General features: G+C 38.9%; 11 protein-coding genes and 2 long non-coding RNA genes across 17 annotated transcripts; 7 read left to right on the forward strand and 6 right to left on the reverse strand.

Annotated features, from left to right (window-relative positions):
- The first annotated feature begins 13,030 nt into the window (after window positions 1–13,030).
- On the forward strand, window positions 13,031–14,606 carry LOC116256397 (uncharacterized). Its single transcript, XM_031632755.2, has one exon. It carries the CDS (start codon window positions 13,233–13,235, stop codon window positions 14,415–14,417), a length of 1,185 nt encoding a protein of 394 aa, XP_031488615.1. The 5' UTR covers window positions 13,031–13,232; the 3' UTR covers window positions 14,418–14,606.
- Window positions 14,607–19,252: 4,646 nt separating this feature from the next.
- On the reverse strand, window positions 19,253–21,609 carry LOC116256766 (BURP domain protein RD22). The gene is made up of 3 exons (XM_031633246.2): window positions 21,449–21,609; window positions 21,223–21,325; window positions 19,253–20,403 (listed from the first exon to the last, which is right to left on the reverse strand). The coding sequence occupies exons 1-3, from the start codon at window positions 21,482–21,484 to the stop codon at window positions 19,490–19,492; spliced, it is 1,053 nt and encodes a 350-aa protein (XP_031489106.1). The 5' UTR covers window positions 21,485–21,609; the 3' UTR covers window positions 19,253–19,489.
- LOC126410167 (uncharacterized) lies at window positions 20,310–20,917 on the forward strand. The gene is made up of 2 exons (XR_007573673.1): window positions 20,310–20,445; window positions 20,661–20,917. It is a non-coding gene; the product is annotated as an uncharacterized LOC126410167 (long non-coding RNA).
- A 12,183-nt stretch (window positions 21,610–33,792) lies between the features above and the next one.
- LOC116256171 (polyol transporter 5-like) lies at window positions 33,793–36,632 on the reverse strand. Its single transcript, XM_031632429.2, has 2 exons — window positions 35,733–36,632; window positions 33,793–35,596 (listed from the first exon to the last, which is right to left on the reverse strand). Exons 1-2 carry the CDS (start codon window positions 35,908–35,910, stop codon window positions 34,182–34,184), a joined length of 1,593 nt encoding a protein of 530 aa, XP_031488289.1. The 5' UTR covers window positions 35,911–36,632; the 3' UTR covers window positions 33,793–34,181.
- A 144-nt stretch (window positions 36,633–36,776) lies between these two features.
- Window positions 36,777–43,364, reverse strand: LOC116256170 (uncharacterized). Its single transcript, XM_031632428.2, is given in 10 exon segments — window positions 36,777–37,394; window positions 37,774–38,353; window positions 39,141–39,259; window positions 39,262–39,361; window positions 39,451–39,696; window positions 39,823–40,131; window positions 40,209–40,559; window positions 40,770–40,864; window positions 42,471–43,067; window positions 43,181–43,364. Coding segments are annotated over 10 exon segments (2,760 nt in total). The 5' UTR covers window positions 43,323–43,364; the 3' UTR covers window positions 36,777–37,173.
- A 2,168-nt stretch (window positions 43,365–45,532) lies between these two features.
- On the reverse strand, window positions 45,533–57,403 carry LOC116255938 (uncharacterized). Of its 4 annotated transcripts, XM_050078354.1 has the most exons (18): window positions 56,809–57,403; window positions 55,934–56,339; window positions 55,659–55,836; window positions 55,428–55,567; window positions 55,139–55,341; window positions 53,994–55,051; window positions 53,792–53,892; window positions 53,494–53,638; window positions 52,086–52,154; window positions 51,955–52,000; window positions 51,475–51,836; window positions 51,087–51,166; window positions 50,416–50,551; window positions 47,969–48,185; window positions 47,359–47,441; window positions 46,828–47,114; window positions 45,868–46,033; window positions 45,533–45,597 (listed from the first exon to the last, which is right to left on the reverse strand). In XM_050078354.1, exons 1-16 carry the CDS (start codon window positions 56,909–56,911, stop codon window positions 46,980–46,982), a joined length of 3,462 nt encoding a protein of 1,153 aa, XP_049934311.1. In that variant the 5' UTR covers window positions 56,912–57,403; the 3' UTR covers window positions 45,533–45,597; window positions 45,868–46,033; window positions 46,828–46,979. The 4 variants fall into 4 exon arrangements, with proteins under 4 accessions (XP_049934311.1, XP_031487890.1, XP_031487889.1 ...); XM_031632030.2 differs by having other exon boundaries at window positions 45,533–46,033; XM_031632029.2 differs by lacking the exons at window positions 45,533–45,597; window positions 45,868–46,033 and adding an exon at window positions 46,042–46,648.
- A 3,671-nt stretch (window positions 57,404–61,074) lies between these two features.
- On the forward strand, window positions 61,075–69,635 carry LOC116255463 (beta-adaptin-like protein A). Of its 2 annotated transcripts, none has more exons than XM_031631290.2 (11): window positions 61,075–61,307; window positions 61,412–61,928; window positions 63,288–63,412; window positions 63,810–64,008; window positions 65,148–65,376; window positions 65,615–65,781; window positions 65,878–66,087; window positions 66,928–67,038; window positions 67,118–67,294; window positions 67,455–67,883; window positions 68,964–69,635. In XM_031631290.2, the coding sequence occupies exons 1-11, from the start codon at window positions 61,252–61,254 to the stop codon at window positions 69,267–69,269; spliced, it is 2,526 nt and encodes an 841-aa protein (XP_031487150.1). In that variant the 5' UTR covers window positions 61,075–61,251; the 3' UTR covers window positions 69,270–69,635. The 2 variants fall into 2 exon arrangements, with proteins under 2 accessions (XP_031487150.1, XP_031487151.1); XM_031631291.2 differs by having other exon boundaries at window positions 68,967–69,635.
- A 558-nt stretch (window positions 69,636–70,193) lies between these two features.
- On the reverse strand, window positions 70,194–74,669 carry LOC116255464 (uncharacterized). Its single transcript, XM_031631292.2, has 7 exons — window positions 73,895–74,669; window positions 73,501–73,611; window positions 73,299–73,397; window positions 72,681–72,791; window positions 72,294–72,597; window positions 71,332–71,471; window positions 70,194–70,843 (listed from the first exon to the last, which is right to left on the reverse strand). The coding sequence occupies exons 1-7, from the start codon at window positions 74,099–74,101 to the stop codon at window positions 70,307–70,309; spliced, it is 1,509 nt and encodes a 502-aa protein (XP_031487152.1). The 5' UTR covers window positions 74,102–74,669; the 3' UTR covers window positions 70,194–70,306.
- A 2,980-nt stretch (window positions 74,670–77,649) lies between these two features.
- LOC116256479 (uncharacterized) lies at window positions 77,650–79,708 on the reverse strand. The gene is made up of 3 exons (XR_004173138.2): window positions 79,471–79,708; window positions 78,084–78,296; window positions 77,650–77,977 (listed from the first exon to the last, which is right to left on the reverse strand). It is a non-coding gene; the product is annotated as an uncharacterized LOC116256479 (long non-coding RNA).
- Window positions 79,709–85,544: 5,836 nt separating this feature from the next.
- LOC116256716 (probable chlorophyll(ide) b reductase NYC1, chloroplastic) lies at window positions 85,545–90,809 on the forward strand. The gene is made up of 10 exons (XM_031633166.2): window positions 85,545–86,188; window positions 87,001–87,079; window positions 87,176–87,311; window positions 87,797–87,871; window positions 88,015–88,213; window positions 88,674–88,742; window positions 89,008–89,147; window positions 89,277–89,399; window positions 89,572–89,764; window positions 90,171–90,809. Exons 1-10 carry the CDS (start codon window positions 85,694–85,696, stop codon window positions 90,354–90,356), a joined length of 1,695 nt encoding a protein of 564 aa, XP_031489026.1. The 5' UTR covers window positions 85,545–85,693; the 3' UTR covers window positions 90,357–90,809.
- A 5,260-nt stretch (window positions 90,810–96,069) lies between these two features.
- Window positions 96,070–98,396, forward strand: LOC116255931 (uncharacterized). The gene is made up of 5 exons (XM_031632022.1): window positions 96,070–96,129; window positions 96,489–96,650; window positions 96,785–96,838; window positions 97,074–97,238; window positions 98,016–98,396. The coding sequence occupies exons 1-5, from the start codon at window positions 96,070–96,072 to the stop codon at window positions 98,394–98,396; spliced, it is 822 nt and encodes a 273-aa protein (XP_031487882.1).
- Window positions 98,397–108,063: 9,667 nt separating this feature from the next.
- Window positions 108,064–116,980, forward strand: LOC116255932 (uncharacterized). The gene is made up of 6 exons (XM_031632023.1): window positions 108,064–108,217; window positions 113,363–113,448; window positions 115,296–115,457; window positions 115,592–115,645; window positions 115,879–116,043; window positions 116,600–116,980. The coding sequence occupies exons 1-6, from the start codon at window positions 108,064–108,066 to the stop codon at window positions 116,978–116,980; spliced, it is 1,002 nt and encodes a 333-aa protein (XP_031487883.1).
- Window positions 116,981–138,142: 21,162 nt separating this feature from the next.
- Window positions 138,143–140,526, forward strand: LOC116255933 (uncharacterized). Its single transcript, XM_031632024.1, has 5 exons — window positions 138,143–138,208; window positions 138,644–138,805; window positions 138,940–138,993; window positions 139,229–139,393; window positions 140,146–140,526. The coding sequence occupies exons 1-5, from the start codon at window positions 138,143–138,145 to the stop codon at window positions 140,524–140,526; spliced, it is 828 nt and encodes a 275-aa protein (XP_031487884.1).
- The last annotated feature ends 2,605 nt before the right edge of the window (window positions 140,527–143,131 follow it).

Genomic DNA, 143,131 nt, shown 5'->3' on the forward strand with positions numbered 1-143,131 from the left:
CAAAATTATGAAAGCTTCATGAACTGACATAATTTGTTTGTTTGTTTCTAATGGGCCTTTAAGTTTTCTTGCACATGTGATGATGTGACTGAAAGCTTGTTTGTTTGTTAAACAAAGAATACAACATGCATCTAAAGGAATCATTTAATGCTCCAATTATTTGAATGAATGCTTGCAAGTGGGGTTTAAGGCACACCATCCACTTTCTTAGCAGGAATCAATACAGTTGTATGGGTATCCAGATCCAAAACATTTCATGCTACATGTTACTAGAAAAAAATTGCATGCTAAATTTATCTCGAAGCAGACTAAGTCGGAGAATGTATCCCACCAACTGTACACAATCCATCCTATTGGATCCAGTCCAGTCTGTATTTATCCACGTTGGTTTACTAAATCAATGCATATTCTTAAGAAGGAATTTGGTAAGAAAAATATTATGTTCTTAAAACACAGGTTTTACAATGCATGTTTCAAAATCATGCAATATTTTTTTTTGCATAACAGAACGTTTTTTCTAAACATGTGTATTAAGTTTCATAGTCACAAATAATGTTTCGGAGTTTTAAACGTGAGTTTTTCCTCAGATATAATACGGCGAGCTTGAAAAAAGTGTGATAAATTTTTAAAAATTCTAAAAAACTAAAAATAAAAGAAATAAGTGAGAAACTAATAACAGAGACATCAAAAGATAAGTAGATTTGCAACAAATAAAAAATAAAAAACAAAAAAAAAACTTTTTGTCATTAAAAAACTAAAAAGAATGAAAAAAGTGGAAAAAATTGGGAAAAGCACGTTATTTTTTTTTGTTTTTAACGTTTTTTTTCAAAAAATACGCGTTGTTTTAAAGTTTTAAATAGTTATTTAATTTATCATGTTTTTTTTTTTACGTTTGTTTCAAAAAAAACACGTTATCTGTGACTATGCTTATTCTAACCACTAAAGTTAAGCCGAAAATTTGGACGGCCAACACTGCATGTAAATTGAAAAGAGAAAAAAAAAAACTTGGGACTTCGAGACTTAGGTAGTTTTACGATGTATGTTTCAACTTCAATCTCTTACATGACAGAAAAGTAGTACTCATAAGAGTCAAATTAAAAACATTCCCAATAATAGATTAGGGAGAGCTGACTAGCTATCCAGATCATCCGGCTTTTAAGAACCATTTATTTTTTCTTTGAAAAAGGTAGTTGAATAATCTCATCATGAAATAATGATGAGAAATGGAAGATGGTCCAAAACCACTGTCCATGACGTAGACAAAGTAGTCAAATTCTAATGGAAAAATTACTAGTGATGCTGGAAGGGGTCGCATTGACGTCTAAAACTGGGCGTTTGGTAGGCGGTTAAAATTTTTCTGGGCGTAGACTTCTCTATAAAAGAATTCAACCAATCACACTTAAAATCATTAAAGAAACTTCAACTGCCGCGCATCATGAATGAAATATTTCTACCATGCATATTGGGAGTGTGTAAAAGGAGAAAGTTTTGGACAGAAAAGAAAAGTTGAGATGTAATTAATGGTCCGGATCATGATCAGGCCTGCGAAATTAGTGGGCTTTAGCCGAATTCGGGTCTACGTATGATTCTGGTGTCGTCCTTTCCGGATCCATGTTTGTTGTACAAGACAATTAATCGGTTTTTGATTGGGACATTATTGACATTGAAAGACAGAAGCTCCGCATTAGATACTTAAACCTTCAAGTGAGAAAATTAAGCACGTGGTTTGGACCTAAGTTTCTTCGACTCTTTTATTTTATTGCCGCACCTGAGTCGCATCAAGTCGGGTGCGTACCGGATATGGGTGCGGCTTCAACTTACACTCGAGACTAGTTAAAATGTCATATTACTAAATTACTAATATAACATATGTTGTTATGATATTTTTCTATGCAATACGATTGAATTATTCAAGTATGTTATATACATTAATAACTACATTGCAATAATAATATATACATGATTATTATGTTATATATATAATAAATTAAAATAATAATAATAATAAAATACCCTCGCCGCACCTAAATTTTTTGAGATGTGCCGCTCTGACACTCGGACCCCGCACTCAGGTGACATAGGTTTGGGCATTATATTGGTTTTATTTATAATTTTGAAAATCAAGGCCTTGAATTTTTGATATATATATTGTGATAAAGAAAACGATGACTTCTGCATAGAAAACATGGTTTCAAGTATTTATTCTTGTGCAGCGACCACTAAAATGTGGTTTCTAATGGGCCTCTAAGCTTTCTTTCACATGTGTTGTTGATGTGATTGAATCCAAACGAATCTGGATCAATACACAAGGCATCTGCAGGAATCTTTTTATCCTCCAATTATTTGAATGAATGCTTTCTACACGAATCTGGATCTGGCACCTGTGTGTTACATTCACCATCATTTTTGGACATTCGGATCCAAAAAAAGCTTTATGACACTATAACTCTATGGGTCATGTGTTCCACCAGAAGAAAAACTTTTCACCAATTCAGTAAAAACTTATCCCCAAGAGATTGGTGCAACGAGGTAGGGGCAGTTACGTGGCCAGGCTCCGTTTCCACCGAACGTGGAATCAACCCTTTGAGATGTAAAAGGAAGAACACCGATATGTAAGTTGACATAGTCATAGTCACGAATAACTTATCAGAGTTTTAAACGGTAGGGTTTTTCTCGGGTATAATACGACGAACTTGAAAAAAACAAAAAAAAAAGAAAAAATATGGTAAATTTTTAAAAACTAAAAATTAAGGAAAATAAAATAAATGAGAAACTAATAACACAAACATGAAAAGAAAGTAGATTTGCAACAAACAAAAAATAGGAAATGAAAAAAAAAAACTATTTGGCATTAAGAATTTGAAAAAATGAAAAAAGTGCAAAACAGTGAAAAAAATGCGAAAAATGCATTAAAACGCATTTTTTCGTTTGTAACGTTATTTTTCAAAAAAATGTTTTTTTTTAGTTTTAAATGGCAATTTAATTTATTGTGTTTTTTCACATTTTTTCGAAAAAAAAAACACGTTTTATATAACTATGCTTGAAACATCGCAAAGACATCACCTCGAGGCACCAAAGCAGCTTTAGACTCTTAGGGATTGAGGAGGGTTTCGGCATTCACTCGAGCAGCAAGAATAGCCAGCTCCCCCCTTGAAAACTTTAGCATAAGCCCGACTGCGTCCAAGAATGTGCAGGACCAACTGAGTTCCGACCTCTTTGGGACTGATGCTATGCTCAGATGTTCCAAGATGATCTCCCAAGATCTGAGGAGTGAGCTTCCTCCTCCCTCTCCTGGTCAGGACTTTGGATCTGAGGTTTTTACTGCTTAATCTGGATTTGAAATCCATATGTCTCCTAAATTGGGTCCGACAAAGTGTCAGATTTGAGATATCTACTAAATCCATGTCTACCCCTGGGGTCATATGGTGCATTGGCACAACGATGACACCTGTGTATCCTTCAACTTAAATAACACTCCATCATCTTGAGGGTTTTTTTTTTTTATTTGTCTTTAATCCAACCATTTTTTTTAATTGTCTCTAATCTAACCAACTATGCTGTGCCCTCAAAATATACAACTTAATTTCAATGTAGAGGCGTGAACGTCAATATATAGTTAACAAACATATACATTCATTGTTTATATATAAAATATAAATAAAAGCATAAGAATGAGTAAAAAAATACCAAACAACATTTTCTTGTATGGTACAGTGTCCTTTCAAGAGAGTCAGCGTGAGATAAGCAATATCAAATCAAAGATGCTTGGGTCACGATCTTAACTCAGCGGCCAAATTAACTTTTTTTTAAAAAGTTATGAACTTGCGTGCAAAAAAAATCAGTTTTATAATAATCATGCCACTAAAAATTTCTGTGCATGAGAAACAGGTTTTCAATTTATGTCGTACATATAAACAAAGTCTTCTATATTTAAAGCAAGTTCAGATGCATAAATTTTATGCATTATAAATTAATCACTTATTCAAACAGAAGACTCGTCCCATATATTTTAAATGTAAAAAGGCAGCACAAGGCGTTGAATGAAATGAGGCAAAGAACTCATAATTTGAACACTCGCAGCATTTCCACCACACTTCTTCAGTATGTTCTAACAATGCAAGATACGATCTTCACATTGCATTTGCAGGGTGTGTTTGAGAACTGAGAAAAGTTTCATCTTGCATCCTTTGAAATGTCATCATCCGATGGAATTTTTCAGTTGCAGCCCATTAATATCAACTATGATGTGTTTGCTTTCACATTGAAGGAAATTGGGAATTTTTTTTATGTGATTCATAACTATCATCAATCATTGGATGAGTAGGAAGAATATTTTATCATACCATCTAAAAAAATAAATGGTATTACTAACAAAATAATAATAAATACAGTGCATGACATGAACAAACCCATTTATTGTGGCCAGCAGTTTCAAAATAAGAACACCAAATTTTGAAAACCAGATCCCAGCCGTTCAGATCACTATCTTTGGGGGAAGACCTTCTAAGCTTGTGATTGTCGATCACGAGCGTGGTAAAAAAAATCACGGCTCTGATTTCTCAGCCTGTGATTTTCCATCCCACGACAGCAGAAGATGAGAATGACTTGTCTCGGTAGCCTTTGGTAGTTCGTTAGAATTTTTTCGATGAATATTTGCAGTACTGCTCCTGCTTATTCAACGTTAAAAAATATTAAAGGACAAACGCATGTGCACATGCATATCGAATCTTTACGACGTTCCTCTTAAATGACCCATTCTTTTCTTAGTTTAGATTTCTTCTCACTACAGCATGATAGAATCATTATGTGGGCGGGCTTCTATATGTCTATAACAATTTCGGAAATTATGTGCTGAAGAAAAATATTCATTAAATGATCAATTAAGTTGAATATTTAACCAATTATGTGCTGATAACAACCAGAGTTTTTGGTTTGCACGCAAAAGTTATGACTTGTTTGATATAATGTTTGAAACGAATTGATTTGGTGTTTGGTAATGGCTTCTTTTCAGGTAAGGCTGGGTGTCGGGCCGGTAAGTTAAAATTTTTTTTTTTTTTTTTTGTTTTAATAATATTTTTGTATTCTTAATAAATATATTTTATATTAAAAAAATGTTATTTTATAATTAAAAAATATTTTTTTAATTTAAATGACCCGTTGCGGGCCTGGCCCGACCGAAACGAGACCCAGACCGGCACGATACCCACCCTTATTATCAGGGCATTCGATCCCACCAACTGGTAGGCTGGGCTCTAGTCCAGTCTCCTTTCTCTTTTCCCCAACAAAAAAGCTTCATCTTGCATAACCTACTATGATATCAAAATGAAGCATCATTTTCCTGTGTGTAAGCAAAGGAAGCAAACCACTAGAGCTCTATGCCCAAGAAATAAGTACGAGCTATCAAATTATCCTCATTGGCAGCATTAATTCGTTAGAGATGTCAATAAATCTGATTTAACTATGATACTGGACTAAGAAAAAATTAACATTTGATTAAGAAACTGGGTCGGATCTGGAGTTAGACCCTGTTTGATGGCAGATAAAATATTGGAATGGTAAATTCACCACAGAAAAAAAAAAATCCATGGTAAAAAGTCAAACCACAGAGGGTCTAACTTTTTTGGAGGGTAAAATTGCCATGATCTATCTATTTCAGCATGTTAATTTTTCTTGTGGGTGATTTAAAAGTGAAAAGTCATATAAAAACGGCAAGTTTCCCTCTATGCACAGTAAAATCCATATGCATCAAACGGGGCTTTAAACGGGGCTTTAAGAAATGACGTTTGATTGGATTTGGATTTAAGTACAAATAAATATCCAATTAAATTCAGATTCAATGCGATCGGTCTTAGCTTTAAATAAATATCATAACATCCAATGTCATACATTTTGAAAGTCAGTACTTGACATACATAACGCGGTTGGAATTTGAGCTGGATATGAATTTAAAAAATCAGGATTCATATTGTGAATTCGGATTCGGATATGACGTGTGCTTTTCTTCATTGCATTTGAATTTGCATTGAAATATGAATATCCGGAAAAATAGATATGAATATCCGGAAAAATAGATATGTCTGATTCAAATCTAATCCATAGACATTCCTGGAGTTCACAAGTCTTTCTCTTAAACAGGCCACTCCTCTCATAAAGGATGACTTAAGAGCAAGGAAGAAAGTAAAGTAGCAGAGGACGCCACTACCCATCGCAAAACCAAACACAAGTGGAGGAACTAGTGGTAAGTGAGAAACCATGGAAATTATTGCACATTCAAGTCTTAATTCCTATCGCTTTGCATTGTGTTTCTCTTTAAATATTTTTTCTTTCTATTTCTTTTCGCTTGAAACTTTGGTATGAGGGGTTGAGTGGGTGCTTCAGCTCCCTATTTGATCAGCAGAATCCTTTCAAGAGGGCGGCCTCTTTGATTTTAGTTTGGAGGGTTCCTCATCATCAAACAGACCAAGAAAAACAAGAAAAAGCCCATGATAAAAGATTAAAGAAATACATATTATTGAGGGGAAGTCTTCAATATCAAGAAGAACAAGAGAATGAGCCAAAGATTTCGTTAATGGAAACCCCTGCCACTAAACGTTCGCTGGCAAAACGACGCAGAGTTGGTGAAGGCAGCAGTAATAAGAAGTAGAAAACTGACACTGTCGTTTAAATAAATAATTCGCAACGAACACGGAGTCATCTGTATCGACACCCCGTTTACATCCCACCATCGTCGCCCACCAATGCAAACTCGTAAATCTGACTACACAAAAAGTAATCGCCACCTTCAATACGTAAATCGTTACAAAGTCATAAAAAATTGGCCAACCTTTTGGTGCAGATTGTTTATTAAGTCTCTTGTATTGGAATTTGCAGCCACTTTCCTTCAATTTTTAGCAAACTGCAAAGAAAACTTCGACATGTTCATATTATACCACGAAAGAGATTGTTAGATAGATATATAAACCATAGTGATATAAATATATGTATAGTTGAACATAGGCAACCCAATGGTGTGTGTACATAGGAAAACTAAGTAGCTACCGGCCCCTTATATACTAAACTTAATGCCTGCAATTATCTGAGTCAATTAGATGGTAGACATTGAGTTGAAAATATGTAAGCCAGGTTATTTTTCAAAAAAAAAATACATAAATCAGTTTCCGTTAATGAAATCACTTGCTTTACCTTCGTTTTCACATTATCAACTTAATCTTCACTCTCATCTGCTTAACATCAATTACTTAAATGATTCCTATTAAGTATAGCATATAAAGGTTTGATAACTACATGTTTTCCTCTCTCTCTCTCTCTCTCAATATATATATATATATATATATTCCTTTTCCTTTTTTTTAAAGAGAGAAAATTGCTGAAAATGATGAAGAGATTCATACGAGACAGCACGTGAGGGGAAGTCTTCTTTGCTTTGGAGCGGCATTCATATTATGCTTCAGACAGAAGCACCAAGAAGAAGGACGCACGCTCCTTCCTCCCCAGTCTCCCTACAGTTGATAGCTTCCCATCACGGGGCGAAAGCCTTTTCTCCTCTCTGTCGTCGTCCCCTTGGAGCCTTTTCCACCAAAGTCCACGACTCCAAGGTACCCATTTCCTCTCTTTTCCCATTCTGCTTTCGTTGCCTTTTCGAGTCCTTTCTCTTTCAACTGTTTCTTCGCTTCTTTACTTCCAAGACGTTTGGTTTCACCTCTCTCCTTTTTTTACAACCGTGAGGTCGACGTTGGCAGATCACAGATTTATCCCCGGTAGTGCCGTTGCTCAGTTTACGGAAGATTTATTTTATCAGTTGGAAGCGGAGAGGTCAATGGCGAAAAGATAAGAGCGCAGGAGTTGTTGTCTGTTTGAAGTATTAGGGCGAGGAATCCCTCGATGGTGCCAAGAAATTGACGGGTTTGTCTTCTGATGGTTGAAGGCTTGCCCAGCAGACAACAGCAAAATGTCAAAGATCTCAGTGCTCAGTAGAGAGCAGAGAGGGTTCCCGCTCCACTGGCCCCATTTGTCCACAAGAAACAAAACAGAAGATGACACACAGTGCCATAATATATATATATATATAAATCCACCGACTATGTGCTTCATTGTTTTTACTTGGTGCTAATTTCCACACAGCCCAGAGGGCGCTTGAGGAGATGCTGGTGGATCGGCGGATTTACTGGTTCAGGTGAATCTGTTGTGAATTGGGCAGAAATATTTAGAATTCTGCTTTCTGAAGAAAATGAAAGATATCTAAAAAACAAAAACTAAAATTATCAAATTGCATTCATAAATAATTAAAACTTGAAATATTGTTGGGGCTGCTTGGATGACAACCCCAAAACCAAGTTTTGAAGGCAAAACCAGGTGTGGTTTTGGTTAGTTAACAAGAAGAGAAGAAAAACTATAAATATTAAGAGGTACCTAATAATGCCTCTAACCATGGCCGAATGCACTGTTGTGGGGAGGAGAATCTGCCATACTTTACAACCATGGCGGCAGGTCAAAAACTCCACTAGCAGGCTTTGAAGGATTCAAGTGTGGACAAATTAAATTAAGGTGGACTAATCGACTTTCTATTGAAACCAGTGAATTTAGAGTATAAATGGCTCTATTCTGTCTCGATTCATGCTTTTGAGTGCTTTATGTGCATGCTTATTTGTCACTAGGTATTCGTGTGCGCCTTCATGGTTGCGAAACACAACACATTATATGTTTAACTAACATGCACACATACAAACCCATTAAATGATGTTAGGGATGTGAACAAGTTGCTTTGATCATTACATACTGTGAGGCCAATTTGTTGACTGTAGGTAGTGAAATTTATATTTGAAAATACTCTTTTTCTTTTATTCGAATATATATATATGTTACTTAAGTGTATATATATGTGGTAGCTATTACTAACAATATTCAACTGAACTTTTTTCTTTTTACAAGTATCCTCAAAAACTTGTTTTTTGTCATCCCAACAAAAATGAGGTTTTGAAAAGTGAAAACCTGGTTTTTACCTTGTAGGCAAGCTAAGTTTTGAAAACTCGATAAAAAAAACCATGTTTTGACCAAGCCAAAGTTTTAGGGGAAGCATGTTTTGTATCATCCAAGCGCTCTAACTGGGGGGCGTTCTTGCTGTACCAACAAGAAAACCAGGTGCTTGTGAAGCGGCCAGCAGCTGACCGACTGTGCTGATCAACGCCGATTTGGTGGTGGCTCTCACGACTCCCGAGTTCGGTCGCGGGCATCGATCTTTTTTCAAAACAGAGAACACTTCTCCAACGTCATCGAAGTCTTCTCAGAAAGGCAAAAAGATGAGAGGAGAGTTTGGAAGGCCAATGTCTAGAGATCAATGGGCGGCATTCACTAAGCTTCAAAAAGTTGAAGGAGAGAAAAGTCAAGGCAGAGGCTCAAAATCAGAGTCGGAACATCGCCAACAGCTACGCCACAAAGTGGAAGAAGTCAAGAGTTTATTATTTAAAATGCCAGTTTCTGTGAAGCGTTCACAGTTTTTTTTTTATGCACAAGAATTAGCTTTTGCTAGACAGAATAAAACTATCATAAAGTTGTTATTTTTTCATTCAATTCTTAAAAATTAAAATTTTAATCATTTTATGCTTTTTATATTATATATTAAAAAAATAAATGGTGATTTTAGTGTTTTAGAATCACTCAACCATCTAACCAAAACTATTTGATCCAACATGATGCCAAGAAATAGTGATTTATGAGCTTTTAACTTATCTTTTAAATATGTTAAAATTATCAATCGACAGTGAATCAGTTGGTTATAAGTGCATTAAATTTGAAGGAGCACTCCTATACAAATAAACTAATAAATATCAACACATGAATAACACAATTTGTATATGGGATTCGGCAATTGCACAGCTCAACCCACAACGTCGGAAGGTGGCGAAGATAGAGGTGGCAGGGGCCATGCCTGCACACCCCAACCCCCCTTTCCAATATTTAAAAAAAAAATCAAATTTAACATATAATGTTTTAAAAAAATTTGATTTGCCTGCTTGAAATATCACATTCAACAAAATGAATAAAAGAAATAACACGTTAACAAGTTTTCTAAAACATTAACATGTGAAATCTTGTTCCAAATCATTCTTGCAAGGACTAAGACGAAACTTTTTTAAATGTGCACGGGACGATTCAATTTCCCAAAACTCATATTAGGGGTGAAATTAGAAAATTTTCAAAACATTAAAACCATTCCATTCCAAAATTCTTACAAGGGCCAAGGTGAAAACTTCCAAAATATTAAAGGGGGTCATTCAATTCCAGAATTTTTACCATGCCAAGTTGAAAATTTTCAACATATTAACTTATAAAATTTATTTTTTCAAATTTTCTGTAAGTCCATGGCTCCCACTGGCATCTCTTGGCTCAGCCTCTTGAGTCTTGAGCTAGGCAAACCGCTCACATCACTAATTGGCTTAGACCTATGACTTAGAACACCTGTTGAGGCAAAGTGTGCAAACGGCCCAAAAACACACACCCACCTTTTCAACTTGAGCATTTTTTAGAATTGAAGAAGGGTAATTTGGTTCTTTGATAGAAAAAAAAAAAAAAAAAACAAAGAAACAAAAAAAAGAAATTGAGAGTGGCTTGACTCACATCGTATCAAGGGACATAGCATAAACTATGACATGCCAAAACAAGCTGTAAACGATGCACACCATTTGAATTGAAGGGTATAAAGAAATTGAATTGAAGGGTATACAGTAGGTGGAAGAAAGGGAAGGTGACTTTACTACCAAGCTGGGCACCACTGTGGTGCATTGATTTGTTGGTATCATATATACAAATCAGTCAGATTTAGTATGAACGTTATGCCATCAAGGCTACTGCAGGAGGCTACATGAGAGGAACAGACCATTAATGAATCACAACCTCAGACTGCAAACTTTTGGATCGACATTTACCAGGCTACAGTAATTTCGTTGTCCATGGACATTCTCTCCTTCTTCTTCTCTGCAAACGTAGGCATCAAGCCCCGTCCCTTTCCCTCCTCCCCACGATCGAAGAGATGCTTTCAAGATAAACAAATTTGCAGAGCAGTACGATTTTAAACAAAAAGAAGTATGGAAAAGGGAATGACAGCAGAAAGGTTAGAGCAGGAAACAGATCTGCAGCTGCAGATGCGCTGACAACGACGTTTAAATTAGGCAGCTGGACGAAGGACTGAGGTTTATTTTGAATTCAAACACACCACTCTCCACCACCAATCGATTTACAGCAGCCCCTCTGGTCTCTCTTCTGATCATAGAAGCTCAGAAACAAGAAAAGAAATAATAAGATAATGTCCCCAGGACGAGATTCGCGTCTCATCATACAAACAGGCCGGCGCACCTCGCGCTATCTCCTCCTCTCTCAAAGTTCCTTTTGAATTTGCCTTTTGAAAAAACATTCAAGCAATCATAGGCGAATATTGCAGTAGGATTACGGGAATAAGAAAATACCAGTTGTATCGGCGAGGGTCATGTGCAAGAATATAGAATCAGATCAACCAAACTTTAGGCCTAATGCATAAAAATATTCATCCCTATTTGAAATTATGTACCTTTTCCCCGCGTTGGGGTGCAACCAAACAAGCTAAGTGTTTATTTTTGTTTATAATAAGAGTGTTTTTGGCATATGCTAAGTTCCTATATAAATTGTACTCATTTCCTTGACTTGCTTTCAAACTTATATTCTGCTTTCAAACCTGGGATGTAATTATCCAACTAAGCTAGAGACTAACTTAGGTAGCTAACTAAGAAGCATTTCTAATTAATCTTTTTCTTGGTAGGGAGTTTTGTTTGCTTGGATAGCTAGGTTTCGCATGGGCACATTGTCTGAGACAATTAGTTGACTTGAAAAGGCTTCTTGTCACATACCATTTGTACATGGAGATCAACAATCAGGTCTTCATGAATTCATCCGTCTCCATTACCTCCATCTTCTTCACGGTACAGACTGATTTCTGCTAGCCCTTCTTCCCCACCATCGTTCTGCCACTGTAGTGGGCTAACCCCCCTATCCCTCTCTCCCTCTCTATTTCTCTTTCCAATCTCTTCTTACGTCATTCTAGTTCTGGCTTTTCTTCTGTTTTCATTTCTCTTTGCTGTGTTTTTTGTGCAAACTTGGGTCTCCTTGCTGTGTTTTTTGTGCAAAACTATGAATAATAGCTGGCCGGATTGGTGGACAGGTGAAAACTGGTCATCAGTTCAATTCATGTGGATACAAGACATTTTAATTGACAAGTATCTCTACCTAAGTTTCAAAGCAATCCTAGACCCAAGGGGCAGGGACTTAGAACTTGATATCTCCACGCACCCCCTTCCAACCTCTTCAACTATGATTCTATGAATAATATCCAAAAGCTAATTATTTTACATGTTCATATTATTTAAAGAAACAGAGTTTTTTTTTTTTTTTTTGAACCTTGGGCACATGAATTGCTGGTCCTCGCAAGCATCACAAGTTTGGTGACCTTCTACCTCATGTTAGATAGAAAATCTCACAAGCATGCATGGATGCCGCGTTTGCTTCATCTTAGACTGCCATGTGAGATACTGTAACATCATGTCCAAGACTACCCATCTACTAAAACTAACACGACCTAATTCAAGAAGGATAAATTTTATACTGGACTAAGAAAACATGAGAATGTCATTAGAAAACTGTTTCTTTTATGATCAGAAACTAAGCAGCAGCCTAAGCTCCTAGAAGAAGCGATGGGATGCGATGATGAGCTAATCCACAAGCAAGAACAGTCATGAAGTCACCTCGAGCGACCAAAAAAATTAGTTTTCTAGTTGTGTCGTATTAAATGTCAATAGCTTGGAGGAAAATTAAGTTGCACTCGGTCCTGCTGCCAATGCAAGCTTCGGTATTCGTGCTTTGCCTCTGACTCGAACTCTTTTCGGCTCCTACTCATTGTCTTATTATTAATAGATATTCCCACTTTCATGTATAACGAATACATATGTATATTCACATAATAGGGAGAGAAGCATGAAGAGAGCAGAGACTAGATGTGTCTCTTTTTAAGTGCAAAGCAGAACAGAGGCCTGGCAGTCTGATCTTTCCCTGCCCGGCTGCCCCTCCCTCCCTTTTCATAGGTCGTCGACCGACTCGATGCCCATCACCCTTTAATTCCCTCTGCGGCTTCTTCTTAATTTCTTCTGCAGAAAATCTTCATATTCAAGCTGATGAGAAGCTAAGGAGTGGTTGCCAACCAGAGTTTCAAAATGGAAACGAGGCTCAAGCTTCGGTTGTCCAGATTACTGCGTTCCTCCTTCCATTCTTGCAAGTCTGGAAACCCAATGGACTCAGTGCAAGAACCGGTGTTTCTTGCCAACCATGGCAGCGATCTCCTTCCCCTCCTTCCCTGTAGTGAGAAAGCAGGGGCAGCAGGGCTCCCGCTGGGCGTCGCAATTGGGTGGGGCTGCAGGCCTCGCCGGCTGCCGGGATCGACGGCGACTACTGCAACGACGTCCGCCTCTGATCAGTTAGACATGTCTGAAGACGACGAGTCACTCGTTGAGTTCCTGCACCTGGTGGAGACGCGTAAGGCGATGTTAGAAGCGAGAGCCAAGAGCAGCGAAGGGTGCGAGGGTGAGGACCAAAGCAGTGATGACGGAAGAAGCAGCCGTCGGGTCTCGCCTAGCGCCGTCTCCGTTACCGCTGAACATGCCAACTACTGCGGGACAGGTGAACCTAACGATGCTCGTCGTGTTGATAAGAATGATGGAAGGAAGGTGCTCAGTGGCAGCCAGGAGAGGAAGATGGAAAAGACCAAGACGAAGAAGAAGAAGGCAGCGAAGAAAAAGAAACAAAGGAAAGAATCCTGTAGAGTCAGGAGGAAGGCTCGTAACGGAGACAGGAATCTGCAGAGCACGTCCTCTTCTGACAGCGGGTGGTTCAGCAGCCAGGAAGACAAGCAGCAAAGAATCGATGGCAGAGAGACGGAGGCACTCTTCTCCTCGAAGAGCGGTTCGTCGGAGTCGTCGGAGCTCCGCCCCGTCGATGGCAGCAGCTGCGTCGGCTCTACCTCCAACAGGCACCAGAGACGCCCTAGAAGAAAAAGAGAGAAGAAGCAGAGCAGGGCTCCCCAACTCAACCCCACAGCTTCTTCATCTTCTTCCTCATCCTGCTCTTCCTCAGCTTCCTGCTGCTGCTGCTCGTACGGAGCAGGGGCTGATTACACGATGAACCAGAAGGTGAATGACAGCGTGGCAGTGGTTAAGCGTTCGAACGACCCCTACAGTGACTTCAGGGAGTCGATGGTGGAGATGATCATTGAGAAGCAAATCTTCGACCATGGCGATCTGAAGCAGCTCCTCCACTGCTTCCTTTCCCTGAATTCTCAGTACCACCATCCCGTCATCATCGACGTCTTCTGGGAAATTTGGCACGCTCTGTTCAGCGCCTAGGCTCGCTCTCTTCGCTTGATCATTTCTCCACTGTGCTTGTGGAGCACTCTTCTCTATGACTCTGCTAATAAGTTTTTCTGTCCCTCATGTGTTTTCATACGTACGTTAACTTTGTATGTCGTCTTCATTAATTCCATGTGACTCTGTTCTGTTCTCTACCAATGCCGATTACCAGAATCCAATCTTTCCTTGCGCTTGCCTTACGTCGATCGCAACTTCAAAACTGTAAGAGATTTGGTTTCGAACCATCTAAGGGATGTTTGATTTGTTGTATCTTGGATGAGATTTTACTATCGATTCTTGATTTCTTACAGGAACTTAGAATCCTGTATTTGGAGGCTACAAAAAATTGTATGGTGGATTTACAAATGTATGAAACATATGTCTATGTCAAACCACTTCGTGTGTCGAGATCTTTGAATTTGAGATACAACGAGATCCTGGATGAAGAGATTTCCAAATTCACAGTCACTTAAAACCATAAACTTAGCCTCAATAGGTGTACATAACATGGATTGGTAAGATGGCCAAAGTCTGATCATCAATTTGATTATCATGAACATTACTCAGTTGTACTGTGAACACTGACACATGACTTTCTAATTAATGGATATCCCTCTTCCCACTCGAATCATGAAGTGGGTCTAATGTTAAAAGAAAGGAGAACATCAAATTTATGACCTAAGATGCCACCATGTTATGGTATCAAGATGTCATGAATTGTCAGCTATTGAGTACTCTCGTGATGTTATATATATATATATATATATATATATATATATATATATATATATATATATATATAAGTCAAAAAGTTTGCATGGTAAGCTAATTTTGACTTAAGATTCTGAGTTCCACAAATTCTGCCACGTCATCAAGGTTGTTTAACTTTGGGTCTAAAGCCAAAGAATGCGGCCTCAAGATTGGCGAAGGTCATTGTCGTATGACAAGAATCATTCCAATTGTTTGAAGCTTCGTTAGAAAAGTTAAACTTCTCGTAACTTGTGATCGCTCATTCGTAATAAGAAGAGGGACATTAATCCGTGGTAGGAAGCTGCGTTACATACGCCAACAGCATAGAGGCAGCCAAAGTTACAACCTCAAATCTAACACCCTTGCGTGGATACCTTGTTCGGAACGCCGGAACCAAAGCTACTGTGGAGGCTAAAGGCCAAAGACGACAGCTCTTGCACTTTGGCATCATGCGTGTGAAAACTTGTAGTCGGCTCGATGACACGTTCCGTTCTTGGAGAACGCCATTTGTGGAATGCACAAAAGGTCACAAGGATTTAGAACTTGCAATTTTCTGGTGTGCTTTTGTGAAAATGTTACGGAGCCGCCTCTTCATACAGATTCAACACTCTGACATGTCAATTTACTAAATATTTTAAGAGTTTATGTCATATACATATATTCAAAATAAGTAATCACTGACGGTGGGGAGGGGAAACTGAAAGGTTGACGTCGTATGTGACCTGTGTAGTATGTGACTGATTTGAATGCTGAACGGTGACGGCCATACTTTACTTTGCTGCCTTCTTTGCCTGGATGCTTTCCAATGAACCTCTGACTCAGCTCAACTCCATCCAGACACCTGTACTGATCAAATCAGATGCTCATGAACAGTTTTTTCTTTAATTTTTTTCCACTTCATCTCCATTTAATTGTTTGAGAAAGAAAACATTAGACTTAAAGAGGAAAAACAAGCATGTGAACGTCCGGAACCCATCTCAGAAGAGAGAGAGAGAGAGAGAGAGAGGACAAAGCCAAAAAACCTTTTGTTAGATAGGAGTCGACATAGTTGAGACAAAAGACAGGCGTACGTATCTGGTGGGTTGCTATGTACCCACTTGAATCGGATCCATCAGTAAGGCAATGCGATTATACTAAAGGGATTAGACGTCTGCATAGAAATTGTTTTTGATGGGGTGAAATTAAAGTTTTTAAATTTTGATTAGGGTTAAAATATTATTTTTTAAAATATTTATATAAAAGAAGTGAAATTTTCTAAAATTTAGATATAAATTAAAAAAAAAATTGAAGTAGAGCGAGGGCCCATGCTGACTCTATCTTGGCTCCACCCCGTTGTTGTCATACTTGTTGTGTTACTCATCTATATTATAAACTGTGGTAAACACACCATTTGAGTTGAAAGATTTATTGTAGGTTCAGTTAACATGAAAAAAAAAAAATTGAGACCTAAAGGTATGGCCTTAGGTTTTATTGTCAAACAATTTCCCCTAAATACAACATTTAAATCATTTTGAAAAATGGCTTCTTCACCACCTTATTCTCACCCATATCCATCCATGAATCCTAGGTTCAGTTAACATACAGACAAATGAGACCTAAAGGTATGGCCTTAGGTTTTATTGTCAAACAATTTCCCCTAAATACAACATTTAAATCATTTTGAAAAATGGCCTCTTCACCACCTTATTCTCACCCATATCCATCCATGAATCCCCTCTCCACAACTTTGTTTATTTCTTTTGTTTTTTTTTTATGTCATTAAAATCCAATATGAGAAATTGCTTTCAGCTAAAGAAGAGACAAGCTTGGATGTCAAAGACAGTATGGCCAGTGCAATATCGTACCTGTTTGTCTTCCTGGCCAACACAGTATGTCAGGCCACTTTGCCATTTTCTTGAGAAAAGTAACGTAAGGATTCATAAAATAAGAAGAACCAGTCTTCAAGCTCGGTATGGGCGTGGCTGTATTGTTCTGCCATTGTTTGTGAAGCAGCACTATACAAGGGACTCTGTAGGTATGTCAATAGATGGGATTTGATTGATACCTACTTTTAACCATGTAGTTCGTTTAACTCACCTCGTGTAATTCAACTTGACTCGAATAATGTATTTATTGTTATTATTTTCGTTTGATTTCATTTTTCAACTAGCTTTCTCCTTCGAACCACGTCTCCTCTAGCTTCCAAGCAGCAGTATTCTCCTTGGAGGCTCGTCTCCTTCAGCTTCCAAGCAGCAGTATGCAGCAGCAGGGTACCTCCCCATCCTCTTCCTGGGTCGGCTCATCGAGTTTACCGAGTCGAGTGAGCTCGACTCGAGCTCGACATTTAGCTGCCCAGTCGAGCCAACCAACTCGGGCTCGGCTCGACTCGTGTTCAAACACTCCCTTCGTGTGTTGCTAATTATGAAATGTTCGGCATCATGTCTTTGAACATAGACGAGTTCTGCGTTCGAATTTCAGGCAATAATTGTAGTTGCTGCCCATATATCGCAAAAACTTTTAGCTGTTTCCAACAGCTCAGTCCGATGCTTAAAAAATATTAAGTGAGGATTTTCCTTTCTAGAAAACCACAGCAACTTGCCAAATAAATATTCGCCGTTTTTATTTGAACACACAAATTGCATATTATACATATACATGTAGGCCCATTAAATAATCAAGATGAAAAACATAATAGAAAAAATCATTCCAGGAAACAAGACGTAATTTGGGTTTTGCTGGTATAAATTAACTGAACTCAACGACGTTGCCTAATGACATGTTTTGCATGTCATTAGCAAAAAATTACTTTATTTTTTCCTTTTTTATTCACCTCTTTTTTCTCAGGCAATAACACTCTTAGGAGGCATTGAATGCCAGGATTTGAGATCCGTGAATTTAAGATCTTACCTTCCCCTTTCTATCTTTCCTCAATGCAGAAAGGCAACAAGTGTGGATTTTAGGTCCAATTTAAGATGCTTAGTTGGGTGAACTATGCTCTTTATCATGAATATTTTGCCACATTCACAAAAACATGTCACATCATATAACATTAGATCTATAAATTTCAAATTGAAAGTAATTAAATGTCCCATTTAATCTCTTGACCCGGCTGCACCTTCATCGCCACAGCTGCCTGAATTGGTTGCATCATGCGACTAAAATGATGCCACATATCTTTTTCTAATCATTTTTTTGTATTTTCAATATCATTTTCCGTCAAATGTCTACTTTTGATCATTTATTTCAATCAAGGGGATTGTCTGAAAGTCTTTGAAACTTGAGAATGTTTTGTGAACTTCTCCCTAAAAAGAAAAGGGATTTTGTAAAAACCTCAATTCTGGGGTTTTTTAGCATCTTCAGAACTTATATTATCGGTCTTGCTGCGGTCTAAGTGTTGTAGAAAAACATTTACATTACTATGTTGAGAGAGAAAATGGATCGTAGAAAAAAACCAAACATTAAATTCGATCAGTAAGTTTACTCCAGCCTAGCTGTAATGTTCAGTGCTTTAAATGGCAGGAAGAGTTTCATATGTAAGAACAGAGGTGTCCAAACAAAGTACTTGGTCACATCATTCATATATATAATGATAGTCAACTATACCTCTTAACTTAGGTCTTATGAAACCTGAAAAAATAGTATCCACGCGAATGGAACTAGTGATGCCTAGTATGCCACCAACCTGACCTAGAACACCCGAATTACAGCTCCATCGTTTTCTTTTTTTAATCAAGAAGGGACCATCGTGAGATATGAACTGTGACTGCTCTCACTGCCAACACTGGAGAAAGTTCAGGATCAGCCTTCCATTTTCTGCTGGTTGCAGTTGAGGGGTTACCTTCAGCAAATTGAACTTTCGTGAAGCTTAGCTCATGGTCCAATCAACTGGGCACCACATTGAAAGCTACCTAACTTGCCTTTATGTTACTGCAGCTCAGGAAACGATGGAGAATCTGATGAAGACTCAAGGAGGATCATCATTAATGGGTCCAAAACCAATCTGCTCTAGGTGTGGTTCTACGTTGCAACTTCAATTCGATTCATCTTCCAAAATAACATATTGGGAAAGGTTGTAGATTAACCAAGGCGGATCTCTCTCACCATACGATTATAGAAAGTTTATATTCAACAGTAACACATGAAACGTATACTATGGGAAAAACGAGAACAAACCATCGCCTTCGCCATCATCAGTGGCGGTATCATACATAGGGTTCTACTGCACTAAGCGTAACAATGGCACTCTTATTTTACAGGCGACGACGACGACCCTCATGAACACAGACGACATGGATCTCACGGCAAACCTGAACTAAAACTAAACGATGGTGCTGCTGTGTTCAGTTCACCGGAGCCCAGACGAGGTGATCCTGTGGAAGGAAGTGGCAGACAGGGACGGACCCAGGCTTGACACCAAGAACCCGGAAGGCCAAGTGCTTGGGATTCCAGGTGGAGGTATCCAAATGGCACACGGCCACCGCGTTCACCTTGCTGCCGTCGTCGGCCCCCAAGGGCACGACGTAGGCTCGGCTGGCCGTGGTCTTGTGGCAGTAGAACACGGCGTAGGGGTAGGGCTGGTTGTGGCAGACGACGGAGGTCGGGGTGGCCACCAACTCGACCCCGCCGAGGACGGTGTAAGTCCTTCTCTCCTGTGGGTTGTCCCCCTTCTCGACCTCCGTTGCCAGCACCTGGAGGTGGCGGGTCCCGAGCTGCGAGACGGAGAAGTCGACCATGGACTCCAGGGAGGTGGCGCAGTACCTGGTCTCCCCCTTGTTGGCGGGCTCCTCGCACTCCTGCAGCGTGCGCTTCATGAGGGAGGCCTCCTTGGAGTTGGGGGACAGAGAGAACCGGTGGAGGATGTCGGGGAACTTGGCGGTGGAGAAGGGCGTGGCGTCGGCGACGGCCCGGGGCACGAAGGCCGGACCTGCGCCGTCGGTCCTGACGAACTGGAGGTTCATCTTTTTGCCCTGGTGGAGGTCCTTCTCGAGGAAGAAGAGAGCGACGTTCGGGTCGTACTTGAGCTGGTCCTCGCTCGCCGCATAGTTATACAAGAAGGGACCATATGGGGCTCGCACGACGACGGGCTTCCGGCCGTGACCGGAGTACACTCCGACGCCGTGACCGACGTTCACATAGGTGCCGGGAGCGTGAACCCTGACGCCGGGACGACCGACGATCACGTGAGTGCCGGGGGCGTTCACTACGACTTCTTTTCCTTCTGCGCCCACTTCGGTTGCCTGCTTCTCCACCAAATCTGCAAAGTTTGACATCAGTTTCGCGCTATCTCCCAATTCAGGTCAGGTCAAGGTTATTTTATACTTACATATATTGAATGTCATGAGAACCATTTACTTTTATAGTCTGTAAAATCTTTAGCATTCTCATGAGATTGTCGATGGTATATCTATGATCTTACTATTTGTGTAGCAATGCATGCTTGAAATAGTGCTGTCTTTGTCTCTCTCAAGGTCGTCTTCTTTTCACCTTTTCACTTTGACTAGCTTGTGATAGTTACCGGAGTGCGGATGAAAATGGAAAATGGGTGGAGGGAGAAAATAAATGCTGGTTGATCGGAAGGTGCTGCAGTTGGCTCTAGAATCGCACCATTGAATGATGAAATAAATTTTAAGCACACGACTTCAGCATGGTGTAATTTAATTTACATTCAATGTAAGTGAGCAAAGTGTTCGTCCCACTTTTTGGGTTCATACTGTTCTCACCAACCAACTTGTTTTCCTTTCATTTGAAAGGTTTTTCTATATCTGCTACTTTTTCTTGCCAATTATAAAGAAACTGTATAAAACGAAGACAAGAAGAAGCAAAAGAGGTTGTGCCAAAATGAATTGGGCCCAAAAGCATGATCAGTCAGTTGCCTCAGTGGAACACTGGCTTATGGGAATGACAAAAATCAGTTTCAAGCCGCCTTCTATTTTGAAGCTATTTCATTTTCTCAATTCAAGAAATTTATAGGTACAGATTTTTTACACCATTTCCTTAGCAGATTGGAGTTCTGCAGGCACAGACTCGATTCCACTAAGAAATTTAATTACCAGTGTTTGAGATGGCAACTCACCGGGATATAAGAACGCACGGACGACGTCCGGCATGTGAGTATCAGGCAACACATGCTTCCAATAGCTAGAAGGGCTGAGAGCCGCACTGCTGACTTGAACGAGCTGAGGACCAAAAAACAGGGATCAAAGAGAAGAACAGGAAACCCAAAACTACTTGCTCAGTGAACTCCAGTATTCAACTGAAACAATCACATAAACACTTGACAGTGAAGCCAAATAACTCACCAGGAACGCAGAGAGAAGGAGTGCGAGTCTCGCCATCGATGAACCTGGTCTGAGCTCTACTGGAGAAGACCTATCAGGAGCTCAGTGCTCGTAGAACACGAAAGGTTGAGGAAGCCTTCACCTGGCTATCTCATTTATAGTGCTTCAGCAGCAGAAGGAAGTAGATGCGCCTCTCGGATTTTAATACAGGGAACTGAATCCTACCAGCTTGAAGGACTCACATTTATTCCTCAACTGTCGTCTCCATTTTTTTATAATGTTGGAAGACTCATAAGTTGCGGGCGTGGCAAGCCTTCAAGCTAGCGTAGGGACACCAAGTAATGACCACCAACCTAACGCTGACACCACCATGATCATGTGGAGAAGCTTCTCTTCAACTTTGCTTCTTCGGGTTTTTAAAACTAGTCAGAAATGGCTTCCGGTGGAACATCAACTTCCTTAAAGATCGTCCATCTGTGTAGATGAACGTTAAGCATGGAAACCAATGCTTGAAGTGGCATGGCAGCAGGAATAAGGATTTTTGAAAACATATTGCATTAAATATATATAGGTTGTGGGATCTGAACGAGCTGATATTAAAGGAGAAAGAAAAGCAGGTTTCCTGGTAACTGTGCTGTTATGAAAGGTCCTTCATCATGCCAGGCATTAATTGGAGTGAAATTTTTAATGGGCACCGTCTGTAGTAACCAGATCTCCAGCTACAGTTGTTGGACACATCCCATTCTGAATTTAACCTCAAGTAATTAGATTCAATAGAACCATTTACGCCCATGCAGGTACAGTAACGAGTTTTCTTATTGAATCCGATAAATATCTAACTCTGAGGAGAATCTAAATCCAATTATGCGACAAAGTCCGGACATGATATGATCTTTTCTTTTTGTATTTGAATTAGAATATGATTCTAAACCAAAGTAAGCAACACCCAGAATGTGGAATATGATAATATTGTTCATGATAATTGTTCTATCTGACCGGAATACGACTGATTTATGACGTTAGGCCCCAACACCTGCGGGGACGGTCACCTTGCATGTATCAGCAAGAAAGAAGGGTCCGCCGGCACACGACAATCTAGCACTAAATCACAGGGTAGGTTGCAGCTGAAGGGCTACATTCAATTACAAATTTGAGCTTTCATGGAGGTGATAATGTACCAAGCAAGTCGGCGCCGTATTGAGAACCGCCTTCGTCTTGTGAACCAGGGACATGTCGGTGGTTCAGCCGCCGAGGCAATGAAGTTGTACTCAGGTGGAGATTCATGGAAGCTCATCAACGCCTTGAGAACGGATGAGGTTTAGAGCTTTCTAGAGAGAAATCTACTCAAGGTGCTTCGGATATTGCCTGTCGATAATATAGATCTTTGAAACTTTATATATATATATATATATATATATATATATATAAGTTAAAACAAGCAGACCTTTATGTACCAAACTCATTGGGAATCATCTGGGCGTATATGGATGCAGTATAAGAAAAGTAAAAACCATGTTAAAAATTTGAAAGTCAAGCTTTTTTTAAGAGACTAAAATACTTCTTAAATGAAGCAAGTACTCTCTCTTTGTTTTGTTCGTTTCCTCTCTTCCTTTGAGGGGCATAGGTTTCTTTTTAAAAAATTGCCTTTCATATTTTCAACTTAATTTTTACTATTTAATCTACTTAGAATGGCTAGAACCAACAAACAATTCCCATTAAATGTAACATATAAGAGTATGGTAGATACCTATTTTCCTATATAAAAAATTTATGTCAAAAAACTTGAAATGTCTATATAATTAAAAGCTAGAACATGGCTCACTTGAGTAGTCTAGCGTATGATCTGTCCGGATCAACTAATTCAGGGTGGTTCTGCTAAGTCATCAGTTCCTCGTCCCCTAACTTCACGCTCCTTAAGTTCGCACCTATAAAAATTTAATACTTTAATATTATGTCATTTGGATGAGTCCTCACATCTCATTTAATTAAGATCGATATCCTAGTCGATGGAACTAATCTTTGTATGTACGATTCTCGTAAACTTGAAAAGAAAGATATATATATATATATGTGTGTGTGTGTGTGTCCGGTCTTAAGGCCGATTCGTGGGACGGTGAGTTTCTTAATACATCTCGATTTACATAAAATAAAGCTCAAGAACGAGTTCTGAATGGGTGAACATTTAAATCATATACTATGGGAATTGCTGTTGGACCCATAAAATCTGACTTGGTGCCTTGAGCCTGTTTTCAATTGTACCAGGACAATATATCTCGATCTTGGGATTCTGGGAATATGGGATATTTCGAGATATGGGTGTTTCCAAACTTCCAACTCCCAAGTTGGCAATAACTCAGCCATGTCCGGATTTCCTGCAATTGAACTGGAGTGAAATCCGCTTGTCAATGTGAAAAATCATTTAGGTTCTTCACGTTTCGTTATCTGAAAACTGAGGCATGTGCACCGGTGTAGTGTAAATGGTTCGAAATTCGGATCAAATCCAGTGCCATCCTATTTGACTTTGTTGGACCCGCAATTCAAACTTGAATTTTTTTAAATAGAATTTGTAGTTGGATTGGATCTTCATCAAGTCTCCAACTCAATTCTGCAACAGGTTTCCTAAACCACTACCATGTCCAAGCTTGGTTAGGATTTGAATCCATTTTCTTCTATCCAAGGTAGTTTTGCATTAATGGATCAAATTTATGTCCTCGGTTATACTTTAATTAGATATTACCCACCTTTTATGAGGGAGCAGGAGGTTAACAATCCAATGTCAATAAAAAAGTCTTGATCTCTCCCTTATTCCACTTATATTTTGGTGTCTATAACAAAAGAGACAAAAAAGATGTCTATAAAAAAAGAGAAAGAATTCAAAGACTATGAAATTACATTTGTTTACTGCTGGATTTGATCATCGAGAATCTTTGATTCATGGATTCAAGGTCGGATGAAAGTACATCCTTTTTAATTATACAATTTTAGGTGAACAGAATTTGATCTACTACTGCCCGAAGATGGCCGACGCCTCCATCCAACCCCTAGAGAGGCCAGCTTTGGTGCATAAAGGTGTCGTCCTGGTGCACTTCAACTTGCACGTTGATGGCCTCTCCTTATATGCATGTTGCATAACAATTCTTCAACATTCCGGGTGAGCGAAAGGTATTAATCCTACCGCCCGAAAAGGGCTTGAAGGCCCTCTCGTTCCCCCTGCCTCCGGGGTTCTGGGCTGCTTTGGTGTCAGCGATAGCAACTGTGCACCATTCAACTTGGATGTCTCGTCCTACCGCCTTAAGACACAAGAACATAGCACCCACATGAATCGAACTACAGACCTGCCTTTATACAGGTCCCTAGTCCGACCAGCTACACTATGTCCCTTGAGGCAACAATTCTTCAACATTCATTCAAGCTAACATCCCAAACAATTTTGTCATTTCTGAAGCTTTTCTTGCGGCAGTCAACAAGCTACTAAGAAAAGTAAGGAAGACGCGGGGCTGTCCTAGTCAAACATGGACACGTTTACTGCAAGAGGAAAATCTTGATCATCCAAGTCTTTTCGTGTTCGTGTTTATATCATTTAATCATCCAGTATTTACTTTGTAAATTAATTAACAATGCTGATTTGGTGGATTTAAAATGAATATACATACATAGATGCTGCATGTCGTCGAATGCTTAAAATGAATTGTCATTAAAAAATAATTTGGTGTAACAATTTAACAAGAGATTACAGTGTAACAGTGGTTTATGGTGCTTTGAGCAATAATTTATGATGTTTTCAACTACGAATTTTAGTTTTTAGTCATCTATCAACATCCCACCTATTTAGTCGAGCTCGAACCTGGGTAGCTTGGTTCAACAGTCTCCAATAAACTCGTTTAAAACCTACATAAACTCGTTTTAAAATGCATATAAACAAGCTTTCTTAATGTTGCTATGATCGACTTTCAGTTATCTTATTTACCTCCTTAAATGGCAAGGCTTAATTATAAGTTCTTTAATGCTTGCTTGGGTTGGCTGGGAGTTAGTAGTGCCCCATAACCTAGCTCGATCGAGCAAGTCGACCCTAGTTCAAGCTGGTGAATTCAAGCTCATGCTAATCCTTCAAGACCCACGACAAGTTGTTGCTGCCCGGGTTGGCAGGGCTCAGATTTTGAATCCGAGTTTAGTTTGATGCAGATTGCAAAAAATATATCTTATTATTAAAGGTAGAGTCAGAACTTTTTGGTTAAGGGACACCACGCTTTGTCTTCCTACAGCTGGGTCCAGTATGGATAGGCCTGGGCATCAGGCCGGCCGAATACCGAAAACTCAACCTCAGGCTCGGCTCGGTTAAAATTTAAAAAATATATATTTAAAATATAAAATAATATATAATGAATCGTAATAAAATATTATCATTGTATATAAAATAAAAATAATAATATTTAAAAAAGTTTATCTAGTTGAACCGGGTTTAGGCGGTCCGGTGCGTTTTTTTAGGGCCCCCAATGCCTAAGCTTAAGTATGGACAGCTCTATTCGACTGGGTTCAGATTTCGATTTGGCTAGGCTCAGAACTGACTTCAATGCAAAAAGGTTTTCACCGGCCCATGTAGCATGTGGGCAACTGCCCACACTTCATGAGAGGGCTCCCCTTCTTCTCATGGGAAAATGGCATCTGATACTGATTGTTGGTGGGCACTTGCATTCAATCTCACCCGCCACCTAAATTCTAGGCATTATTTTTTTGCAAGGCCTTGATGTGATAGATCCGGCCCCTCTATTTAACTGTCATCGCCGCTGCCTTAGGTTAAACTGAGCAATAACGTGCTTGAGAACAAAGCTTTCAGCATGGCAGCTGAAGTCTTGGGAGGGCGTTGCGTCTTGAAAAGGAAAGAAAGAAAGAGTAGAAGGCTGGAAGGAACCGGAAATTGAGGCACTTCTTTTCTACTCTGTGGATTACGATGCTCCAACGATCCTTCTTATACAAGTCCTTTCGTTTAAAATGGGAAGAAATTAATGGAAGATGAGGTTACGTTGGATGAAGTACTAAGATATGATAGCAGAAGAAAGGAAAAGGGGAAAGTAGCTAGTGGGGAGTCGCTCAATTAAACAAACAGTTGGTAGGTTTGACGTCTTTATTGTGTGGAGCAACAAAGTCCTAACGGGTTGCATTCAATCGCTTCCTTGAAAGCGATGCAAAAGATGGGGCGGTGTGTGTTTCCTGTCCAAGTGATCCTCCTTAATTTCTACCTTCTTTTAATCGGCTTACAAGCAGGGCGTTCCATAGTAAGAAAATATTTTAATAAAAAAAAAGTTCATGGAAAATGTAGAGTTGTCAACGGACTGGATTCAAATCGGCTCTCTCTTTTTGTTGTTCACATATTTTGGATTTGAATATAAAGGAAGAAAAGTCATATCTGAATTTGAATCCAAAGTTGGATTTTGCAATCCAAATCAAATCTGAATCATGTTCGTACGTTCATATCTGTTATGAATCCAAATTTTGAACCGAATGTCGTCCGTTTTCAAAATGTAAGAATATGAGATATAGGATATTTATTTAAAAGTAAATCTGATCTAAATCTGAATCTAATCGGATGTTGTTTCTTGAATTCGAATTTGGTAAGATTTCTTAGTCAGATATTAATTTTTTTTGTGTACCTGATTGTTTTGAATGACTCAGTCGGATATCCGATCCAAACTCGGATATATTGACATACCTAAAAAAAAAACTTATCACTAAGTCAGATGTTTTCATTTGTCTTGCATTATTTAGTTTAATTTATTAATTAGTTATTACATTCCAATTAATTAAGCCTTATAGCTCATTATTTGTTTTATTTTGTGAACCTTTTTCTAATCCTGAATTTTCTTAATTTTTATTGTTTTTTTCCATTTTTATTAATTGGAGCAACACTGGTCTTTTGAACTTGAGACCTGAAAAGGGTAATTAATTTGGAACCGCGTAAATCAGCTGACATTTCGTGAATCCTTAATGTGATTGTTTTTAGGAGCTTTTATGTGACAAAATGGTTGATTTTATACATGTTCTTCTCAGCCATTAGAATTGGATAATTAGGGATGTCAATAAATAGGATTGAGACAATAGTTATTATCACATTATCTAATTTGACCCAGAATCGATTTCAAATTTGAATGCAAAAAATTCAAAATCATATCCAAATTTTTACTTGCCATTGAATTCACATGTCTATGAGAACTGAATATTCATGTGATATAAGAAAAACCATGTACCTTCTTCGCTTAATGAGATAGAACCAGTGAAGGGTGGCAGCGTACTGGGCGACAATATGGTCTGGCTCCTCTAACGACTCAGGTTCGAGTCTTGGAGTTGTTACTGTCACATCCTAGTGCGTTTTACCTCTAAACCGTAAAAGGTCCTAAAGCATGCTCAATGAAAACCTGGTGAAGGGAGAGGAGCCGTGTCCTTTCTTAGGAGCAGTAGAATGAACCGCTCACTCATAAAAAAAAATAAATAAATAAAAAGAGATAGAACCATACACCAAGCCCTCGATGACTTCTGCCCTTTGCTATAAATTAAATGTAAGCAGTGCATCCATTTCTTCTCTCATAAAGTGTTGAGCACAGCTCACAGGAAACTACCGTATTGCTAGTTATCTCTACTGTTGTCAATCTTTTTGTTAACTGGTGGAATTTTTGAAAGGCACTAAACTTCTGGCAACACTGCCCATGATATCGATCACTTTCAAGAAGATAGTCCTGCCATCAAGGGTTGGACTTAAAAGAGCTTGAACTTGAGCAACTTCAGAAGCTAATTAGCTCCCTGCTCTCATGGGGTAAGGCGTAGGTGCCGAGTGGGCAGCAATAAATGGCCACACAGATCAGTTGGATTAATTCCATGGTCATGCACTCTCAATTAGGGTCGAGTGTCGTATCAGATAATGTGTGTTGGGTCCACTATACATACATATATATAGTGAAATTGATAATTATTAGACCTTTAGGTGCAAAACCTATAAAAAATCATCTTAGTATTAACCTTTTTTAGATAAATCGGTAAAAAAAATTAGGAAAAAGGAGAAAATAGGATATTTTAGTCATTTAGTACAAATTAACAGCTTTTCTCTTTAATTCTCTCATCTATTTTAGATTAATCAATGGCCAAGATGATTCATGATAGGTTTGGTAATGAAGGGTGTATATATATATATATATATATAAAGAAAGAGAAAAAAATAGAAAGATTGATAAATAGTAGAAACTTAAATGCTAGATGAATAAGAAACAATCTGTTGAGAGAAAAGTAAGAAGACAAATACAGTGTGACGCTTTATTAGTTTACCCTTTTTTTTTCTTTGTTTTTCTCTCGGACACTAAAAAAAAACGGTGACTAAGGTTGTTCCTTGTTCATCTAAGATCCAATTATCTAGCACCTAACTCTCTCTGCTACTTTTGGGTTGGCTGTTTCATGGATCATTCGTTGTGACCTTTGGTTCTCTAACCCTTCCTTCCATGTTATGGTTTTCACTTACCTTGCTCTTTTTTACTGGCTACATCAACACTTTAGATCATCTCCAACGTCTTGGTATTCATTTAGCTAACCAGTGTCTTCTTTACCTCTCCAGTGTGGGGTCAAGACACTACCTTTTTATTAACAGCCCTTTCTTTTGCCAGCTATTTGCCACCGCTGGCCTTCCTTCTCCCATACACTCCCTTCTTCCCTCTCCCCAAGGCAGCTTCCTCTCTTTTCACCTTTACCTTCAGTCAGCAGTGGGTGGCATTTTACTTGGCAGACTTGGCTCATTTGTTGTTGGTGGCTAGTTTGGGAAGAGCGCAACAATCATATGTTTAGTGACACAGCAGAGAGAGTCATTACTGTTGGATGTGTCGTGAAGAGAGATGTCCACTTTGCCGTTCACATTGGCCATAGGATGACTTCCACCTTGTGTTTTTTTGCTCTTGTTTTCTTTGTTACTTTACTTTTTTGCCGCTTTCACCTTTTCCTTTTATTACTTGTTGTTGGGTGACGCCTTGTCACTATTTTTGTCTTGAATCAATTCTCATTTTGTCCTCTCTCTCTCTCTCTCTCTCTCTCTCTATATATATATATATATATATATATATATATAATTTCCTTTGAGCTTTTTAAATTTTCTACATGTACCATTATGAGGGCATTTGATTACGCTGAATTTGAAATCCATGGATCTGATGCGGAACTGAGTTGCATGTTTTTGCTTATATTGCAAAAGGCACGCCTAAGATCCACGCTTAGGACTCTTATTTTACTTATTTGAATTGAGAAAAAATCAGATTTAAGATCGGAAGGGGGTGGGTCTGATCCTAAATCTTTGGCTCTCAACTCCTCATGATCTCAAACCCTAATCTCCATAGGTTGCTTTACTGGAGATCAACTTTTGAATTGCGGGAATCTAACATGTACTAAGTCGTTTTTGGCAACCCAAAAATTATATGCTGAATAGATACATATTTTTACATTAGTTTGTTTTTTTAACTAACAATTTACATATCAATGTGCTTCTAAATAAAATTTCTGGCTCTGCGCGGCCAGCACGGTCCGCCCCGATTGAATGATCAGATGGTCCAAAAAGACGTGACTGCGATTTATATGGTTTAGAACAACTTTTGATTCACTTTCCTCTTTGGAATCACCTTTTGGATCATATAATTGTAAAGCAGATGAAGCATATTCAAAGGCGCCCAGAACTCTATGGCTTCCACTCCTTTGAGCAATAAAGTGCGGTTTGCAGATCTCCTCATGTTGAGATAAAGCGAGAAAAGTACACGGATATCCCATTCCAATCCACTTCAGATTCGAATAAATGAAATGGGATGTCCCGAACTTTTCCTTTTGGAATTCCTTTGTCATGATTCTCCAAAACCCACCTCCAAAATGAGAGCGATGTTCCTTGCTTTTTGTTTGAGAATTTGAGATGGAAATCCGTTCTCATACTTGACTGGAACCATTTTATGAAGCCAAAATTAAAAAAAAAAAAAAAAATAGTTTGAATTCTCATGGTTGATATCTATAGTCAAGTCTTCGGCATCTAAGTCATTCCATTGTAAAGACATCCGCATTTAAGTCGTTTGATTGATAGATAGAACACTTGATCGGAGACTAGAGTTTTCTTTTCCAAGCGTTTTATGGTGGGAGTGAAATGTGTGGAACACAAAAAACGTACTCTTCTCCAACAAATTCTATGTATTTTTGAGAGGTGTTTGTTTCTCGCTCTTAGATTGACTAGGTAAGTAAGTCAATCTAAAGAGTATGATATAATTATAGATATTATTTTTAAATTCAATAAGTAAATGCTATATATAATCACATCTTATTTATTGGAATCTTCTTCCAACATGTGTTATAAGAGAGTATGTTTAAAGAAACAATGTTTTTAACAAACACCTTCCAAAGAAACTCATCATTCCTTGGACACCAAATACAAGTGTTGTGGACGCCCCTTTTTTTTTTTGAAAGAGGATGGTGTTCATTCTTCAAGACATTACCTGGGATGCAGTAACTCGAGGGGAATTATATCAGTTGTTCTTGGGACATAATCTTCCACATTGATCAAAGATTCGACAAGGGGTTGGATAGAAACTTGGGCTCTCTATCAGATCGGTGAGTCTCTTCTGCTCATTCGGAAAAGATTCCATTTGAGCCAAGCCCACATGTTGTAGTCATAATCAAAAGATAAATCTCTCCCCCAGGTCAAGTGCAGTCATCCTCCCCTTTGGCTTAATGAATGCACAACTTTTGCTTGAGAACTTGACACAAGAAATGTGTTTTAATTGATAATTGCGCTTGGTTTGCCTTTTGCTTTTTTGCTTTTACTAAGATTCTCTCCCTTAAACCATACTGTGTTAATCTCACCACCCATTCTTCGAATAAAGTTGTCACTGCAGATGTACGATCTCCATCTTCTGAATCTCGAAGTACCGTGAAGCTTGGCTTGTAGTTCATTTACAAATCATAATAAAACTGGCTTTATTTACTAGAAAAAATAATTTAAAAGCCTAATGTTGGGTGTCTAATGGTTGTGGTTACATAATTAGGATTGTTACTGAATTTCTTCTGTTCTGAAGTATCAAAAATCTCTCAAGCGTTCCATTCACACATTTTAGAGCAATAATATCAAGAACATAACCTCTTAAGGCCATGACTTATTGCAGAAACTGCGGGTGCGTGGTCACCATGGTATATGTATGCCCCCAAAACTCCCAAACTTGATTGAAGAAAGCTTGAATGCTTGATTTCTCCGCATTGGATCTGTCTTCCCAAACTTAAACCTTCTATAATCGTATAGAAAATCTTGAAATGTTCTATACAGTGATCATAATCTCCACAAGTAGCAAACAAGTTATCCAGCAATCAAACATGGCCTAAAGAATACCATCTGCCCATGTGAGAAGCCAATTTCCATTACACACTCATCTAGTAACTGATGGAAAACATGCTGCTGCAGGCCCCTCTCTCTCTCTCTCTCTCTCTCTCTCTCTCTCTCTCTCTAATAAAATCGCTTTAGGTCTAGCTAATTGAAGAACATTCATCTTCCTGAGGAGTAATGAACTCAGCTTTGGTATTTCCAGAAGTGATGATCTAGCTTTGACTTTCCCCTTCGGGTTTCAAACTCGCTAAAGAGGAGCTACCCACTGTATAACCTCAATCAAAGAGCACATGGGGAGGATAAGATCTGATGGAACCCGCCACGGCCAATGACTGAAGTTCTCTCTTTAATTCGTCCAGCCATGTACGTGTTGGCTTCAGACACTTGTCCGAAGCGGAAAAAGAGAAAAGGAAAGTCGAAAGAAATTGTAATAGAGACTACAGCTTAAAACTTTCTCCAAAGCAAATGGTTTTCATTTCCTGCCCATAGAAGAAGAATCATGCTTCTTTTTTAAATTCATTTCACGCCCACCATCTTGACGACGATCAGAAATCGACCTATCACGCGCCATCTATATCTTTCTTTGCTCTTTTGTATGCATTTAAAAAAGGAACTTGTTTCTTGAATAGTCCATTCCCAGTTCCTCGAAAGTTTGTCGTGGCTCACTGAAAAAGATAGCAGGATCTTGGGTAGGATGGAATGCAGAACCGCTCCACCTTTGTCATTCATTTGAAGGGGATCAGTGCGAGGTCCTTTTCTGAAACCTTTCCTAGTAGCTAGAAGCCTAGAACTTAGTTCAGTATACCAATAATCTTCTGCTCAAGTTGCATTAATCTGTTCAATCTGTTTTCCTTTCATAGGCCAAATTGAGTTAAGAAGATCTTACCAGCCTACCAGTTTATGCCAAGAGATGTTATCCCGAAGTTTAGACATCTTTCAATTTGAGGATTGTTAAGTCTAAAACTCTAAACATTCTGAAACTTTTGATGGTCTTCTGTCCAACCCCATAGCTAGGGAGAAAGAACTCCAGCTGCAGCTTCTTTTGTTGCCGTGCTTACCTGTTTTCTTACCAGATCCAATAACTATAATATCTCATCTTCTGTCTTTTGTCATTACATGCGTTCCGTTTGATTCTAATAATGACAGCCTCCCTTAAAACCAAAAACAAGTAGAAAAAACAAAGCTGTTTCAATATACTGAAAAGCATTGCTGTCATGCTACGTCAGCGCCAGCAGCTTTATCAATAATTTATAGAGCGGCACCACACGCCCTGATCGTCAAGCCACGTCTGTTTCAACACCATTATTTGGCCAGACGCAAGAAAGGAGGTAAAATGCAAGAAAATGGGCACTCGAGAGTTTTGCTCCCGAGAGATCACCGGAGCAGAAGATAGTGAACAGAGGCAACTAGAACAGAGCATGGTAAATCAGAATTTCCGGCATACTGGAAAAAGAACGTTGTTGGTCTTGACAGTTTCCACTCCTTAGCGGTCATTCGATGTGAGAAACAGAATGGCCGATTCACTAGATCGGCACTCTGATCTGCTGTTCCACCAATTTGGCGGAACAGTGAAACACCAATCAACGACCTCTTAAGGCTGCTGTTCTAAATCTGAGGCTAATGTGTGATTGTGTAGTTTAATGCTTTAAAAACAAGAGCACAATGGACGGATTAGGACATATCAAATTCGTGCTTGAGCCTTCTCCCAACTGAAAGAACTTTCACATTAACTATCCTGACCATTATTGGGTCTCGAGCTTCCTGTTATACCAATCTTGGAAGCCTAACATAAGAAATTTAGCTAGAACGTCGTGAACTGGTCACGTGGTTGATGAATTGTAAATAATGAACCCAAGTGCATAATGACAATGGAGGATGGTCTTGAAGGATTGAACTTTGGGGTAAAGGAAGCCCACAATTGCTGTGAAAAACAGATTCTGACAGATTCCCTCCCGGGCCTTGCTTCCGAGAAACGATTGACATGTGAAAATGAAATAAAAATGCATACCATTACTCATATATTTAATACTTTTCTACCTGTTTACACTTTACACCCAAAAGAAATGCATAAGCGACACCCTATCTCAATATCATGGAAATTTTAAGACAGGAGGTTTCAAGACAGCTCTGAGTCGTCACTCATTCAGGACATGTGATATATTCATATTAGCAACCAGGCTTTGCATAATCCATGACTAAACGTTACACACTTGAATCATTTTACATCTGATAAAACTTACCCACATTATATATCCTACATGCGCAAAAAAATCACATTTCACGCATTTATGCTATGGAAGCAACTCCATGGAACAAAGGAAGCAAAGATAAAATGGAAAATGTAAATGGGTTTCAATCCATCCTGGGCATAAACTCCTTTTATGGATGAACGCCATCCTTGTCATGCTGTTCATGAGTACTTTCTCGTGTCCCCGGCCTTCGGCAGCAACAAGCGTCTGACGAAATCACTACTCTTTCATCCTCAAACAGAGAGCCAATCTCTTCCAGTGTCTTGCCTTTGGTTTCAGGCAGAAACATGTAGAAGAAAAGGGCACCGAGTGCTGCTATTCCTGAGAAGAGGAAGAAGGTTCCACCCACTGAGAGGGCCTTCACCATGGAAAGGAAGGACATGGACACGACTCCACTAACCACTCTGTTGACAGACAGGGCCAAGCCGGAGCCCTGGGCTCGCAGCCTCAACGGGAACACCTCCGACGAGTAGACCCAGTTTATAGGGCCCATCCCTATGGAGAAGAAGGAGACGTCAGCGCAGATGGCAACAATGGACAGGGCAATAGTCCAGGTGAATTTAGTAGCTTTTCCGGCTTTTTCGATGAGCTTAGAGCACACGCCCAGCGTGAAGAGTGACGCTGCCATCCCGCAGGAGCCCGTTAGCAGCAGCGGCCTCCTTCCCACCCTGTCTAGGAACAAGGCGGAGATGATCACAAAGGATGTCTTCACAAGTCCCATTATTATGGTCACAGCCACCAGATGCTGCTTCTTTTGGATGCCGGCCGCCTTGATCACCTCCGGCGTGTAATACACCACGGCGTCGTTCCCAGATGCCTGCATAAAGATGTTGAGTCCGATGGCTACCAATAGGATCCGCCGCACGGCTCTTGAGGGGCTCACCAGCAGCTCCCTCCACACGCTCTTCTTGCCTGCTTCCAAGCTTTCCTGCCTTGCTGCTGCCACTATCTCCGCCAGCCGGGCCTCTGCTTCTTCGCCATCCACTGAAGTTCTGTCCAGCACTTTTTTGGCTTCGCCCGTTCGACCTTGAGCCACCAACCATCTAGGGGACTCCGGCATGGCTATCAGCCCGATTATTAGCATCGCAGCAGGAATGCCGGCAACTCCGAGCATCAGTCTCCAATTCAGGTGTTCCGGCAGACCGGAAAAAGCATAATTGAGAATGTAGCCCACCAGGATACCCACGGTGATGAACACCTCAGGCAAAGATGTGAGCAATCCCCTGGTTGAAGCCGGTGAAACCTCGGCAGTGTAAACGGGCCCCGTCATCAGAGAGTACCCAACACCAATGCCCGCGACTGCCCTTCCAACCATAAGGATGACGAAGGAGTTCGCTAGGCTCATGGACAGCGCACCCACGAGGAAGGTGGTAGAAGCTATGACCATGGTGTATCTCCTTCCTATCCAATCTGCAGTCTTTCCTGATACCATGGCACCAAACAGGGAGAAGAAGTTAAGTGATCCCACCAAGATTTCTTCCTGTGTGGAACTTATCCTGAGATCCTCCTTGATGAACAGAATTGCTCCGCTCATCACGCCAATATCTGCATCAGTCAATGGCAAATACAATCTGTTTCAGTTCGTTGGTAGAAGATGAATTGTTCAATTTCTGCACCTTTTTTGCATAAAAACGAATTGGAAAGAAAACAGGAACTCCAATTATAAGAAGATAACACTCACCATAACCCAAGAGGATTGAATTCATGGAAGCCAGGACAGCACAAGCAAATGCATACTTGCTTAGAGGCGCCTTCCCCTCGCTGCGGCTGCTGCTTGCAGGTGTGACAACCTCTCCCTGCTGGCTCTTTTCCAGCTCCACTCTGACTGCTTCCCGTCTCTCGTCCTCCGGAGCCATCATCCCTGCACGCCCTCTGTAGTCCTCTGAAGCTGAACACGGCAGACGAACAGCAAGGGTGGTGCGGCGATCCTCGGATCCGTTGACTGTATAAGAGAAGTGTGGATCGTGGGAGTCTTCTCTTTATGTCACCGCGCCATTATCCTCAGAAGAGCCACGTGCTCTCGGAAGCCTATGTGTCAAGAGGCCCACCAGCATGGCCCAGCAGAACGGTGAAGATCAGAGAACCTGGAAGGAATGCGTTCGGCCATGGCCACTCTACAAGAAAAGGCAGCGTGATATACCTGCGGCTTAACGGATTCAACCAAAACGGGCGAATTTCTCGCTGAGATTGCAGTTATTATTTTCTTTTTGGATTATTCAGTATTACTTACAAGGTCTTAAACCTTACCCCTATTGTGGTATTCTTAAATTTCGGGATTACCATCTCAGTAGTCGGAGTGTAAATCCATTTATTGTGGATGAGGCCCTAATAATTATTACTATATAACAAACGCATTTCCATTCAAAGGCTTCATCGTTATCTACATCCGTTAAACGGAGCCCACAACTAGTATGGTTTAAACACCTGTTTCTTTAACTAGGTAACCTCCTCAAGCACAAGGCTAGTATGGTTTAAACACCTGTTTCTTTAACTAGGTAACCTCCTCAAGCACAAGCCTACTTATTTTTTATTTAATCATGGAAACAAATAGGAGGAAACATAGGCCCTCAAAGGCTCAATATGAGAGCTAATAACAGGATAACTAAGAAGAAAAACTACGGACACATTTCGACGATATTTTATTAAGCAAGTAATAGTTATAATGCTAATTTGGAAAAGTGACACGCTTTAAGGGAACAAAAGTGACACGCTCACAGACGCGAGGTATCTAAAAGGGATAAGATATAATGCTAATTGGGAAAAGAATAAAAAATGTAATACATGAAAACAGTCTTACAGAATATCCTTTTCCCCTCCATTCATGTGCTTTAAAGCGACTTTCCATCTCCCGGAAAGGCAATTCTCATGAAAACGGATTTTCATGGAAAAGGTAAACTTGTACTTAAGAAGGCTAGACCATTTTTACCTGCCGCTGTAAAACCAGGAAGGTGGACCCCGTGATGAGCTGAAAAGTGGGACAACTCCCAAACAATCTACCCTTTCACACCCAATCTGACCACATTCCTCCTCCCCCTGCATCGATACGTTTACAACCCAACTTTGTACCAATTACCTTCCGCGTTCAAAGCTCCGCTAGCTCACTAGTCTCCCCTGTCCAAATCTTAAGGGCAGCGCCTCGATTCCACCCTCTGTTTGTTAAACTTAAAGAACTGATGGAGTAGCCTGTACACCTCCCCAAAATTTGCTGTCACAGAAACTAGACGAGCTTTTATCCACCCCGGGAGCTTCTTCACCGGCGGCTCAGATGAGCTTTTCTTGGATGCATAGCGTGAGTCCACCAGCAATATCGCAGCATAGTCATCAATGTGTCTAATCGCTCTACCTGCTCTCAATTCCAACAGAGAAGAAGAAAATGGTCGAGATTACCATTTAAACAGGTACAGCAGTAACCCACATAAATTTAAAAGGCTCTAGTACCTTCACCATCGACTATGAACAGTGAAGATCCAAGGTCAACATCACCAGCATTGACGGTGATGTGAACAAAACTTCCCCAATTTTTAGCCCCACCCTTAGCCGTGGAATATAGTTAGATGGGAGATAAGGTCTTGGGAATGTTATAACAATTTCTTACTGTGATTTAGCAGATCAGTAGATCTGCACTCCACAAACAGACATAAAGAAACAATGGTCTTGCCTTTTTCTAGGGATACTTAAAGTTTTAAAGAAAGAAAATTCAAGGGAAAGAAGACAATGATTACCGATTGATTGATTCACAGCTTTCATGCATAGATTTTCATAGTACTCCCTCCCCCTTAGCTTGCAGCTTCTCAGTATGTCCAGGCTCGTGTCCCTGCCGTATCCTCGAATCCTGTGATTGTCAAAATTGGAACTGCTACAACCTGTGGTCCCATAATCAGATGATCCAGAACCTTCAATGTACTTTATTCTCTCGATCAGCTCCACATCTGAAGGGCTCGGATAAGGAAGACCAACCATGACCACGCACCGGCCCAACCCATCACTAAAATTGATTCCCTCTGAGACCTTTCCTCCCACCACAGCCAGAAGCAGTGCACCGTTGTGCACGGCCCCTGTCGTTGCACCCTTGTTGCTACATGCTGTCACAGCGTCCCTGTATTCTTTTAGGATAGCTTCCACGTCCACGCTACCTCTGGGCTCTCTGAATAGTCGCTTCCTCTTCTGGATTCTTTCCAGAAGACCTGCCGACTTCCATGCATCATAGACCTTTCTTTCGTATTCAAATGATGGAAAGAACACTATGATCCCTTCAGGAACCACAGCCAATATATTGCAAATCAAACGCCCAAGCTCTTCAATCTACAAGGAACAACAAAAAGAAGGTATTGCTAATGTTTTAAGTCGAGAAAAAACAACAAAAGACTTTCATACTGGTTGTCCTTTTGCAGAGGTCAGCTGTCCTGTGCATGCGTAGCATGTGCGGTCCTAAACAAGGCTTAAGTCATGAAATATGGTGTAATGTACGCAGCCACCTTTGCATGTTTACTAAGAAATTATTTTCTCACTCTCTGTCTGTCCTCTAAATTAGAAAAAACTTTTGGGTTCGAAAAGCTTGCTGAGTGATTGGAATTCGGATCACTAAAAAAGCAGGTTGGTCTAAACTTCAAACTCTAAGACTTAAAATAAATAATGAGAGGAAAAGTGCGTTCAACATACTTTTAAATCTGATTAAAAAGGTAAAACTTGCAATTAATTTTCTACATAATGAGATACAAGTATCTATGTTCCATATGCACGTGGTGTGTATGTGTGGTGCATGTCAGGACGTGTACTGCCATGCTTATAACATGTAACTTGTAAGTTACTCTGGAAGAAGTGATCAACAAACTTACAGACTAAAGTATTCAGTGAATTAAGACGAAGCATCTATATGCACCAAAAGGACATTAGGTCCATTTTTTTTATTATGCACATTTACAGCATGCTATATATCGAGATAATAAAAGGCTTTGCATGGAAAAGTTTTCAGGAAACAACTAATTTCAAATAAAACTCTTCTGAAATGCAAAAACTGGATTTCGCCAGTTGCTTCCTATGAACAGTTCAAGCTTTATAGAAGCTTACCCACAAAGTACCAGAATCTTACCATATCAGTAGAACTTCTTGAATGATAGCTGAAATCAAATGTCCTACCCGTTGGACCACAAGAGACTGCAATTGGCAAGATACTTTCTGAAGGGACGATATGATTACAGGAAAAAAATGCAGCCGCTCCTTGGGTAAACATGGAAAGAGCCGCTCCTTCATCTCCTCTATGGGCTGAAGTGTTCCACCAGCCAAAACAACGGCACGAGCTTCATCCATGATCTGTAGCAAAGCTTCATGTAGTTAGGACTTCCATGTGTGCAGTAAAGGAGTGCACCGATAGACACTTTTAAGTTCTTGTCTAACTGAACCTCTGAAAATATTTTTTCTCCAGCAAGCATGACAAATTTCAGAAACCCCTCATCCTGCTGCTCAGGACAGGATAGTTTTTGCCTTGAAACTATGATCCTCCCTTCAAAGTCTCTACTTGATAATGAGATCAAGAAAGTTGCAATAGCCTGGAAGCTAGATTGGATGCTAGCAGCACCATCCTTATAAGCATCATTAGTAGCTGAGTCTTCACTAGAGGAAGCCATTTTGCTGTTAAAACCACTGACCTGAAAATTAACAATGAAAAGGGAAACAGCAGTAATCAAAGAAAAACGAGAGATGAAAATGGTCTTCTTTTTTGGTTTTCATGGGAACAATAGGGATGAAGATTTGAAAGCCACAATCCAGAATACCTTATTAATGATATTGCTTTCCTTTATATACTCCATCAGTTTAACAAAATTAATGTTGTCAATATCTAGTGAAAAAAGGAAATCATTGATCGCCATAGAATAATCACAAAATTGCTTCTCCTTGACCATTCGATCGTTGCCTTTAACAGGGCTAGTATCATCAAACTCGATAACCTTCCCACCAAGCAGCAGCTGAAGGAAAGACTCAACAAGAATAATGATGGTTTGGATATATCGCCTATTTCCAGCTCCCAAACGGTCCTGAAACCTTTCCAGGTACAGCCTTAGACTCGAGCCCACATGTTCCAGCTGCAAAATGCACACGTCTTTACTCGTAACCAACTGAAAATTGTAATTCCCAGAGATTGGGTCAAGAAAGAACAAACCTGTGATTTTGTCACTTTTGAGTTGTACATATTCGTAAGAGAGTCTGCCAAATTGTGAGCTTCATCTATAATGATTATGCTGTTTCTCAGGCTTAGTCCCAGTGATTCACGAGAAGATTTCAACAAAAGAGACTGATAAGGCAGGACTACTAGATCAGCTGCCCGGATCATGCTTCTTGACCCATAGTAAGGACAGGTATTGATCTTGTGTCCAAGCTGCACAGCATCTTCTATATCTAATGCACCCATTCGAAACATCTCATCTCTGTACTGTTTCTGTAACTTTCTCTTTGACAACATGGGACAGCCAGATGAAGGCTTAGCATGATTCGATTTACCATTATGCTTTACCTGCAAGGCACACACCATCCAGAAGGCCCATTAATAAACTAAGTAGCCAAGATTGTCTCTTTACATGCATCAGCTACAGGTCATATGTGCATCAGCACGCAAAGAGCAACAAACGCGGAATTTAGAAGGGGCAAATACTATCACGCTTAAAAATAGAGACAAAGTAAACGACTGAACGTGTTTAAGGTTTCAAGTTACCAAGTACTAAACCTTTATTCTGCATTTAGGCTTTCCTTTGCTTTTGTTTTTCTGCAGCTCCAAACAGCGCTCGTTGATCCGATTCAAACTGCCAAGTTTTAGAACATCTGAAAATATGTAAAAAATGTCAAAAGTTAGTGGTTGAGAATTAAACAGTGATTGTCTCGTTAAGCTATCAATTATTAATTTAGTCCTCGCGACCAAAATAATCACCTTCCAATAAGTAACAATGGTTTCCTCGTCGCATAAAGGCCGTAAACCATTTGGGCTCGAAACTGGAACTACACGATGGCATGGAGCACCTAAGCTGCGCAAATAAGTTTCCTTTTCTATTTTATTTCTAACACTTCCATTTATATCTCTCCCCAGCCTACTTCCTTCTTTCCTTTGTTCTTATTTAGGTGCTGCAGCCTTCTACTTTGCGCTAGTCTGAACCTCTAGACAGATTAAGCATGTCTAGGACTCTAGGGCAGAAAGGACAGAAAATGGGAGTTGATCGGACTGAAATACAAAAAGATCAGTACGTCACACACACACACAGGTAGAGGATCAAATGGGAATAAGATTAGAAAACAGGACGACAAGAAGTTATAGAAAGTACAAATAAAACATGGAAAGAAAAACAAAATACTACAGAAAGAACATGGAGAAAACAAAAAACAAGGCAACGTGTCAGCGCAGAGAAACAGAGAAAAAAAAAAAAATGCCCAGAGAACAGCCAGTTAGTGGCATGAAGCTGGCGGTGACTGATACAATGTGCAAGATGGACGTCGCTCTGGATTCGATAGCAGAAGTAGGCAAAAGGACAAGCCAAATCCGTGAAAACCTGATGAATACATGCAGATCTACCGCCAACAACAAATGAGCGAAAAGTGAGCCCAACACTTCGACGAAGTAGGGGAGGAGGAAAGGAGGAGTTGGCAGGGCGTGCAGAGGTCAGCTAAAGCTGAAGGCAAGAGGCTGAAGAAGGGACAGGTGGCAAAAAGAAGGTGATGGGTCTTAGCAGCCGAGTAGCGAAGAGGAGCACAGTTGGCAAGGTGGATATTCAGACGCTGAAGATGATCGAAGGTTAAGAAGCCTGTAATTGTTAAAGCTCAAGAAAAATGCACAATTTGTTTTAGCCTGTACCGTCAAATGGGCCTATATAACGGTTATCATCCGACATCAGCCTATATAGATACAATTCTGATAAAAATGCGGTAAAGCAACAAGCATGATAAGGATGAACCATGGTATCTGTATGTTTATGTCATTGTTTGCCTAACCTTTTCTTTCCACTTATGTGCTAATAAATTTGTTGCCTCGCTATACTCTCACATACATCTTGGAACTCCAATGCTCTCCAAACACATTGCTTGCGGCTGGTGGAAATTCTCAATGACAACATTCGATATCTTACGGAACTATAGAGCGCTTGAGCTCTGATTTCAGAACCAAAAAGCAGAAGGTTGATTCCTTTGCCTAGGGAATGATAAACTGAACCCGATGCATGAAGGCGACATTTCCTATAGGAAGATACTGAGGTTTTGTACGAGAAATGGGAATCTTCAGCAGCGTGCGGGAACATCTCTTGATGAGTTATAATGAACAATCATTTGGTCTAGAAAAAAATAGCTTAACTAAGAATATAACAAAAATGGTCCGGTAGAAAACTACCATTAGAGAAACCGAGATTAGCGCAGGAAAGATTGCCAGGCAGGAAAAACTAATCACCTGCATTTATGCACATATTCTGCCTGGAACCCAAGCAGACGGCCTTCAACTCCGAATCAAAAACAGTCCTTCGCAATTCCTTCACAAACTGAGAAAGCTGAGAATGCGTTCTACTGCAGAAATAAACTTTCATAGCCGCTTCCTCATCATCCTCATCATCACCATCCCCACTGCTAGTGTCGCTTGCATCCCCAGCCGCCTTCCTCTTCACCGCCCCCTCCTCCTCACCGCTCTCATACTCGTCCACTAAGAACTCCAATTCCTTGTCCTCCAATCCTTCCGCTTTCTTCTTGAACCCTTTACCGGATAAGTTTCGTCGACTTCCATCGATCTCGCCTATGCCCTTTACATCCCTCGATTTCTTAGTTCTTTGTTGAATCGATTGCTGCCCTTGACGAACGCTAGTGCGCTCGTCGTCAATTTTCGGAACGAAATCCCTCATCCAATCTGGTTCGTCACCGTCAGCATCGCGGGGATCCCCACATGAGGCCTGCCCTTCCCTTCTCGCTGTCGCACCGTCATTGGTGGAAGGACGTGATCGCTGATCGACAACCCATTGCAAAGCACTGCATATAATGCTGAGGGTTTTTCCAGTCCCTGAATATCACAAATAGACAAGACAAATTGAAAAAAAAAAAAAAAAAGATAGGAGGAGAATCGAAGAACCCTCTGTAAAGAAGAAAATGAAGGAGCACGAAATATCTGGCTGCCTGTTGGACTTTCGAGCATGGCGACGCCACCCTTCTCGATGGCATCATACAGAGCTCTCATGAATTCCGTCTGAATCGAATAAGGCGTAAAGGGGAATGCCGGGAATTGGATCTCGTTTCCTCCTCCGTCTTCCGGCGCCATCCCTCTCTCTCTCTCTCTCGCCCGACTCGCTTGCCCCTTCCCTTTTCCCGCCAGTTTCTTGCTTGTGTGACCGCCGATGGGGCTGCTAGACGGATCGGGTATGTATGATAACGGATCGGATATACACCCGAGGAACTCATACGTCAAAAATTGTCCTGAACCAAGTTTAAGCGCGCCAGTAGCTGTGGAGCCAGAAATTTCATTTTAAAAGGCGCTTTAAGTTTAAATTTTAATTTTAAGAAACACTTATTTATAAAAAACTGAAAATTAATGAAGTTTTATATATGAATAAAGTAAATTTTGTCTGCTAATGTAGGCAATTGCCCACACGGCACAGAAGCCTACAACTTAGATCTGCCACTGAAGGCTATCCCCGAATATGAGCATTATTTTGGCTCAGACATGGCATACAATTTTGTTTCAAAATCTGTTCATGGTTATCTAATCAAACTCATGCGTTCCGGGGACTTGAAGATAAAATAAATGTGCGTTTCATTCCACCGACCATATAAAGTTGAAGCCCTCTCCTTCTTATTAAGATGTAAAATATACTCATAATTGTATCTTTTCCTCAAATTCCGAATACGAATAACAAAAATCATATTTGAATCTGAATCTGATATCGAATTTTGCAACATGGATCCAATCTAGATCCCATTTTTAGATTCAATTTTGAATCAAATCCAACTGATTTTCAAAATGGATATAGAATATTTATTTAAAACTAATCTGATTTAAATCTGAGTTCGAATTTGATCGGATGAAATCTAAATCTGATGTGAGATCTTAATTGGATATTAACCTTTTTTCACATACATTTTTTTCAGAATGGTTGCAAAAGTCGAATATCTAGTTCAAATCAAATATACTGACATCCTTACTTTGTATTATCCTCAGAGTCTAAACTTCTATCAGTGCTTGGTATGGCCCCAGTCTAAGGTTATATCAGTGCTTGGTGTGGCCCCAGTCTAAGTAAACTAATACAATGTTCCTACCCAATTGGCAAAAAGACAACAGAATCCACAATAATTGAGCACCTGAAATTTAAGTGGTGCAAGCCTGACCAATTACACTATACCTCTTGAGGCTCAAACTCACTGAATCAACTCATTATTTGTCCAAATTTTCTTTTGCTAGAGTTTAGATTAGTATATGATAGGTTGCATAATCAAAACTCCCAACCCATCCGAGTTCAACTGGTTCATTTACTTTTTTCAATTTTTTTTCAGCTATGATTTAGTCAGTCTGTGCAATTTCTTTTCGTTGTTGAATCTCTACATGGCTACCATCCCTTGGATCCTCATTTAAACACAAATAATAATACCAATTTGTAACATTTAAGGGTTGTTTGGCAACAGCAGGTTATTACTCTTTCATAAATCTGCCTCAAATGTTAAAACAAATCAAAGGTTACAGTGTTCCATGAATTGCTTCGATCTTTAGAAAAGATTCACATAACAATAACAATCTATTCTCTACCAAACATCCCTTATGGTCTTGCCGCTACTCATATGGCTTTCAGGACCGAGTTCTCCTTGTAATTGAATTCAAGTATAAATGGATCGGCTTTCTATTTTTGGTTACGAAAGCGAGCTAGGCCAGAATAAAGGTGGATGTTGAGAAAAATACGAGATATTGACAGCCGCAGTCAGGTGGAGATCCATCAGGTGCTGTTTTTTGGCATAACACAACATGAAATGTGTCCATCAAATCCCATATTGCCAATAACAAAAGAATGTCAGCCAAACGTATTTTTAAACTAGGCTTTGTAGTGAGGAATTTTTTTCCTATACACCAGTTGGAATAACAACTTGACAGAGACTACCTGCTCAAAGTCGAAGACTAAATATCCCTGGAACTAAAATGGAAAGTAACTCTCGTTGCATGCAAAGTGAAGGTCAATAAAAATTACTAGTTCCGGTTTCCGAATGAACACAATGAGTCAGGTGGGCGGCATCCAAAGAGTCATCACTCATGAACAGACGTGCATTTGTGGGGACAAAAAGAAAACGAGTGGTATGGTGTTAGAACAGAACAATTTCTCAAAAGATTCCTGGAAAAAGAAAAAGATACACGAAACCAACAACTGCGCTGAGCCTGTGGGCAACTGCCCACTCCAAAGCTGATTAGCCAAAGAAAAATGTTAACAAAAAAAGAAACCAGATACCATACAAGGTTCAACTAGAACCTAAAGTTTGTCATCAAAAACATTTTGAGCAGGCATCCAAAACATTTCCCATTAATTGGGTAGTTGAAGGTCCCATATTTCCATATTCTGCACAAAATTAAAAACATTAGCACGACGAATTGGTGAACCGCTAGCTCGGTCATGGACACCACAATACTCATTCTGCACAACAGGAAAAATGGGTTTCCAATTCAGGCACACAGAGGTAGTTGTGTGGTTACTGCTGCTTCGGACAAAAATACAAGATTTACATGATTTACAATGATAGTAGCTTTCCTCCCATTGAAGTAGTTGTATAGATCAGCTAAAAAAGTTTGACTTGAGAATGCAAATGCAGGAGCAGCACGACCAAATTACCTTGGAGGCCAAGGACTTCGAACATCCAGTTGATGTTGAAAGTTTTTAAACCACATACACTGTCCTCGTGATACTCAAAGCACAACAAAGGATAGACAAGCAAGTTCTGTACTGCCACTTGATCATCAAAATTCAACAGTCTCCACGTGAGATCACAATAACAGACCTGTCATGTTCTCCTTAGTAACAGCAGGAAGTGATGCTATTCACTAGAAGCAGTAAAAAAAGACTAAAATGATGCCCATGCAGCATACTTCAGCCGCTAAGTTCCATCCAGTCTGTGCCCCATTATAGAAGAGCTCTCTCTCTCTCTCTCGCTCTCTATCTCCCTCTCATAAATCGTTAACTTTATTCTGAATATTGTAAACAAAAATAAGCGTACATGATCTAAAGATAGATCTGAATCTTAGAAAGTTCAAAAAGATTGTTAAAGAAAACAATTAAATTAACAGTAAAATTTACATAAAGATCGTACAATGTGCACAAAGATATCAGGTGAAGCCTTAACACCTGGAAAAAGCTTTAACACAGAAAATCATTACTTTTCTCCCTTGCTTGGGAAGAATCAGCCTAATAGGCGTACAACTTGTTTTGGACGGCATTCCTAATGTGAATAACCGTATTCAAAATTAGGGAGGAGAACTATGTTGTGTAAAAAAGCATTTAAGAGAAAACATTATAAACATAAAAATCTCAGAACGTGATTTCTATGTACAGTAATTTTGTATGAGAGCCTCAACAACCAGTTTGAAAGAAACTCAATCCACTCTGAACCGAGAACCTGAAAAGATAAACCAAAAATGTTCAGGCCCTTTGCTTATCCATAATAACAGAACCGCCGCGTAACTTTGATACCAAATTAGCATCATGCATGATATGATAATATTTGAAACATTGACTACATTGTGTGTAGAAAACACATGCTTCCAGATGTAGCTAGGGATGACCAAGAGTGCTCACCAAGAAGTGAACAAGAGGCAATATTTGACCACCACATGCAAAGCAGCAAGCAGCCCCTTTTGTTCTTGGACACAAGTCACCCCAAACCTTTGAGCAACCAAACCGCCACCAGAAATGAAACATGCCAAAGCCAGTCAAAATCAAAAACCATTCTAATCCTCTTCAACATCACCAAATCGTTCTTTCTGTGAGTGGCATAAGCTAATATCATCATGGAGCTCGGGGAATGCAGCCTGGATAAGCAACTCAAGAAGGTTGTACGCCAATTGCTTCATACAAACAGCAGACTGCGCAGAAGCAAAAAACAAATCTTCATAAAGACTCCTCACATCGTGTGATTTCTAATAATTCTTTTCATATCTTTGAACTTGAATTCAGAATATAACTGCTATGGAAGTACTTCCAAGTACAATGGAACCTCTTTGACACAATTAATAGCATCAAATAAACCATGTAGCAATGGCTAGACAATTTTCAAACGGTAAGTTGAAAGAAAAACTTTGTTATATGTCAAAAAAGCTAGTGAACTACCTGAATGAAAAAATAAACATCTTTTGCACATCGTTCATACTCCTTGTGACCAACAAGACTAACAAGGGCAGCTGGCGCATTGTCTGCAAAATAACCAAGAAAGAACAAAGAGAAAACATCAGGCTCAACTAGTGTAACATCTTTTAGGCAGATGGGAATACTTTCAGCTTATCCTGTGCCTCTTCCCCTATATACTATTCTGAGTGCAGGTCAGCAGGCATGTGTGCTTATGACAATGTTCCCAGGATGAGGGCCATGATTAATGGGGAATAGTGACTGATCAAATTAGAGGATAATGCATGCTTGACCTTGTACAGTAGAAGGTATATCTGGACAGGACATTCTGTGAAGCCCTGTCATGCAGACTGTAGCTGCACCTTCTTTATCAAAGTCAACATCTTTGAAACCGAAACTTTGTTCAGAGTATTTCATAACATGCATTTGTTTAAACCCTATAACTAAATAATACCAAAGTAACATAAGACATTAACAAGCAACGAAGTGGTTGGCTGGAAATAGAACCAAGGCTAGAATTAGAAACTTAATGATGTGAGACATAAATATAACCAGTAACATATGTTTTATATGAGAGAGGGAGAGGTTATCTAACCAATCATTAATTCACGCACAAACTTAGCTCTACGGGCAGCTTCAATTAATTGCTCTTCAGTCAATGTGGGATTTACTCTTTTCATTTTCACCAGTTTCTCACTTGCAGATAAAGCATTTTGTCCACTGGCATTCAAACTTTGAGATGAGTTTCCAGGTGGAGAAGGACGTTGGCGTTTGGGGTGTTTCGTAATGAAGATACCATCCGGCCACAGGATCTATCATCAATTACAAAAGATAAGGCCAGTAACCTTGACAAAATAAGCATCTCATAACGTCAGAAGATCATGAAAAAATTCAGCTCCTAAAATACAGCCTTGATTACTCTAAAAAGAAAAAATCAAATAAGCAAGACATGATTGGCAAACATTTTCTCTATTATAATTCTAATAATGCATGTTAATATGGCTTCATGTTTGTGCATGACTTGGAAAATTTTCTATTCTAAGAGATTTATTGCACACTTCTATTTACCCTGTTAAATTATTTAATAAGTTCCTAAATCCACCCAAAAAGTTCTCCACATTGCATTATCAACTTGGTTCAATAGCTTGAAAGAAGGCTGACCACAGATGCAGTAGGCGAGTGGCCAAGTGCATATTCATCTGCTCTGATGGTAACTGAATGAAAAAGGACCTCTTAACTTATGGTGCACAGGCACAAAATTCAGCATTGGTAATTTCCACTGCAAGGAAAAGTCTGAGAATATTTAACATTTAAAAGATTTATTTGCCATTAATAATAATACAATAGGAGGAAAAAAAATAATATTGAAGCTCATCTGAGGCTCCACAAGTGGTCAGGGAGTGCTGGATAAGGCAATCTACCCCATCTTGCTAAGGATAACTCCCCTGAGACCAAGATGATGGCTTACTGGGATGTAACTAGAGAATTGACTTAGATTTACTATGTAGTATGCAGGAAAGACCTCAATAAGTGACCCCTATTCCTGTGTCGATTCGCTGTCATAGAAAAACATATACAGATTCTGAAAGTAGATCATATTCAGTATTAGATGATTTCTAGGGATTATATCAGTTTTTGAAAAAATCCCAATAAGATTATATGATATTTTCCAAAAATAAATGTAAAAGAAACAGGACCTGCCAACCTTTATGATGGTTTTGGCCACAACCTGTTATCTTAGTCTTTCATAACCCTGTCAGTAAGCAGCGCACCCAGTTCTATGTGAAACTCATAGAGTTCCCAGACAGCCTTTAATTAAAAAAAAAAAAAAAAAAAAAAAAAAAAAAAAAAAAAACTTCCCTTTCTAGGACCACCTTGACATGAGTTGGGTTGAGGAGCTACACCGAGCACCCCAACAGACATAGGATAACATTCCCCTCAATGAAGGTAGAGTGGAATGTGAGGTCTTACACTAAAAGGTGAAACACTTGGTGGGGTTTCCACCTTCTGGAAATCTGGATGGCAAAGAGAATAATTGACATACGAAAAAATCAGACAGAAGATGATGCCCTCATAATCAATATTTAAGCGCTAGAAGACGACACATCCTTTTATCCACCATCATAAGGCAAAAGATCCATTAGTATATGTTGAACTTTTCCACGAAGAAGAGTTCACTAGATAGTTGCAGAACAAACATGTTTAGACATTGATACCCTAGTGAGAATGCCCCCAATATTTTGATGAAAAAGAAACGCTCTGTATCATTCACTCTGCCCAGGGATTGCATGACTTGGATTCTATAAGCTGACAGATATAAACTGTTCATTTAGTATGGAAGGAAAAATGGAGGAAAAAGCCTCACTGCACATATTAACACACAAGTTGTTCCTATAATATACTAAATTATTTTGTATCCACATTTCAAAATATGTTTGTCTTATTAGCTCATGAATACCAGACAAGAGTAAGTGCCTTTCCCATTAAAATTTCAGCCAACTCAACAGAAAGAAATTTAAATGAAGGCAATGCTTGTTAAAAAACACAATAGTAATGAATAACTAAACCTTGATGAAAATTTATGGACCAAAAAACAAGCACTGTAACCATTAGACAGCCAAAGTTGAAGAATAAGATCTATTGGAAAGAAAATCCATCAAGAGTGAAAATACTTGCAGGCTTCATCCCTCATCCATGAGTTCCTTTACCAATTTCCACCATGACATGGTGGCATGCTGGATTGCTGTTGTATTGGCACTTATATGAAAACTAAATAACCATAGAAAAGTATGATGTGTTAAGTTCATCAGCTCCTCTAAGATTTTTATCGGTCTTAAATTTGTTCTCCTGTTTTGCAAATTTCCTTCATTTTAACATTTTCCTTTTCCATTTCTACAATTTTGTGAAGATCTTCACCCAAAAAAAAAATGTTTTCCCTGCAGCTGTAAATAATGTCCTAAGAATGATAAATTTAACTGTTGCAATAACAACCAGCTTTCAGACTAAGAAATATACAGCAAAAGTAATCTGAAGGATTTATACCTGTTCAATGCGCTTGATTCCTGATGCAATCACAGAACCCTTCCTCAAAAGTTGGATTTTCTCAATCAACCAGTCATCAAAAGCATCACCCATTCCTAATTGCAGCACCTGTTTGGCTACCCAAAATGCCTGACGCCTGTTTTAAAATGTCAACCAATCACAAGAAATGGTTCAGTCTGATTTTCTTAGCAATCATCCTCAGTTTATGCAAAATAAAACACACTATGCACATGCAGCACATCCATGTGCACACACAATCACAGCCACACCCATCCATTCTAGTCAGAAAAACTAAAAAGGGTCCTCCTGAGGCAATGTTTTTTAACATGATCCATGATCCAATTCATGCCCACTAAGTATCAGGACAAGCCCTTAATACAGAAACATAAATTGACAAGAAGTGACGATGAATGGTGGCATGCAAAGACCTCCTGACGAGGACTTAGTAATAGCTACTGTCCAGAAATCATAAATCAATCTATATTAAATGAAAAAATACATGACTATCATAAAAAGAGACAAGTTCTCAATAATGTATATATGACCAAGTCACCAAATGAATGTGCATACTTCGTGCAGTATGTGAAGCAAAGATGTAGAACACCGCAGGCTCATAAGGATTCAACAGAAAGAATGGAAAAAAAAATGAAAGGTATTCAGAATCTCATGACCTTATCCAGCCGCCATCTTGCAGTTGGAATACAACATCTACCAAGTCCAATATGGGGACGCTTAAATTAGGAGGAACCCACTGCAGCAGGCATCAAAAAATCAATGTACAGTTCAAAATCACCATATCCACTAAAACAACATCAAGAAATCAATGTACAGATCACAATCACCACAACCATTAAAACAAGCTAAGAAGAACAAACAAGCACATTTTTATCTGTACCACTTGGAGCTCACTTCATGAATGATAACTATCAAGCAGACGATTAACATCCTAAAGAAACTAAAAACTTGAACATATAAATGGCAAAGTTCAAAGGTTATTTTATCAACGACACAAGCATGTACAAATGCAGCTCCATCGATTATGAGGTTTTAGAAGACTACCTCAGTAGGAATAATCAGGTCTGAAGCACTTTCGGGTGGAACCTCGTTGTTCTCACTGATATTTGTTGAAGCTTTATCAGATTTTCTAGAAGCAAGGTTCTGTATCCCACTATCGGAATCACTGTCCAAGTTATATTTGAATTCATTGGCAGCTTGTCTCCTATAGTTCCTTTCTGACCTTTGTCCGACATCCCTTGCTTTTGACTTTGAATCATCTGAGAAGCGACTGCACTCCATTTGTACAGTAAGATCCATTGTTTGAGTATCTGGACAGTCTCCTCTTACAGGAACTTGGTTTAGCTTATCATCCGCATTATCTTTATCCTTTCTTAAATTATCATATGGCTTTTCATCCAAGTCGACTTCAATAGTCCACAGAAAATGAGATCAAACATATAATCAGAAGCTGAGTGACACAAAATGAAGAAAACAAGAAAGAAGAGAAACTGTTACGTGACCCTAGAAACAAATCCAACTTACCAGAGAATGTTTCCATAATTGACAAAGAATTCGAGAACAAATAGGTCTGCAACAAAAAAGCAAGATCATTGAGCAAATTTTTCCTTTTATCATGAAACATGGTCAACTACACAATATGACGCATATCCCACCTGAGAGTCAACACTCAAAAAATCCCAAACTTCAATTGATCTTGATACGTTTGGAAGATGAAGTATGTTCTGCAGCCAACAAAATTGGTTTATAGTCCACAAATCAGGAATTTTAAGCAGTTGATAGTGAACAGGACAAAAAAGGATGAAACAGTTTGAATATTAAAAAGAAAAGGTAACTATCACTTTTATGCCTTAATATTTAATAACATCCCTAACATTTGTAAAGTCTCATGATTTATAACAGTTGAACCAAGTTTTCCTCATTTTTAATGTTTCTTACCTTCCTGAAACCAAAAAGTATGACAAAAGAGTGCCAAAGACACCCCAACATGAGACAAGTCATGTTTAGTATTAATAGTATTGTATGCTTTATGCTTCAACTCATAATATGATATAGGTTCCAGCAAAGCTACATACATCTAAAGTTAGGTCCGGATCATATCCGGTATGCTGAAAAACCCTATTACCAGATCCAGCCTACTAGCAACCCTAATATGTTCTGACATTAACTACACCTGCATAAAATGACATGCTTTTCCTTGTATCTAGTGAGAAGCATGTGAAGGTCCTGCCTTACATGTATTTTGGACTACATGCCTGAAACTTTAAATTGTTGTATGATATGGTATGATGAAGTATATCCAAGCATATAACCTACAAGCAACTTAAACTGCAGGTATTTCGTGTTTCCTTGTTTTGAGGCCACACAAATCACCTTGGAGCCAGATCCTTCAAACTCTTAAGAGTGCTGCAAATTGTGAGAAGTAAAAATGTAATTTAAGGGGACAAGCTGCAGATTGGGCCAATTTTTGGAGGAGAGAGAGTTTTTTTTTTTTTTTAACTTCCATCCAGAGAATCTATGTCCATTCTCTACGGTAGAAATAGTCAATTATGGCAATTGATTCTGCACTAAGTTATTTTTATAAAAATTGAAATATTAAATCCATGTACTAGTAAATGGAGAGGAAAAGACTAATGTATAAAGTTATGCATGAATGAACCTTTTTATGAAGAAGTTTATAACTATACTGATTATTTATAACGATTTCTTGTATATGTCCTGAACAAGAATAATAAAGTCTACAAGAAATAGAGACCTTGCTAGCACAATCAGTTATATCATTGGCTGAAGGCAGTTAAACATTGCATCAGACGACACAAACAAGTGTAATCCTTTTATTGAAGCTGCCAGCATTTCTGAACAGAGGATGAATATTAAAGAAGCAATCATATGATAGGCAATGGCTGATAAGAAGGTATAGCACTCATGTTCCACAAACACAAGATCTCCTCAGGAAAATATTAGTACATTGTTAGGTATCCAATGCTGAACGAGACATTATCCAGATTCAACTTTAAAAAAAGGAAGTGGTATCAACTATCAACATGGTAAAAGATGACAAACCTTAAGATATCTGTCTAGTAATTTACACCTTTCTTGAACAACAGGCATGTCTAAACCCGATAAAAGGAAATGCTTGGGTGGCAAACTCAGGTTGTATTCTGAGAATTCCTTCAGCCGGCGGTGTAGCTCCTCAAAATGACGAAACCTAATATCAAAAGCTAAAATTATCAGCATGGCCAGATGGATATGTACCCAATGTTACAGGAATAACATCCAAAATCTCAAATCTGAACAAGCATCTCACAGAACATGGTGCTTGGTAACTACAAAATAAACAAATCCAGACAACTTTTTGCACCTTCGTTTAATTGTCCAAGCATTGTTATCAGCATCTGTCACTGATATTGAATAGACAGCAAATGTTTTTGAACCACTTTTGACAATATTGGCCCCCAAAACCTGTGGCAACTAACTGTGCTTCACATTCATCGAAATCACAGAGATCACTATAAAAGATTTGCTTGAACATACAAATTGTCAAACGTTGTCGTCAGATATACCTCACATCTCAATTTGAAGAATGGATTGGCCAGTTCAGAATTTTCAGAACACTTTGTCGACACGTTATAAGATCTTACAGAAGTAGAAGCAGAACTAGCTGATGTAGAAGCAGCAGCTCCACTGGAGGTGTTATTCCAACTATCATCTTCCAAGTCATCACTCAATTCCCCAGTCCTCACCTCCTCTTTAGATGCATTAAGTATATCCAGTCCATCTCCTAACAAGAAAGAGGTTCGTTCTCCTTCTTGCCATGTCTCAAGTTTGTGGCTACTCAACCTAGATTTTCTCTTTGATGAAATGGTTTTAATTGGCTTATGAAAGTGAATATGACCTTTACCAACCCTTTTCATCAAGTGACCTTCAGAACTTTCCAGAGGATGGCGGATATGGGATCCACTATCCCTTCTTTTGCTTTTACTATCCCAAACTTTAGTTCCAGGAGAATCCAGACCTGTAACATTGTTGGTTTCATCATCTTCAGTTGAACCAGAGGTGTCACTTCTAAAGTCAATCTCCTCTAGACGAGAAATTGGTTCTTCCTGTATACTTTCATCATATGAATTGTGTTCCTCCTCTATATGTTGTTCACATAAGTTAGCTGGAGAAATACCAACTAAAGGCTCATGGGAAATGACAGAAGTACGCAATCCCAGAGAATTCTCTTGCTGAGAAACAGCAGGAACTGTCCCACTCCTTAAAGTTCCATTTTGTGTACCATATTCAGGTTTGAGCTTCTCAGGGTCTCTCCTACTATCAGGAATACCAACAGAATGCTTCTCTGCAACATGAACAGAGAACTGGTTCGCATTATCCTTTTTTTTGTAGTTTCTCCCCTTCGTCCACATATTATCAAAATGTTCTGGTGCAAGCGCTTGAGTCTTTCTCCTATGCATCATGTCCAACATCTGTCCCCACTCACCTCTAGAACCATGTGTCTGGATCTTTCTGCTACCCGCAATATGAGAATCAGACTGCATGGGGTTTCTATAACTGGATGAATAAGCATCACTTCCTACACCATTCAATTTTCGATTGACAATGTTTGTGTTTGTCCCACCTGCATCAAAGGAGGCCTTAATGAACTTAGAACAGGAAGGCAAGATCTCTGAAAAAGTCCCACTTCATCGATAGTCTGAAACTGTACCTGAACTGAAATCGGGATGGTTGGAATTGAATTGCACAAGCTCAACTCCAGAAGGGTCACGAGGTCTAGAAAAAAGATCAGCTGACACTCTCAGAGTTGTGTTTGGCCGAGCTTGGGAGCTTTCTTGGGCAGATGCAGTTGCTACTTTTTCAGACTTCTTGGCTCTAGAAAGAACAAAGCCTTCAATTCTTTCATTTATGAACCTGACAGACAGATGAATGTTTCAGCAGAGGTAGAGAATTAAGGCAAGTGACAGGCTAAAGAGGGAATGTCTGCAAAGAGTAATTGCCTTGGATTAGCCAAGTTCAGAACCGGTCGAATCACTGCACAAGCAAGGAGCTCTCTAGCCATATAGCGAAAGAAATTGCACTTCAGGTCTTCGGGCTTGCAAGTGAAAGAAATAAGGCCATCCATTAAGTGCTGCAGAACCTGGCAATCATAAGACATCAAATATCAAATGTGCAAAATGAATTCCAAAATGGAGCAAATTATCTGCATTTTATACAAATAATTTGAGAACCTTGTGTTCTGCTTCAGGGGAAAAAAGGGCAGGATGTAGTTTGTTTTCAGCTGCCAGGACAAGTTTCAACCGTCTGTCCCGCTCGTCCACTGTCAGTTTCTCCAATTCATGTTTGCCAATCTTAGCCTGACCGGTTCTATATACTTCTAGATTTTCACACAACAGATTGATAATGTCCCTGAATCAAATTTTTGTATCAAACGTTGCAGCTTTGCAGCAACCCAAACATGAACTATAATCATCATTGAGATAGAGAAGGGAAAAGGAGCAAAAACCTGGTCAGGAGATCAATAAGATTGATATCCCTGAGACGAAGTGAAACCTCTCCAATAACCCCGTTCATGATGTTAACAAGCTCCTCGGGGCCGTCACTGTCAGGTGTTATCCGAGAGTACCAAAGGTTAGTCACCCACTCGGACACAATGTGCCTAGTGAATTGGTCGATGGCAGCTTCGACAACCGGTGAATCTACCTTGATTTTCCAACATGAAGCTTCATGGGCAGAATTCTGATTGCTATCTTCCACGGCTTTCTTCTGAAAGGCCTTATTCGTCGAGGAAACCAATTTTGCGGTACCTCCGCTGAGTTTACCCCGGTTCTCGAAGTCATAAGAAATGTACCGAATGAGGATAATCACCACCGCAGCAGCAGGCATATTGATCCAAACGGAGGAGCTTGTCACTGTTATCCACAACCAAAAGCTCTCAAAATTCATACGCGCAAGAGAAGGTGAGAATGAAACTACCAAAACCTTCAGCAATTCATAAATTCAGAAGCAAAAAAATAAAATAAAATAAAAAGTTAATTCCATGGCCACCACCAGACACGTCCAATACAAGAAAAGCAAACTAATTTGGGAGCCGCCATTCCTTTGTTACTTTGGGAACCTCGGCAATCAAATTCAAAACCAATTCTGAAGTACCATCATTGCAAACTCGCAATCACTCGGACTCAAATATGGATCACAGACTGAGGTTCCATCAGTCAACAGATTGATAACGAACTCGAACTCTTTAGCTTCAAATCAGAAAGATAAAGGATAAAATATATGACACAGAAACGACGATCGAACGGGAAAGGAAAACTGCATAAAAAGGGCAGTTCGAGAGAAGAAACGCGGATCGAACAAGGGGGAATTTTAATAACTCACACGACATGAGATAGGACAAGCCAATCACACAGATGAACAAGAGGACGACCCTCTTCTTCGCCTCCTCCACGAGGTCGCCAACGGTAAGTTTCCTGGTAGCCATCACCCTCCCTAGTCGTCGACACAGAATCCCCCAAGCCGCAGAACAGCCACGATCAACGCAGCTAGAAAATGAATGAATACCGCCTACCCATCACATCTTTCTCGCATTACAGAAATCCAACGCCCGTCGCCTTCCGGAGCGAATTCAGAAACCTGGGAGACATAGTCGCGGGCATACTCAGAGAATGGGAGAAGTAGAGGAGGGAGACTGGTAGGTTTGGAAGGCACAAAATTCCACCCGCATACGCCTTCCCTCCCTCACGACTTGCCTTCTCGTCCTCCTTTTTCTCACTCTACCTCTCTTTTTTCCCTTTTTACGGTATGCCTTTTCCGCCTTCACCTTCCCTCACGTCAGCCAGTGATGATGGTGGTGGCGGTGGTGGTGGTGGTGGTGGCGGTGAGAAGGGCGGCGTTGGCCCGGTGGGGGCATCATGTGGGCAACCACCATCCGGCGACAGCTACCGGGGATGAGACGTCGATCGCAGCGGTTTTCGCAGAGTCCCCTCTTACGTTTCCTTTTTCTTACTTTTTTTCTTTTTGCCCCCCAAAGTATTCATCATTTTTCCAATAGAAGCTCCCTTTGGGCGGAACCGCTAAGCAAACGTGATAGGTTCAAAATAACTAAAATGCCCTTGCTAAATAAATGGAAGCCTATCCCTTTACAAGGGTAACAGTGGAATACATAATTTTAGTTTGCTTTTTACAGGTGATATTATTCTATACTGCAAAATATATGGTGATACTTGTGATATTAAAGTTGAAGAATGTATTTTAAGACGACTCAAGTCAGGAAACAACTTCATTTTCTTATATGAGTTTATTTAAAGATAAATACACAATTTGTTGATCTACAACTTTTTGGTTTCTTTAACGTGATCTGTTTGTTGTTGCCAATAAAAACTATCGAATAAGTGAATCATGTCCTTATCATTTTAGGTAACCCTTTGATAAAGTTAATGAATGTCGAATTCAGACCTTTATTTGATTTGATGGCTTTATAACAACGATTATGAGGTTGACAAATGTAAAGTTCCTATTCTAAAACTATAGATAAAATGAGGACAACTTAGGTGTCATGTCATTTACATGTAAAAAGATTAAACTTGTTATAACAAAATATACCCAAAAAATCTGATTTAAAATGTTTGGAAAAAGCAACATTAAGGTAGAAAAAAATAACCATGCACTGTCAAGTATATAATTCATGTCATTGCAATTATACTTTATACATGCATTAATCATATTGGTTCGTATGATCAATGTTAAATTATGTCGTTCAAGCATGGTTTCAATAAATTGCATCAACATTTGGCATGTTTAGAACTATTGATAAATAGATTTTGAGAAGGACGCAAAGTTGAAACCATGCACATCTGAAGTGTAGCAATTTAACTTGAAAGTAAGCTTCCAACTTCTAGCAAGTACATTGCATCGCAACATTTAATTGTAAAGGATCGTGAATCTATGATACAACCCTTGTTATAACTGGCAAATAAGCTATTGCCAAATTAGACTCGCAGTTGGATTTGCATTTGTATATTCAAAACTTAGAAATCAAATCCTTTTCTATCCGCTGCATTCATATGTTCCGACCTTAACACTGGAGCATCAGTGTGCCTTCTAGGTCGAAATAATTCAAATATCATTAAAGGTTGAAAAAGAGGAAGCCCCCTTTAAAATAAGTCTGGGCATCGGGACGGCTCAAAACTTAAAACCCGAGGCCAAGCCCCGCCCACCGATTAAATTTTAAAATATACAATTTTAATATAAAATAATATATAAGAAATTAATAAAATATATGTTAAAAATATTATCAAGCCCACCTAAGCTAGCTTAATAATTGGTCGGGCCGGCTTCATCTCCTTTTTTTGGGCCTGGGCCTGACTCAGACTAGGTATCGATTACCCTTCGGCACTCGGGTCCCGACCCGACCAGACTTACTTTACAAGGGCAAAAATAAAAGTGAAAATTTTTAATTGTTTGAAAACACCAAAATACCCCAAATCCCACCCGGGCACCCATATTATGATTGCTAACAATGGATATTTTGTCAAGTTCCATAAGAATCTGATTGTGAACTCGTATCTAGTTACTAACCAAAATGCACGATAATATAAAACCTTGTTGAGGGTTCTCAAAATTGTCAAAACTTAGATGTATTTTGAAAATTATTCAAAAATAATTGGTTTTTAAGATAAATTAAATGCTACTTGGTAAAAGCCTAAAAGGAAAGAAAGTCATGGCCTCATAGTCCTCTTTCAACTAGACATGGAAAAAATAACTGCTTGACCTTCTACTTATTGCCAAATATTTGTGTATATTTTGTTTTTTTCTTCTTTCACTAAAAATCTACATCAGGCTAGATTTCCATGATCTTAGAATTAAATGATGACATAATGACATGCAACTCTAAATTTTGGAAACAAGAGAAATTAGGTTTAGGGGTTCTTGGTCCTAGACGACGATACATGCTCATCAAGATCTTGACTTTCATTGGCCTTTCTTTATAATTATAACTAAAAGTAAAAATAATTTGATAAGATTTGCACCAATTCTTTGCAGTCCTTTGCAAAAATGATCTTAACACGGGTCAAAATTTTAATATAGTTATACTTCGGGAGCTCTTACTCTACTTATATTTTCATAAATCATGTCAATGAAATGTAGTTTTAGATAGGCAGGCCTCATGTGATATTTGAGAGGAAAATTTGTGTGCGTTTTTTTTTTCTTTTTGAGTTGCATGTGCACAAGAAAGGGTAGTAGAGCGAGTGACTTTGACCATGCTTGATAGTCTCAGATCTCAAATCCGAGGCTACTTTAAAAGTTGTGCCATGTAAGGTCCCAGTTTAAATAAACAATAATATTGATCTCAAATTCGTGTTATGTATTAAAAACCCGATATCTTCGGGTCTCTATCACCACGTATCTTAGATCCACACTCTGATTTAACTTGTCCATGGACATATGGTCGCTTCTCAAACAGTGAAAAATAGCACAACAATGGTAACAAGGAAAGAACCTCTCAACAATTATTTCAAGGAAAAAGCCTCTTCCTCTTTTTGTTTTCAAAAATTAAAAAAATGAAAAAAGGATGAGCTAACTTTTATTTTAAATAACAATTCACCTACAGAAAAAAAAATTACATCTCAAAAGAGATGTTGCACATCAATTAAATTCCAACCAGCTGGCTGGCTCCAAGTTCCAAATGTCTTTTCTCTTTCATTGAAAGTCTCAAGAGGCATAGCATAACTAATCGACTTGAAGGACACTGAGACAATGTATCTTCCGTTCGATTCTCGTGTGTACTATTTTTTTAGACTACAAACAATGAGATGTGTGACACTCAAGTTGAATGATATACTAGCGGAGCTACATATAGGTTAACGTGAGTAGTTGGCTACATCAACAACAAAATTTTTATTTATTTTTATATAGATTTTTTATAATTATTTATTTATTTATATACGTTGTATCTCTTCAAAAATTTCTACCTTATGTCACATGAACAAAGATAGGACATCAACATTTGAAATTCAAATGAGTTGGGTCATACCTAACTCATAAAGAAAATTTCAATTAATATATTTTCTGGTACATATTTCATATTACCTTTTCTTTGACTTATTCCACACCGCTGCATGTCAATTTGAAGTTAATTTTATTCGACTTTACAATGTAGATGTGATCGTCGAATTAGAAATCTAAACGAGGAAAAACGTAAAAATATAAATTAATAATTGAGAATCCATGTATTTACATATAAAAATTCAAGCATACCGACTTACATGGTTTAGCTACAGTGTAGATGTATGTATTCATTACCGCGAAAAGCTTATATATCAATTATTGTTGTATTTTTCTGAAAATAATAGCTTTGAGCAAGTGACGACTTTGATGTACTTTTGATATTTAATTTTGAAACTAAATGATAGGTGTATCTGCAATTTAAATATAAAAAAGTGAATAATCCAATTTTTGATTATTGAAAATAGTGTATCCCAAATAAATGGTGGGATAGGATTTTCTTTTTAACAATTTGGCGTGAATTTAGCAAGAATTTCAATTAAAAATACCTCATTTTTTTGGTTACGGTCTAAGTTGCGAGGTGGGCCCCGCCATCTTCGTCGTGGTTCCTTCCTTGGGTCTGAGCCCCTCCGTGTCGTCTGAACGTCTCGGTTTCCATCGGGCAGGAAGAGAAAAGAAGGGGCTGCTCGTTTGGCTACGGACGCCATTTTCCCTTCCCTCGTCGGCCATTCTCGAAGCCCTCATCTCCATCTTTGATGCGTTTGATCATCTGCAGTTGAGGAGAAGAAACGAGACACAGAGAAGAGGGAAGAGCCAATGGCTCCCCCTCCCGTTCAGTCTCATAGAGGCCCTCCACCTCCTCAGCCGTCCGGGTACAGCTCCTCCTCCTCCTCTTCCTTCTTCTTTTTGGTCGATCGATGCCCATTTCTCTTGCTGTGTACTAATGCGATCTGTTTCTCAATTATGATTTGGGCAGGAAGGGAGAGGTCGCAGATCTTAAGCTGCAGCTTCGCCAATTGGCCGGCAGCCTCGCCCCCGGCGCGGAGTCCTCGAAGCGGGAGCTCTTCAAGAAGGTCATATCTTACATGACCATCGGTATCGATGTCTCCTCCCTCTTCAGCGAGATGGTGATGTGCTCCGCGACCTCAGATATCGTGCTGAAGAAGATGTGCTACCTGTACGTGGGGAATTATGCCAAGGGCAACCCGGACCTCGCGCTTCTCACCATCAATTTCCTACAGAGGGACTGCAAGGACGAAGATCCGATGATTCGGGGGCTTGCGCTGAGGAGTCTTTGCTCGCTTAGAGTGAAGAACCTGGTGGAGTATTTGATCGGTCCTTTGGGAGCCGGATTGAAGGATAGCAGCAGCTATGTGAGGACGGTTGCGGCCATTGGCGTCCTCAAGCTCTATCATATATCAGCGACGACATGCATCGAATCTGATTTCCCTGCGATGCTAAAAAATCTCATGCTTCAGGACCCTGATGCCCAGGTAAAAATTTCGTTCTTTTTTCTTAGTTTATTCGTTTGTAGAATCATGTTCGTAGTCCCGCTTCTGCATTCTTTAGATTCTCCGCTTAGTAGCATCTCCTTACACATGTCTCTGCACAGTATCGTAGTTGAACTGAACTTAATTGCGGTCTACTACTGCTTATGTAATATATTAGACCACAACGGATCTGCTAATATGTTTGTCATGTTTACATGTTTTCCATGTGTCGGAGATCAAGGAAGAAATTAGTGGACGAGTCAGTTACATGCTTTAAATAAGTCCGCCCTGCCCTTATGCTTAATCAGTTAATTGTACATCCACTGACTATGCTAATAGACTATCTGCACAGTGTGGCATTAAGCACCAGTATAACTTGTATGGTGCGTTTGTTTCGCACAAAAATGTCTGACGGCGCAACTGAGTTGATCCTATTGAGTGTTTTAGAGCTGTCAACATAGTAGTTTCATTGTGTAAAAACACTATAAAATTACAACCCATTGGCTTAGCGGGTGCAAAACAGTCAAGCTTGTGTAACTGCTGGAACAAAGAGCACTAAATTAACACACGAAATATTCATAACGTACAAATAAAGACACACCAAGCATATCAATAGAGACATGGAGGTTACAGTGTGTTTACAAACTTACAAGCATTGACCATTCTCTGGATGCAACATTACCTGTTTTGGTTGGTAGGCTACAATGCTAGTCTGGTACAATTATTGTCCACAGAAGATGCTCTCGATAATTAGCTCCCCATTAGCAAGGGCTGAGGCTGTTTGCATTATAAGGCTATTCGCCTTGCAGCCGAAGTTGCCTTTCAGAAAAGAAATGATGGTCTCTTCAAAATAAGCTAGATGCTGAAAAAGGAGCATTTCTTGTTCATCAATGCTCTACAGTCACCTTGTACATGCAAATTGTTGAACAGTTTATTCTTACGAGCATCAAGAGATGATGGATGCATTTGGCTGTCGATGGCTGTTAAAATTTGAAACATGTTTCAGATATGATAATTGTGTTTTCCTTTGCTATGTAATAGAAAATTAGAAATGCACTTTCAGGGGGAGAATGACTCAAAACAAAGCTTAAGACAATTTCTACTGTTTCAAAGAAGCTCTGGAGGAACCTTCCTGAAAATTTATTGAAAATCAATGTTCTTATTGATGGGACAGATATACAACAAATACTGATACATGTGTGCACAGCTAAATGTTATTGATGTTCTATTCCATTCTTTGTTGTTCTGCAACATTTTTCAGTAGTATGTAGTTAATCATGTTGCTTATTGTAGCTACGCAAGCATATCTGAGTTAAAAGTTTTCTTCCTGATGCTGATTATGTGATATTTTCCTTTTCCTAGGTGGTTGCTAATTGTTTGTCCTCTCTTGAAGAAATATTAAGCTTAGAAGGTAACACATCTGAGGAAGCATCTAGAGAGAGAGAATCATTACTTAGCAAGCCAGTAGTATATCACTTGCTAAATCGGTATGTCTTGCTTTGCGTGCTTATCATCCCCTCAAATTCTGGAGTGATATTGGTTGTCTTTTGTTTTTTTGTTTTATTGCCTTCTTTCATGTTGCTTGAAAGAGTATATTTTTAAGAAATGATTATCAGTAAAGATGTTATATTCTTGAATTTATGATAGAGCCTAGAGGAGATGAAAAACCAGGTCAAACTAGTCTAATTAGTATGTGAAAAAAATGAAAGCAGTACATTCCATTTTCATTTAGTTTGATGTTTCATATTTATTGTGGCTTTCTTGGCCTTTTGATTGTTTGTCAGTCTTTTGACATATTTATTGTTTCAGTTTAAGAACATGCTTTGTGTAGCATTTACTAACTACTAATGTTTATCTTTTTCTTAATTGAGCTAAACTTTGCAGAATTAAGGAGTTTAGTGAATGGGCACAGTGTTTGGTACTTGACCTGGTAGCAAATTATGTACCATCAGATAGCAGTGAAATTTTTGATATAATGAACCTGTTAGAAGATCGACTTCAGCACGCCAATGGTGCTGTTGTTTTAGCGACAATTAAGGTGTTTCTTCAGTTGACTATGTCCATGACTGACGTGCATCAGCAGGTACATTCTGCCGGATAAATTATGGTAATAGACTCATAAGGTATAACTTACTGCATTTTTTTTTCTGCACCAATGCTATGTATTCAAAGAATGAGACAAATTTCTCAAATCTCAACATTCATTGGGTTGGAACAATTGGTAACAACAATTTGTGACAGGTTATCATGTGATTGATTCTTTCAAGTTTTTTGTGATAATCAAACATAGACAGTGTTAACTTTGATTTAGCAGGAGTGGGCTGTAAATGTTGTAAAATGTCAAACTGGTGTACTTTCAGGACTCAACCACTTCCTTGCAGTGGCTTACTGACTATTTGATTTATTTACACCTCTAGTATCATGCCTTGTGCACCTTACACAAATAGAATTGGCAGCCATAGGTTGCCTTAGTAAATGACATGTGGCTTTATAGTCATCTGCTTGCCTTTGGATCTGACAATGCCCACTTGTCTGATTGTTTGGTTCTCTAGCTCTATATACGTGGGTGTGATTCAATTATAGAAGTCGAAGTACTACTAACGTTGTCTTCATAGTAAGCAAAAAGCGGCATTAATGCTTGCTTGTTTGATTGTATGCTTCGTACATACTTCAAACCTGTATATAGGTGGGATGAATCTGTTACACAAGAGAAGCATCATCTAGCTGACCAAACCTTTGGAAGGGTGGCATATTGAATATTCGTTCAAAACGCATTGTTGAATGTGACCTCTAGATGTGCATGGGTGTAGCACATCTGCCTTTCAGAAGACGGTTTTTAGTAATCCATTGCAATGCCTTCTAATTTGATTAGTTGCAATATGCTTTTCTTTCGTCACAAGCTAAATTTATTTATTTACTCTTGCAATATTGTTCACTAATACTCAAGGTTTGTAACTAATCAACTTCTTCACGAAGCTTGTCCCAGTGTCAGATTCTTTTATGATGGCATGTTTTATGACTTCATCTATATTGTGCTTTGGTAGATCTGTGATGTCTGATTTATCCAGGCTAAGAACAGGATGAGTTCAATTTGGCATTTGTTTGGAGTCATTTGTACTTACTACTTTAATTACTATTCTGTTTTAAACATACCTAGCTTGCATAGAAATACCACTATTTGAAGAAAAGTAAAGTAACCTCTATCTTATGCAATTATTTTAGGTCTATGAGCGCATAAAAGCTCCTTTACTTACTTTAGTGAGCTCTGGAAGCCCTGAGCAGTCATATGCAGTTTTGAGCCACCTGCATCTACTGGTGTTGCGTGCACCCATGCTCTTTTCGTCGGACTATAAACATTTCTATTGCCAGTACAGTCAGCCTTTCTATGTGAAAAAACTGAAACTGGAAATGTTGACAGCTGTTGCAAATGAGAGCAATACTTATGAAATTGGTACGCAGTAGTCTTTTTCTTGTACATAATAAGCATGCATGGGCATAATGTCCGAGGATACTTCATCTCCTTGTATTTTAAGTAGTTGCATGGCTTGCATCTTCAGAGGCTCTTAGCGAGCATTAGGAATACTTCTGAAGTTAAACTTTTCTTCAGTGTCATATCTTCCTTTGGTTTTTTTTGGTTTTTGGATTTTTTACTTCATAGTTGTAACTTAATATTTGTAAACAAAATCCAGTTACGGAACTATGTGAATATGCTGCAAATGTTGATGTTGCTATTGCAAGAGAGTCAATTCGTGCAGTTGGAAAGATTGCATTACAGCAATATGATGTAAATGCTATTGTTGACCGTTTACTTCAGTTTCTGGAGATGGAAAAAGACTATGTGACTGCCGAAACACTGGCAAGTATACTTTATCTAATAGCAACATGTTTCTGGAAGCCATTATTCCTATAGTCATTGTAATTCCTGCCTTAAGTTGCCTCTTCCTTGATGTAGGTGCTTGTGAAAGATCTTTTAAGGAAATACCCTCAATGGAGTCATGACTGCATTGCTGTTGTTGGTAGCATTAGCAGCAAAAATGTTCAAGAACCCAAGGCTAAAGCAGCCTTAATATGGATGCTAGGAGAGTATTCTCAAGACATGGCTGATGCTCCTTACATCCTTGAAAATTTAGTTGAAAACTGGAGTGATGAAGATTCTGCAGAGGTGACTGATTCGCTATGTAACATGTCTAAACAGATTGGGGTCCCTGGGTTACATATTTTCTTGTTGTCGTTTAACATGTTTCCTGACAGACTATTGTTAGGAAATATTTGTGACTGTGTGCTCTCATGCATCCCTTTTTTATTCTGAACATCTTAGTAGAATTATTCTGCATATCCTGCAAACAGTTAACTGGCTTGATATATATCCTTTGCTGTTTTTGTAAATAAAAAGTGTTTCTGAAACCACTGCTTTATGCTATGGTACATTGCTTAAGACACCTTGTCCCCTAAAGGCAATCGTCTTGGATTGAAAGTCCATTGATGAACCTTAACAGATTTTGCAGTTATCATGATCTAGCTTTTTCTCAAGAGCTAGTTTACTGCTCCCAGAGTATCACATATTCTAAAGTATTGAATTGCATAATGATGTTATTGCATGATCAACAAGAAGTAACATATTGATTTATTTGAATATGTTTGTGTTCTTTCTTTTTTTGGTTGCTTTTTAGTTTTTATATTCCAAATTTACCAATAATTTGGAACCTTTTTTGCTAAAAAACATAATTTCAATTTGTTGTGAGATATTCCTTTGACCAAAAAATTCTGGCAACCACATTTATGATTGTCGGGTGTGCATGCATAATTTATGTTTTTGAACTCTTTTCCCTGACTTTCTTTTATTAACTGATGGCGATGAAGTTTATGGATTTTCACAATTGGATGAGAGTGATTGCTTCATAAGTTTCAGGTCATGTGTTAGAATAAAGTTTTAAACTTATAATTGCTTTGGTTTTGGGGTTTTGCTCTTCTATTTACTGATTACTTTCATCTTGCTAAACAGGTTAAGCTGCACTTGCTTACTGCAATATTAAAGTGTTTCTTGAAAAGACCACCTGAAATGCGGAAAGCATTAGGAGCTGCATTAGCTGCTGGTTTAGCGGATTCTCACCAGGTGAAGCATCATCTCTGGTTTCAAGATTCAGGTTTTTTATTTGAAGGATTATTTGTTTCATGTTGGTATTTTGATGCAGGATGTTCATGATAGAGCCTTATTCTACTACAGGCTTTTGCATCATGACGTGTCAGTAGCTGAACGTGTAGTAAATCCTCCCAAGCAAGCAGTTTCTGTCTTTGCGGACACTCAGAGTAGTGAAATTAAAGATCGGATATTTGATGAATTCAATAGCTTATCTGTACTATACCAGCAGGTATGTGTACAATCACTTTTTTGGGTGTTGTTGATACATTGTCTGAGAAGGAAACTTTCAGAAAGAGGCACTGACTTTGGATTTTGTATTCTGGAAGTTTTGTAAGTTTAAGGATATTCATAGACATGGTTTTCTAACCAAAGATTCGCTTAACTTGCAGCCTTCATACCTGTTTACCGATAAAGAACATCGTGGGCCATTTGAGTTCTCAGAAGACCTTGCAACCTTGTCATTGACAGATGATGCAGCAGATGGCACACTTTCAGGACAAAGAGTTGAAGCAACTGACAATGACCTTCTGTTAAGTGTGTCAGAAAAAGAAGAGAATAAAGGTCACACTAACAATGGACATTCTGCATATAGTGCTCCCGATTATAACGGTCCTGCTATGGGTGCTCTTATACCCACAGAGACTGCATTTTCAAGCTCCCCAGCACCACCCATCAGTTCTAGCTTGCCTATTGATGATCTTCTTGGCTTGGGTTCCGCAGTTGCTCCTTCAGCATCTTTGAAGCTTAACGCCAAAGCAGTTCTTGATCCCGGCACATTCCAAAAGAAGTGGGGTCAGCTACCAATTGCTTTGTCACTGGTAGGTTATACTTATACCTATTAGTTGAATAAGCTAAATATTTAATTCACTATGAAATGGTATCTCTGTACCATGCATTTTAAATTATGGAGATTGTTTCCTTTGAATACTCTTTCCTTCTCTCTTCCCCTCCCCTTTTCTTCTTTGGGTGGGGTGGGGGGCAGGGGGTGGTAGTAGGGAATTGTATGTATGTCTGCCTGCACTCTTCCTCATGCATAATAATGTTCAATATGAAAGCCTATGGATGTGGGCAGTGGACATACTATGTTTGTAAGTTTACAACTGCTTGTTGGACAACTGCTATGTCTGCTAATGCGTGAGGTCATGATTCCATCTCACTCATCAGCAAATCTACCGTAGCATAAGCTCATACTTGATTTGGGATGAATGCATCCTCCATATTCTTCCTTTTTTTTTGCAGATAGTTGCATCGCTGCATTGCATAATCTGTTCCAGTTTTTCATTTGTAATCATAGACATAGATGTCATTTCTACATTGAAAATGTGAAAGTATCCTAGAAAAGTACCATGGTGATACTAATAAATGCACTCCGTGATCTTCAAAATAGTTTGTTCCAGACTTCCAGTATTTACATGTACAATTTTCATTTTCTTGCTTATTTCAATTTTAAAAAATTTCCAATGATTGTATGATGTCCTATTTGAAAAAAGCGCTAGGCCCATTGTTTCCTTTTCTTTTAACATTTTCTTCGCATAACAGATTTCTTAGCAATCCAGCACTTTCCATAGGAAATTTTAACGAAAAATACACCTTCAGTAACATGCCGCTATATACTTAATAATACTCATACAGATGTGGCTTTTTTCCTTTTTTGATGATAAGGTAGTTAATCATATTGGCTTCCTCTAGGTGTTTTGGTTCTCGTGAGCAGTCAAAACGGTACCTGCTGTTACTGCCATGACAGGCTTCTTTGTTAGTTCTTAATGGTTTTTGCATCAGCTTCTAAATTTCCTTGAAATGGTGTGGCATTGGGAAAGCTGTTTGCGTTATTTCACTGTTGGCTTAGCTCTTGAGAACAGTAAAGCACTCTGATAAATTGGTATCCTTTTTTTTTTCAGCAGGATTTCTCATTGACCCCACAAGGAGCTGCTACTTTGACAACACCTCAGGTCCTCCTCCGGCACATGCAGAGCAATTCCATATTGTGCATAGCTTCTGGTGGTCAGGCTCCAAACTTCAAATTCTTCTTCTATGCACAGAAAGCTGATGATCTGTTGTCAGCTACTTCTTTCTATCTTGTTGAGTGCCTTATAAACACCTCCTCAGCAAAGGCACAGATAAAAATCAAGGCTGATGATAAAAGTACAACCCAGGCTTTCTCGTCCTTGTTTCAATCAGCTTTGCTCAAGCTTGGTGCACCATAGATATGAGATCGTGCAGTTTCACCCTTTTGTTGCCGCTGGAAAACTGTTGCTGGAAGGTGAGCAGTATGGTTTCCTATTGGCAGATTACAAGTATGTAGTGTCATTGTGCTGAACCAGGCGGCTGCTAAACTGCATGAGGTAGCAACAGTCCCAAATCTGGATAAGTTTATGGTTTGCTCGACAATGGGGAGAGATGAGATTGGAGTCTATTTGCCATCTCCATGTCTCGCTGAATAAACGGCTTGTAACATAGAATACTTTGAATTTCGTTAGGAGAAAATATTTTTGCTGAATACTGTGTATTGTTTAAAATGCTGAAGACTACAAAGAAAATGCTTATACACGTTTCAATCCACGGTTGCTACATTCTTAGTCTTCATAATGATTGGCGATTGCTTGCTGTAGTAGTTCGAATGTGGTACTTCTGTAAGAGATGTGATCGGCTTGCGTGCTTGTACATGCATGTCAAGTTAAAGAGACGTGTACATGTATTGCACATGAATCGGTGGAGAAGGGAAGTTGAACTGCAAATTTTTCGTTTCCAGTGGACAGCTAAAAACATTATCGATTGGAAGTTGCGTACAGATCCAAGGTTCAGAGTTCCTTTTCATGACCGTTGCCGCTGTTTGAAATGTCCTTTAGATGATGGTCAAAAGCACGACGGATGGGCCACCATTCATGACGTTTTTGCCGATTGTCCCTGTTTGAGATCAAGCTGGCTACTGCTCTCAAAGAGAAAGCAACTGTTACAGATTTATTTAGTTTTAGCCGACCCATCTGAATGAATTGAACATGCTTTGCCCGGTGAAATCCTGTGGGCTGCCTACCTACAACTGGATGTCACCCAGAACAGCAATGAATCTCATAAGAAGCTCCAAAGCCGTGGACTTGGTGTTTGTTTGAAAAACAGAAAAAGAAGACGGATTAAGTAAATTTGATAATTTTATTGAATACCTAATCGATTTAATACCTTGAATTATAAAGAATGCAAAATTGTGAAAACTTATAAAGTGGTACATACAAATATGGATCTCCTCTCACTTCAAGAACAATCGAACGCCTTCTCTTAGATCTTCCATAGTGATTGTCGTTAGACTCTCAACATCTGTGCAGGCAAGATCGAGTCTCAGGTCCAAATTTTCCCTCGCGTTCGTGAGCATGGGATCAACGATCCCCCCATTCATCTCCCTCCGCTGTTTTTCAGTGGTTTCCTTTTCTAGTAAAATAGCCAAATTCTCAATCCCACATAACGGGTGCAACTTGAAGCCATACAGAGAGCTATCTACAACCTGGTGCTTCATTTTAATATGAACAATTTCTGCCAGCTCCCTCGTGTTGAAGTCACTAAAACAGAAGATTTTGGTCACCCTTCTGGTGAAACCTTCATTTGCACTAATCACCCGCTTCATTGGCTCACTATAACCCGCAAATATCACAACAATTTTTCCACAGTCCATAACTGACATAATCTCCTCCAGAGCCTCCAGCCCATAGTCTTTGTCGTCAGATTTCTGAGCAGGAATCAACCTGTACGCCTCATCAACAAATAGAATCCCTCCCATCGCCTCTGTGATCTACAGCACAATGTCAAGACTCTTCTGTGAGTTCCACTGAAAATATTCCAGAAAACCATGGGCAAACACAAGGTAAGAATACCACCAAAGAAAAGGATGTAACGAAGGTTTGTTAATACTCTTTAACAGATGCGGCAATTTTTACATCAGACATGGCTTAAGCATGATTTTCCTTGTATTTGAAGACTTGGTTAATATTACTACAAGGATACAACGCGGCAGGAGATCCACATAAAAACAATCACAGCTTCTGATATAAGATCCACAAGTTTTCAGTTTAACATCATATGTGAAAGTAATTGCCGCTTAACGTGGTTATCCAGTAAGACCACAACATAAGGCACTTCAGATGCGTGAAAATTTGGAGGTCACTAGTCAATAACTTAGTTCAGAATCTTCAGATAATAAATTGTAGCAAATCATAGTGCCAACAGGTAGAGCTCTTTGTCCACTCGCAAGTATATGCAGGAGCTTAGTTAAGTGTATACCTTTCTTCTGGTCTTCGGTCCAGTGTGGCCAACAAACTCTCCAACAAGGTCTGTCCTCTGTACTTCAGTCACATGATCCGTAGGCAGGATGCCCATCCGATGCAGCAGCTTTCCAAGGATCCGAGCAACCATAGTTTTACCTGTTAACATAGAGATTATGTCATTTCCCAATTGCAAAAGCTTCACAAGCAAGGACTTGGACTCATTTTCCACATGCAGAAGCTTCATATGAAGGAGTTGTACTAAAAAATTCATCCACTTTCACCAATGGACAGTAAAAGGCTTTTAATTTTTGAAACTAGAACAGCCTCCGTATACAAGGCAACGATGCACCAGAAATTTCTGAAAGCAAGGAACAAAAGGTATACATATCCAAAGATGAACATCAATGATGCAAATCAAGGTAAATGCTTGTATACGTGTGAGGTTTATTAAAAATGAGTTTGATTACAAAATGATTGGATACTGGTTCTCAAACTGCTAGTATTTGTTTTTGTCACACTTGATTAGCTATCCCTTGACTTTTTGAGGATTCAAAACATCTTTGCAAAGTTTAAGAACACATAAATAAATAATGCAGATGATAATATTTAACATGGCTTGGTTGATAAAAGAATCGTTTAGCAACAGACCAGAAAATGACCTAGTGAGTAATATAATAGCGTAACAGAGTATATGATGTTAGCAGAGTTGTTCAATATAACAAATGGAAAATATATCAATCAAACAAGCTGGAAATTCTGAACGATTATTCATAAAGAATTTATTTGTAATCCAGGAAAATGGTTAATAAAAAAAATCAAGCACGAGAATCATATAAAGAATAAGACCAATAAAATTTTGATTGAATTATCATCTTCTGAATCTGCACAACTCAATGATCTCAAATCGGGGCAAGGAAGAGGGCTAAATCCACGGAGTAAAGAACAAAAAATGTATGTTTCATGGAAACAGAGTTGTACCTGTTCCTGGGTTGCCAAGAAAAGCCATATGGGGGAGCCTCCTTGCAGCTACTTTCAGCCCTAGAGCTCGTCTCCTTTCATCTAGAAGCATTCCTTTGGCCCATTTCCGCAACTGCAGCTTCAGGTCATTTAGCCCAACAAGAGTTGATAATTCAACTTCCAGTTCCGCCATCTTGGCTTCTGCTTCATTACATGCTTCAATGGCCTTTCTTTTGCGCTGCTCTTCAATATGAAACCTAATAAGTTGTTGTACCTTCTCTGTACCTGGGACTTGTAAAAGATGATCTAGCGGAGTCTTTCCTTCCTGCAAAAACAGTGTCACATTAGTATCTCCTACAAAACAAAACCAACTGGCAGAATTTCCTTCTTAAAAGTAGTAGGTCATACATTATCAGTAGCACTACAATCTGCATTGTACGTGAGCAACGCCTCCACAGTTGCAGAGTCTTTTGATTGAAGAGAATGCCAAACAGCTAGATGCAATGGAGTCATTCCATTCTGTAAAATTCACATGGTCAATTAGGAAGCCCACTATGAGAATCACTGACAAGATTGCCAGCTTGTTCGTCCTTCAGAACAACAATGATGGATGATGACGATGAGAACAACTACAAACAAGGATAATGACCATAAACAGTAGTAGCAATGGCGATAATAATGACTAGAAACCAATAAACAAACATATCGTCCACTAGATGACTGAAAACCTATCATCAATATGAACCTTGACTCAACTTTAAGGCGAAGGGATTGAAACAGCTAACATATTTGTCAAGGATGAAACCAACCAAAACATGCTCCTAAATGTGCTTTGGTCTGGTAATGAGCATTCTGATACAGAATCCTGCACAATTCTACCAGATAACTTGCAAAAATATGCTTAAAATCAATAATTGCTCAATAGAGCCGCTAGAATCTTATGAATTACCACATAGATAATTTTCTTATAAAGATAGACACCCAACAAATAACAAATTGCATGAAAAAAGCTGATGCAGAAATTACTTTGGCCTTGACTTCCAGAGGCATGCCATGATCTAGAAGCAAACGAACCACTTCAGTGCAGCCGTTCTTCGCCGCTACATGTAAAGGGGTTTCTCCATACTGCAAAAGGGAAAAAAGTTTGTTCACAACAATTGTATTTCCAAAAGGGCAACTGTAGATCTTGATGAGCACAATAGTGAACATGACAAAGCAGATCATGTACCATGTTTAGAGCTTCCAGATCTGCCTTTTCAGGCTCCATGATATCGAGAAGATACCTCACAACCTCAATCCTGTTACAGGAGGCAGCAGCATGAAGCGGTGTTTGAGATATCTGCAATGAGAAATGCCAACATAAAATATGTCATTAAGAACTATGCTGGCCAAAGGAAATACCAGAAAAGAACATGAAACGCCAGATTAGATAAAGAGAGAGAGAGAGAGAGAGAGAGAGAGAGAGTTTTGATATGCAGATCGAGTACAAGAAGGCAATCAAAAGGAAATAAAGAAAACAACATAAACCGCCTCGCTTTCAAAACAAAAGGATCTCAGAGAAACAGATTGCTCCGAATTCGTTATCTGAACGAAACAGAAGGAAAGCAAGAGAGGAGCATTACGACGGAGTTTCGGGCGTTGATAAGGTCAGGAGCCTGCTGCAGCAGGGACTGAAGGCTGTAGAGATCTCCCGCCTGAGCGTACGAGTGAACGGTCGTTTCCACCGACGCTCCATTCCGCACTGCCTTCTTTCCTCTCAATCGACGCAGATCATCAGCGGAGGCGTGCCCGTTCTCTGCCATTGTCTCCGCGCGCCCATTCACCGCCATCGCCTTCCGTTTAAGAGACAGCGAAGGCGAGAAAGACGGAACCAGGGTAGAAGAAGATTCAGACAAAGAGGAGGAAGAAGCCAGCAGTCCCTCTTTCCGAAGAGCCTCAGAAAAAACAGAAAGCCTCAGCTGGTGGTGGCGATGAGGTGCCCCGCGCTGCTGGTAACGTAGGTATTTGAACAGTTCTTGGGGAAGGGAGGGGCTGAACCCTGCCGAGCGCCAACTACTGCGACACAGCGACCCAACACCGAATGCACCGCTCTTCTTGTGGTGGCCCTCCGCCGGCCCCAATGAGTCAGTACCCCTTCCTTATTAATGACCCGTCAAGACCAGAAGAGAGAGAGAGAGACTCCCCACCCCTTTCTACTGGACCAAATTAGCTAAGGGGAGAGACTACAGAAAGAGAGGGAAAACGAATGGACGACGAAGACCCAAGAGCGCGTGTCTATTTCTCTCTCTTTCTCTCACACGGATGCTCAGTCACAAGCAGCCCACCTTTTTTCTTTGTGATCTGTCACTAACAGGGACGATGACAGCGCCGACAAACATGGCCCCACTAACAAGGAAAAGCTTGAGCGGCCATTTCGGGGATGCCATGAAGGGCAGCTCTGCAACTTTCATCATCCACAGGAACTGTCGGTGAAATTTAAGAAAATCACCACATTAACAGCAAAATAAGTAAACAAATAATATTGCTTGGTTGTTCCTGAATCTCAAATATTTATTCCAAAGTTTCCAACCTTCTTGCAGATTTTGACCACCCAAGAAACGCGTCCTGCCACTGGCCAGAAGCGTTTCCCAGAAGCAAGCAATGTAGCCAACTACATTAATGCAATTCAGGCTTCTAGAAAACGTATACGGAAAGGAGATGAGAGAGTGGTAACCAGGTGTACATGCCTAACTAGAAAACTGTGTGCCCCTTTGTCTGCATCGAGAAGTCCTCTTTGATTCAGCTTCCTCGGTTCAAAGGCTTCAGACAAAGTATGAACGATAAATCATGAGAGCGAAACAACCCACTAGGAGGAAATTGTATAATTCTATTTGCATTGTATTGTTTTTATTTATATTGTGAAATTGATAATTCATTGTGCTTCAGAAAGATTTTGGGGTTTTTCTTGCGTATAATTTTAAAAAATGAGAAGTTTTATTATATTCTGTAAATGATGCCACGCCTTTCATAAAACTGTCAAGCGAGAGTTTGAAATGAATTTCTATTAACTTGAGAATGGAAGAGGGTAGCTGGAATGTTTCTTTTTATCTTGCCAATGTTTTAGCTTGCAATCATTATTTTTCAAGTTGCAGAAATTTATTTTGTGTCTTTGTTTGTTAGTTCGACAAAAAAGTATCCCTGCTTAACATAAAACGCCTGCCCTCTAAAAATTATAAACAAAAGATAGACTTGAAGTGAAAGGAAAAAAAATCAACTATATATATATATATATATATATATATATATATATATATATATATATATATATATATATATATATATAATACTAATTCTATAGCTAGATAGCTAGAGATTTCATTGAAGGAAAAACAAGTATACAACTTTGTAATAAAGTGTATTAACATTCTTTACAGATAAAATTGGAATGGTATAACAAGTGCATTAAAGCTTTTGGATGGATAGAAACATGAGGCTCAAGTCTTATGGCTTATTTGTGACTTGCACTTAAAAAAAAAAAATTATAAAAAAGCCAATGCTAGGATGCTGGATACCGGATAGTTGTTGGATGAGCAAACTTTTTTAAAAAACAAAAAAATATAAAAAAATCAATGCTCCTGGATGACAGAATGACTAAAATTTTAAGTTGCATCAACAAAGAACCTATAAATAGTCCGAAAGCCATTATAAACCATAGCTCCATCTTAAATCATCTCTGTTTAATATGACTATTTTCGAATCATAAACTATTGTAATCATACTCATATTATCATTTTAGAAAGTCGGTCGTGGCACCAACCATCAAGTTTTAAGAGAACAATGTTACTAGAAAATTTGGGCAACATAACACAGAATTGTGATCAATGGCTCAGCCATAAATTTTTAGCCGTGGAAACATTAAAAAACTTTGTTTTGTATCCATGGAGGCACCCCATATAGCTGGAGAGAGCCCTCCATCTCTGTGGGGGCAGCTGCCTGCACATGCCTACACTGAGCTCCGCTCTGCTCCTCCGCCAGTGTCTGACGCTGCCCACTGGGATTGTAACTTGATTTATGGTATAACCATATCTATCTTCGCCACTTGTTGTAACTTGATTCATGATTTTCTACCACCGGAGATTTAATGTTCGAAACACTTTCAATAACTCTTCCTAAGGAAGCATCACTGCATTATTAAATTGAAAAATAATGTGTATAAACGAGAAAATAAGTGAATGAATTGAAAAAAAAAAAACTAGTTGGTTCTATTGAATGACAAATAGAGCAGAGGAACGAGAAAATTGCAGCATTTATATAGAATCTAGAGGCCATTTTGGCGCGGAAGACCTGACTTCACGGCTTTAATCTCAAGGAGTTAGCAGTAAAACTAACCAAAAGGGTTTACTATAGTTTCGAAAAAAGAAATCATTTGTCAATTGTAGATTAGGTAACCCCAATCAATGAATTTATGCAATATGAACGCCATGAGCTGGCCACATGCGGGGTTCCCATTCTCCGGTTCGTGCTTTTAATTGATTTGGTTTTTTTTATTCAACACTTTGTGTAATATGAATTAGAAGTTCAAATCATTTTAGCTTCTTATTAAAAAAAACGGACATTTTGGAAATATTACATTTTTGGCTTTCCATCTTTTGTCTGGCCACAAAATAAGGGCATTTTGGTCATTTCACGCTTCAGAATAAATAAGCATCCGTCAATCATTATATATTTTATGCTTCCTTCTGATTGAAGGCACCTCAAGATAAAACTACACGCTTGCTTTTCTTCAGATCCTGCATGATCGATCTGGAGGAAGTCAATATTTTTTCTAAACAATGTTGAGAACAAGAGAGAATATGTCTAATTTTACTTATTTCATTCTAAAAGTGGGATGGAGTTTTTTATTATAAGGTGAATCGGGAAGTTTTCATCCTATAAGGTTGTGTTTGGATACACCGCTTGGAAAAATGGATTTTGTTAAAACCTGGTTTTGAGAAAACCAATTTTTTTTTTTATGTGTTTCAAACACCCGGTTTTAGTGTCTGAATAACATGATAAAAACCAGGTTTTCACTATTGAAAACCTGGTTTTTGTTTGGATGACAAATCCTACATAACAAGGGGGAAATTGTTTGATTAAATTTCTAGATAGACTAACATCAAGGAAATTAAAAAATGGGGCATTAAGGTCAAAACCTTCATTATCTTAAACAATTAAATGAAAAATAAGAACATATCAAAAGTTTAAAAATCAAAATCCCGCTTTCTGTTACATTTGCACAAATGTCGGAGGAAGAATGGGAAGGCAAGCCTCAATCACTAAAAACATGGAAAAGAGAGAGAGAGAGAGGAGAAGGAAAAATATGCCGGAGAAAGAAATGAAGAGCTCTATATCCAAAATATAAGAAAAAAGGTCAAAATTGATTCTTTTTTTGTCCACAGATCAAGCACAAGTGGATCATATCACGACTAACTGATCTTGTTGAATCAGTCAGACCAACTTTAGGGCTATGACCCCATTTCACAAGTAACAAAGGTGCCAATATGGTGGATCTGGATGTTCTTCATGAGGGAATAGATTTGCAGACAGAAGGAATCCTCCAAACATCTGCTAAAGAACAGAACCCAAAAGCACAAAACTACCTGCTATAGAAGCAAGGGTCATGTCATCAGAGTATCCACCATCTCGAAGAGAAGTAACCAACCCATGTCTGTCATTCCTGAAATCATCTGCAAGCATTTGAGCAGGGTACGTTCCAGTTAAATTTGTCGCTGATTGAAATATATCATCAGCCTTTCTATTTCCTATAGCATCAAAAAGCAGTAAGAAAATTACCATCATGCACCCTCCCCATAATAAGAATGTTCTTCCATCAGTAGCAAATTCCATTGAACAAGTTTGCAAGTGTCATATTTCAATATTAGCCAGGAGTGTGTCATTTACAGAGCTTGTGGAAATAAGCATATGAATCCATTAACTTTCATTTGATGAAGCTCCACTAAACCCAACTCTAAGCACTATCAGTTATATGCGAATAATCACATGCACCTACAAAATAATTTATATTTTTAAAGTGTTAGAACCATAAAAAAGAACTTGTGCAATCTGAGAGTCACCCAAGAGTAAACGATAGAGCCTAAGATGAAGACAATGGACAGAACATGTGCCAACCGCAGAAAATTGAAGTTCATGGTTGGGAACTTGAACTGACCCTACAGTTAAGAGCCAGTGCAAGTCCCACCATCAGTCTTCAGCAAAAACATCTACAATTTGTCACTTCATCACGTTGCCTATTACACAAAAGAAGGGATGTGGAAGGGCATCTAAGAGTTTCTAGTGTTGGCCAGATGGAGTCTTCCATATGAGAAGTTGGGAATGAATGATGATTGGCAACCATGATGAAAGCAAGCAAGCCCCCTCGCTGATTATTAATTTATACCAGAGTTTGGAAACATCACCAGAATTTCCACAGCCGATGTTCCCAAGAGGAAGTGCAGATTTGCCCCAGCGATCGAGAGTAAAAAATTGAATGATCTGTGTGAACTAGAAAATGCCTATTAGCTGCTGAGAGCATGAAGCCCCAATTTGTCTAGCTTCAGCCCATTCCACCATCATCACGACAACCGCTTTTTTCACAACTATGACTGCCAATTAATCATTTTATAGAATGTCAAGCACATTCTTTTACCTGCTAATTGAATGATTACCTTGACATGTTTATCTACCTTCTTTTGCATGCAAACTATGTTTCATCAGTTGCAGAGCAATTCACTCGGTTGTAGGCACACCATACCCAACCACGGGAATCTTTATGACAAGGAAGCGTTTGGATGCAGCACCCTACCTAATATTGGACTGTGAACTACGATGAAATTTCCAAAACGTATCTACAACAATTCCCCTGCGCTTCTATGCTGATAATCATGAGCATAGTCATCGGCATACTAACACAGATACCAACATTCTTAATGGCTGGATGGTTCTTGGATCTCACCCCAAGGAGATCGCGAAGGCAGCTGCAACTAAATCGATTTAAACTCATATTCCCAATCAAACACTTATCGCCAGTATAGAAGAAGTAATATAGTTGGACCGGAAACATTACCATCAAGAAAATTTTACCGTCAAAATGAAAGAAACACTGTTCACCCAAACCACCGCCTACTCCAGTTTCAGAACGAGCTCAACAGAGTAGGGGAATAATGGAAAGAGAATTCCATACCGATCATAGCGTGCTTAAAGGCCTTTTTTCCTCATTGATGCAGTAGATCCAACAATGGCATAAAATTGGGGTGCCTGAGCTGCTCGAGCCTGCCCATCTCGTAAGAAGTTGCTTCTCCGAAAATGGGCAATCCGGAAGACGTTTGATTGCGAATGCCAACCCATCATATACAGCAACGCCTTTTAGATAGCACCAGTTCTATTCGACAAGATGATGCAGTCGAACAGCAGCGAAGGGCAGGCACTGGAGACTCAAGCCGACGTTTGAAAACCAGGTTTTTACGATACTGGGTTTCCGAGAAACCCGGTATCATCAGTATCCGAACACCCCACAAACGGGGTTTCGAAGGCAAAACAACCTCTCAAACCTATTTTTTTGAGGAGCTATCCATTATGAGTGTGTTTGACAGCCTCAGATCAGATCTGATCTAAAGCTGATTCGAAATCCTCTTATGTAAGATTTACAGATCAAACAATCACCAATTTTATCACTATATAAAAAGGAAGATTTAAGATCCTTATTCCATATGCAAAGCTTCATATTTTAGAATGGGAGGGAGACTCAACCTCAAATCCTCATACCTAAGACTGGGCATTGGGCCATGAGAAAAAGGGACCTGGACCGACCTGATAAGTTATTGGGTTGGCCCGGTTGGGCCCAATAAAGGCCCGACGGTTGTTTTTATTTTATTTTATTATATATATATAATATTTTATTATAATTAATTATAATTATATATTATTTTATATTAAAAATATTTTTAAATTTAATTGGGTCGAGCCCGGGCTCAGGTTTCCCAAGTCAGACCGGCCCGATGTCCAGACTTACAAACCTGAGTAGGGATGGAAAGAGCCCACTCTTTGAAACATTGAGTCGTTGAAATTTGGTGAACTTGGGTCCAGTTATATGGAGTAGCCTCATGAGATTCGGGTTACTGCTCCATAGTCAATTGAAAATTTGTTAACAATATATTTAGTGTTCTACAGAAACAAAATTTCTGACTCCACTCATAGACCTGAGATTCCCAATAACCATTAGATCACCTTCTTTTCACATCTATGGTAAACAAACGTCCTTTGTGTCGTCCATGCTTAATTAGTTCTATAAAGAGCTATATCGACCATGCTTAATTGGTTCTATAAAGAGCTATATTCCACTGTGACGTCCGTTTACTTCCAATTTTTTAAACTTAAGACAACAACGGATCTCATGCCATGCTCATTTTTTTCTTTTTCGATCAACAAGAGCATTAAAAATTAATATGATTCATTGTTTAAATAGATAAAGCATTTTGAATTAATTAAAGCTATAGAAATTGAGCAGTGTAATTAGACCACAACATTTTGTAGTCCAATTATGCAAATGAGCTTACTTTTTGAAAGTTCAATCATTAGAAAACACTATGGATATCAACGTTTTTCCATTAGTGGCCGTTTTGACAATAATTTTCTTGATCATGTAAGGACTAAGTGATAGAGCATAACGAGGCAAGTACAAGAAACAACTTTATTTGGTTGTTTAGTGCACTTCAATGCAGTCGTCTCCAGTTAGAATTTGATTGGGATCACAAGGATACGCTTTATGAAGAAAATGAATTTGAACCAATCTTTTCAGGAAGAGGTAATTAATGGCACATACGGTTGATGTGCGATGTGGTGTGGTGAATCTTAACTGTTTGGCAGAGATTGCAGAAGTGATGGTAGTGACCGAGAAACACACTGTGTTTCATTTACTTTATTTGGTTATTAACTTAGTTTTGACTCCAGCAGTTGCAACTGTAAGTTTTGGCGAGAATGCACACAGAAAGAAGTTAAGGACTCAACAATGTAGTCAAAGGGAGATGAATGGATGAACGATTACTCCATTACCTACATCCAACATCATATGTTTGATTCTTACAGTCAACGACGAAACAATTGTTCATCCATTGAAGAAGACAATGTCTTTCACACAAGGTACGCATTGAATTTGAGTTTTCTCCAGACATTGGTGGTTTAATTTTATCAGTAATTTTTCCGTTGTTGTTGCTCATTCATGTGCACCATAATATTTAATTTTGTATTGGTCTGTGCATACAAATGCATTTTCATAGTAGTTCCAGCGCGTTAGATAACTCAATAACATTTTAATAATCAATGTGCACACCCATGGAAAAATTGTGAGCGTTTATATATATATATATATATATATATATATATATATATAGAATCAAAATATGTCAAATATAACTCAATCGTTGAGTTGTGATTCTCTTTGTTGTCGAGTAGAAAAGTGGATTGGTGAGAATGGTGCAGTTAGTTATAAAGTGGATGTTGGGCGAATATAAATATAAAAAGTGGATGTTGGGCGAATAAAGGTGCAGTTAGCAAGAATGGTGGATCTAATGGATATATAGTAGTCCAAAGTTGCGATGATCTTGGATCTAGATGGATTACACAGCTCATCGTGAATATTTCTTTGTAAATGATGTACTACATATACCAAGGAATTGCTGTAAATGTAAAATGAAGGGACTCAATTCTCTTTCCATTATTCTCATTAGCGTGTCTTAAACGAGTTGTTCATAACCTCATTCCACATTGGATGCACTGAAGAATAGTGGAAACTGCATTTTCTGCTTGGTTGTGTGTATTACTTTTTTCCAAAATAAGTGTTGAACCCAAAGTACATCATCCAATATATCTTTCTTCAAACTGTTCTGATACCACTATAACAACCCGACCCATTCCTGGGCTCGGGCCCTTGGTTCAACGGATCCCAACCCGCCACCTAGCAGTTTCGGTTTCAATCTCAAAAAAACTAGGAACCAAAACCATCATATAATTAATGACCTCCCTTTATAAGACCTTGAATATCTCTCACAATCTTCGATACATGACTAAACTAACTTCTGAAGTGTTACATCAAGTGTCACACTATATGGCCTCCAGAAACACAGTCACATGCATGAATACATTAGTTGAAAGAGATGACCTGTTAACCTGGTGAAGCGACTGTTCCCAAAGAAATTTATGATAAACTAAGAGATAAAAGGAGACACTGATGTTTGGAGATATAGAATTTGGAAGTCAGATGCTCTTCAATGGGAAAAATGGTGCTTTTTCTTGGATAGTATGAATAAATTACTTTCTCTAGATAGGTTGTAGGCGTTTGGTATCAATTTACCAAGCAGATGTGCCCTTTGTAAACAGCGGGCTGAAACTCAAGAACGTCTCTTGCTAAATTGTTATGTAAAGAGGCTATGAAGATTTATGATCTATTGATAGCAGGTTTGATATGAACTTGAGGCTGATGGGCACGATTTTAAAACCTGGGAGTGGTGGGGGCGCAGAAAATTTAAAACTAAATGGTTACTAAGAGCTTGGAGAATGACTTTCCCTATGATCACATGGCATATCTGGAAGGTTACCAACTCTATAGTTCATGATTGGAAGAACAAATCTTTTTCATGTATGGTTATTAAACTATGGGAAGACTTAAGAAACGTTGCTGAAAACACACAATTGCCGATGAGCTGCAAGGTGGAAGTTCTACCATGGTCTCGATTGGTCATCCTATGGTCATTCTGAAATCGTGCTGCAGTCAATTATTTTGGAAGATGAAAGTTGCCTACAGTTTAAGAACGAAGGAGGGTGTTTTACAGAAGATAGAGATAGCAGGGGAGCTGTTATATATGGTTAGACAGGTTCAACGCAAAGTTAGGCTAGTTTTGGGTCTCAGGTCGTGGCGAGTTAACGTTGAAGAAAACATAAGCATGCAATCAAATGAATGTGGAAGGTTGAGGTTTTTTGTCATTTTGTCACAAAAAGCAGATCTGTGATGATTCTCAACTGTAATCCTGCAAAAGAGACCATTGGTTTTCTCAATTTTGCTGATATTTTTGACTCACCAGTTCAATGGGATCATCTCCCAACACTCTGATCTTTGTTTTTTAGGAGTCTTCACACTGCTGAGGATTTTTTGTTTTATTTCCGTGTACATATTGAACCCCACTAATCTTCATTTTTTGTTATTAACAGGTTGTGGGAGCCCTAATGTCCCAGCCAGCAGTTTGCATCAGAAGTTAGGCATCCGTATCTCACTAGAGTTAGCACAAGTAGAGGAAATTTGTTTTTCCTAAGATTGGGCACCATTGAAGTTTCTGGTGGCTTTATTAACTTGTTGCCCTATGAACGGTCTGCTACTTGAAAAATACAACGGTCTATAAGTAACCATCTTCTTGAGAAGGTATTCGTCATATTAATTTTCTTCAGTCACTGCCATTGTTGAGCAGAAATTTGGAGATTGCTTTGTCTTCCGTATAACTGATGCAGGATCTTGAATCTTGTTGCATGCCGGTGCATTCATAAACTGGACATGAAGCCGATCCCCCTGCCGCATCTTGAATGTGCTAAATTCCACCATCATGTTAGTTCAGCCCCTTGAGTTTTATAATTTCATTTATTTGATAGTAGTATGAGAATATTTTTCAAAAAGTATCTATAGATAAACAATTCAAAAAATAATTATAAAAAGTCTCAAAGAAAGAACATAGAGTAGCTCGTCGAGTTGGAGCTCTGGTTTTTTATTTCTAACTCTATTGTTTTTGTGGGCATTGGTGCAATGGTTGGGTAAAGGATTAGTAGGCCACTAGTTCTTATTTTAAATTCCCAAAACATCAATTATCTTGTGTTGTAAAAAGAGGACACGGATGTGTAAGTTGAAATCAGATCACATACCTTAAATAAGCAAAAGGTTGAATGAAAGCTTCAACTCTTTTCTAGACAATAGTAGTAAGATTAAATACTGCTCTTACCCAAGATTTCTAATGTGACTAGAGCGTGGGTCACTAAGTTAGATCAAGCCTAAGGATACTGGAACAAGGATGGGTTCTCATCAACGACAGGGTCAATAGGAATTTGGCATGAAAAACATGAACTTCCCTTGCAAAAATGTTTGTCAACTACATCTAACTATGGATAATGCCCAAACAAACAAAAGAAGATTCAAATCTCCAACTGTCATACGTGCAAGAAAAGAACACTACAAAGTTTCATACAAAATGGCTCAGGAAAGGGGTTGAATGAAAACTTTGACTCTTTTTTAAACAATAGTAGTAGGATTAAATACTCCTCTTACACACCCAAGATTTCTAATGCCACTAGAGCATGCGTCACTAAGTTAGATCCAACCTACGTATACCGGAACAATGATGGGTGCTCATCATTGGCAGGGTCAACAGGAATTTAGCATGAAAAAAAAGAACTTCGAGAAAAAATTGCATCCAATTGCAAAAATGTTTCTCAACTACATCCAAGTATGGATAATGCCCAAACAAACAAAAGAAGATTCAAATATCCAACTATGATATGTGCAAGAAATGAATACTATAAAGAATAGCTCAGGAAAGGGGTTGAATGCAAACTTGACTCTTTTCTAGACAATAATAGTAGGATTAAATACTCTTCTATTCAAATAAGATTTTTAATGCCGCTAGAACATGCATCACTAAGTTAGATCAAGCCGAAGGATACCGAAACAAGGATGAGTGCTCATCAACGGCAGGGTCAACAGGAATTTGGCATGAAAAACACGAACTTTCTTGAGCAAAAATTGCATTCAATTGCAAAAATGTTTGTCTTAATTCTGCCCTTCAGCCGAGTGATTTTTGAATCACAAAATTGCCTGAGGCTTATGCTTTTTTGAACCCAATAGTGGATTTTATGCCGTCATACCTGTGCTCTGAACTACATCCAACTATGGATAATGCCCAAACAAACAAAAGAAGATTCAAATCTCCAACTATGATATGTGCAAGAAACGAACACTACAAAGTTTGTAAAGAATGGCTCACGAAAGGGTGGACCCTCTGCTGATCCAGAGACCAGGAAAAGAGGAAAAACTAAAAAGGGTGCGTCCTGCAGTTGCTATACGTTGCTCGTACGCATCTGTAACTCGACGGTGCGTACGAGAGATATTTTTCTTTATTCTTCCATTATCGTCGTACCCCGAAGATGGAGGAGAGCATGAAAGAGACAGGGGAGCAGAAAAATGTCGGCAAAAAACGAGAAAATCAATAAAGAGTCGATGGTCTGTATGTGGCAACCACGTGGCGTGGCGATTAGGCTCTCTTCCTCCTTGTGGCTTCCACTCTTTCCCCTCCCAAAGATCTTACCACGTTCCCCGCCTGCCCTCTTCCCCTCAACAAGCAACAACCAAGGGAGAGAGAGGGAGAGAACTGGGCATGGCTGCCCTTACCAATATCCAGTTCTCTTCACAGAGCTGTTGGTGCTGCCGAGAGTACTCCCCATCTCCGCATCCTCCCCAGGGGAGGATTTTACCTCAATTGGCCCTCAGGTTCAACGCCCTTTGCTTCTCTTCTCCTCCTTCTCAGTACTCCCATTTTTCTGGTGGGAAGCACAACGACGGTCGTCGGCATCAGAGGGGGCTCAAAATCTTGTGCGTGAGAAGACCTTCCCCCGATTGCAGTGGTGAAAGTGGTGAGACTTCTGACGGCAATGGCAATGAAGAGGAAAGTAGTGGAGATGGTGGTTTTGGAATTGAAAGCGAGCTTGTTTCCACCAAAGGGAGGAACAAGTTTCTGTATCTTCTCAAGGATTTTCTTCGAGGAAGATGGTCGTCTTCCTCGTTGGCTCTTCACACAGTGTCTGCATCAACATCCGCTGAAGAACGCAAATTTAGGAAGCTGTTGATGAAAGCTGAAGATAGTTTCTTTTCGGTGAGCAATCTTTTGTATGCGTCCTCCTAGGTCTGACTGTGGCCATTGAGTAACTTAATCGTTAAAAAAAAAAATCCTTATCTAAACTGATAAAGTTGTCACCGTGTTCAAAATTTCTCAAAAAGAAGGGATATGCTAAGCCATTGACACCGCATAATTTCTTAGACATCTCTATACCATCTTGTGCCTTCATGATCAATTGAGGGACAGGATAGCACTTGCTTTACCATGTCTCTCCACCTCAAAATTTTGTAAATGTTTCTAAAAAAGAGATCTGTGTAACTGGTTTCTCAAAGTTTCCCCTTCAATTAAAGGATGTTAGAAGTTGGTCAAATTAATGAAGTCCTGCGCATGCGGCAGATCTTTTATTCGCTAGAATACCTGTCGAAACATACTTATTCCCTTTCTGTTATTCCTTTATTTTTCTCAGTTGTAGCTAAATTGACAGATGGAATTTGAACGTAACATCCCCTTAGCTTGGGATCTCCTGATGCCGGAATTGTAGCTACTTTACCCATCCTCATTCCTGATATATGAACAGGACAAGTTACTAGAAGTGCGACTACCGTTATATGAACAAGAAATATGACATATGCTTAAACCTTCCAACTAAAGGTTTTAGGAAATTGGAAACCCATATCCGTCTGCAATTCGGCAAATCATCTATCAAATGATGTGGTTTATCTTTTTTCAAGTAAATAAGTTCTTGGCGAACTTTTTGGTTTGACAGTTTGTATTTTATTGAGAAAGGAATATTTTTTCTTCATGTAGAAACTAACCTTTTTTTTTTTTCCATTTCCAAAATTTGGCAGTTTGTAGGTCATCTCGGCAGGTATTTTGTTACGTTGATGAGTACGGGGGTGATTCTCGCAATTGGTTTTCAGCTTTCAGGTTTTTAAGCTTTCTTTTCCCTCGGTTTCTCTTTCCTTTTAAAGCGCTTATTTGGCTGTACTTAACGCTTGATCCATTTCGTCTGAATTACAAAAGGTGGGAACAGTGAGATGAACACCTTGATTTGGTATAGCTGGCTCGGTGGAATAATCATAGGGACGATGGTTGGTGCAAACATGGTTTTAGAAGAACATAGCAAAGCCGGTCCAAGGACTGTTGTCATAACAGGAAGGTACTATAATATGATTCTACTCTATGATGCTTACAAATAAAAACTAGCTGTTGAAGCCATTGACTTTCTATGCTCCCGTCTTCTGTGCAAACATAGTGATAAGTTATGGGCATAATGGGTTTCATGGGAACGGTAACATTGCAAATGTCTGAGCAGTCTTCCGTTGTTTCTAAAATATATTTAAATGAGCAGCTATTATCTAGTATATAGATGCTAAAAAAATCATAATATCTAGCCTATAAGTATAACCAAGGCAAACCATCTCATGTGTTTCATAGAGGCACAGCCTTTTAGCAGTTCTCTTTTCCGAATTATGTGTGAAGTTGTTGGATACGGCTGATATGCTAATACAAGATTGTCAAGTCACTTATTGAGATGAAATAAAACATGCTCTTGTTGGTAATCATGTCGCTACATAAATGAGTACAAAATATGTACTCTTCTCATTTCTTATATTTATTATTGTCATATACTTGCTATGGCAGCACAAGAGGGCTTGGGAAAGCACTTGCACGGGAATTTCTTCTTTCTGGAGATCAAGTTGTTGTTGCCTCTCGCAGGTGCTGTTCATTTTTTTGAGAATCGTCTTCTGTAACTTATTGGTTCAGTGTGAATGGGTTCTTATTTCCTTCGGACAATTTCTGATGGGTTCTTTTCACCTACTTTTTTGCATGGCTCTTGCAACCTGGATTTCTTAAGGCAGCCCAGAGTCAGTTGAGGCAACTGTGAGGGAACTGGAAGAAAATTTACTGGATGGGATAAATGCAGCACGAACTGATGCCCGTCGGAAGATTTTGATGAGGGCAAAAGTGATTGGTATTGCATGTGATGTCTGCAAGGTTGAGGACGTGAAAAGGCTGGCCTCTTTTGCGACAAATGAATTTGGTCCTATTAATATATGGGTAAGTTTTTCTTTCCTAGGTTTCAGGTATTTGCTCTTTATGTATTCTCATTTATGCCTGGAGTTGCGACTGTTCGCATCATTGAACTATTTAGTTCTCCTGATTTGCTTAGCTCTCTAGTGCCATCCTTAAACCATGCTAGAGAAATACAATCGTTAGTTTTTGCTGTTAGTAATATAATTATCCTGCTGTCTTCATGCATGCATCCCAAATTCTTGAATATTTTCTTCTGCTCTTTTTGCTAATTTCTGTTTAGCTGATGGTACAGATTGTCTGCTTGTCACTTCATTCATAACTGATATTTTGTTTGCAACTACATTTTATTTTGACTCATTTTTGCATGTGCATCCAGATGAAAAAGTTTGCACCTCTCTAATGTACCTTTTTCATTATCTGCAATTATATTACTCCACAACTCACGTATGCCCTATTAAGTACTAATAGTTTCAAATTTTGGCAGATTAACAACGCAGGAATTAATAAAGGGTTTCGACCACTTCTTCAATTTACAGATGAAGAAATTAACCAGGTGAACAATTGGCTTTCATTTATTTATCTAGTAGCTGTCAGCTTTCTCCACTTTCATGGCCTCCTGGCTTTAAATTTGTTTCTGCATTATCTTTTGGAGACTCCCTTGCCTGGATTGTGGAAAATAATGTTATGCTGGAAAAAAACTGCTTCAGTTGGTACTAGTGTGCTATGACATTTGGACACTGTTGTATAATATCTGTTCTTAAGCAATGTTCCTTAATGATTACTGATATGTACATCTATAACTGGGCTCCTTTCACTAGATTGTCTCAACAAATCTGGTTGGTTCTCTAATATGCACTCGTGAAGCAATACGTATCATGGGAGCCCAGGAAAAGGGAGGTCACATATTTAACATGGATGGTGCAGGGTCAGGAGGATCAAGCACCCCATTAACAGCTGTGTGAGTTTTACTCTTCTCCGGTGTTGTCCTGCCATATCTTCATGCTTGGCAACTAGATGTCATTTCTTTCTAAAAATTTGAGATTTGTATATTCTTCACTTTTGTTTTGAAAGTATTCATCTTCTGCAGCTATGGGTCGACCAAATGTGGTTTAAGGCAGCTCCAAGCATCTCTTTTGAAGGAGTGCAAGAGGTCAAAGGTGGGAGTGCACACGGCATCCCCAGGCATGGTCTTGACAGATTTGCTATTGAGGTAGTGAGACCAAATTTCTTCCCAGCAAAATCAGATTTTTCTATGTTGTCTTCAATTTGGAGGACAAATGCATATTTCATTAGGCCACTTGATCTTTCATCTTATAAAAATGTATTGTTGGTCCTTTAAATGTTTGATCTTGCTTTCTGATGGGGTCATTTGTTATTTACAGTGGATCAAGCCTTCAAAATAAACAAATGTTCAATATTATATGTGAGCTACCAGAAACTGTTGCAAGGACACTGGTTCCAAGAATGCGGGTTGTAAGGGGAACTGGAAAAGCAGTTAACTATTTGACTCCCCCTCGGATTCTGCTTGCATTAGTGACTGTATGGCTTCGGCAAGGTCGTTGGTTTGATGATGAGGTAAATTATAACGTTGTCCAAAACCGATTAGCTTTGAACATAAAGTGCTGAAACACAGAGTTGCCTTTCCTGTGGTGGTTTTCTCCCTTGCCGTACATAATCATCTGCTTTCCCCTGTAGTTCTAAGTTCTAACTTCTAACCCAATGAGGTGTGGATCAGTTATTAGACTATACAAGTCTTTTTTCATTAGCTGGTTGATTTGGTTGATCTATCTGCAAAATAAACTGTTGTTTATTTTGTTGCCCTGGTGCCATGCAATCATCAATTTTAGGAATTAGCGGTGTATGATAAAGAGTTATATATTGTTTCATGTTTAATATGTTAATATTTAACCACATTTAGGATTTGGTATCGAGATTTTAATATGTGGTGGCATTGGTTGATGCTGAAGAATGTGTCTTTCAGGGAAGAGCATTATATGCAGCAGAAGCAGATCGGCTGCGAAACTGGGCTGAGAGCCGCGCTCAGTTTTCATTCACCGATGCCATGGAGATGTACACTGAGAACACTTGGGTTTCTGTCTTCTCACTTTCTGTGGTTTGTGCTTTTATAATCCTCTCCAGTTCATCAGGAACAATGCCAGGCACATGATATTGTACGCAGGAGTTCAAGCAAAGCAACATACTAGCAGCCCGCTACCAACTACCAAGTGTAGATTCTGTAGAAGCAATGTTCTGTCTTGCAAGCAATGAAAATGAAGAGTTGAAATGATAAGTCATGGTATATTCAACGTTACACAGCCAGAGGGAAGGAAGGAGGAAAGCAAGTATGTTGAATCTAAGTGGAGTCATCCTTCTTATTATCATAACAGGATCTCTCCACTAGCATAGGTCTGTTAATGTGATTTCTGGTCATTAGTAATTCTAATTCAAAATCGATTCTTGATCCATTTGGTCCAAGTTACTTTATCCATACATGAAATTTGGTCTAGAAGATGAAACTCTGCGCCACTTTGTGGAGAATAGTCATTACCTGCATATGTAACTGAAAACTGTCAAAGGAACTACAAGTCATAGAATGGAATATACCAGCTTTCATCTCCTACCAACTGCTTTTATGTATACTTGTCGTTATCTTGTCAGCTTTTCTGTTCATTCTTATCCAATGCGAGACCTGGAGCCAAGAAATTCTTGTCCTTTGCTTGAGTAATTGAAGTGCGCCCTTGTTCTCTTCCGACCCACCATCCCAAGTTGTAGTGAGCTATCGAGGAACTTTGACGCAACAAAGGATCTAAAAGTCCATTTCTAAGGCTGCAGAAGTTGTCGTTAGGCTCGGTCCATCAGAGTCTTAATCCCAGTCTGCTTCGCGTAGAGAGAAAGAACCCAAGAGAAAGGAAAAATGACAAAAAAGATCCTCATCTGCCGCGGTCAGAAGGTAAAAGGGGTGGCTGTAGTTGGTTGGGTAGCCGGTTTGGCAAGGTGACGAGCTCGGGGTGTCAACTTGATCGAACGAAAAAAAAAGATTGGAAGGACTTGTTAATATCAATTCAACCTGTTTGGTAACTTGCACAAAATTTAGCTATGTATGCGAGACAGAGCATAAACATATCTATTAACCGGTGAAAAAAGAATGTCCGATCCTAATAATAAGAGGGCAAGGTGCATAAAAGGGAAAAATAAGTCAGGCAGAGGGGAAACCCAGGTAGGTGAAGACCCTAGCCAAAAAAACAGTATCACACTAAATGAGAGCGGCAATGAGCCAAGGATCCACCACAAAGACCATCGAAGAATGCTGGCATACCAATGTTCAATCCCGGCACTTCAAATACGCCGGGCGATGCCTGCGTTTACCCAACTTCGTATAAAAATAGACTTGGTATAAAAATAGATTCGAACTTACAAAAGAAAAGACTTCCTAACCCAATATATCAACTTTGAACATGCAAAAGGAGTTCTCTATTTTCTATTCATCTGGTACTGGCATTAACGCATCCTTGCTATGCAATTCTTGCATGTTCTTGGTAAAGGTTTGGTCCAATTTTTGTGAATACTTCCATCTATCTCTCATATATTTCTCTCATTCTCTCTTTTGGTTGAATAGTTGATCATTATCAACAACAATTGCAGATTGATCGGTAGTCATTCTTGCTAGTTCTTCAAGATGCTACATGCTTTCCGGTTTATCTACATTGTATTAGACATTGAAATTTGATATTACGTTTTTCAAAATATATTTTAAAGAAGAAGACTTGTCGACTTGATTTCATTTGCTATTATTCACCTGCAAGTTTTTATATGTTAAACTCTTTTATTTCTCAATTTTGTAAACTTATGAATTGAGAGTCAACTGTCAAGATTTTCTTTCTTTTGTGCAAGCATATTCGTTTTTAAATTTTCATAAAATTCTATTGTACTTTGAAGAAATATGTTCTTTTATCTCTTTGATTTTAGGTTTTTCATGTTGGAGACTATACCTCTATAATTAGTTTTAATTTATAGAACAATATACATAAAGTAGTAATTTTCATATAATTTAATTTTTTGAATCATTTTTACTCTTTTTTTTTGTATTTTTAACAATATTATATATTTTAAAATTTTGAACATATGATACTTACGCATCACATCGCTACATTGCGCAATGCATCACTTCGCCTCACAGGTTCAACTCATCGCATCGCATCAACGCCCTTAACAACATTGCACCACACTGCCCACCAAGTTGTAAAAAGCCAGATATGCCAGAGCAAGTAGGAAAGCGACAACAATAGTAAAAATATGCATGTGCAAGTACACCTACCTGCATTCTTTTTCTTTCTAATGATGGGTAGAGTGTGTATATTTGAATGGTTTGGTATGACACAATAGTTCTATACAAGGGGAAATGCAGAGAATCACGCATATTTCATTTTTCTCTTATCATAAACACCTAAAACTATCATTCACTTATTTGTACAATTATTTGACTACAACAATCAAGTTCTGAAGTTTTCCAGTTCATGCTCCACGGATGACATGTAGTTTACACGGGAGAGAGAGATGCCCTCTGCTAGGTTTTCAACATCAAATCTCCGGAAGGTCGTCGTAGACCGGCTTTTCACCTGCTGATATGGAGCTGAATCAGTCGCCGGAGATCAGTGCTGGGTGTTAGGCCCCCGATCATTAACTGAAACTAAATATTGTTTTATACAACGGGAAAGAAGAAACAACAAAATTTACGGCGGCATGATCAAGGACCAGCAAAATTTATAGAAATCATGATCAGAGTACCTTCACACTAGCAAAAAGTCTTTCACAACTTTCTGCTTAGAACCATCCAAGAAGAAAAGTCATATCTCATATCTGAATCTGAATCTGAAATCCGTTTTCACAATTCAAATCCTATTTGAATTCGATTTTTATATTCACATCTGAATCCAAATCCCAATTTTGGACTGAATCCAGCCAAAACCATAACAGCATTGTGTATAAGGTATTTATTTAAAACTAAATCCAACTAGATGTTTATATATATTTGAATCTGAATCCCATCAAATATCATTTCTTAAATCCAAATCAGTTTTTTTTTTTGAAAGTTAGTATCTGATTCAAGAATCAGATATATTGACATCCCTACTAAAAATAGATAAAAATAAGGGTATCGGTATGAGCAATTCAAGAACATTAATACAAAAGGCAAGGTCAATGATGCCCCCTCAACAAATCTATCTATTTCCTTATAGGAATGCAATAGAGATAAATTTGAGAGATGCTAGAATCTTAGTAAATGTTTTTCCTAAAAAAGGAGAGGTTGCCAGAGATATTCAAGAGTTTCTGGTACTGCGTATTAATATATTAGATTCTGGTGGGTGCCATTGTTTTCAAGTCAATAAAGTTGAATTATTGTTACGAGAGGATTTTTTCCCCATATTATATAGTATGAATCTTTCTAGTTTATTCTTACCCAAACCATCATCTTCCCTCCAATATCTGCATCACCACACACATGATCTAAAACAAGAGGCTAATTTTGGTTGGCTATTTATATATATGTATGCATTAATAAATGTATATTTATTAAATTTTAATTAAAATTCAATGGGCAAGATATATATGGATTCCTTATGTAGATAATGCAAAACTTGCTCTTCATAAGGCCGGTTTCTTTCAGTTTCACCTTGCATTGTACAAGGCTTCTTGAAGCCCCCACCATGTGTTCCAAAGCTTTCTATGCATCTCTCTTTGCATGTGCTGTCGTCGTTTTGATCAGTCTTGGCTTGCCGTGTGAAGGGAGCAGACGCGTTCGAGAGCGATATTATCCGGAGGAGCCCCCAGTCAAAACTCTCGTGGTCTGTACCCTCGATTTCATTTTTTGCTTGACATTCAGTCCATGCTGCCCTTGTAATGTGATAGGAATATTATCATTTGATCGAATATTGAGATCACTGATCTCAACTAGTTCGAGCCAGCTTTAGAGGTTTTAGTTTTTCGTCTCTTAAAGCTTCAAATTTTGTATTTTAGATTTCACAGTTAGTACAAGCATGATATGTAGACGATCAACTAGCTGCGCTCATGTGGCTTGCTTGAAGTAGGGGTGGAGGGAAGCGCGGCGGCCTGATGGCCCCCCTCACATATTGGGAGATGAAATTGTATTTATGTTTTTGAAAACTTTTAATTTGGTCTATGTAAGAATTCTGAAGAATATTGTTTAAATTTGGGTCGATTACAATTTTTGAAAATGCTATTCAGCCCCCAAATGAAAAAAAAAATTCTGGCTCTCAGTTGCTTCTGAAATGCAAAGATTGTTCGATAACCATTGTAGTATAAGTTAATGCATGTCTTCATGCTGTGGATGTGCTTAATTCTGTTTCAAAGATGAAAGAATTACATATGATAATGATATCTCTTGTTGATTTTCAGCTCGAAAATGGAGATGTGGTTGACTGCGTAGATTTTTGCAGCCAGCCTGCCATGAGGAACCCTCACGTGAGAAAGTTGTGCAAATATGAGGTGAATTTTCTTTGTTTTTTCTTCTTTTCCCCCTTTTTTTAGTTAAAAAAAAGGGAATATATGCTAAGTTTTGTAACATATGACAAAAAATAATGTAATCACTTTGTTCCAATATTTCCTTGTTTAATTGAATGTGTTTGTCAATATCCTAATCCCACAGTATCCGAACGTGGTTTTAGAGAAAGAAATTACGGATACGGTGGTACATCCTTGATTTACATAAACATGACCCTACAAAGAAAATTCTATTTTTAGCTGTGTAACAAAATCGAGCCCATTTGGCCACACAACAAAACGTAGAAGGTTTAGTGGCGTGAGAAAAATATGGCCATGTAACAACGGTGAAACCAATTCTAGCTCCGTTATAGGTGATGTCAGTAAAAGTTTTTAACTTTTTCAAGAAATTGTCAGTGTCACAAAAGTCTTTAGTAACGAACAACGCACTTCAATAAAGGTCTTTTTTTATTGATACTTGAGGAAAGAGGGTTTGTAACTCCCAAAAGTGTTTTAGTCACGTAAAGGAAGCATCAGTATTGATGTACATTTGTTTGAAGGCTAACAGTAAGAGTTTTCACCAACACCTTGGTTGACGTCCGCTTAAACATGGTAAAAGTCTTCCTCAACGTTGCACCAGAAACATCCCTGAAAGCTGGATCGTAATGGGCATGGGGCCAGGCCGCCGGCAGGTACCGGTACTCGGCTCAAGCTCAGAAAAAATGAATCTAGGTTAGCTCGATAATTTATCAGGCCAGCTCGGGTCGGTTCGATAATGAGTTTTATATGTATTTATAATCTTTTATTATGATATATATATATATATATATATATATATATATATATATAAAATTTAAAAGTATATTTTTAAATTTAATCGGGCCTGGCTTAGGCTTGGGTTTTCAGAGCCAGCCTGATGCCCAGGCTCAGTCCCCATTGACGTTTCCAGATCAGCTGTCGGCAAATTCAACATTTACAGCACTTCTCTAAACGTCAGTGAAAGTTTTCTTTACTCACTCATTGTAGTTCATGCGTCAATAAAGTTTGAGTGCACATCAACAAATGATTAGCAGTTTAAAAGTCAAGGCATTATATGTGGAGGAAAAAATGACTAAGAACTTGTATGTTGCTGAATGTAGCAGCAATCAAGAGCAAGATTACCACATCGAGAAACAACAACAACAACAACAGAAATTGAATCTCATGGATCACTAAGTGACAACATTAGCGGAATTGGATTAAAAGAAAAGAGTTGCCCACCAGGATCAGTTCCGTTTCTCAAAGCAACAAAGTCAGGGCCCCTCAACTACAGTGCTATTGATAATTTTGCAAGGTCACGCGCCAAGTTTTTTCATATGAGATCCAACTCCACAAAGCTGCTAATGGATGGTCATCACGGTGACGAAGACGATGGCGGCTTCGACGATCCAAATAAGCATGAGGTTTGAGATGAACTTTTAGCGCAATTTCTTCCTGCTGTTCTCTTCTGTTTTTAGTGATTTAGTACGTGTTGTTTGGCTGCAAAATTTTGCTTGCATGAGTTTGGGCATTTAACACAGTTTACAGCTTGTTCAAGGATGGACAAAGCTATAGTGGCAGTTTTCGAAAGGAGACCACACTGATAGGGCTTAGGGTTGTTTCGGTACCTCGGTGGTGCATATTATTGTAAACCATTCAACTTGAATATTGTACATGTCACTGACTGAACTCTCACCAGCCCATCAACCTGACCAACTACGCTATACCTCTTTAAAACAAAGCTATGAGAAAGTAAGTGTTTTTTTTTTTCACGTGCATATAGCACTCGATAGTTGAACTCTCAGGAAGATATGGAGGAGCCAAAGGGAGTTTTAATGTTTGGAAGCCACTTGTCGAGAGCACAACAGAGGCGAGCATATCACAACTATGGGTTACACGGAAGTATGATGATGGCAACGTTGCAACGTTGGAAGCCGGTTGGATGGTCAGTTCCAGTTTTATCCACACTTATCAAGAAAAACATGAATCGCTTTCTTCTACCATAGAAGTTGTTTCGTCGTATACTTTGCTTCCATTCCATTGTTTACTTAACCTTCTTGCTTCTTGTTAATGGTGAAGGTGTATGCTGATCTGTTTGGAGACAACAGTGTGCGGTTTTTTTGCTTCACTACGGTAATCGTTCGCCCATCGATCTCTATTGTGCCATGAGCGTTAGAAATGTTGTGAATTGAAAGGATGTGTTGTTGCTACGGTTGATTAGTCAAATAGATTGCATGCTTATGGCGGTATTTGTTCTTAATAGATTGAAAAATAATAGATTGCTAGCAATACGACACAAAGAAATGTCATAATTCTGGGGAGATGTAAAGTGAATGCTAACAATCACTATACTTGTTTGATGCAACAGCCAGATAATTACGCATCGCGGCTTTATAATGTCCATCTAAGAAATCCGGAACAAAATAATATAGTCTTCACTCAAGTGAGCGAGAGATTTGTCCCTGGTGGTGCGATCACGCCTACCTCCGATTATGATGGGCAGCAAATCGAAATTCAGCTCGAGATAAAGAAGGTAAACAATCTTCTTCTTCCTTCCCCGGCCCGTTTTCTACAGTGAAAATTTGTCTATTGTGTTTAGTGTATTTTAAGTGGACTGAGCTACATAACATGGACGATTTTCAATGCATCCCTAACCCTGACAAAGTTCATGAGCTAGTGAATCGAACATTTTTAAATAGACCAAGTGGTTTGCCAAAAAAATAAAATAATAATAATAAATAAATAAATGAAAGCGTTATGTCTTTTTTTTTTTCTCTTCCTCATTTCTTCTTTTGGAAGCATTGGAGAATCTTGAATCTTGGTTTTAAAATTAAAATTTTAGAAACAGAAATCTACCTTAAACGAGAATAAGAATGAAAATTTCAATTCCAGTTTTCTCTTTGTGTTTGATAGTAGCAAATTTTGATTCTAGAATTGAAAATAATGTGTTTGACAAAAAATGAATTAAAGTTCTAAAATTGATGAATTAAAACCACCATGACATATGCACTAAAAAGAGATGAAAAATATCTTAAAATTTTATAATCATAATTCTACCCCCATGATACAATCACAATTATGGAATTTTGAGTCAAGAATGAACTTATAATTCCAGAATCGAAATCCTCCCTTTGACAAAGCACAATTCTTATTTCATCAAAAATGAAAATTTTAATTTTAAAATTTCACAATTCTGACCACATCAAAACACCCCCTTGTTGTCCCGAGTCCTCCTTCCTAACAGGAGGCGTTGAGTTCCTTATATGCAATAATAAAGTATAGCTAACATATTTTAATTAGCAAAAAACAGGATCTTGAGACTGGGAACTGGAAACTTTCACTCAATGGTGAAACGGTGGGATTTTGGCTAAGAACAAATTACCATCCGGATTTCGACTTGGCGGACGAGATTCAATGGGGAGGAGAGATTTTTAACAAGCGCACCAACGGAAGGCACACCAGCACGCAGATGGGGAACGGCCATTTTGGAAGGGAAGGGTTGGGAAAGGCTGCTTACATCAGATACATGGAGGTGTATGACCGTGACCTCAACCCCTCCGACGCCGCTTACCCTCTTATTGTTTTCGCCACCGACCCTTTCTGCTATGATATCAATGACTGGGGGAGAACACCCATGGGACGTATGATCACTTTCGGTGGACCTGGTTATGATGCCTTCCTTTGTCCTTGATCTACTTTGCAACCCAACCATCCTTCCTTTCCTCAATATATAACCTTCCTTTGTTATTTTCCTCTGTACTGACTTGCGAGATCTATCATTTGAATGAGATTATGTGTTAAGGGACAATAACTTCTTTGATGCACAACACCGTTTGACATTTACTCTGTTTGATATCAAAGATTCCCGGTTTAATCAAATCCGGAATCTCAAATTGATGCTATATACAAAAAACCATAGGTTTAAGGTTGGAAAAAAGAAAGTGGGATGGGGTTCAACCTTAAATCAATGGATTTGAAAGCCTTGGTATCTCATATCATACGCAGCCCAAGATTAATCTAAATTTTCAAGGCTTATACATGCTGGTCGATCCACATAATCTACGTATCGCAGTTATTTTAACTTTTCAAGGAAAGATGTGCTGACGCATATATGATATAACCTATATATGTCAGTTGACAAAACTGAGAAGCAGGTTATGTGGACAAGGGTGTGGGATGACTAAAATATCTCAATTTAAACAAAAAAATAAATTTTTTTAGAACGTAAAGGAGTTATGAGAAAAAGTTAAAAGTCTAAAATATACATTTTTTATAAAAAATTTTCAAAAATATCTAAACCCACCTTTTTTTCCTGTGTAGAGAGTGTGCACACAACTATGCTAGTTGGCATGCACTTTTTCTGGCGTAAGTCTGACAATGACTTAAAGAGGTTTAGAATAGCCTATAAGGCGGAGCCAGAAAATTTTCATGAATTAGGCCAAATTAAAGTTTTTAAATTTAGATTAGGGTCGAAATATCATTTTTAAAATTTTTATATAAAACATGTGAATTTTTTTAAATTTTATACGTAAATTTTAAAAAAATTGCGGTGGAGCTATAGAAAAAATTTTATATGTAAGGGGAACTGGAAAAGCAGTTAACTATTTGATTCCCCCCGCATTCTGCTTGCATTAGTGACTGCATGGCTTTGGCAAGGTCGTTGGTTAGATGATGAGGTAAATTATAATGTTGTCCAAAAGCGATTAGCTTTGAACATAAAGAAATAACAAAAACAACAATGTAACTTGGGGATTTCTCCAATGAATTATCCACCGAAGCATGGTAGGTCCATATCCACGACTTGGAACAAATTTTACCACACCAACAAATGCACCACCACTTCGTCCACCATCACCTGGTCTTGCATTGGGTTTTTCTAAAAGCACCTTTACATATGAAGAACTGGCGATTGCAACAAATGGGTTTTCATCAGGGAACCTCCTTGGTCAAGGTGGTTTTGGTTACGTCCACAAGGGAATGCTTCCCAATGGAAAGGAAGTTGCTATTAAGCAGCTGAAATCTGGCAATGGACAAGGCGAACGTGAATTCCAGGCAGAGGTGGAGATAATTAGGCGGGTGCATCATAAGCATCTACTTTCTTTCGTCGGTTACTGTATTAGTGGCACCCAGAGGCTGCTTGTTTATGAGTTTGTGCCCAACAACACACTTGAATTCCATTGACATGGTAATTCTGGATTGCGATTCATATGTTTTTTCACTTTGGTATACGTGAAAATAATTTCTCATGGTCATTTCTCATTCTCCTTTCAACGGATGCTTGAGAAATAATGTCCTTTTCTTTATTAACTAATAAAAATTTATCATCCTCGCTAGTGTTTTGCATGTAGATTTTTATAAGAAAAAAATGATAATTTTTTCACCCGATTTGATTATGACATTTCAGTTTGATGATCATGCTTTAAAATAATTTTGTTGCTTTGTGTTGTTATTGCTGCAGAAAAGAGTCGGCCAACAATTGATTGGACAGCGCGACTGAAAATTGCACTAGGGGCTGCAAGAGGACCTGCTTGTCTCCATAAGGACTGTGAGTTCCTCGGATCATTGAGTTAAATGAGGCAGTTACAAGGTTACAACATATAATACTAATATCTACTAGTAATATACTTGCGAAAGTTCTTCTCTAATGAAGATTTCCATCCACAGGTCATCCTCTTATAATGATATTAAGGTAGCAAATACACTTCTTGATTTCAAATTTGAAGCCAAGGTCAGATGAGATACCTTCATCTATGTAAATTCTTGATGTTAGATGAAAATTCTTGATAATATCTAATATTCTGATATATGTTAAATTATCTTTTTTTTTTTTTTAACTCATCAACTCGTAGAACTCTTTAATATGTTTAACTAATTCATCTATGATGAACCATTTTTATGTAGTCGAGCCAACTCAAATTTAGATGAGTTGATCCGAGCAGACCCGAGTTTAAACGAGTCGAGGTTTTACAACTCAAACTCGACTCATTTAACATTTTGAGTATAAGTTTAGATGAAAACCCCCAACTCGTTTATAAAGGAGCGGAGCTCAAGTCAAGTTTTACAAGCGAGTTAGAATTGACTCAATGTATTGTGCAACCGTAGTTATAGTATATCAATTGATACAATGTTGAGACAGATCTTGGCTAGTTTGAGCCAACTTTATTGATTTTTCAACTCCCAAAGTTATATATATATATATATATATATATATATATATATATATATATATATATATGTATCTCACGATCATACGAGTAGGAGATCACCTGCTGATTGCTTGCTCCTTCCATGCAAAGATTCTTCACGCTTGCGGAAGTTGGCGGTCAGATAGAGGAGCACACTTGGGTATAAAATTTGTTGGCACAATAATCTTGGTATTACACACTAATTTCAGTAATATCTGTTGGATCTTTCTAGAGAGAAGATTATGCTGGAACCTTCTAGAGAGGAGATTACATAACTCTTCCAATTTTCTAGAGAGGAGATTACGTTGGATCTTTTTAGAAAAGAGATTATGCTGGAACTTTCTACAGAGGAGATTAAGATAATTCTTCCTAATTTTCTGTACTTTATCCCTAACGTTTCTTCCCTATCTTGAACCAATTGTAAACTATAATACCTCTCTTGTATCTCCAATTGATTCAAGTTCTCAATAAATGAACTTCTCTCTTCTCTCGTGGATGTAGGCTACAAGACGAACCACGTAAATTGGTGTCTTTCTCTGTTTTTACCTCATTCATGTCCTCTGTTTCTCTATCGTATGCTTTTTAACATGGCATGAGAGAAGAAGTACCTTGGGCATCCAACACCCACCATGACCAATACACTCAGCAACCATTCCAGCAGCAGCTCCAATAGTCTGAAAGGAGGACACAATCAGAGCCATCAGATGCTCAAGATCACTTCTATTTTCCTCAACGATCAGCTGGGCTAAAGCTGCACATCTTTTTTTGAGCAGGCGATCTAAGGTGGGATAGGACGAATCACACCTCTAGCAAAGGACGATCCTAACTATGAAGATTGGGAATCCAAAAATGATATGGTAATGGCTTGGCTTATGAATTCCATGGAACCTCACATCTCCAGTCTATTTTTGTATAAGGAAACAATGAAGGAAATATGAGATACTTTGAAGGAGATGTACATTGAACAAAATAATCTTGCTCGTGTGTACCAACAACTTGATATTGCCAACCTCACTAAAGATGGCAAGCAAACCAGCCTCTATTTAAACAAACTTCACAACTTGTACGTTGAACTCGCTCAATACAGACCAGCCACTACCGACGTCAATCAAAAACGATTTGAGGAAGACAAAATATTTAAATTGATTACTGGTCTTGGACTTGATTATGAGAATCTTTGCAGTCAGATTCTCATGACCACCCCCTTGCCAAGCTTTAATTAAGTTTGCCAAGCAATTCAAAGAGAAGATGTCAGAATAAAAGTTATGAACTCCTCATCTAAAACCGAGTTATATGAAGAAAATCCAGAAAAGATGGTGTGTCAAGCTCGGTCTGGATCAAATATGTGGAAAGTTGATTCAAGAAATCAAAGTGGTGGCAGCAATTTCCCACGAAACCGCAACAAACTCAAATACTCATACTGCTACAAAACGGGTCATTTTCGAGAAAGATGCTAGGAGCTCATCGGCAAACCTATAAGAGAAAAAACGACACCTTCTTCTCAAGTTGTTCTTGCTCATTTTGTTTCAAAAGATGGCTTAGAGAAATGTTTTCAAAAATTCTCTAAAATAAATCTTGTCTCTTCTCATCCTGTCGGCAATTCCATTGAAGGTAACAATCTTGCCCTATTCACTCATTCTAGTAATTCTATGTGCATTGTTAATACTAGTGCAACCAATCATATGACTAATGATTCGTCAAGACTGACCACTATTGATAATATGAAGAAAAAAACTATCTTCTCAGCCGACGGATCACATATTGCCGTCAATGGAATTAAAAAATTTTCTTTCTTTGAAAACAGATCATCTTTAGTTCTTTATGTACCTAATCTCTCAACTAGCTTGATGTCAGTTAGCAAGTTGAGAAAGACTTACAATTGTGTGACCATTTTCTCCCCCAAAAATGTGATATTTCAGGATCTAGAAATGAAAAGAGAGATTGGTAGAGGACAAGAGCAAAATGGGCTATATGTGATGAAAACTCCAGGGGCAAGTTTCTTAGTACACACCAATAAGGAAAAGAAGAGGTAAGAATACAAACTGTGGCATGCAAGACTTGGGCATATTTCAGATAGGAGTTTGAAGATGTATGTTCCTAATATCATCATTGAAGAACACTCTTGTGATGCTTGCAAATATTCGAAGCCGACTAGACCGTCGTTTCAATTATCCACTGCCCAATCCATTAATTTTTTTTATTTGGTGCATTCAGGCGTGTGGGGACCAGTCCCTGTGGAATCCTATACGGGATATAGGTACTATGTATCTTTTATTGAAGATAAATCTTGCATGTCATAGATATTTTTTCTTAGAAATAAAAGTGAAATTTTTAAGGTTTTCCAAGATTATTACAATCTGGTATACACTTAGTATGGTGCAAAAATTAAGAAGCTCCGATCCGATAATTGGGTGGGGGGGGGGGGAGGGGGAATATGTGAACTAATAATTTGAAGAATTCATGGAAAAAAAAAGGGATACAACCTCAACTTAAATGTTCTGGTACTCCCCAACAAAACGGAGGTGTCAGAAAGGAAAAATAGACAACTTCTTACTATTGATTGTGCCATTATGATTCATATGAATGCACCTCAATTTTTTTAGGTAGAAGTGGTTGGTAGTGGTCGGTACTGCATGTTATCTTGCTAATAGAGTTCCAAGTTCAAGCTGAAAATCAAGTTCCTCTTGAAGTTTTACTTCAAAAAACGGTTTCTATTAGACACTTAAGAGTTTTTGGATGCAAATGTTTTGTGCATATACAAGAGAGATTCCGAACTAAACTTGAAAAACAAGCTTTAAAATGCATCTTTCTTGGGTACCCTATGAATGCCTCTCTAGAAGGTTTTTTCATATCAGATCCAACTCCATCAAGCTGCTAATGGATGGTCATCACGGTGAGGACGACAATGGCGGCTTCGACGATCCAAATATGCATGAGGTTTGAGATGAACTTTTAGCGCAATTTACTCCTGTTGTTCTCTTCTGTTTTTAGTGATTGAGTTGTTAGTACGTGTTGTTTGACTGCAAAATTTTGCTTGCATGAGTTTAGGCTTTTAACTCAGTTTACAGCTTGTTCAAGGATGGACAAAGCTATAGTGGCAGTTTCCTGAAGGCGAAAACCATCTCCTTCCCCACACTTATAGGGCTTAGGGTTGCTTCGGTACCTCGGTGGTACATATTATGATAAACCATTCAACTTAAGTATTGTGCATGTCACTGTTTGCAGTCTACAAGAGTAGTATTGCTCACAAAAATCAAGCTGAGTGAACTCTCACCCGCCCTCCAACCTGACCAGCTACACTATACCTCTTTCAAGCAAATCTATGAGAAAACCTTACTAAAGTGTTTGTTTTTTTCACACATATGGATCATAGCACGCGATAGTTGAACTCTAAGGAAGATATGGAGGAGCCAAAGGGAGTTTTAATGTTTGGAAGCCATCTGTTGAGAGCACAACCGAGGCCAGCATATCACAACTATGGGTTGCAAGGAAGTATGATAATGGCAACATTGCAACGTTGGAAGCCGGTTGGATGGTCAGTTCCAGTTTTATTTACACTTATCAAGAGAAACATGTATCGCTTTCTTCTACCATCGAACTTGTTTGGTCGTATCCATTCCATTGTTTACTGAACCTTCTTGCTTCTTGTTAATGGTGAAGGTGTATGATGATCTGTTTGGAGACAACAATGTGCGGTCTTTTTGCTTCACCACGGTAATCGTTCGCCCATCGATCTCTATTGTGTCATGAGCGTTAGAAATGTTGTGAATTGGAAAGATGTGTTGTTGCTACGGTTGATTAATCAAATAGATTGCATTGCATGCTTATGGCGGTATTTGTTGTTAGTAGATTGAAAAATAATAGATTGCTAGCAAGACGACACATAGAAATGTCATAATTCTGGGGAGATGTAAAGTGAATGCTAACAATCACTACACTTGTTTGATGCAACAGCCAGATAATTACGCATCGCATCTTTATAATGCCCATCTAAGAAGACCGGAGCAAAATAATCTAGTCTTCACTCAAGTGAGCGAGAGATGTTTCCCAGGTGGTGTGATCAGGGCTACCTCCGATTATGATGGGCCGCAAAAAGAAGTTAAGATCGAGATAAAAAAAGGTGAACAATCTTCTGTTTCCCAGGTGGTGTAAACACAGTGTTTAGTGGATTTCAAGTGGACTGAGAAACATAACGTGGATGATTTTCAAATTTCCAACGCATATCTAGCCCTGACAAAGTTCACGAGCTAGTGAATCGAACATTTTTAAATAGACCAAGTGGTTTGAAAATGAAATGTTTGGCTATATAGATGGGGCGTCATTTCTGCCGAGAAAGGTTTGATTGGATGGATATTCCCCCATCTTAGGCGATAATTATAATGGAAGGGTATTTATGTAATTTTATTTATTTATTTTATAAAATAATCAGTTTGCCCTAATCCCCATGATTAAGAGGGTTCGGTTTCTTATATAATTTTTTAAATCCTTTTGAGACGGTGAAAAACCCTGTGCAGCCAAGGACTTAAAAGAACTTTACCTTTGAACCATGTAAAAATCCATGTCATTTTTTTTCTCTTATTCATTTCTTCTTTTGGAAGCATTTGAGGATCTTGAATTTTGATTCTAAAATTAAATTCTAGAAACAAAATTCTACCTTAAACGAGAATTGGAATGAAAATTTAAATTCTAATTTTCTCTTTGTGTTTGATAGTATGAAAGTTTGATTCTAGAATTAAAAATAATGTGGTTGAGAAAAAATGAATTTGATGAATTAAAACCACCATGACATATGCCCTAAAAAGAGACGAAAAATCCTAAAAGTTTATAATCATAATTCTACCCCCATGATACAATCACAATTAAGGAATCTTGAGTCAAGAATGAACCTATAATTCCAGAATCAAAATCCTCTGTTTGATAGCACAATTCCTATTTCATCGAAAATGAAAATTTTAATTTTAAAATTTCACAATTCTTCTGACCTCATCAAAACACCCCCTTGTTGTCCCGAATCCTCCTTCCTAACAGGAGGCGTTGAGCTCCTTATAATATATGCAATAAATAAAGTATAGCTAACATATTTTGATTGGCAAAAAACAGGATCTTGAGACTGGGAACTGGAAACTTTCATTCAATGGTGAAACGGTGGGATTTTGGCTGAGAACAAATTACCATCCGGATTTCCACTTGGCGGACGAGATTCAATGGGGAGGAGAGATTGTTAACGAGCGCATCAATGGAAGGCACACCAGCACGCAGATGGGGAGCGGCCATTTTGGAAGAGAAGGGATGGGAAAGGCTGCACACATCAGACACATGGAGGTGTATGACCGTGACCTCAACCCCTCCGACGCCGCTTACCCTCTTATTGCTTTGGCCACCGACCCTTTATGCTATGATATCAATGACTGGGGAAGAACACCCATGGGACGTATGATCACTTTCGGTGGACCTGGTTATGATGCCCTCCTTTGTCCTTGATCTACTTTGCAACCTGGTTATGATGCCCTCCTTTGTCCTTGATCTACTTTGCAATTGCAACCCAACCATTATTCCTTCCCTCAATATATAAACTTTCTTTGTTATTTTCCTCTGTACTGATTTGCAAGATTTATCATTTGAATGAGATTATATGTTAAGGGACAATAAATTCATTGATACACAACACCGTTTGACATTCATTCTGTTTTGACGAACATGAGCCATGTCGAGGTCGAGATGCACCAGATCAAGCTCAAATAGACTAAAAAACCTCGAGCTCGAGCTCCACTCGAAATAGAACAGGCACTAGCTCGACTCACTTAACGTCATGTTTAAATTATCTTTTTTCCGTTTTAACCCGTAAACTCGTAGAACTCGTTAATTTGTTTTACTAATTTAACTATGATGAACCATTTTTACGTGGTCCCAAGTTGAAATGAGTTGAGCCGAGCAGATCCGAGTTTAAACAAGTTAACTTTTTATAACTCAAACTCGGCTCGATAAATTTAGACTCAAACTCTACTCGTTTATAAATGAGCAGAGCTTGAGTCATCTTTTTACATGCGAGTTCCAATTGGCTCAACTTACTCTACAGTATATCAATTGATACGATGTTGAGACTGATCTTAGCTAGTTTGAGCCAGCTTTATTGATTTTTCAACTCCCAAAGTTTAAATTTTTGTGTGTGTGTATATATATATATATATGTACGAGTAGGAGATCACCTGCTGATTGCTTGCTCCTTCCATGCAAAGATTCTTCACTCTTGCAGAAGTTGACGGTCAGATATAGGAGTACGCTTAGGTATAAAATTTGTTGGCACAATAATCTTGATATTTACGCAATAATTTCAGTAATATCATATCTTCAAAATTGTCGAGTGTGATCAAAGAGAGATGAATGAATAATAAAAAACTGCCCAGCGATGCATATCAATCCACATTGTGTAGTTTGAGTGATATGCTCTGCCAATTGAATTGCTACCAAGAGATCTCCCGGTTTTGACTTCAAGATCTTAGGGAAACCTGGTCCTCAACTTTTCGCTTTTATTGTGCTTTGGTCCAAATTTTCCTTTTGACACATACATGAGCAATTTGTCTATCTATGTTCTTGATTTCCTGATCGATCAAGCAGTCATCTCCCAAGTACGTTTTGATTTCACAAGTATAGAAGTAGGTAGGAGATCTCACCTGCTGATAGCATGCTTCTCAAATGAAAAGATTCTTCACCCTTAACAAAAGTTTTCCTTCAGATATAGAAGGTTTCCAAGAAGGCTGTCACAATGTTCGAGATAATAGCTGATAGATCCTCCAGTTGTCAACTCTCTGGAGATGGGGGGGACACCTTAATTTTCTGATAGTTAAGCACTACTAAGTTATTTCTAATCTTGACTTGGTTGCCCTTGCCCCAGGGCCCCAAGTCAGTTAATTGGGCCAATACTTGGTGAAAGGCCAGTTAATACTGGTTTGATTCATATTGTCATCTACATAATTCAAGTCAGCTCTGGCGTGATTTGAGCCACCGTAGAGCATTCCTCATTTTTAGTTTTTAAAAATTTTTAAAAGTCTACCGCATTTTTCCTGTTTTTTTTGTTCTTTTCAAGCTCACCATATTATATCTGAGAAAAACTTCGCTGTTTAAAACTCTGAGACAATATTTGTAACTATGGTTGGGATCATGCAAAGAACAGTCATGGGGGACAACCATTTCTCAAGGTTGTTAGATATCTTGAGTGGTAGTGTGGGAGACTACATGGTTGAAGAATATGGAGGAAACCATCATCTGCAGGTGTTTGCAGGTAATCAAATGATCAGGAAGCTGCAACAGTCAGACAGGGAAGATTCAGGTACAAACAAATAACAGGAGATTGGGGTGATACTTGGAAAGTGTATATCTTCCAAGACAGGTTTTTACAGTCCAATTTCTAGAATACGCTCAACAAGTGGAGGAGCAGCCTGCAAAATCATCTAGTAATGCTAAAGTTATCAGAAAATGACACGCCACTAAAGGGGATTGGGATTCCTTCAGTATAATTTTGTAAATGTGTATATATGTATATGCCTTTGGATATCAAAAAAAAAGAAAAAGAAAGGAAAAACTATATGCACTATATCTTTGTTATTATTGTACTTACACATTAGTGTGTACCAAAATCTTATTTTATTGACATTAATTTTACATTACCAGGAAAAAGTTTTTCTTTTAGTGTATTTATTTTCACTTTTTTATGCAATATGAACTAAAGATATTTAATTATGTCTTTATTAGGCCTTTAGTGATGTTTGCAAATAGTCATAAAATGCCAATAATGTCATACATAAATGTGCTATTAAACATGCTTAGTAGCAATTTGCAATGTCACTAAAGAACCTTTAGTGTAGGCGAATACCCATGACAGTCATCAAAAACTCTTCAGTGTCACAAAAAAAATGCCACAGAATATATATATATATATATATAGGTAAAACCATAAATTTTTCATAAGAAGAACTGAATTGTTATATAGGATAAATGAAACTTTTTAATATTTACATGTAACTTTTTTATTTTTTAGGGTCCCAGGAAGAGGGCTGGTAAGGAAGGGGCGAAGGACCCTGCCAGCCGCTGGCTATATATATATATATATATATATATGGGTTGTACTGTGACCTATGCTCTCCGCCCATATAAGATTATTTGCTTAGCTGATTTAATCATGAGAATAGGCCCTGTGCCGAGCCTATTTTACTCTTTAACGAAAGCATCTAGTAATATTATCATTCATATATATATTATGAGTTTTTTGTCCCCATGATCTCTGCCTCGTTAGCGATTCTAGGAATTTGGTCCTTCCAGCTTAATTTTTCAAACCCATCATCTTCTTTTCCGATTTTGCTTTACCATCCCAAATGAAGAAGCTAATCTCGTAATTGGCTTGTAAAGGAAAGCATATTCTCAGTCTTGATTATAATACAATGGACTGGACGTGGATTCTTTTATCTTCGGATATTTTTCCTTCCTACAGCTAATGGAAAAATTGCAACCCCTTGAACTAAAAGTTAAGGAACCCATAAATCCTTAAAGTCAAATTTATGCTAAATAATATTTGCTAGTGTGAGTCAATTTTTAGTAACTATATCAACCAACAAAAAGGTAACTAAAATAATCAAGTAATACTCTAGCACAAAAAGCTGGCCATTGACCAATTTCAGATGGATCCTAAAGACAAGTGCTGCAATTTCTTAATTAGCAATAACATTAAAACCTGGGGGGCTAACTGTGGGTGTTCTTTCTTTCTATGAAACATTCGTATTGGACTATAAAAGATTGCATGATTCACTTCTGAAAACAAATTAGCGGCCATTTGATCAATTTCACCTGGATTCTAGCTAGAAGGCCAAAAGCCATTGATCGGAATGAGTTTCACCGGTCACCATGCGTCTCTCATCGTGTGTGTGTTTTGTCATTTTGATGAGTCAAGGTTCGGTGGTTGAAGGCATTGGATCACGAGTTCATCGAAAGAGAAAATATTATCCTGAGGAGGGCCCAGTGTCTCTCGTCGTATGGAGCATTCATCTTCTTATTTCATGACAACCATTTAGAACTTTTATTCATTCATAACATCTGTGAGCATGAGCAGATCCAACTCCCCTGATCACCCATCCCCACAGAATAGAAAGGAAATGTGATGTTTCTAATTCTCGTCGGAAAAGGCACACACATATATATTTGCATGTAAAAGATGCATGGAATTGCACATGGTGATGGGATGTCTTGCTAATTTTCAGCTGGAAAATGGAGATGTGGTCGATTGCGTCGATTTTCACACTCACCCTTCCATGAGCAACCCTTATGTGAGAATTCTGTACAAACACAAGGTGAACGTTCTTTCTTGTCGTTTCTTTTTTCAATTAGAAAGGAAAAATACCTAAGTTGGTAATGCATGAAGAGGTACAAGATTTTATTCATGACTTTTTCTGAAGATTGCTTCTTTTCTTCTTCATGAATATCAGTAGAGTCTGATCATGGCTTTAAAGAAAGGACTTGCATCATTGATTATAAAACCTGGTTCTACAAAGATAATTATGTCATTAAATTACATCTTATTAATTCTACAAAATTTTGACAATTTGGATGTCACCAAGTAAGTTCGAGGAGATATGATCTCTTAACACAACAAATAAATTATGGTGGAATTCTTTCATAAATTTAAGTCCACATCTACATAAGCAAGCCATTGTAGTGGTACCATATGAAATGAAGTTAATTAAGTCACTGTAAGTGGAGCTAAAAAAAGACTGAAGATGTGTGTTTGTTGAATGTAGCTGCAATCAAGAACAAGATTCTTGCCTCAAGAAACGACAACAGACTGTGAATCTCATGGATCACTAATTGATAACATTGGAGGAATTGGGCCAACACAAGGTATTTGCCCACGAGGATCCATTCCATTTCTCAAGGCAACCAACGCAGGGCCCCTCAATTATAGTGCTATTGACATTTTTGCTAGATCACATGCCAAGTTTTTTGATATGAAATCCAACTTCACCGAGCTGCCAGTGGATGATCATCCTAGACCTTCAAGAGAAGTAGAGGTTAGAGATCACTTTTTAACTCAACTTCTTCTTCTTCTTCTTCCTCGTCATCATAATCATCATCTTTTTTCTAGTTATTGTGCTGCCAATGTGGATTGTTTAACTATGAAATTTTGCTTACATTAGTTTAGAGCCTGATCTATTTCGAGTGGAGCTCGAGATTGAGGTTTTTGAGCCTATTCGAGCTTGATCTGACGCATCTCGAGCTCAACATGGCTCATGTTTGGCAAAACAGAGTGGATGTCAAACGGTGTTGTGCATCAATGAATTTATTGTCCCTTACCATATAATCTCAAACAAATGATAGATCTTGCAAGTCAGGACAGAAGAAAATAACAAAGAAAGTTTATACATTGCGGAAAGGAAGGATGGGTTGTAACTAGATAGGGTGCAGCTCAATCAAGGATTCGTGAATCTCTAGTAAGGAGTAGGGCTGTACATGAACTAAGTTGAGCTTGGTTAGCTCGACTTGACCAACTAAACTCGACTCATATCTTGTTCAGTCGAGCGAGTCAAGTTGCACAAGATCAGCTTGCGCTTGACTCAACAAACTGAGTCCCAGCTTGAGCTAGAATCATTTAAGATTGTTTACCAACTCCCCATTTGACTTGATCTCTTTCTTAGGTTTTAAGTTTGGAAATTACAATATATATATATATATATATATATATATATATATATATATATATATATATATATATATATATATATATATATATATATATATATATATATATAAAATCTAGTTTAAACGAATAGACTCAAGTTTAATTGGTTTGAGTTCATATAAGTCAAACTAGACTCATTTTAAGCTCCAATTTTCAGTTAAGCTCAAGCTTCACTAGTTTGCAAAAGAGTCGAGTTCAAGTCGAGCTTAACCAAGCAATTTTGAGTCGAGCTAAACTGACCAAGTTCAAGTCAAGCAGGTTCGAGTTGATTCAACTTGTTGTACAGACCTACCAAGGAGCTTATGATCATGAACTACATTGTTGACGTGTATGACCTTAGGTTGCAATAGCTTCAGCACAAGATGGAGAATTTGGCGGAGTCGAAGGATATATAAGTGTTTGGGATCCAAGTACCATTAAGTACAATGATATCATCCTACGAAAGTAAAGAAGTTGCTAGGAAGTATACTACGTTCCACAAAGACGCCAGGTGCACTGATTAGATGGGCTTAGATATAGAGATGGAATATTTGTTCGGCATTAAATTGGGATCTTTGTCGGACAGATCTGCTCATCGTAATCCCTCTCTTGATCGCTGATCGGTTGAAAGTGGGAGCGGCGCTTATCACAGAGGCGCGAGAGAAATTCTCACCAAGGTTGAAGGAAATCCTGGACGCGTCGGAATTTCGACCGTGAAGCGCGACGCTTTTGCTAGAGGGAGAAGAGCGCGAGGGAAATTGAGTCGAGGGCTTCGAGGTCAGAGAAAAATTGCTCACGTTCGCCAGTGCCCTCGCCCCTGAACCACACAGGGAGGGAGACAGAGAAAAGATGGCGCGGGAGGGCATAGACGTTGCGTATAGGCTCGTTTGCCCATGCACCTCCTCGTTGGACCGTCCATCTTTTCGATGGACGGATGCCACTTCCAGGAAAATTAATGATGGTGGGCCCCATCATGCCGACTTATTCCAACTTCCGACCTATATTTTTTTTTATAGGTCACTAAATTGAGAAGTTGGACCAAACTCAAATTTCATCCTACCGATCTCATTTGGATAGAAATTTGTACATACATAAATATCAAATTCAAATCAAATTTAATTTTAAGAAATATTATATATCAAATGTTTTTACATTTTACAAATCAGCATAGATTCGGTTCAAAATTGGGATTCAAATTCAGATATGAATGTAAAAATCAAATTCAGATCAGGTCATGATTGTGAAATCAGTTTTCAGATTCAAATTGAGATAAAAACCTTTTTTTTATTCGTATTTGAATTGATATCTAATGTAAATATCCAGAAAACAAATACATTTAAGAGTATATTTGATTTCAAATCTGATTCATTGACATTCCTAATGACTCTTCACCATCTAGCTATATCTAGGTCTAAGTTGAATCCAAGACTCAGCATTATCAATCATGTGCAGCCACTAGGTTTGGCTCCTACAGACTTAAGACCTCCAAATATAAGACAAAAACTTATTATCTGACTTAAGAAGGAATCTTCACGGTCGAAATTCCGACGCGTCCAGGATTTCCTTCAACCTTGGTGAGAATTTCTCTAGCGCCTTTGTGATAAGCGCCGCTCCCACTTTCAACCGATCAGCGATCAAGAGAGGGATTACGATGAGCAGATCTGTCCGACAAAGATCCCACTTTCAACCGGTCGATCGCTTCACGCCATTCCCAATTTAATGCCGAACAAATATTCCATCTCTATATCTAAGCCCATCTAATCTGTGCAGCTGGCGTCTTTGTGGAACGTAGGATACTTCCTAGCAACTTCTTCATTATGCTTAATGATAGAGAGGGAGCGAGCTCAACACTGTTGGTGAGCTAGTGGAGGAGGCCGCCACTCTGTCCCCAATCCTCCTCCTCCTGCAGGAAAGAGGCACCAGAGAGTCACCGGTGACCAGAGCACAGAGGTGTGAGTAGGATGGCCACCCCTTCACCCGCGCTTTCTCGTACGTCGAGCCTGTAAGATCATTTGGTGGGCCGGCATATGTCTACGAGGAATTTCAGACATTATGGCTGTCTTAACGTAAATATCCGCTTAAGTGATTGCATTTTGGGATATTACGTCATTTTAGATGGTATGAAGTAATTTTGAAATGTATAGATACCAGTACGCAATTACGGACTCTTTGATGGGTTGAATCCGTAATTGTCCTCATTAAAATCGAGCCCATTTGGTTACACAACAAAACGTAGAAGATTTAGTGACCTGATAAAAAATATCGCTGTGGTTCTAGCGCCGCTAAAGGTGATGTCAGTAAAAGTTTTTGACCTTTTCAACAAATTGTCAGTGTACTAAAGTCTTTAAGGACAGACAACACACTTCAGCAAAGGTTTTTTATTGATATTTCTAGATGTCAGTAAAGAAGGTTTGGTAACTAAAGAAAATTGTTTTACACACGTAAAGAAAGCTTCAGTAATGATGTACATTTGTTTGAAGTCTAACAGTAAGAGTTTACACCAACACCTTCTCTGACGTCCGCTTAAACGTGGTAAAAGTCTTCACCTACGTTTCTGAAACGTTGGTGAAAGCTGGATCGTGATTAGTCCCCGTTGACGTTTCCAGATCTGCCGTTGGTAAACTCAACATTTACAACACTTCTCTAAACGTCAGTGCAAGTTTCATTTACTGATCACTGTAATTCATGCGTCTTTTTTTTTTTTTTTGGGTAGCGTTAGAGGTTCCATGCGATTACTTTCAAGTTACAAAGGTGATGAATTCAATTTCAATGATGCTGCTATACATATGGTACGCTTCTGCTTAATCTTGGGTACACCCATTTTCGTATGAGGAAAGGAAAAATGTTTGAAATTGTCATGATATACTGAGGATAATTAGTGACCCTTAGTTCCTAAGGCAACAAATAAGCCATGTTGGAAACTTTTCTTAACTAAGTTTGAGTGCACATCAACAATGCAAGCCATTGTAGCAGTTTAAAAGTCAAGGCATCATATGTGGATGAAAAAATGACTAAAAACGTGTGTGTTGCTTAATGTAGCTGCAATCGAGAGCAAGATTACCACCTCGAGAAACAACAACAGAAATTGAATATCATGGATCACTAAGTGACAACATCAGCGGAATTGGATTAAAACAAAAGAGTTGCCCACCAGGATCAGTTCCGTTTCTCAAAGCAACAAAGTCAGGTCCCCTCAACTACAGTGCTATTGATAATTTTGCAAGATCACGCGCCAAGTTTTTTCATATGAGATCCAACTCGACCAAGCTGCTAATGGATAATCATCACGATGACGACGACGTTGGCGGCTTTGACGATCCAAAGGTTTTAGATGAACTTTTAGCGCAATTTCCTCGGATGTTCTTTTCTGTTTTTAGTTATTGACCTGTTAGTACGTGTTGTTTGACTGCAAAATTTTGTTTGCACGAGTTTAGTTAGGCTTTTAACTCAGTTTACAGCTTAAGGATGGGCAAAGTTATAGTGGCAATTCCCCAAGGCAAAAACCATCCCCTTCCCTGCCCTCATAGGATGAGGGCTTAGGGTTGCTTCGATACCTCGGTTGTACATATTATGGTAAAACATTCAATTATAGTGTCGTGCATGCACTCTTACCGGCCCACCAATCGACAAGCTATGCTATACCCCTTCCAACAAAGAAAACCTTATTAAAGTAATTGTTTTTTTCCAATGTATATGATCACAGCACGCGATAGTTGAACTCTCAGGAAGATATGGAGGAGCCAAAGGAAGTTTTAATGTTCGGAAGCCATTTGTCGAGAGGAGAACCGAGACGAGCATATCACAACTATGGGTTACACGGAAGCATGACGATGGCAACGTTGCAACGTTGGAAGCCGGTTGGATGGTCAGTTCCGGTTTTATCCACACTTATCAAGAAAAAGATGAATCGCTTTCTTCTACCATTGAAGTTGTTTCGTCGTATACTTTGCTTCCATTCCAATGTTTACTTAACCTTGTTGCTTCTTGTTAATGGTGAAGGTGTATGCTGATCTGTTTGGAGACAACAGTGTGCGGTTTTTTTGCTTCACTACGGTAATCGTTCGCCCATCGATCTCTGTTGTGCCATGACTTAGAAATTTTGTGAATTGGAAAGATGTGTTGTTGCTACGGTTGATCAATCAATTAGATTGCATGCTTATGGCGGTATTTGTTGTTAATAAATTGAAAAATAATAGATTGCAAGCAAGACGACACATAGAAATGTCATAATTCTGGGGACATGTAAAGTGAATGCTAACAATCACTATACTTGTTTGATGCAACAGCCAGATAATTACGCATCGCATCTTTATAATGCCCATCTAAGAGGACCGGAGCAAAACAATATAGTCTTCACTCAAGTGAGCGAGAGATTTTTCCCAGGTGGTGTGTTCAGGGCTACCTCCGATTATGATGGGCGGCAAAGAGAAGTTGACCTCAATATAAAAAAGGTAAACAATCTTCTTCTTCCTTCCCCGGCCCATTTTCTACATTGAAAATTTGTCTAAACACAATGTGTTTAGTGTATTTTAAGTGGACTGAGCAAGATAACGTACGTGGATGATTTTTGAATTTCCAATGCATTTCTAACCCTGACAAAGTTCATGAGCTAGTGAATCGAACATTTTTAAATAGACCTAATGGTTTGATTCTAGAATTCAAAATAATGTGGTTGACAAAAAAAGAATTTGATGAATTAAAACCACCATGACATATGCACTAAAAAGAGATGAAAAAATCTTAAAATTTTATAATCATAACTCTACCCCCATGATACAATCACAATTAAGGTATCTTGAGTCAAGAACGAGCCTATAATTTCAGAATCAAAATCCTCCGTTTGATAAGATAATTCCTATTTCATCAAAAATGAAAATTTTAATTTTAAAATTTCACAATTCTTCCCATGTTGTCCCGAACCCTCCTTGCTAACAGGAGGCGTTGAGCTCCTTATAATATATGCAATAAATAAAGTATAACTAACATTATTTAATTGGCAAAAAACAGGATCTTGAGACTGGGAACTGGCATATTTTATTCAATGGTGAAACGATGGGATTTTGGCTGAGAACAAACTACCATCCGGATTTCGACTTGGGGGACGAGATTCAATGGGGAGGAGAGATTGTTAACAAGCGCACCAAGGGAAGGCACACCAGCACGCAGATGGGGAACGGCCATTTTGGATGGAAAGGGTTGGGAAAGGCTGCTTTCATCAGACACATGGAGGTGTATGACCACGACCTCAACCCCTCCGACGCCGCTTACCCTCTTACTCTTTACACCACCGACTCTTTCTGCTATGATATCAATGACTGGGGGAGAACACCCATGGGACGTATGATCACCTTCGGTGGACCTGGTTATAATGCCTTCCTTTGTTCTTGATCTACTTTGCAACCCAGCCTTCCTTCCTTTCCTCAATATATAAACTTTCTTTGTTATTTTCCTCTCTACTCACTTGCAAGATCTATCATTTGAATGAGATTATATGTTAAGGGTCAATAAATTCATTGATGCATTATATACTCTGTTTTGCCGAACACGATCCAAGTCGAGCTCGAGTTGGGCCAGATCAAGCTCGAACAGACTCAAAAACCTCAAGCTCAACTTGAAATAGAACAGGCTCTAGGTTTACTCACTTAACCTCTTTAATTCTTTCTTTCATGTTTAAATTATCTTTTTTGTTTTTTTAACCTACCAACTCGTAGAACTCGTTAACATGTTTAACTAATTCAACTATGGTGAACCATTTTTACATAGTCGAGCAGACCCAAGTATAACTGAGTTGAGCCGAGCAGACCCGAGTTTAAACAAGTCAAGTTTCTCATTGGCATTCTTCTTGAACCAACAGGGCGTAAGCCTTGGATGTTGTAGGAACGAAATCCATAAGCAAGATCTGGCTACATGGCTCTATAGCTTTCATTTAGGCCCATTAAGAACTGAATTAGCCTGTCATGTTTTTGAATATCGTGCACTGGAGAGAGTGATTAGCAAATCATACTCATCCCAAAGGCCCAATTGATAATTTGTTGTTGAATCTGATATAAACGTGGAGCATTTGATTGAGAAAACCTAATCTTTAATTTGTTCCAAACATCCACAACATTTTTGTCATAAACGATTGTTGAAGTTAAAAACTTGTGAAGAAAATTAAGCAACAAAAGAGTACCATGTTGTTAGATCTTTCCCAAAAGACGACGAGGGAATGGGGAGCCGTGGGTTTCGGTATGGAACCATTAACAAAGCCCATCTTATTTTTAGTTAAAAGAGCCATGGTTATGACCTTCTTCCACGTTTCATAATTATGAAGTTGTTGAGACACAAGACACGTCCCAGGGTTCTTCGGATGATGAAGGAAAAAGACTATCTTCTTGATTGAATGACATTGTGTCCGATGATGTTCCTATGCTCCTTCAAGTTCTCAAGTTCTGCCATGGGTTTCCTTTGGCAAGAACACAATATGCAAATCCAATCGTGTATGGTTGAGATTAACACCTTGTTTGGTAGGAGGGAAAGAGAGGGAAAGGGAGGGAAAGTGGCAAAACCTGTTTGGCAAGGAGGGGAGGGAAAGGAAAGGAAAGGAAAGGGAGGGGAGGGATTGTGTAGTGTAATTCCTTTCCCTCCCAAATCAGACGGATTGGGAAGGAAAGGAAAGGAATGAAGATGAAAATTTATTGTTTACCGATAATACCCTTCATGAGGACCCACGTCTTGTTGAAAAGAAAAAACTCCATTTCCCTCCCCAAAACCATTGAGAAGAAACCTGAAGAGGCAAGCATGGAATAGGGCGACTGTGCAACGAGCAAAGGGAAGAAGAAGAAGAAGAAGAAGAAGAAGAAGAAGGCTTCCGCTGCAAGGATGCTGAATCTTTGCTGGTAAATTTATTTGGTAATGATAGAGCAACAGGAGAAGGATCGATGACAGCGAAAGAGAGGTGCAACCGAATGACTTTAGCATGTGAGGGTACTAGCAACACAATCCAGCTTATCGATGAAATGGTTTCGCAAAATCAAACAGTATTAGAACCATTTATCAACCTAGGAGACAACTGTGAAGTCCAAGTGGAGCGCCCCACAGGTTCATTGTCAAAACGTAAAAGGAGAAGAAGTGCAAATGAAGATGATTTAAAAGAGATTGAAATAATGGAAAGAACATTTGACAAAATTGCTAATGCAATTGAAAAAAGTGATGTTGTACCAGAGCCAGGACATGGATGTAAATATTCTAAAGAAGACATATTTCTAGCATTTGAAGCTATTGGTCTTCAAGAAGAGTTACAAACTGATGCATATATTTATCTTACTGGTGATAAAGATAGGATGGAAACATTTTTTGCTTGTCCGTTGTCTAAGCGGAAGAATGTTTTACTTAAGTTGCTTAGCATTGCTGGAATTATGTAAGACATGAATGTTATTTTTTATTTTGCTATGTCATTTTTTTTTGTCTTTACACAACTATTTTCACTCTTTTTTATGGAAGTTTTTTATGACTATTGATGGCTCTCTCATGATACATCTATGAGGGGCTTGTCTGACATGGTTTAGCATGAGGAATAAGATACTTTTTTGCAAAGAAACCTGATTTTTTCCTTCTTATATGTTTCTTGGAAAAATGTAGTCATCACCACGCAACATCCAATTAATATCATTTGTGTTGATTAGAGAAAATTTGGCACATATGAAAGAATCATATACATTTTTGGAACTTTTATATATCTTAGGGTTTGCAATAATTAGGTAAAAATGGGCCTCGGCGTTTGCTTACAGATTGCCAGGCAGCATCCCAGGTGGGGCCACGTTGGAGTTCAAACAAAAAAATTTGGTAGCTTGTTTGTGCAAGAAATTCTAAATGAGATTCTTCATACAAATGCAGTTTAATTTTCACATTGAGATCTACCACATGTCAATCTACGGTAATGAAGTCGAACAAAGATTGTGCAATGTGAGAGTCAGGAATGCATCGATCAACTTGTTTTCACTCTCTCACAAATACATACATTTATACAGAGAGAGAGAGAGAGAGAGAGAGAGAGAGAGAGAGAGAGAGAGAGAGAGAGAGAGACGTATTGCATAAGCTGCAGCCCTCCATTGGGAAACACACGAGCAAGGCATGATGAGCATTATCATGTCTTTTCTGAAACCTCTCATTCTTTTAAACATTTTAATTGTTAGGGGTATTATCATAAAATATTATAAATTCTATCATTTCCTTTCTTATATCCAAACAAACATGATTTTTAGTCTTTCCTTTTCTTTCCATTCCTTTCTCTTCCATTTCTCTTCCCTTCCCTTTCCTTTCCTTTCCTTTCCTTTCCCTCCTACCAAACAGGGCCTAAAGGAAAGGAGTAGGGCACTCCACCAGTGGTCGTAAGATTCAGGCGGCAGGTGCTGTTCAGAAAGGAGGTAACTGCCTGAGCACTATGGAAGGTACTATAATATGATTCCACTCTATGATGCTTACAAATAAGAACTAGATGTTGAAGTCATTGACTTTCTATGCTCCCGTCTTTTGTGCAAACTTAGTGATACATTATGGGCATAATGGGTTTCATGGGAAAGACTACATTGCAAATGTCTGAGCAGTCTTCCTTTGCTTCCAGAATATATTTAAATGAGCGGCTACTATCTAGTATTTGTCGTTAGATGCTAAAAAAAAATCATAATATCTGGCCTATAGGTATAGCCAGGGCAAATCATCTCATGTGCTTCATAGAGGCACAACCTTTTAGCAGTTCTCTTTTCCGAATTATGCATGAAGTTGTTGGATACGGCTGATATTCTAATACAACTTTGTCAAGTCACTTATTGAAATGAAATAAAGCATGCTCTTATTTGTATACATGTTGCTCCATAAATCCATACAAAATATGTACTCTTCTCATTTCTTATATTCATTATTGTCATATACTTGCTATGGCAGCACAAGAGGGCTTGGGAAAGCACTTACTCGGGAATTCCTTCTTTCTGGAGATCAAGTTGTTGTTGCCTCTCTCAGGTGCTGTTCATTTTTTTGAGAATCGTCTTCTGTGAACTTATTGGTTCAGTGTGAATGGGTTCTTATTTCCTTCGACAATTTCTGATGGGTTCTTTTCACCTACTTTTGTGCATGGTCTTGCCACCTGGATTTCTTAAGGCACCCCAGAGTCAGTTAAGGCAACTGTGAGAGAACTGGAAGGAAATTTACTGGATGGCATAAATGCAGCAAGGACTGATGCCCGTCGGAAGATTTGATGAGGGCAAAAGTGATTGGTATTGCATGTGATGTCTGCAAGGTTGAGGACGTGAAAAGGCTGGCCTCTTTTGCGACAAATGAATTTGGTCCTATTAATATATGGGTCAGTTTTTCTTTCCTAGGTTTCATGTATTTGCTTTTTATGTATTCTCATTTATGACTGTGGAGTTACAGCTGTTCGCATCATTGAACTATTTAGTTCTTCTGATTTGGCTTAGCTCTCTAGTGCCGTCTTTAAACCATGCTAGAGAAATACAATTGAACGAATTCTATAGTTGCATTTATCACATGATTTTTTGTGCTTGTTGCATCATTGCAAACACGATTTTATTTGAGTTTATCATAAAACAAATCCTGTAGTTGAGTTATCGCATGGAATCCAGCTGTTTTGGCAGGACAGGAGAGAATAAAGGGAGGGAAAATGACAAAAATGACTAAAATGGTTTTGCTTCTTCTTCTTTAATTGCTCAACGACGTGTAAAGCTGCTCCACTTTCAAGGAAGAAGCAATAAAAGTTTCAGATGCTTCTTCATTGATTAGTTTTTTGGAACTTTCATTGATGAAGAAGCATTGTAACGTTCATTGATGAAGAATTGTGAAAAAAAGAAGAAAAACAACAGCGAGAATAATAATTTATATTTATACCTTTGTTATAAAGTTGACTTGTTCTCTTAATGACATTTGTAGCAGCCTTGCATAGATCCACGATTGTGCTTATCAGTAGTTTTAAAATGAAGCTGATTTTTTGATAAAAAACGAGGAAACGAGGGAGTATGAAAAAATAGCTGAGAGAGCATGTCTGCATGCAAGTATACATACATACGTACACACACACACACACACACACATATATATATATATATATATATATATATATATATATATATATATATATATATATATATATATATATATATATATATAGACGCAAGATGGCCTATAGAAGCAAGTTCTATGTCTTTCTTGGGTATAATATGCAGCATAAAGGATATTTGTGTTATGATATGGACAAGGAACAAGTCATTACTAGCCATGATGGGGTGTTTGATGAAGGTCGACTCCCTTTCCAAAGAAAAAAATGTTCGCTCGCCCTACCTAACATCATCTTCCACTCAACCCATACCCATTTCCTTCCTTCTATTCCCTTCACCTTTATCACCTTTACCTTCATTATACATCAGTCCCACCCTCCACGTTAAACTCTCCATCATTACTTGAACCTTCCATACCACATTCCCCATCTTTAACCGCACCTCTTATAGATGGCTGGGGGTTCTCTGGTGGATGGTATAACATCCCTACTAAAAATAGATAAAAATAGAGGAATCGGTATGAGCAATTCAAGAACCATGTGATGGTAAAGAAATTAATGGACAAGTAACCACTGGACGTGTACCACAACATAATGGTGTAAGAAAAGAAGAACTAGAACATTAATACAAAAGGCAAGGTCTATGATGCCCCCCAACAAATCTTCTATTTTCTTATAGGAATGCAATAGAGATAAATTTGAGAGATGCTACAATCTTAGAAAATGTTTTTTCTAAGAAAGGAGAGGTTGCCCGAGATATTCAAGAGTTTCTGGTACTGCATATTAATATAGTAGATTCTGGTGGGTACCATTATTTTCAAGTCAATGGAGTTGAATTATTGTTTGTGAGAGAATTTTTCCCCATAATATATAGTATGAATCTTTCGAGTTTATTTTTACCAAAACCATCATCTTCTCTCCAATATCTGCATCACCACACACATGACCTAAAACAAGAGGGTAATTTGGGTTGTCTATTAAAGGGGAAAATATATATATAAATTTTAATTACAATTCAATGGGCAAGATATATGTGGATTCCTTATGTAGCTAATGCAAATCTTGCTCTTCATGCCGCCGGTTTCTTTCAGTTTCACCTTGCATTCTAGAAGGCTTCTTGAAGCCCCCACCATGTGTTCCAAAGCTTTCTATGCATCTCTCTTTGCATGTGCTGTCGTCGTTTTGATCATTCATGGCTTGCCGTGTGAAGGGAGCAGACGCGTTCGAGAGCGATATTATCCGGAGGAGCCCCCAGTCAAAACTCTCGTGGTCTGTTCCCTCGATTTCATTTTTTGCTTGACATTCAGTCCATGCTTCCCTTGTAATGTGATAGCAATATTATTAATTGATCAAATATTGAGATCACTGGTCTCAACTAGTTGGAGCCAGCTTTAGAGGTTTTAGTTTTTCATCTCTTAAAGCTTGAAATTTTGTATTTTAGAATTCACAGTTAGTACTTCCACGATATGTAGATTGAAGTAAGGGCGGAGGGAAGAGGGGGGGGCCATGGCCCCCTCACATATTGGGAAAAGAAATTGTATTTATATTTTTGAAAACTTTTATATTGGTCCATGTAAAAATTCCGAAGAATATTGCTTAAATTTGGGTCGATTACAATTTTTGAAAATGATATTCAACCCCACCCCCCCCCCCCCCCCCCCACCCCACAACAACAAAAAAAAAATTTCGGCGCTCGGTTGCTTCTGAAATGCAAAGATTGTTCGATCACCATTGTAGTATGAGTTCATGCATGCCTTCAAGCTGTGGATGTGCTTAATTCTGTTTCAATTGATATAATCTAATTTTGATAATCTAATATAAAAAATTTGCCTAAAAACATGAGCATATCCAACTTCAATACGCAGTCGCCCTTCTTCAGAGGATAAAGAAACAAATTACATTGTGATGTTTCTGATCCCCATTGGAAAAGGTAGTCATCTCCTTGCATTTAAAAGATGAAAGAATTGCATATGATAATGATATCTCTTGTTGATTTTCAGCTCGAAAATGGAGATGCCGTTGACTGCGTAGATTTTTGCAGCCAGCCTGCCATGAGGAATCCTCGTGTGAGAAAGTTGTGCAAATATGAGGTGAATTTTCTTTGTTTTTTCTTCTTTTCCCCCTTTTTTTAGTTAGAAAAAGGGAATATATGCTAAGTTTTGTAACATACGACAAAAATAATTTAATCACTTTGTTCCAATCTTTCCTTGTTTAATTGAGTGTGTTTGTCAATATCCTAATCCCACAGTGTCCGATCATGGTTTTAGAGAAAGAAACTACGGATACGGTGGTACATCCTTGATTTACATAAACATGACTCTAGAAAGATAATTATATTTTTAGCTGTGTAACAAAATCGAGCCCATTTGGTTACACAACAAAACGTAGAAGGTTTAGTGACGTGAGAAAAAATATCGCCATGTAACGGTGGTGAAGCCAATTCTAGCACCGTTAAAGATGATGCCAGTAAAAGTTTTTGAACTTTTTCAACAAATTGCCAGTGTACTAAAGTCTTGAACGATGAACAACACACGTCGATAAAGTGTTTTTTTTTTTTTACAGATATTTCTGGATGTCAATAGAGAAGGTTTGGTAACTAACGAAAAGGGTTTTACACACGGAAAGGAAGCGTCAGTATTGATGTACATTTGTTTGAAAGCTAACAGTAAGAGTTTACACCAACACCTTCTCTGACGTTTGCATAAATGTGGTAAAAGCCTTCAACGACGTTTCTGAAAACGTGGGTGAAGGCTGGATCGTGATCAGTCCCCCCTATTGACGTTTGCAGGTCAGCCGTTGGTAAACTCAACATTTACAACACTTCTCTAACGTCAGTGAAAGTTTCATTTACTGACTGCTTGTAATTCATGCGTCAATAAAGATTTTTTTTTTTGGGTAGTGTTAGAGGTTGCATCCGATAACTTTCAAGTTAAAAAGGCGATGCATTCAATTTCAATGATGCTGTTATATATATATATATATATATCGCCTTTTTGACTTGAAAGTTATTATATATATATATAGTACGCTTATGCTTAATCTTGGGTACACCCAGGAAAGGGAAAATGTTTGAAATTTTGGGTTTTCATGATATACTGAGGATAATTAGTGAATACCCTTAGTTCCTAACGCAACAAATAAGCCATGTTGGAAAATTTTCTTAACTAAGTTTAAGTGCACATCAACAAATGCAAGCCATTCTAGCAGTTTAAAAGTCAATGCATTACATGTGGAGGAAAAAATGACTAAGACCGTGTGTGTTGCTGAATGTAGCTGCAATCGAGAGCAAGATTACCACCTCGAGAAACAACAACAACAACAGAAATTGAATCTCATGGATCACTAAGTGACAACATTAGCGGAATTGGATTAAAAGAAAAGAGTTGCCCACCAGGATCAGTTCCGTTTCTCAAAGCAACAAAGTCAGGTCCCCTCAACTACAGTGCTATTGATAATTTTGCAAGATCACGCGCCAAGTTTTTTCATATGAGATCCAACTCCACCAAGCTGCAAAGGGATGGTCATCACGATGACGACGACGTTGGCGGCTTCGACGATCCAAATGAGCATGAGGTTTGAGATGAGCTTTTAGCGCAATTTCCTCGGATGTACTTTTCTGTTTTCAGTTATTGGCCTGTTAGTACGTGTTGTTTCACTGCAAAATTTTGTTTGCACGAGTTTAGTTAGGCTTTTAACTCAGTTTACAGCTTAAGGATGGGCAAAGTTATAGTGGCAGTTCCCCAAGGCAAAAACCATCCCCTTTTCTGTCCTCATAGGATGAGGGCTTAGGGTTGCTTCGGTACCTCGGTGGTATATATTATGGTAAACCATTTAATTATAGTGTCGTGCATGCACTCTTACCGGCCCACCAATCCGACAAGCTATGCTATACCCCTTCCAACAAAGAAAACATTATTAAAGTATTTGTTTTTTTCCAATGCATATGATCACAGCACGCGATAGTTGAACTCTCAGGAAGATATGGAGGAGCCAAAGGAAGTTTTAATGTTTGGAAGCCATTTGTCGAGAGCAGAACCGAGACGAGCATATCACAACTATGGGTTACACGGAAATATGATGATGGCAACGTTGCAACGTTGGAAGCCGGTTGGATGGTCAGTTCCGGTTTTATCCACACTTATCAAGAAAAACATGAATCGCTTTCTTCTACCATCGAAGTTGTTTCGTCGTATACTTTGCTTCCATTCCAATGTTTACTTATCCTTCCTGCTTCTTGTTAATGGTGAAGGTGTATGCTGATCTGTTTGGAGACAACAGTGTGCGGTTTTTTTGCTTCACTACGGTAATCGTTCGCCCATCGATCTCTGTTGTGCCATGACTGTTAGAAATTTTGTGAACTGGAAAGATGTGTTGTTGGTACTGTTGATTAATCAAATAGATTGCATGCTTATGGCGGTATTTGTTGTTAATAAATTGGAAAATAGTAGATTGCTAGCAAGACGACACATAGAAATGCCATTGTTCTGGGGAGATGTAAAGTGAATGCTAACAATCACTATACTTGTTTGATGCAACAGCCAGATAATTACGCATCGCATCTTTATAATGTCCATCTAAGAGGACCGGAGCAAAATAATATAGTCTTCACTCAACTGAGCGAGAGATTTTTCCCAGGTGGTGTGATCAGGGCTACCTCCGATTATGATGGGCGGCAAAGAGAAGTTGACCTCAAGATAAAAAAGGTAAACAATCTTCTTCTTCCTTCCCCGGCCCATTTTCTACATTGAAAATTTGTCTAAACACAATGTGTTTAGTGTATTTTAAGTGGACTGAGCAACATAACGTACGTGGATGATTTTTGAATTTCCAATGCATTTCTAACCCTGACAAAGTTCATGAGCTAGTGAATCGAACATTTTTAAATAGACCGAGTGGTTTGATTCTAGAATTCAAAATAATGTGGTTGACAAAAAAAGAATTTGATGAATTAAAACCACCATGACATATGCGCTAAAAAGAGATGAAAAAATCCTGAAAGTTTATAATCATAATTCTACCCCATGATACAATCACAATTAAGGTAACTTGAGTCCACAATGAGCCTATAATTCCATAATCAAAATCGTCTGTTTGATAACATAATTCCTATTTCATCAAAAATGAAAATTTTAATTTCAAAATTTCACAATTCTTCTGACCTCATCAAAACACCCCCATGCTGTCCCGAATCCTCCTTCCTAACAGCAGGCGTTGAGCTCCTTATAATATATGCAATAAATAAAGTATAACTAACATATTTTAATTGGCAAAAAACAGGATCTTGAGACTGGGAACTGGAATCTTTCATTCAATGGTGAAACGGTGGGATTTTGGCTGAGAACAAATTACCACCCGGATTTCGACTTGGCGGACGAGGTTCAATGGGGAGGAGAGATTGTTAACAAGCGCATCAATGGAAGGCACACCAGCACGCAGATGGGGAACGGCCATTTTGGAGGGGAAGGGATGGGAAAGGCTGCTTACATTAGACACATGGAGGTGTATGACCATGACCTCAACCCCTCCGAGGCCGCTTACCCTCTCATTGATTTCGCCACCGACCCTTTCTGCTATGATATCAATGACTGGGGGAGAACACCCAACGGACGTATGATCACTTTCGGTGGACCTGGTTATGATGCCTTCCTTTGTCCTTGATCTACTTTGCAACCCAACCATCCTTCCTTTCCTCGATATATAAACTTTCTTTGTTATTTTCCTCTGTACTGACTTGCAAGATCTATCAATGAATGGGATTATATGTTAAGGGTCAATAAATTCATTGATGCATTATATACTCTGTTTTGCTGAACACCAGCCCAGTCGAGCTCGAGTTGGGCTAGATCAAGCTCGAATAGACTCAAAAACCTCAAGCTCCACTCGAAATAGATCAGGCTCTAGGTCGACTCACTTAACATCTTTAATTCTTTCTTTCATGTTTAAATTATCTTTTTTGTTTTTTTAACCTGTCAACTCGTAGAACTCATTAATATGTTTAACTAATTCAACTATGATGAACCATTTTTACATAATCGAGCAGACCCAAGTATAACTGAGTTGAGCCGAGCAGACCCGAGTTTAAACAAGTCAAGTTTCTCGTTGGCATTCTTCTTGAACCAACAGGGCGTAAGCCTTGGATGTTGTAGGAATGGGATCCATAAGTAAGATCTGGCTACATGGCTCCATAGCTTTCATTTAGCCCAATTAAAAACTGAATTAGCCTGTCATGTTCTTGAATATCGTGCACTGGAAACAGTGACTAGCAAATCATACTCATCCCAAAGGCTCAATTGATAATTAGTTGTTGAATCTGATATAAACGTGGAGCATTTGACTCATAAAACCTAATCTTTAATTTGTTCCAAACATCCACAACATTTTTGACATAAACGATTGTTGAAGGTAAAGACTTGTGAAGAGAATTAAGCAACCAAAAGAGTACCATGTTGTTAGATCTTTTCCAAGAGACGATGAGGGAATGGGAAGCTGTGGGTTTCGGTATGGAACCATTAACAAAGTCCATCTTACTTCTAGTTAAATGAGCCATGGTTATGACCTTCTTCCACGTTTCATAATTATGAAGTTGTTGAGACACAAGACACGTCCCAGGGACTATTGGATGACATTGAGTCCGATGATGTTCCTATGAAGGAACTCAAGTTCTGCCGTGGGTTTCCTTCGGCAAGAACACAATATGCAAATCCAAACGTGTATGGTTGAGATTAAAGGAAAGGACTAGGGCACTCCACCAGTGGTTGTAAGATTCAGGCGACGCAGCAGGTGCTGTTCAGGAAGGAGGTAACTGCCTGGGCACTATGGAAGCCAACGGTGTCCAACGCCGGTAGTGATGAACAGGGAAACAGGATAAGGAGAACAGCAAGGCTTCTGCTGCACAATCCTGCACTTGCAGAAGATGAGCTACGAGCAGATGCTGCCCATGCTTGCGTTGGTCGACTTCAACAAGGCTCTGATACCATGATAAATTGAGAGGAAGAGAGATAACAAAAGGAACAGAGAATGAAGAAATTGTATTGTGTTTATGAAACATTTACAAGGTGTATATATAGAGACTATTGGATAAGAACAAGAAACGTTCATATCCTTGATTTCTGCTCATACAAGATTATCATTCCTAATTCATTGCGATTTCTCAATCTGCAACGTCTAACAACTCATCCTCTTGATTTTGGCGATCTTGATTCCTTGATTTTGGGGGATCTTTTTCAACCGTTACAGGCAGTAACGTTCAACAATATGCTCAGCCAATTGAATCGCTAGCAAGAGATCTCTGGGTTTTGACTTCAAGATCCTAGGGAAACCTGGTCCTCAGGTTGAACGCCCTTTGCTTCTCTTCTCCTCCTTCGCAGTACCCCCATTTTTCTGGTGGGAAACACAACGACGGTCGCCGGAATCAGAGAGGGCTCAAAATCTTGTGCGTGAGAAGACCTTCACCCGATTCCGGTGGTGAAAGTAGTGAGACTTCTGACGGCAATGACAATGAAGAGGAAAGTAGTGGAGATGGTGGTTTTGGAATTGAAAGCGAGCTTGTTTCCACCAAAGGGAGGAACAAGTTTCTGTATCTTCTCAAGGATTTTCTTCGAAGACGATGCTCGTCTTCGTGGGTGGTGCTTCACACAGTGTCAGCATCAACATCCGCTGAAGAACGCAAATTTAGGAAGCTGATGATGAAAGCTGAAGATAGTTTCTTTTTGGTGAGCAATCTTTTGTATGTGTCCTCCTCCGAGGTGTGCCTGTGGCCATTGAGTAATTTAATGGTTAAAAAAAAAATCCTTATCTAAACTGATAAAGTTGACACCATGTTCAAAATTTCTCAAAAAGAAGGGATATGCTAAGCCATTGACACCATATAATTTCTTAGACCATCTTGTGCCTTCATGGTCAATTGAGGGACAGGATAGCACTTGCTTTACCATGTCTCTCCACCTCAAAATTTTGTAAATGTTTCTAAAAAAATGAGATCTGTTTATCTGGTTTCTCAAAGTTTCCCCTTCCATTAAAGGATGTTAGAAGTTGGTCAAATTAATGAAGTCATGCGCATGCGGCAGGCCTTTTATTCGCTAGAATACCTGTTGAAACATACTTTTTCCCTTTTCCTTTATTTTTCGTAGTTGTAGCTCAATTGATAGACTGAATTTGAACCTAACACTCCCTTAGCTTGGGATCTTCTGATGCCGCAATTGTAGCTACTTTACCCACCCTCATTCCTGACATATGAACAGGACATGTTACTAAAGTGTGACTACTATTATATGAACAAGAAATATGACATATGCTTAAACCTTCTAACTAAAAGTTTTAGGAAATTGGGAACCCATATCCATCTGCAATTCGGCAAATCATCTATCAAATGATGTGGTTTATCTTTTTCAACTAAACAAGTTCTTGACGAACTTTTTGGTTTGATAGTTTGTATTTTCTTGAGAAAGGAATATTTTGTTCATGTAGAAACTAAACTTTTTTTTCCCATTTCCAAAATTTGGCAGTTTGTAGGTCATCTAGGCAGGTATCTTGTTACGTTGATGAGTACGGGGGTGATTCTCGCAATTGGTTTTCAGCTTTCAGGTTTTTAAGCTTTCTACTATTCCCTCGGTTTCTCTTTCTTTTTAATCTGCTCATTTGGCTGTACATAACATTTGTTAGCTAAACTGATGCGAAGACGTTGCAAATGGTCAAAAGTGTTGATGTGGCTAACAAGAAAAAGCCAAATAAAAGCAAGACACGAAGAGAATGCAACTTTCACGAGAACCTGAAAACAACCCACCTACCATTGACACGAGCCCACCATTTATGCATGACAGCAACAAAGGATTTGTCACAGAGCCACCAAAGCTCAAAACGGAACCTGGCGAGCTTGGTACTAGCACTACCCCGAAGAAGAGAAAGGGGCAGCGGAGCATGATCAGACAAGTATCTTGGCTCTAGAACCAAGGAGGATGAAGGAAAAACAAAGAATAACTCAGGCAAGAGGAAGATACAGTCCAACCTCTGAAGAATGAGAGGATTCCTATTATTGGACCAAATAAACTCACCATTATTCAGAAGCACATCAAAAAAACCGAACTCTTTCAACGAATGAGCAAAAAGCAAACATAAACGGACCAAAAGTGATATGGGAGGATGAGTCATAAGGGCGAAACAAACAATTGAAGTCCCCTGTCAAAAGCCAAGGCAAAGGAGCAAGCTAACGAACATGATGCTCCTCAGCCCACAGCTGGTCACGCAAAGCCCCAACGCAAAGGCCATAGACTGCAATAACTAAGACCGGGCTATTGGGCTAGAGACCACTGAGAGAAGCAAAGACAAAGTGCCTACCAACATGCACAACAACCTCTATAAGAGACGGAGAACAAGCCAACAGGATGCCGCTAGCGGCTCCATTAGCTGGTAGGAACCCAAAGGATGACAGATGCAACAGAGTATGAACACAAGCTTGAGAGACCACAGACAGTTTGGTTTCAACCACAATAAACACAGAAGGTCCATGTTGATGGACCCAAGAAAAGAGATATCTAAGTCGATAACGGGCACTCAGGCCCCACACATTCCAACATGCATCCCTCATGGGGAAACCACGCAAAGCGACGTACGTCTGGCCGTCCTAGTAGCACTAGGAGGGAGGATGAAGGCTGCAAAAGCCCCAATCATACGCAATTTCTGCAGCAACCTAGCAAGGCTGGAGTGGGAGGCCTGCACAATAGCGACAACAAAAGAAAAACGCAGAATATCAAGTTGCTCTTGCGGGAGACAGACCTCAAGAGCGGCAAGTGCATCTGTAAGGGAGATGCTTAGCTCAACATCTAATGACGGAGAGACAAGAGGCAACCTATCGTGCAGGAGGGGACAAAGTCCTGCGGTGGACACAGGGTGGGGCAAAAAATGCCAACACATAGGAAGTGGGGGGGGGGGAGGACTGTGGTGGACACAGGGTGGGGCAAAAAATGCCAACACATAGGAAGTGGGGGGGGGGGGGGGGGAGGTGTAGGCAGGGCTAATGAGTTCGGTGTGGGGGGAGGACGGTGGGGTAGGCAGGGTTGCGAAAACAGCCGCGGGAGTCCAGAGAGCAGAACATGTAGGGAAGGCAAGTTATTTGGTAAGGCTGCAACAAAAAAAATAGAAGAAAACCAGAACAGATGGGCAAAAGAGGAGCTCCTGGGTGGTAGAGGGGCCAAAGGGAGGCCGGTAACAAGGGTAAAGAGGAAGGAACATGCAACAGAGGGAGATGGGTTAATTAGGGGTGACGAAACGCTAGAGGTCAAGGCAAAGGAGGCTACAGTAAAAAAATAGCGAGCAACAACAGCGACCTCAAGGGGACGACCCCTTGCAGACGGGTGGGCAGCCGCCTGTGATGGTGCAAAGGATTGGATGTTGCCAAGATCAGCATGAGCAGCAAGCAGCACCGGGTCGGGGCATCCTGAGGTGGATGCGCGCGAACCCCCAGCTCACAAAGAAGAAAAAGAAAGGGGCAAACAAGGTACCTCGGGGGAGCGCGGTAGACAGTAGGCAGGGCTCCAAGAAGAGGGCGAGGCTGACTCCAGCGGTGAGGGAAGCAAGGGTGGAAGCTGCGACGGCGGGAGCTTGGCAAGCGAAGAACACTGGTTCGACAGGCCACCTTCGTTGAAGATCTGCGGGACCTCTAACGAGAAAGGTAGACCAGACCCTGTGTGCCAAGAAAAGCAATCCTAGCCCAAGGAAGTATGATAGAGTAAAAAAAAAGAGCTATCATCTGAAGAAGGTGATAGAGGAGCAGCTGGTAGATGAACGTGGAACCAGAAGGAGGATCCCCAAAAAGTTGTGGATCGTTCTGATAAGCAGGAAAACGACAACGAGAACACGTGACGGCCCGACGATTGTTCAAGGTGGCACACCTCTGACACCACCACTGGCCCCATCTGACGCGGATAGAAGTGACAGACCGAAGAAGGTGACGAAGTCTAGAAGCACGACGAGAAGAGGGGACACATGAAGGTGATGGAGTCGGCCTACCAACAGAGACCACGTTGGGGAGCCTTGGCCGCCATGAACAATCACCCATCTGCAAAGGAAGAAACCAATAGCATGCAGGTGGGAGGAATGCCTGGAGGAGGCCACGAGCATCTTGCAGCTGAAGTGAGCTGGCGAAGACACGATTGAAAATGGTAGACTGCCAACTGAAAGACAACACCAAAGCCTGATGGACCCCCTCAAGCAAGCAAAGAAAATTGAGCGTAGCACGACAAAACAAGCGATTAAGGGGGAGGGGGTTTCTTGACTTGACACCACAAAGACTGGTACCACCAACCCAAGTCCCCTGGGGCGGTCGCAAAGGCGGAGGAGGAGGGAGGGTGGCCATGACACCAACCCTGTGCAAGAACAAAGTGGTTGGTCCAAAGAAACAAAGCCAATCACACGTGTGCCCCCCATTGCTTGACCCACTCAAAGCCTAAGCTGAGAACGGCCCTATAGGCTGGTGAGACAACTTAACGCAACGTGAGAGCAAGGCACCGAAAGAGGACCGGTCAGCTAACAAAATATTCCAAAGGACGGTATGGAGGGCACAAGCTGTAAAAGACATTTCATCGAACATTTACCGCACGACTCCAAGGAGAGGGGACACGGCCCTCAGATGCCCCTCCCGATCAGATGCCCCTCATGTATAGACGCCTCTCTGACACCAAAACGCCCCTCCGGATCAGGGAGAGAGAACGCCGGCTGCAACGGGCACCCCGGGCAACTCTATTTGCATCCGAGGGGAGGAGAGCAGCAAGTGGGAGGTGAGCAAACACTACCTAACCGCGGGACGTGAGCAGGCGGGATGTGAGCAAACGGGTGGGTGAGAGAAACAGGCAAGCGGGAGGTGAGCAGGCGGGGGGAGGGGGGGGGTGGAGGAAAGCTCTGCCTACCACGCGGGAGGTGAGAAGATGGGTGGGCCGAGAGAAAGAGAGCATAAACATATCTATTAACCGGTAAAAAAGAATGTCGCATCCTAATAATAAGTTAAGAGGGCAAGGTGCTTAAAAAGGAAAAATAAGAGAGTATAGGCTAACAAAAGAGACAATATGTACATGAAGGGGACCCCCAGGTAGGTGAAGACCCTAGCTAAAAAACAGTATCACACTAAATGAGAGTGGCAAGGAGCCAAGGATCCACCACAAAGACCATGGCAAAAGGCAGGCAAAGCTCACTTCCGGCACTTCAAATGCGCCGGGCGATGCCTGCGTTTACCCAACTCCGTATTACTTACAAAAAATACATTCGAACTTACAAAAGAAAAGAAAAGACTTCCTAACCCAATATATCAACTTTGAACATGCAAAAGGAGTTCTCTATTTTCTATCCATCTGGTAATGGCATTAACGCACCCTTGCTATGCAATTCTTGCATGTTCTCTGGTAAAGGTTCTGTCCAATTTTTGTGAATATTTCCATCTATCTCTCATATATTTCTCTCATTCTCTCTTTTGGTTGAATAGTTGATCATTGTCAACAACAATTGCAGATTGATCGGTAGTCATTCTTGCTAGTTCTTCAAGATGCTACATGGTTTCCGGTCTATCTACATTGTATTAGACGTCAAAATTTGATATTATGTTCTTCAAAATTTATTTTAAAGAAGAAGACTTGTCGACTTGATTTCATTTGCTATTATTCACCTGCAAGTTTTTATATGTTAAACTCTTTTATTTCTCAATTTTGTTAACTTATGAATTGAGAGTCAACTGTCAAGATTTTCTTTCTTTTGTGCAAGCATATTCGTTTTTAAATTTTCATAAAATTCTGTTGTACTTTGAAGAAATATGTTCTTTGACTACAACAATCATAAACACTTAAAACTATCATTCACTTATTTGTACAATTATTTGACTACAACAATCAAGTTCTGAAGTTTTCCAGTTCATTCTCCACGGATGACATGTAGTTTACAAGGGACAGATGCCCTCTGCTAGATTTTCAATATCAAATCTCCGGAAGGTCGTCGTAGACCGGCTTTTCACCTGCTGATATGGAGCTGAATCAGTCGCCGGAGATCAGTGCTGGGTGTTAGGCCCCCCATCATTAACTGAAACTAAATATTGTTTTCTACAACGGGAAAGAAGAAACAACAAAATTTACGGCGGCATGATCAAGGACCAGAAAAATTTATAGAAATCATGATCAGAGTACCTACACACTAGCAAAAAGTCTTTCACAACTTTCTGCTTAGAACCATCCAAGAAGAAAAGTCATGTCTCATATCTGAATCTGAATCTGAAATCCGTTTTCACAATTCAAATCCTATTTGAATTCGATTTTTATATTCACATCTGAATCCAAATCCCAATTTGGGACTGAATCCAGCCAAAACCATAACAGCATTGTGTATAAGGTATTTATTTAAAACTAAATCCAACTAGATGTTTATATATATTTGAATCTGAATCCGATCAAATATCATTTCTTAAATCCAAATCAGTTTTTTTTTTCTTTAAAGTTAGTATCTGATTCAAGAATCAGATATATTGACATCCCCACTAAAAATAGATAAAAATAAGGGTATCGGTATGAGCAATTCAAGAACCATGTGATGGTAAAGAAATTGATGGGCAAGTCTGTACGTGTACCAACATAATGGTGTAAGAAAAGAAGAACTAGAACATTAATACAAAAGGCAAGGTCAATGATGCCCCCCTCAACAAATCTATCTATTTCCTTATAGGAATGCAATAGAGATAAATTTGGGAGATGCTACGATCTTAGAAAATGTTTTTCCTAAAACAGGAGAGATTGCCAGAGATATTCAAGAGTTTCTGGTACTGCATATTAATATATTAGATTCTGGTGGGTGACATTGTTTTCAAGTCAATAAAGTTGAATTATTGTTACGAGAGGATTTTTTCCCCATAATATATAGTATGAATCTTTCAAATTTATTTTTACCCAAACCATCATCTTCCCTCCAATATCTGCATCACCACACACATGACCTAAAACAAGAGGCTAATTTGGGTTGGCTATTTAAGGGAAATATATATATATATATATATATATATATATTTATAAATGTATATTTATTAAATGTTAATTACAATTCAATGGGCAAGATATATATGGATTCCTTATGTAGATAATGCAAAACTTGCTCTTCATAAGGCCGGTTTCTTTCAGTTTCACCTTGCATTGTGCAAGGCTTCTTGAAGCCCCCACCATGTGTTCCAAAGCTTTCCATGTATCTCTCTTTGCATGTGCTGTCGTCGTTTTGATCAGTCATGGCTTGCCGTGTGAAGGGAGGAGACGCGTTCGAGAGAGATATTATCCGGAGGAGCCCCCAGTCAAAACTCTTGTGGTATGTAGCCTCGATTTCATTTTTTGCTTGACATTCAGTCCATGCTTCCCTTGTAATGTGATAGCAATATTATCATTTGATCGAATATTGAGATCACTGGTCTCAACTAGTTCGAGCCAGCTTTAGAGGTTTTAGTTTTTCATCTCTTAAAGCTTAAAATTTTGTATTTTAGATTTCACTATTAGTACATGCATGATATGTAGAAGATCAACTAGCTGCGCTGATGTGGCTTGCTTGAAGTAAGGGCGGCAGAAAGAGGGGGGGCCATGGCGCCCCCTCACATATTGGGAAAAGAAATTGTATTTATATTTTTGAAAACTTTTATATTGGTCCATATAAAAATTCTGAAGAATACTGTTTAAATTTGGGTCCATTGCAATTTTTGAAAATGCTATTCAACCCAAAAAAAGAAAAATTCTGGCGCTCAGTTGCTTCTGAAATGCAAAGATGGTTCGATCACCATTGTAGTATAAGTTAATGCATGTCTTCAAGCTTTGGATGTGCTTAATTCTGTTTCAATTGATATAATCTAATTTTAGCTATCAGCGTGTTCAATATGCAGTCGCCCTTCTTCTAGGATAAAGAAACAAATTAATTTGTGATGTTTCTGATCCCCATTGCAAAATCTGGTCATCTCCTTGCATTTAAAAGATGAAAGAGTTGAGTATGATAATGATATCTCTTGTTGATTTTCAGCTCGAAAATGGAGATGTGGTTGACTGCGTAGATTTTTACAGCCAGCCTGCCATGAGGAACCCTCACGTGAGAAAGTTGTGCAAATATGAGGTGAATTTTCTTGGTTTTTTCTTCTTTTCACACCTTTTTTTAGTTAAAAAACAAGGGAACATACGCTAAGAGTGTAACACATGAAAAAAATAACTTAATCACTTAGATCCAATAGATTGCTTCTTTCTTTGTTTAATTGAGTGTGTTTGTCAATATCCAAATCCCACAGTGTCCGAACGGTGGTACATCCTTGATTTATATAAACATGGCTCTACAAAGATAATTCTATTTTTAGCTGTGTGACAAAATTGAGCCCATTTGGTTACACAACAAAACCTAGAAAAGGTTTAGTGACGTGAGAAAAGTATCGCCATGTAACGGTGGTAAAACCAATTCTAGCGCCGTTAAAGGTGATTTCAGTAAAAGTTTTTGAGTTTTTCAACAAATTGTCGGTGTACCAATTGAACACACACGTCAATAAAGATTTTTTTTACTGATGTTTCCAAATGTCAGTAGAGAAGGTTTGCTAACTAACCAAAAGTGTTGTACACACGGAAAGGAGGCGTCAGCATTGATGTGCATTTGTTTGAAGGCTAACAGTAAGAGTTTACACCAAAACCTTCCCTGACGTTTGCTTAAACGTGGTAAAAGTCTTCAACGACGTTGTGAAAAGTCGGTGAAAGCTGGATCGTGATCAGTACCCCCATTGACGTTTCCAGGTCAGCCCGTTGGTAAACTCAACATTTGCAACACTTCTCTAAACGACAGTGAAAGTTTTATTTACTGACTCTTTGCAATTCATGCGTCAATAAAGGTTTTTTTTTTAGTGGATAGTGTCGGAGGTTCCATGCGATAACTTTCAAGTTAAAAAGGCGATGCATTCAATTTCAATTATGCTGTTATATATACATATATATATATATATAACAGCATCATTGAAATTGAATGTATCGCCTTTTTAACTTGAAAGTTAATCTTGGGTACACCCATTTTCGTATGAAGAAGGTAAAAGGTATGAAATTTTTGGGTTTCGTGATATACTGAGGATAATTAGTGAACCCCTTAGTTCCTAAAGCAACAAATACGCCATGTTAGAAATTTTTCTTAACTAAGATTGAGTGCACAGAAACAAATGCAAGCGATTGTAGCAGTTTAAAAGTCAAGGCATTATATGTGGAGGAAAAAATGACTAAAAACGTGTGCGTTGCTGAATGTAGCTGCGATCGAGAGCAAGATTACCACCTCGGGAAACAACAACAACAACAACAGAAATTGAATCTCGTGGACCACTAAGTGACACTATTAGCGAAATTGGATCAAGAGAAAAGAGTTGCCCACCAGGATCAGTTCCGTTTCTCAAAGCAACAAAGTCAGGGCCCCTCAACTACAGTGCTATTGATAATTTTGCAAGATCACGCGCCAAGTTTTTTCATATGAGATCCAATTCCACCAAGCTGCTAATGGATGGTGATCACGATGACGACGACGACGACGTTGACTTTTTTGACGATCCAAATGACCATGAGGTTTGAGATGAACTTTTAGCGCAATTTCCTCAGATGTTCTTTTCTGTTTTTAGTTATTGACCTGTTAGTACGTGTTGTTTGACTGCAAAATTTTGCTTGCACGAGTTTGGACTTTTACCTCAGTTTACAGCTTGTTCAAGGATGGACAAAGCTATAGTGACAGTTTTTGGAAGGAGAAAACCATCTCCTTCCCTGCACTCATAGGGTTTAGGGTTGCTTGGGTACCTAGGTGGTGGCATATTATGGTAAACCATTCTACTCGTGTGTCGTGCATGTCATTGTTTACAGTTTACAAGAGTAGTATTGCTTACAAGAATCAAACTACTAAACTCTCATCGGCCCACCAACCTTGCCAGCTAAACTATACCCCTTTGAAGCAAAGCTCTAGGAAAAACCTTACCTTTTGTTTATTTTCCACATGCATATGGATCATAGCACGCGACAGTTGGACTCAATGGAAGATATGGAGGAGCCAAAGGGAGTTTTAATGTTTGGAAGCCATTTGTAGAGAGCACAACCGAGGTGAGCATATCACAACTATGGGTTGCAAGGAGGTATGATGATGGCAACATTGCAACGTTGGAAGCCGGTTGGATGGTCAGTTCCAGTTTTATCCACACTTATCAAGAAAAACATGAATCGCTTTCTTCTACCATCGAAGTTGTTTCGTCGTATACTTTGCTTCCGTTCCATTGTTTGCTTAACCTTCTTGCTTCTTGTTAATGGTGAAGGTGTATGCTCATCTGTTTGGAGACAACATGGTGCGGTTTTTTTGCTTAACTACGGTAATCGTTCGCCCATCGATCTCTATTGTGCCATGAGCGTTAGAAATGTTGTGAATTGGAAGGATGTGTTGTTGCTACGGTTGATTAGTCAAATAGATTGCATGCTTATGGCGGTATTTGTTCTTAATAGATTGAAAAATAATAGATTGCTAGCAATACGACACATAGAAATGTCATAATTCTGGGGAGATGTAAAGTGAATGCTAACAATCACTATACTTGTTTGATGCAACAGCCAGATAATTACAAAACGCGGCTTTATAATGTCGATCTAAGACTTCCGGATCACACTAATCTAGTCTTCACTCAAGTGAGCGAGAGATTTTTCCCTGGTGGTGCGCTCACGCCTACCTCCGAGTTTGATGGGCGGCAAAGCGAATTTCTGCTCGAGATAAAGAAGGTAAACAATCTTCTTCTTCCTTCCCCGGCCCATTTTCTACAGTGAAAATTTGTCTAATGTGTTTAGTGTATTTTAAGTGGACCGAGCAACATAACGTGGACGATTTTCAATGCATCCCTAACCCTGACAAAGTTCATGAGCTAGTGAATGGAACATTTTTAAATAGACCAAGTGGTTTGCCAAAAAAATAAAATAATAATAAATAAAAAAATGAAATTATTATGTCTTCTTCTTTTTTTTTTCTCTTTCTTATTTCTTCTTTTGTAAGCATTTGAGAATCTTGAATTTTGATTTTAAAATTAAAATTTTAGAAAGAGAAATCTACCTGAATGAAAATTTCAATTCTAATTTTCTCTTTGTGTTTGATAGCATCGAATTTTGATTCTAGAATTGAAAATAATGTGTTTGACAAAAAATGAATTAAAATTCTAAAATTGATGAATTAAACCACATGACATATGCACTAAAAAGAGATGAAAAAATCTTAAAGTTTTATAATCATAACTCTACCCCCCATGATACAATCACAACTAAGGCATCTTGAGTCAAGAACGAGCCTATAATTTCAGAATCAAAATCCTCCGTTTGATAAGATAATTCCTATTTCATCAAAAGTGAAAATTTTAATTTTAAAATTTCACAATTCTTCCCATGTTGTCCCGAACCCTCCTTGCTAACAGGAGGCGTTGAGCTCCTTATAATATATGCAATAAATAAAGTATAACTAACATTATTTAATTGGCAAAAAACAGGATCTTGAGACTGGGAACTGGCATATTTTATTCAATGGTGAAACGATGGGATTTTGGCTGAGAACAAACTACTATCCGGATTTCGACTTGGGGGACGAGATTCAATGGGGAGGAGAGATTGTTAACAAGCGCACCAAGGGAAGGCACACCAGCACGCAGATGGGGAACGGCCATTTTGGATGGAAAGGGTTGGGAAAGGCTGCTTTCATCAGACACATGGAGGTGTATGACCACGACCTCAACCCCTCCGACGCCGCTTACCCTCTTACTCTTTACACCACCGACTCTTTCTGCTATGATATCAATGACTGGGGGAGAACACCCATGGGACGTATGATCACCTTCGGTGGACCTGGTTATAATGCCTTCCTTTGTTCTTGATCTACTTTGCAACCCAGCCTTCCTTCCTTTCCTCAATATATAAACTTTCTTTGTTATTTTCCTCTCTACTCACTTGCAAGATCTATCATTTGAATGAGATTATATGTTAAGGGTCAATAACTTCATTGATGCACAATATCGTTTGACATTTACTCTGTTCGATATGAAAGATTCCCGGTAGCCTCAAGGGGCATAGCGTAGTTGGTCGAGCTAGGAGCCTTCATGCTATGATATCAATGTTTGGAATCTCATATCATACTCAACCCAAGATTAATCTACATTTTCAAGGCTTATACATGCTGGTGGATCCACATAATCTACGTATGGCAGTTATTTTAACTTTTCAAGGAAATCTGTGCTGATGCATATATGATATAACCTATGTATGTCAGTTGACAAAAACTGAGAAGCAGGTTATGTGGACAAGGGTGTGGGATGACTAAAATATCACAATTTAAGTAAAAATAATAAGTTTTGTAGAGCGTAAAGGAGATATGAAAAAAACTTAAAAGTCTAAAATATATATTTTTTATAAAAAAATTTCAAAAATATTTAAACCCACCTTCTTTTTCCTATGTGTATAGATAAGCTTGGGCGTCGGGCCAGGCTGCCGGTGGGTACCCAGCCCGGTCGGACCCAAACCCGGGTCGAGAGAACCGGGTGCTGGGCCCAATGATGTGGCCTGGTGGGTACCCCGTCCGGCCCGTCTCCTCCTCCTCCTCCCATCCCCCTTCCACCTCCACCTCCTCCCCCCTCCGGTTCCCCTTCTCCCTTCCCTTCCCTCATCCTCCTCCCGTTCCTCTTCCTCTTCCCCCTTCCCCCTTTGGCCCTCTCCTTCTTCCCCTTCCCCCCATCGGGCCAGGCCCCACAAGCCGACCTGGGCCCCACAAGCCGACCTGGGCCCCACAGGCCGACCCGGGATATCGGTTTCAGGCCCGATGGGCACACCCAAGCCGGGTCTTACCGGGCTGGGGCCGGGCTAGCCCGATGCCCATCCCTACGTATAGAGTGTGCACACAACTCGACTGTTTGCTTCTTGTACTGTTATTGGTCATGGGAAATAGCTTTCTCTTTTTGCAGTTGGCATGCACTTTGATGCACTTTTTTCTCGAACAAGTCTTAATGCAAACATATATTTCGTTGATGCAACAGTCTCACAATGACTTAAGAGGGTTAGTGTAGTATGCAAGGCGGAACTATAAATTTTTCATGAAGCGGGCCAAATTAAAGTTTTAAAATTTGGACTAGAGCTAAAATATTATTTTTTAAAAATTTAATATAAAACAAATGACTTTTTTTAAAATTTATATGTAAATTTAAAAAAAATTAAGGTGGGACTATAAAAAAAATTTATATGTAAAGTTTATATGTAAATTGAGTTGAGGTGGGGCTTTAAAAAAAATTTTATATATAAATTGAGGTGGGGCTAAAAAAAATTATATGTAAATTTTAAAAAAAATGAGGTGGAGCTATAAAAAAAATTTATAGGTTTGGCTCATCACCTTCACTTGGAACCTTCTTCTCAACTGCCTCTCTCTCTCTCTCTCTCTCTCTCTCTCTCTCTCACTCTCTCTCTCTCTCTCTCTCTCTCTTATCATTCCCAACTGATGTCCTTATCACCCTTACTCTATTCTTCACTTTTGAGAGTCTTGAATTGAACCCTCTGATCAATTGAAAGTAGGCCTTACTACTATTTGCAAGTTTCTCATGTTAAGAAAACTCAATAATATTTGTGATATTCATGCAATAAAGGTGATAAGGAGATCAGTTGGGAGGTGATAAAGGTGATGGGGGAAACATTTAAGTGTTTAGCATCCACCAATATATATATATATATATATATATATATATATATATATATATATATATATATATATATATATATATATATATATATATATATATATATATATATATATATATATATATATATATATATATATATATATATATATATATATATATATATATATATATATATATATATATACTTGCATGTGCACACGGACTTACACTTAGTACATCAATCACATTTTGGGATTAGCTTTCTCAGCTATTTTTTCATACACCCTTGTTCCAAGAATGCTTGTTGTAAGGGGAACTGGAAAAGCAGTTAACTATTTGACTCCCTCCCGGATTCAGCTTGCATTAGTGACTGCATGGCTTGGGCGAGGTCGTTGGTTTGATGATGAGGTAAATTATAATGTTGTCCAAAAGCCATTAGCTTTGAACGTAAGGAAATAACAACAACAACAATGTAACTTGGGGATTTCTCCAATGAATTATCCACAGAAGCATGGAAGGTCCATATCCAGGGCCGGAGGGAGGGGGGGGCCGCCTAGGCCATGGCCCCACCCTGGCAAAATGAAAAAAAAAAAATTTACATTGAAAAAAAAATATTTTTTAATGACTATGTATTTTTTAGATTTAAATTTAGTTTGACCCTACCCAGATCCAGAGGTTGGACTGTTCTGACTCCGCCACTGTCCATATCCACTACTTCAAACAAATTTTACCACACCAACAAATGCACCACCACTTCGTCCACCATCACCTGGTCTTGCATTGGGTTTTTCTAAAAGCACCTTTACATATGAAGAACTGG

This window comes from Nymphaea colorata, chromosome 6, assembly GCF_008831285.2.
Source record: "Nymphaea colorata isolate Beijing-Zhang1983 chromosome 6, ASM883128v2, whole genome shotgun sequence".
In the NCBI taxonomy this organism is placed as follows: Eukaryota; Viridiplantae; Streptophyta; class Magnoliopsida; order Nymphaeales; family Nymphaeaceae; genus Nymphaea; species Nymphaea colorata.

Bases quoted from the DNA above. Each gene is read 5' to 3' on its own strand.
- LOC116256397 (XM_031632755.2), top strand. From the start codon at position 13,233: ATGGAAACGAGGCTCAAGCTTCGGTTGTCCAGATTACTGCGTTCCTCC.
- LOC116256766 (XM_031633246.2), bottom strand. From the start codon at position 21,484: ATGGCGAGACTCGCACTCCTTCTCTCTGCGTTCCTG. The intron at 21,326-21,448 runs GTGAGTTATTTG...TTTGGTCCTCAG, and splicing joins TCCTTCTCTCTGCGTTCCTG to CTCGTTCAAGTCAGCAGTGC. The intron at 20,404-21,222 runs GTGAGTTGCCAT...CAAACTTTGCAG, and splicing joins CCGTGCGTTCTTATATCCCG to ATTTGGTGGAGAAGCAGGCA.
- LOC116256171 (XM_031632429.2), bottom strand. From the start codon at position 35,910: ATGATGGCTCCGGAGGACGAGAGACGGGAAGCAGTCAGAGTGGAGCTG. The intron at 35,597-35,732 runs GTGAGTGTTATC...TGACTGATGCAG, and splicing joins TTCAATCCTCTTGGGTTATG to ATATTGGCGTGATGAGCGGA.
- LOC116255938 (XM_050078354.1), bottom strand. From the start codon at position 56,911: ATGGCTACCAGGAAACTTACCGTTGGCGACCTCGTGGAGGAGGCGAAG. The intron at 53,639-53,791 runs GTGCAAAAAGTT...TTTTGATATTAG, and splicing joins GCTTGGACAATTAAACGAAG to GTTTCGTCATTTTGAGGAGC. The intron at 52,001-52,085 runs GTGGGATATGCG...TTTTTGTTGCAG, and splicing joins TTTTGAGTGTTGACTCTCAG to ACCTATTTGTTCTCGAATTC.
- LOC116255463 (XM_031631290.2), top strand. From the start codon at position 61,252: ATGGCTCCCCCTCCCGTTCAGTCTCATAGAGGCCCTCCACCTCCTCAG. The intron at 63,413-63,809 runs GTATGTCTTGCT...TAAACTTTGCAG, and splicing joins GTATATCACTTGCTAAATCG to AATTAAGGAGTTTAGTGAAT. The intron at 64,009-65,147 runs GTACATTCTGCC...CAATTATTTTAG, and splicing joins TGACTGACGTGCATCAGCAG to GTCTATGAGCGCATAAAAGC.
- LOC116255464 (XM_031631292.2), bottom strand. From the start codon at position 74,101: ATGGCGGTGAATGGGCGCGCGGAGACAATGGCAGAGAACGGGCACGCC. The intron at 72,598-72,680 runs GTATGACCTACT...CTGTTTTTGCAG, and splicing joins ATTGTAGTGCTACTGATAAT to GAAGGAAAGACTCCGCTAGA. The intron at 71,472-72,293 runs GTACAACTCTGT...CTATGTTAACAG, and splicing joins TCTTGGCAACCCAGGAACAG to GTAAAACTATGGTTGCTCGG.
- LOC116256716 (XM_031633166.2), top strand. From the start codon at position 85,694: ATGGCTGCCCTTACCAATATCCAGTTCTCTTCACAGAGCTGTTGGTGC. The intron at 87,312-87,796 runs GTACTATAATAT...TTGCTATGGCAG, and splicing joins ACTGTTGTCATAACAGGAAG to CACAAGAGGGCTTGGGAAAG. The intron at 88,743-89,007 runs GTGAACAATTGG...TCCTTTCACTAG, and splicing joins CAGATGAAGAAATTAACCAG to ATTGTCTCAACAAATCTGGT.
- LOC116255931 (XM_031632022.1), top strand. From the start codon at position 96,070: ATGGATGGTCATCACGGTGACGAAGACGATGGCGGCTTCGACGATCCA. The intron at 96,130-96,488 runs GTTTGAGATGAA...ACGTGCATATAG, and splicing joins ACGATCCAAATAAGCATGAG to CACTCGATAGTTGAACTCTC. The intron at 96,839-97,073 runs GTAATCGTTCGC...TTGATGCAACAG, and splicing joins GGTTTTTTTGCTTCACTACG to CCAGATAATTACGCATCGCG.
- LOC116255932 (XM_031632023.1), top strand. From the start codon at position 108,064: ATGGGGGACAACCATTTCTCAAGGTTGTTAGATATCTTGAGTGGTAGT. The intron at 108,218-113,362 runs GTACAAACAAAT...TAATCTGTGCAG, and splicing joins GTCAGACAGGGAAGATTCAG to CTGGCGTCTTTGTGGAACGT. The intron at 113,449-115,295 runs GTGAGCTAGTGG...ATATGATCACAG, and splicing joins GAGCGAGCTCAACACTGTTG to CACGCGATAGTTGAACTCTC.
- LOC116255933 (XM_031632024.1), top strand. From the start codon at position 138,143: ATGGATGGTGATCACGATGACGACGACGACGACGTTGACTTTTTTGAC. The intron at 138,806-138,939 runs GTCAGTTCCAGT...TTAATGGTGAAG, and splicing joins CGTTGGAAGCCGGTTGGATG to GTGTATGCTCATCTGTTTGG. The intron at 139,394-140,145 runs GTAAACAATCTT...GGCAAAAAACAG, and splicing joins TTCTGCTCGAGATAAAGAAG to GATCTTGAGACTGGGAACTG.